General features: G+C 39.2%; 3 protein-coding genes across 11 annotated transcripts in view; 1 reads left to right on the top strand and 2 right to left on the bottom strand.

The window, feature by feature from the left end:
- The first annotated feature begins 40,829 nt into the window (after positions 1-40,829).
- NT5E (5'-nucleotidase ecto) lies at positions 40,830-65,225 on the top strand. Of its 2 annotated transcripts, none has more exons than XM_079327126.1 (9): positions 40,830-41,180; positions 45,687-45,909; positions 50,977-51,165; positions 55,457-55,654; positions 57,068-57,219; positions 60,157-60,265; positions 61,078-61,227; positions 62,721-62,921; positions 64,514-65,225. In XM_079327126.1, exons 1-9 carry the CDS (start codon positions 40,863-40,865, stop codon positions 64,669-64,671), a joined length of 1,698 nt encoding a protein of 565 aa, XP_079183252.1. In that variant the 5' UTR covers positions 40,830-40,862; the 3' UTR covers positions 64,672-65,225. The 2 variants fall into 2 exon arrangements, with proteins under 2 accessions (XP_079183252.1, XP_079183253.1); XM_079327127.1 differs by having other exon boundaries at positions 62,721-62,941; positions 64,514-64,637.
- Positions 65,226-67,090: 1,865 nt separating this feature from the next.
- Positions 67,091-111,076, bottom strand: SNX14 (sorting nexin 14). Of its 5 annotated transcripts, none has more exons than XM_079326816.1 (29): positions 110,841-111,075; positions 110,636-110,756; positions 109,731-109,804; positions 109,543-109,621; positions 103,115-103,158; positions 98,594-98,681; positions 95,647-95,731; positions 93,240-93,396; positions 92,884-92,959; positions 92,032-92,076; positions 91,867-91,947; positions 91,608-91,722; positions 91,069-91,224; positions 90,654-90,778; positions 89,554-89,612; positions 85,989-86,015; positions 82,243-82,375; positions 81,425-81,626; positions 80,398-80,481; positions 80,131-80,231; positions 79,740-79,851; positions 78,038-78,078; positions 77,759-77,878; positions 73,413-73,536; positions 72,767-72,931; positions 71,641-71,736; positions 70,850-70,941; positions 70,608-70,664; positions 67,091-67,272 (listed from the first exon to the last, which is right to left on the bottom strand). In XM_079326816.1, exons 1-29 carry the CDS (start codon positions 110,978-110,980, stop codon positions 67,234-67,236), a joined length of 2,838 nt encoding a protein of 945 aa, XP_079182942.1. In that variant the 5' UTR covers positions 110,981-111,075; the 3' UTR covers positions 67,091-67,233. The 5 variants fall into 5 exon arrangements, with proteins under 5 accessions (XP_079182942.1, XP_079182941.1, XP_079182944.1 ...); XM_079326815.1 differs by having other exon boundaries at positions 109,731-109,807; XM_079326818.1 differs by lacking the exon at positions 85,989-86,015.
- A 14,413-nt stretch (positions 111,077-125,489) lies between these two features.
- Positions 125,490-129,215, bottom strand: part of SYNCRIP (synaptotagmin binding cytoplasmic RNA interacting protein) — a 26,617-nt gene continuing 22,891 nt past the window's right edge. For 2 of the 4 annotated variants that reach the window (XM_079326994.1, XM_079326992.1), the window contains exon 12: positions 125,490-128,752. In XM_079326994.1, coding sequence (XP_079183120.1) covers positions 128,711-128,752 — 42 coding nt within the window. In that variant the 3' untranslated portion in view covers positions 125,490-128,710. The remainder of the gene's footprint in view (positions 128,753-129,215) is intronic. The other 2 variants (XM_079326995.1, XM_079326993.1) reach the window with 1 other exon arrangement.

Here is a 129,215-nt window from a genome sequence, read left to right on the forward strand (position 1 = left end):
TTCCAGTCCTGCCATTGTAATATTTGGAAACATGAGATTTTATATCCATAGGATTCTAGTTTTTAATTAAGGAAATTAAGAATAAGATTAAATTACGAACATTAAAAACAAGAAAATGAGAATAGTGAAAAACAGTTAAGCAAACATAATGCAAAGTGAATCTTCCTTCTATCATGGCCTAAAGATTACTGTATAGGCAACAAACTCCAGGTTTTCCAAATAAAAATTACCCTAGACAGACCTGATGGGAAAGCTGGAAGCTGAGTAGTTAAACACTGAAAGAAGTGAAAGTATGAAAGCAGGAAAAGGCCTCTTGGGCAAGTCTGCAAAATATATTTTTAAATACAACCTGAGGAGATCTGGGAATCACTGAAGAAATTTAAAAGATAAGTTAGGCTGGTTTAAAATTTAGGTAGGTCTACAATTCTGGACAACATGAAGAAGGGTTCAACTACACGTGGCAGCCTCCACTGCAAAGAGCCACCATAGGGTTATCAAAGGGCCAACAAATGCAGGTAGGAAGAGCCACAATTGAAACAGGATGTGGCAGCAGTCTGCAAACTCATGCAGCTCCTCAACTAGGAGCAAAACAAATTTTACACTCTGCAGTGCCAGCCACACACCTAAATTTTTATTTAAATTAATTGTTATTCCGATAGCTATAGATCTTTAAAAAGGAAGATTTTTTCCAAAAATATTCCTTTTAGAGATCTTTTTAACTAAAAAAACCTCAAAGTGAAGGTTCTTCTTCAAATAAATAACACATTTTAACAAGATTAGGACTATAATGTATTTTAAAACCTAGCAGCTTTGTGTGTGAAATAACAAATACATAATACAAGAATAGATCTTTTTCTGTTCAGTTGTCTAAAAGTGATGTCAAAAATGTTTCTAAACAACAGGATGAAAATATTGCACATTGCTTATTATGCTGCTAGCAGCTGTACTATCCTCTGCAAACTTAGCTTTTCCAAATTATTAGAGCTACATATTACAAAATCATGGTTTGTTTACTTTTCTATCTAATACCTTTAATTTGCACTCTGAATCGAAGTGCTTTAGGTTCCAACTCAAATAACAGTAGGTTTTGAATCTGTAGCCACAAGTGCTTTAATCATGTGCTATATGGAACAAGTTCTAAATATTAAGGAGAATATGAGCTCCACTAGCTAAATAAAAGGCTGGGTTCCAGCAAAACTTCTCTGCAAACACAAACTAAATCTCACTCTCTGTGTGACCTTGAGTAAGCTACTTGATCTTTTAGTGCCTTGACAAGACAATTATTAAAACTTGGACTTCTCTGACTAACAGATGTTTCTGTACATCAGCATAGAGAATACTAGAGTAAACACATTACTGAAAACATTCATGACAATAAAACGATGTGGAACCAAATTTCTTTCATTCCCTGTGATTTGCATCTTCATAATTCTTACTGCACTCACTGACAAAGCCACTTAAACCATGAGATCACTTGTTTTCCAACAAATTAAGTCCCAATACTTGCCAGTCATTCTACTTTAGAGGTCAGCAAAGATAAAGTCCTTCTCTTCCTTGCATAGATCCTTAAGACCATTAGAATTACATCTATTTGCAAGAACTGCTCACAAAGCTAACAAGTTCCAAATGTTTCCTTTTCTTAAATGAATGTTTGTTTCAAATCACATGTTTTTAATCTGCACAAACTGCCCATTTCTTATTTATCTCAAGTATAAGCTGTCCAAGAGATAGCATTACTAATACAAGATAGAAAATCCTTTGTAACTATCACACAAACTGTTGAGCTAGACAAAAAAACCACTCTCTTCTCATGAACAAATTATTAAGTCTGTAGTATCACTAAATAAAATACTAATTGCAGAGAGTATCATTAGTAGAGCTGATTACTTAAAATAGACCTAGCCATAATTAACACTAAATGCATCATGATAAAAGGTTTAAATACCTTGAAGTCACAATCACACTTATCTAATCAGTGTAGGTTCATTGCATGCTATACCAAGGTGATCATTCAAAGGCTAAGTGCTTATTAAAGCTCATCTTAAATTCTGGATGTATTGAAGAAAGGGAAATGCTTCTAAGGGTGGGACATCCCACCCTAGATCAATTGATTAAAGTCACCTGTCTCAGTTAGAGACAGTCTAGATGAAACTCCTTGTTGAGTTACCAGGTTGAACACCTAATTTCAGGTGAGAAAAATGCCTGCCAAATGTGAGACAGTCTTCTAAATGATGTCAGGCAAAGAATGTAAAAATTGACCAATGTTAATAAGTCTGTTAGATAGCAAAATACATCTAGGTCTCTTATTCTTTTATGTGTAATGCTTGGTAATTCTTGTTTGGGAGGAAGAACTTTGAAGCATCTTAAGACTATGGCTTTTGTATTTTTAAAATTTATATTCAAATTAATATATGCTTTAGCAAATAGAGAAATAATATGCTTCAAGATGTGTCCAGCATTTCTACTGTAAAAAGAACAATGTTGAAAGAGACAATGCACAAAACAGGGTAGGAAAAACACTAAAGTTCAGACACAGAAGATGCGCTATTACATAGTTGGTGTGACCTCTGGTAGGTTCAGATTATTGCTATTCAGGCTAATGTCAAAGTAAAACCCATTAAATGTTGCAGACTCAAGATGGTTCCATGAGACTTCTTTCCAGTAGACATCATTATAGATTTTAGGTGTTATTTTACTTTCATAGCACTGATAAGCTTTTATTGCAAGGCAGTTAAAACGTGTTCAAGCAGGGAGTTGGTTTGGAGAGTTTTTGAGAGGATTTTTTTCCTTTGCTTAACATAACATCCAATAAAAATTATTACTTTCACTTTAGGCTATTATATTTGAATCCATCTTTTCCTAAGGATACAACCTTGTTAAACAACCTTTCTAAGGTTGTAACAGTTGGGGTTTGAAATGTGAGTTCAGGTATATAATAACAGAGGGATAAACCAGAATCTCTCTGGTGTCTCAGAGTGATTCCAGGTCATCCAACAACAGAAAAGATGTTATGTGTCATATATGCATCTTGTCATATCACAGCAAGAACCTATTTCATACCAAAGGGAATCCAAAGAGATTTTGGCAAGAAAACAAGAGATTCTCAGGACATGTAAGCCAGTGAGGCTCTAGTGGCATCCATTCTTCCAACAAATTCATGGGGACCAGAACTATCTGTAGAGCTGGAAGGAAAGATAAAGGGGTAATTTAAAAGAATCTGAGAGCAACATTGATGGAATTATGCTTCCAATTTGAGTCTGGTATGAACTCTAACGAGGTTTCTTCCAGACAATTGGAATTCTTTTTCTTTGCCATCCATATCAAAATAACTCTAGAAATTTGCACTTAGCTCTAGCTTCAATGTCATGAGTTTTCTCTCCATTCTTATCTAATTCTTAGAGACATTGAAAAGTTAACAATGCCAAGTGCTTGAAAGACTTCTTTACAAGACAGTTTCCAGCACATAACTGTCAAGGCTCCCTAGTCTTTCACCCATTTCCATGCAGTGAATAAAATATTGACTGATAAAAATATTAATCCAAGAAGCATTTTTGCACTTCTAGGTTAAAAGAACCTCACAATAAAACCCTGCTGTATGTCAATATCACACAGGCAGTTGTCATTACAACTGGTTCTGTCCAGCTTTTTTTATGTGATGAGAGCTTGATATGAAACCTGAAGCCTTTTGCCAAAGTCAAGGAAAAAAAAATAAAAAAAGACAAAACAGCCCAAAACCTGACTTATGCTTCCTAAAGCTGTAAATCAAAGTGATGCTAGTTAGCAGGTTTCTAATGAGCCTTACCAAAAATTAATCAGTTTCTTTCTTCTGGGACAAAACAAATCTTCAGACATCAGTCCCACTGTTGACTAGGGAATAATTAGGTTTTGAGGGGTTTTTTTAGACAGTGAGAGTAGAAAACCATACAGACTCTTCCTATAGATTGGCTTCACCTTGCTGTACATGGAACTAAAACATACAGTTCTTTCCTGTGCAGAGAAGTCTCAACTTAAATGTAACTTTTTCTTCTTTTGAGAGCCTCACAGAAAGGCAATTTCATCAAGTCTCCTTCACAGTCACCTCCTGGCCCTGGCCAAGCAGGCACCCCAGGTCTGCAGGAGGAGGATAAATGACAGCAAGGCTCACAGCAAATTCGGGGGGGAGAGAAGTGGGGGCATGTGGAATCCCCTCTTTTTGAGTAGAACCCAGCACATTGGGAAGCTCTCACCATTTTCCTGGGCACTCAGGGTCCCCCACCCCATCCCTTAGCCATCTCTTTCCCAGCCTTTATGCCTTGTCATTTCAGCTTTCATCAGTTCACCTCCTGGCTTAATTCCTCTGTTTCCTTCTTCTTGCCCCCTTCCTAATTGGCAGACTTGGTTAGGACTGAACATTAGTCCTAAAAGGAAAAAGGACAAAATAACCACAATCTAATGGTTACAGATGCTCTTCTCACTTTCATTCTCAATGTATCTATACCATTTTGCAGCCCTGTGCCTTCCTTCTGGGGTTAGGTAAGACAGAGTAGTTCCCAACTGTGTTTATTCTCTATTGTCCTAACCCACAAAATACAACTATGAACTATTTACATCCCTTATCAGCCTTCATCAATCAGGCTAAATATCAATTCTTTTTAGTCTGCCCTCCTGAAGCAGGCTCCCTCTTCCACCCTTCTCTGCACCTGTTTCAATTTGAATTTTTTTTGTGTTTTTTAACACAAGCAGACGAAATTGTGTGAGAATTCAGCTAAGGTCATATTGGTACCACACACAAAAAGTCCTCTTTTGTTTAATGCTTCTGCTAGCAATATTCTGCCTGAGATTTATATTTACTTTTTTCCCAGCTGTGCCACATCCTTGGCTCTGTCAGAAACTTTTGTCTTTCCCTGCTTTCAACTGCAGCTTCCTGCTTCACATAAAATTTAAGAGAAGCTATGGCAACGAATTGAAATGTGTTTAATAATGTCTTGCTTCACTTAATTTAGTCACAATGAAGATTAAATGTTATTTATAGTGCTATTTTACTTGTTTAGATTAGAAGAATTTCTTATTCTTGAAATTCTAATAACTCAAAAATTATACCAACAGTTATAAACCAAATGCAGGGTGAAGAGCAGGCATCTGTGCTGCTCTGGGACTGCAGTTCCAGAAGCTTCAGCTTTGCTACTGTCAGCTTCAAAGCCTGACTCCAGTTTCAAAGATGTCATCATCTTGCTGTAAAAATTAAGGCTATTTTAAGAGGTTCCTCAGCTGTTTATAGGGATTCAGCTCTCAGCACAGTCAAATCAAGAGGTGGGAGCACATGTCTGAGGACATCTCTAGGCTTCTCAGATGAGCACTGGACTTTCCCTCAGTGCATGTTCAGTATTTGTAGAGCTTGAGAATTGTCATTGGAATTAGCAATAAGTTGAGCACCAAAAGCCACAGTCCTGCTAAACTAACTCTGGTTAAAACATGAGGTTCTTTTTTTTTCATATTCCTTGAAAAGGTCATTGCAAAATGACAGATTTACAGACCAGATAATCTTTCTCCAGCTGTTGCTGGAGCTGTGTCTCCTCCCATGCTGGATGTGGCCAGTTAAACCAGCTCTGTGGCTGTGAAGCATTAGTAGATCAGAAAACCCAGGGATCAAGGCCTTTCAGAGATTATGATGCCAGACAGATTATCCTTTATGACAGATAAAATTCCTCAAATCTATATATCTCACAGCTGAAGTAGCTTTATCAGTGGTATTTAACTCTTCCACAAAATGCATAATTTCCTCTGTTATTTTACTGGCTCACTTTGCTGATTGCTGGAGTGTGTGCACATTAGGAAGCTGGCCTTCCAGGCCATGCTCTCAATTTTGTTTTTACTTTCATTCTATGATTTGTTATTGGATTAAAAAACACAGGCCTGTGAACATGATCTGAAATCCAAGTTCTGCCCTTGGCCCAAGCAGAATGAAGGACTAGAGGCTATCAGGCTTCCTTCTGCCTCCTGCTCTCCACATCCTACTTCCCAACTGAGTGTTTTTAGCACTAGCCCATCATGCAAGAGGCAGATGGCAGCATGTAAGATGAGGAAAGTTCCTTCCCTGACCAGATACAGTACTAGAATGCCTAGAATTTGAATATCAGGACAGTGCTAAGGGGAAATAAACTCTTCTCTTGAATGAGAGAAATAAATGCAAGACTAGACATGAGGTACTAAATGAAATTGTTCAGGTTGTCTGGGTTGGTGTCTAATAAATCTGCTTTCCTATGGCATTGACATGCAAAAAGGAAGGTAGATTGGATGACCACTTGGCCTGTTCCAGAATATTTCTGCCTTTTATCACTCTGCTGCAAGGGTTAATATGATATGGGCTGTAATGAGCTGGCCAGCTCCTGACATGAACAGAATCTGATTGATTATATGCATAGTACACTAACTCTCTGCAGATGATAATGGCCATTCATGTATCATGCATTCAGCAATCACCAACATCTTTAATACAGATGTAAACCTTTGTATTGATGCCAGTTAAGCTACAATGAAGAGAGAAAGAATGTCAGAGAACATTCATTTTATTTCAAAGGGTCACTCCCAGCAGTGCAGCATGCCATTTTGTGCTGCCGTTGTTTCTCAGAAACATAATTCCCAGGAATGTACTGTTCCTAGTTTCAGAAGTAGGGACACAATTAAATAGAGAAATACTGCAAACAGATAAAATCCATTGCAGCACAGCTCTCATCCTTTATGCAACAGCATAACAATGCAATAGCATTTGTGACAAGATGTCAGAGGACAGAGGGTGGCCACTGTTCCCCCCGGATCTTTTAGGATGAGCTGGACACTAAATGAGTTCCAGTTTTTCTTACCTTCAGTTCACAAGATACATTTGCAAGTACAATGTCATGGCATTTTCAGAATAACTCAGATCCTCCTGGAATCAATGAGAGACACAGCAGATATTACAAAACAAATCTGCAGAAGAATAACTCAGGAAGAAACTAGTGCAGGGAATGGAAAAGAGGTGCAAGTAGAAAAGGGGATAATATGCAAAAGAAACAAGAAATTTTCAAGAGTAAAAGAAAGGAAAGAATGGTGAGACACCTGCATTTCCTAGTTCTCAGTATGGTGATATTACATAAAAACTTGCACAACAGACTAGACAGGCAGGGAAACAACAGCAGGAAAACATGGGATGGGTCATAACAGAAAACTGAAACTGCAAGGACAAATAAATTGAAAAGAAAGGTGAGATAAATTGTAGTTTCAAAGGATATGTTTCTTTGCAATATAAGCTAGGATCAGTGCTCCTTGCACTTGTAGTGCAAGTACTACATCATACTGCTAAATCCCAGCTTTGTGTTGAACACAGGTACTGCTAGAGATGGTGCCCCCAGACCCTGCCCTTGGCTTGGTGTCAACCTGTTTTGTGTTATACTCAGGTCTTTTCTCTCTGGTGCTGCACTCAGGCAGCAATGAACCAAAGAGCTCACCTGAATGAGAAGGCAAACATCCATTCCTCACCTGCATCAGTTTTCTGATCAAATTCAGTAGGAGCTGTTGCAAATGGTTCTGTCAGCATAACACAGGAGTCAGCAGACAGAGACTGGCATGAAGAATGAGTGTTCATGGAATGGGGCATGGACACATGCAATGAATTACACCCTTGACATTTGCTGTTTCTGCTTCATATCTGAAAGAGGCTTGCATGCCTGAAATCTCATCTGTGTTATTTTATCAGTTACTCTAGTAAAAGCAATAACAGAGAAGGTCAGAATTAAATATGGAGCAAAACCAGCTCTATTTTGTAACTACAATAGTTGTTTCCTTGAATAATTAGATTCACAAAGTTAGCTCTGCTTTGCCTGCCTGGTTCAGTACACTATAAGCCAAGTTTTGCAGCAGTTGGAATTAAATTACAGCAATGGGATTGGTCAGAAAACAAATGATAAAATAGAGTAGCTTAAAGGTTAAAGTCCCAAAATGTTTAGTATTCTTTGAGGAATATTTTCATTCCCTAATGTAGATGGGTGTAACTCTTAGGCTTGAAGTCATTGATAGGAGTGGCTGATTGCATCAGGTGCATGAATATGTCTCCTGAGAGACCAAAGCATTCCACAGCACCAAATTAGATAAATGGGAGGTTTGCTTTCTCTTTCACTCTCTGAGTGGTACTTCTTGCCTACTTCTTCTTCCTCTCTACCCTCCATAAAATGTGTAAGTCACTTTTTGTGTCGAAATGTCCAACAGGGCTGCTTCTCCTTTCAAGACAAGGTATTCAGCAAATCTACATTTGCCCACACTGCATTTAGCCAATATTTTGACAGAGGTCATTTAACACTGGGACAAATGAGATAGTCTAAGGTGTCTGTACTATATGAAGGAGGGGGAAATATTTAACAGAGTTATTTTTATATGTATGTAATTCTGAGAGACCTATGTATTCTGATAATTAATAATCATATGTCCAGAAGACAAAACAGTCACTAATTCAGTTTATTCAGCAGTTCTTGCTGTATTAAAACACTAAGAAAAAAAGAGAAGCAAAAAAACTTCCATGTGCAGGAAAATAACAGCCTAGGACACCAGAGAGACAAAGGAATGCAAGTCCACTTAATATGTAATAAATTCATCTCAGTTTATAATGGGAATTAATCTCACTTCCTCCCATACAGTAAAAAGTATGCAAACAGAGAAATGTACCTGATGGAAGTATATAAGAAATGTCAAATATTCCACATGTGCAAGCCAGGAGCTCAATTTAATTGGAAAACCACAATCAAGAGAGAAAATAGATCTAAGGACTTACTGTATGTCTCTTTTTGTATAGCTAATTCCCATGTATGTTAATGCCCTGTAAAAATTATTTGACCTCAACACAACGCAAGAAAAAAAATGAGTCAGAATTAACTATTCCATCCTGAAGGTGCAATTTTAGGAGACTAAGGTTCAGAATTTCAACTGCTCACCAAATGCATTTAAACATTAATTAATTTGTCTGAATTTTTCTGGAGCAGATTACTGAAACTAGGATCTGCCCCTTTTTTTTTTTTTTTTTTTCTTTTTTTTTTGTTATTGTTGTTGTTGTTTGTATCTACAATGGGAATCTCAGACCTCTGTGTTTCCTCCCCAGGAAAGTGTCCCATTTCCAGCATGGATTCATTCACCTGTAGATCTGCCCAGACTCTCAGCCCTTCCACTCAGGCAGAGACATAGAGAACCTTCCTACAGCCACAAATTTACCCAGAAATAGCTGAAAGTGGTCACCAGGAACATGAACAGCTCCTGTAAATAAGATGACGGTGTTGTGAACTTGTCTTTTTCTCCTCCAGAATGAATCACACAGAAACTGATGACAATACTGCCCCTGATGATGGCCAAATCATAGAATAGTTTGGGTAAGAAGGGATGATAAAAATCATCTAGCTCCTGCTTTGTGCAGGAATACCTTCCTCTAGACAGGTTACTCAAATCCCCATCCAACCTGGCCTTGCACACTCAGGGATGGGGCATCCACAACCCCTACAGGCAATCTGTTCCAGTGCCTCACCACTCGTAGTAAAATAATTTCTTTCTAATATTTAATCTAAACATACCCTCTTTCAAAGTAAAGTCATTGCCCCTTGTCACTGCAAGACTTGTAGAAAGTCCCTCTCCAGCTTTCTTGTCACTCCCTTTTAGGTACTGGAAGGTGCTATTAGGTCTCCCTGGAGCTTTTCTTCCCCAGGCAGAACAACCTCAATTATCAGCCTGTTTTTCATAGGAGAGGTTCTCCAGCCCTCTGACCATCTTCATGGTCCTCCTCTGGAATTTCTCTAGGTCCACATCCTTCTGATGCTGGGGCCCAGAGCTGGAGCAGCACTCTGGGTGGGGTCTCACCAGAGCAGAATGGAGGGGCAGAATCACCCCCCTCTGTCTGCTGGTCACAGTGCCTTTGATTCAGCCCAGGACATGGTGGATTTCACATCCCTCCCAAATCCTCCCCAGAGCTGCTCTCAGCCCATTCTACCCCAGTCTGTGTTTGTGCTTGGGATTGTCCCAACCCAGGGGCAGGACCTTGCACTCAGCCTTGTTGAGCTTTGTGATGTTCACTCAACGCACATCCCCAGCCTGTCCAGGTCCCTCTGGATAACATCCCTTCCCTGCAGTGTGTTCACTGCTCCCTGTAGTTGGTGTCATCAGCAAACCTGCTGAGGGTGTGCTCAGTGCCACTGTCCATGTCACTGACAGAGATGTTGAACAGCACCAATCCCGACACCAGTCCTTGAGGGATGCCCCACTCTTTTACCATGAACATCCAACCAATTCCTTATGCACTGAGTGGTTCCAATTCCTTATGCACTGAGTGGTTCATCCATAAAATCATGTTTCTCCAGTTTAGAAAAACAGATCTTGTAGGATGAACAACTAAAATAAGGAATGATTCATGTACCCTTAGTTCCCTACTTGTCTTGATTTTGAGTGACTAGTTGAGATGCAGAAATCCAGAACTTCAAAATAAGATGAACACCTCCAGGGCTTAGGATTCCAAACAGCAGAAGATTTCCTTGTAGGTCACAGTTATTTTTTAGTGCCAATCCTGCTGTCCCCAAAACAGTGAGTAGCTGAGGTCTCTAACATTACAGTGAGATGGAAGGTTGTTCTTCTGCCCTATCATATCTCAGAATATCATTGGAGAGGTCCCTTGCCTACTGCAGAATTTGTTGAGCCTCTCTTATAGATAATTTTCAGAACTACCTGCTAAAACTTGAAGTCCAAATAGAACCTGTGAGCACCAATATGATATCCTACCATAAGATCATCCTCACCACCACAACTTCTTGGCTAAACAGAAGTAAGGAGTATCCACAAATAAATGGAGCATTTGAGAGAATTTAGAATCTCCAAATCTGCAGGATGTTCTGCCTCTTGATGTCCCCAAATTACGTCTCTCTTGAAGCCCTTCAAAATTCATTTTTGGACAACCACAGGATGAACTGCCTGAGCAGCTCAATATCTACCTGAGGCTTGAACCTTCTTCAGATCTACAAACCAGGCACTCTCTGTCAGTCTCTCCTGAGACACTCAACCTAGTGAGTGCTTGAAGGAACATGTAAAAAGTAGCAGCAACTGCCATACTTTTCCGAAACAGTTTAGTTTAACCAACACTGAATTTGCCCCCTCTCTTGCTGCCAGCTATGGAGACCTACCCCTCCCTTTCACCAGCTCTTGCATTCATTTGACCCCTTGGAAAGCAAATTTAGTTCACTAAACTGGTAGAAATCTAACCCAACAAAACAAAACAAATCAAGAAAAAGTGAATACTTTTCATCACTTTAGTGAGCTAATGGATCAGACACATCCCAGAGATGACAGAAGGGAGACAAATGGAGCGTGTGTCCAGGAGCCAGCCTGCCCCTTTCACCAGCAGCAAGTTCGTGGGCTGAATCAGCTTCCTCATGAAGCCTCACCCTTGGGAGAGGATAAAGCCTGTTGGAGAGGCCAGATACTCTGAAAAGGACTGGGAGAGATAGAGTGAGACCTTTCTAGTCCAGCTGCAGCGCTGGAGGGTCCAAGCTGCTAGAAAATTGGTGCTAGGTAAGACTAAGTCATCTCAGAGGAGAGCTGTGACACCCTCTGGGTTGAAGCTTGCTCACCTATCAGCTCCAAAATGGAAGGGATGGCAGGAAGGGCAAGGGAAATTGTCAAAGCCTCTCAGTTCCTGGAGCAGGGGTACTGCTGGACTAGTTGTGCCTTTGAAAGGGCAGTGCTACAGTTGGCTGTGAGCACAGAAAATGATGTGTCCACTAACAAGAAAATTAAGGACCAATCGCAACAAAGTTTACCACAGCGACTGAGGACATAAAGGATTGAGCTGAAATAAAAGCCGATCTAACACAGCAAAACTGGACCACATGCAGCATTTTCTGGTTAGTGTATACAATTGAGAAACATCAGAGAGTGAGAAGTCTGGGTTGACAAAGCAAGTAAATAATTTGTCAAAGAGAAGAACCTGCCCCGTGTTATATCCATGTATGGATATAATTGACCACATTTCATCTTAGGAGAAAAGAAAAGTTGTGGCCAACTTCAAAGGGAACTGAACAAAAGTATTCTAATGATTAATGAATTAGCATCGTTGAAGTAAACGAGCTATTCTGAATGCCTGCCCAGAGGCAGTCATGGGAAAGTTTCCAGAACTATTGTCATTTTTCCTGGAACTCATTGACTTTAAGGACTCCACAGCTGCAAGAATTGTGTGAGCATTTCAAGACTGTCATTTTCACCACCGATTTTCTGAAAAATTCTTCCTGAACTGATTTTTATTGGTTTCAGCTGGGGAATCCATTGCACCCAGCCAGGAAATGCCACATGCCTCCTAAGCTACTGCTCTATTCTTCTTGCACTGATGTTATCAGAGACTCAAATTCACTGCAGGGAGAATACTGGGGGCCAAATTTGCCCTCTGATGTATGCACACAGCTCCCATAGAGCTAATGCAGGATTTTTTCTCCTTTGATGCCTCTTATAAAGAAGCCTGGAAGTATTGCATTAGAACAGGGAGTTCACACTATTGGTGGTCCCCATTGTCATTAACACAGTTAGTGGTGTTCCAGTGAAAAACACAGAACAACTCTTTTGTTTGTTTGTTTTATAAGCAGATCTTCCAGGGTGGGATCAGGCTTGCTCAAATCCTGCCAGAGATGAAACTTCAGCCTCTAAAAATCCATGTAAACCAAGAGTGATCCATTCTGCCTTCTTTTGAGAACTGTCTAACCTTTTAGGCACTCGAATAAATCAGGCACTTTCATCCTCTGCCTGAAAACTCTACAGGCAACTAATTCACAGCTCCATGCTCATCCAAGCCAGCTGAGCACACTCCCAAAACGAGTTAGGTATCTCACTCCTGTTCCCACTCTTACTCCCAGCCACACCGAGCCATGGCTTCTGTTGCTCTGTGATGCTCACAGGACCCTTGCTGAGGCAATTTAACTCATAACCCAGCAGAAAGTCACTTCTTTGCTGGGCTTGTCTTTGCTGCTACAGTGAGCTGAATCAGCTCCCAGAGGGTCTCAGTCCCACAGATAGCCCTAGGTATGTGGTTGCACATGCAGACAGGAAGTGTAAATGAGACCACTTTGACAGCATTTTTGGCTCATTGAACTGGTTGCTCAATTTCCAGTTCATGTTCACAAGATTCATTTCTGGGGAGAGAGAAACTCTAAGTCATCTGCTGCCACTTGCAAGCAGGAAACTACCCCAGATCTGTCCCTGCCTTCAGCAAAATCTGAAAAACTAAGCAAGACCATGACTGCAGCTAGTATGAATCACTGAATCTTGAAAAACCCTACATCAGGCAAGTTTGTTCAGTTGACTTGGCTTTCCCTTTGATACAGTTTGGATTTTTTTCTACGAAGTCCAATAAAGGCAGACAAATTAGAGCAAATCATTAAAGCGAATTAAATACATATAAACATAATTTCACATTGAAGAAAACATAAGTGAAGACATGTAACTTGGAGCAGAACTGAAATCCACGCCCAGCAGCTGCAGCCAGCTCACCTCCTCCTTCCCCCAGGAGCACACAGCCCGGGTGTGCTGCTCTGTGGAGCTGCTCTGGTCCTCTGTCCAGACTCCCAGCTTCAGCAGAGCTTTGATCACAGCTCCTTCCTGAGCTCATTCTTGTGTGCTGGAGCAGCCATGTGAGGGGCCTTGATGGGACTGAGTGCTGAGAGCAGCAACAGAAACTCATTTAGTTTGATGTGACAAAACTGCTCCTCAGACAAATGCTCCGTGGTGGTCCCTTGGTAGGAACATGTGTAGAAGGCCTTGCTGAAGTAATAATACTGAAGTAATTTCATGCCTCCACCCACTTCCAGGCCTTGGAAATTTGTCATCCTCAACTGGTATAAATGGATGCAGCTTCTCTGAATTCAGTGAAGCCATGGTAATTTACTGAGGGTTCAAATTTACTGACGGTCTGGTCTTTGTGGTCTTACAGTAAACTACCAAAATGAGCTTTATTTAGGGTCCTGTTTATAAATAAAATCTTGCTCTTCATAGGTTCAACCTTCCTCAAGTCACAAAAATGCCCAGGTTTTTTTAGCTTCTGATTAGGGAACAGACCTACAGACTATCTGGATTTATAAGTGTCTGGATACTTAAACTCTCTCATTTCACAAAATTAAAGACCAAGTTCTGTAGGAGACATCCTATAAAAGAATTCTTCCCCAGACCTACAATTAGGCTTCAGATTAATCTGATATCTGATATCCAAAGATTACAAAGAAGAAGTATTAACAATATTATTTAAAGTAAGTAACAAAGTTATATAAAAAGTATTTAAAGTAAGTAAATCAATGTGTGAACTTTTACAATACTTTCTGAAGAAGTTATTTGCATACCTGTATTCAAGTTCTTATGAGCTCATTTGTTAAGCAACTCCATCCCTTGCATAACTGCCATCACTAACACACAGACACATGTTATTTTGGCAGTCTACTAAATCACTGACAGCATTTATCCAGCCATTTTTCAAGCACATAGATGGTCTAGATTCCCAGGGCCACCAGTGGTGCAAAAGAAAGAGGATACAACAGACTCCTCTGCCATCAAAAGGAAAGCAGCCATGAATCCATCAGGAGTCTTGAGCAGAAGGACTCACAAATGAGCTTAGACCAGATTTGGGTACAACAGAAAAAGTTGCAGAGAGCTTGATGTGACACATAAGCTGAAATTGCAAACATCTTTGCCTCTCTGCAAGGAGGGGGCAATATAATCCCGTATCTTGCTTGCAAATCTGGTGCTCAAACAACCATCTGAAATTCTGAAATCAATGCAGAATGTTAAAACTGTTAAACCGTTTAAGTCTGATGGGATACATTAGGTGGGGCCAGCTCTCTAGTAACTGGATATGAACTGAAATTCATTGAAACTATGGTCCCTTACAGTCCAAGCTGTCCTGTGAAACACAGTTTAACAGCTATTTTATTTAATGAAGTACAATCACAACCAGGTTTGACATTTTCCTAAGGCCAATGGAAAAAGTTTGAGCATTAGAGAATTTCATTGCCTGCTTAGAATGCAACATTTCACACTGGAGCAGGATGGAAATGACATAGATCACTGCCAGGCATGCAGGTTTGTTCTTGTAAGATGTCTCAGACTCAAACTAATTTTAGAATAATGAAAATCTCCCCTTCAAACTACCCTGCAGTACAAAAGTTCCAGTGACAAACTTCTACTGTCTTCTTTTATATTTCACATGCACTTTCAAATCCTTCTCCACTACACTGTCAAGTTCTGTTAGCATCAGCACACTGTAAAAGAGACTGGAAACAAACCACAAGGAAACCCATCTTGCTAAAATAAACCTGATTTTTCTTTTCATGTGAGATGACTAACTAGCATTTTAAAAGTAGCATTTTAGTTTAGTTTAGTGAAGTGGTTTGCCAGAATTGCAACATTTTGGATAGAAACTTGGTTTTTAATTCTTTTTTTCAAATCTCTGTTGATACATTCAAAGTCAAGTGGATTTAGGCTTATGTTTTGACCTCTTCTGCTGTTTTTTTTTTTTCCTCAGTGACCCACCATTCCACTATCTCCACTCAGATCCTAAGCTTCTTGTTAACAAAGAACAAAACATTTACACACTGGCTTGCTAAAGTAGTAAGCATAGTTTTAAACCAGAACTGCTGGACACTTGCATTTGAAATTTTCAGGGAATGGTTAAACGAGGGCAGCCACAGGGGAGGCTTAAAATAATTTGCATCAAAATTATAGAGGCTAAAGCATGATCATGGGCAATGAACCACCTCTTTTCCATGAGCCAATTAAGGGGAAAAGAGCATTGAGCCCAAGGTGTTATCGAAATATTTCATTAGTTTTGGATGATATATAGAACTGGCATATTTACAGAAGGTTACAATTTGTTCAGCAGAAAGGAAAAATCTGACATACTAAGCATACATACACTTTCTCTGAAGTCCAGACAGAGAGAGACTTGCTGCTTTAAGACCTTTGGACAATATTAAAAGAGCTAGAAGACTACTGGGACTGTCTTGGATTAGAGCACAGCATAATATCACATTGGGAAATTCACACGGCAAAGCTTGTGATGGTTGCAACAAAAATGACCTCAAGTGTATAATTTGGTGCTTTGAATTTCCCAACCTTTAGCTTAAAAGAAAAGGAATAACAAGGCCTGTTCAAGTTGGCCAAATATTCAAACACTTTTATAGTCAGTGAGCAGAGATAAATATTTGACAAGAGCTATTAATCCTAGGCTGGTATTCCAAATGTAGTCAAACACTCTTGGGAATGCTCCTAACCACTGACTGGAGAGACAGACTGGACATCTGGCCTAGATACCCAATGTCTAGATGTGTAGGATACATGAGCTCACTCCTTCCCAGCAAGTTCTTGAAAAGTGTCTGTCCTGGAGCAAAAAGGACAGCACTTGTCTGGATTCCACTCTAAGGAATAGGGAGGGATGGGGTAAAGAAGGTGGAGGTGGATTTGTGACCATGGATTTTTAGAAGACAAAGTGGTGAAGAGCAAAAATGACAATGGAATTTAGGAAAATTCAGCTATCAAAAAATGCCATTTTAACAGGTTAGACAGAAAAGAAGAGTCCAGTTCTTTAAAGAATCAGCAAAGAGGACATTGTCAAAAAGCAGTAATTCTTCCAATCCATGTCTCATTGTCAGATGGTGGCACAGCACTTCACAGAAGATGGCAGCCTCTTGTAGGGAGTCTGAAGAAGATATCTAGAAATATGAGGAAAATTAGGAATTGCTGAAGGAATTCAGAATATTTAAGCCTAGGATAAAACTCCAGACTGATTTACAAAATTGCTATAATACTTTAAAGATAGTGCAACATGAAGAAGATTAACCTTGCATGAACATGTTTGATTTTAAATTGATCAAAAATGCTCTGAACTCACAGCAAAAGAGATTTAGGTTGACATTAGAGACTTCTTTCTCTAGAAAAGAGGTGGTGCAGTGGAAATTCAACAGTCCCAATTAACAGAGTTTTATGAACAACTTTCATCATAGATAATTGCCTTGGAGTAAGTGGTGGAGTAGATGAGCTCAGTCATTTCCTAAAGCAGACTCCAGTAAGGCTAATTTTAGCCTAGAGATTATAATTTCTCTTGGCTCTCTGCACAGTTAGTCGAGAATAGCTCCTATAGATGCAGATACAGCACAGAATTCTCCCCACTGGCCTAAAATGGGTAGCCCTAATATTCCCCAAAGCTAAGGACACCCATCCTGGTCCCCTACCTCCACTACTGTCACAAATAGTGCTCCTTTCAACCCACTTAAAATCTTCTCTTCCTGATCTTTTCAAATATCAGACCTCAGCCTGTGAAACCCAAAAAGATCCCCATTCCTTCTCACTGTTATCCTTGTTCCTTATTTCTCAGTTTTGAAGATGCATAATTTTTCAAGAACTGTTACGAAACAGATCAGACTGACAGGGTTGTGTCTCAGGAATGCCTCGGCCTGAGTTGCAGTCAGGTCTGTTTTTCAGGAAGCGAAGCTACAATTTCACAAGTGTCCTTTGTCTCCAATTTTTTTAATCAACACTAACTAATCAGCAGATATTGGTGCTCTCTGGAATATTCCCTCAGGATTGAAAAGTAGTCACAAGTCAGCAATCATTCTTAAATGCTTGCATGAGAAAGCAAGTGGCCTCTTTGCCTTCCAAAAAAACCTCATACTGCCTTCGTAATTAACTATCATTGCCCAAAAGTGAAAACAAAACAAAAACCTAATCTCTGACAGAGGTCAACAGCAACAACAGGCTCACAGTCACTCAAGTTTCCACCTGGGATAAGGTTCAGCTTCCACTGCACAGGTTACATGCAGGTTCAGTGACCACAGAGCAAACCCTTGAGGCTCCCACCTTCCTCAGGACTGGCCAGCTGCAGAGTGCTTTACCCAGTGCTGTCCTGTGCAGGTGCTTCAGGCTGCATTGCATGGGCAGGACTAACTGGCAAGTGACACTGACCATTCAGGGTGAGACCACAGGCACTGCCTGAGCCTCAGAGGCACACATGAAATACCCCCACTGTACTTCTAGGAATAAGGAAAAAAAAACATTGTGGCCACCTGGTCACTTTATGAATTGCTTTTGCTTCTCAGGAAACACTTGGGGACCCCTTGTTCAAACAACTCTCAGTTCAGAAATCAAGGTTATAGCTAAAGCCTCAGGAGACAAAGCATAATACAGAGTAATCCAGACACCTACAGGTTTCAAAATGATTAGAAGAGTAAACACTTAAATCTCAAATACTGCTCAGGCTTTAACATTATGGTCTGCTAACCTCAGTGTTACTCAGCTGCAGATCCTCTCTATCACTTCCTTCTGTCTTATGAGCTACCCTACTGGGAGTCCCTGGGTGAGTGCCAGCAGATGATGTGGTGAGCAAAGGCCACAGCCTGGTATTGACACAGGCAGCACAGCCTCAGCACTGAACCCACCTAATTCACCCCTGCATTCCCACTAGCCAGCTGCAGGATAAGAAGGGCTGTGGGTAACTACTGGGGCTGAAACAACAGAACCATAGGGTTGGAAAAGATTTCAGAGATCATCAAGTCCAACTTGTGGCTGAACACCACCTTGTCAACTAAACCACAGCACTAGGTGCCATGTTCATTTGTTTCTTGAGTACTTCCAGGGATGGTGACTCCCCCACTGCCCTGGACAGCCAATGCATTGGGCATGACAACACTTTTTGTGAAGAAACTCATCCTGATGTCCAACCTAATGGTTTGGAAGGAAGCAAAAATGTTTACACTGTCAAAAAAGTCCATAGGTCACAGCTTCTTCCTTGGGAGATGCTAGGCAGTATGAAGTCAAAGCAGACCACTGGGCTGAAGTGTTGCTGGCACAAGAGACTTGGGTCTTGGCAGAGGAGCTCAGCTATTCAAGAGCTCTGAAGGGAGTAGAGTGAATGAGCAGCTACAAACTCATTCACACAAGAACATTGAATCCATTAGATACTATGTAAAGGTAAACTCACATATCTTCTGACCATCAGACAATCCTACTATGTCATAAGGGAAAAAAAAGCCTGAAAATGGCAGAGAGAGCACATGTGTTGGTCTCTGTAAAAACCAGAATGAGAGACACAAGTGATAATTTGCTTAAAGTAACCAGACAGTTGCCAGAGAGAAGAAACTTGCTAAGAGAGAAACCCAGAGAAGCACTTGGTAAGAAGGTACAGGCAATGGCCATTTCTGTAAGTGCCAGAATTAAGGCTCAAACAAGGAAGCAGTCAAGATGCAAGAGATTAATTAAGTGGTCCCTTTAGCCACACCCCCAGCTGGAAAAGGGAGACTGCTCAAACAGAGAGCAAGCAGTAAATAGGTGCTGGTCTTAGAAAAGTAAACTAACCACCAAATATCATTCAACAGACACACTTGATTTATTTTTCAGCTCATTGACTTGAGTGCATTTAAACAAGTTTATGATAAATATTAAGACCCATTCTGCCTAAGAAAAGCAACAATGTATTAACATAAGCCATGCCAACTGAATACTGAATGCACCATAGGAATGCTATTGAATAAGAATGAATAAGAAATGTTGAATGCCTGGAGATTATTATCTTGATGATGCCTCTATTATTCATGTCATAACCAGAGCTCAGCACTCCTATAGAGTAGCCCCACATAGCTTCCAGCAAACTGCCATTTCTTTCCTATTCCAAGTGGTGAAGTTTTGTCTTGAGATTTTAAAAAGGTTTATCAGTGAAGGACAGAAGATAGGTCTTGGTGAGGTGCTTGATCGGTCATTGACTCCTCTGAAAAATATTCATCACATTTATGATGTTAAAACAAAAATATCTTTGAAGCATTTTCAGGCATTTCTTTACAGTTTTCCACACATAAATTTTGGATACAAATAGCAGCAGATTCAGACACTCTACTGGCATTTCCAGTAGTCCATAGTCAAACTGGCAGCTGTACAGAACCAGCAGCACCATCTGCAATTTAAGTTGTATATGTAAAGAGTCAAGGGTGTAAAAATAGACTGTCTTTTTCAGCTGTCCTGAAAAAGTAAAATGTTGCAGTCCCTTTTCTCAGGTGATTCAGATTTATAATGAACAAATTTCTTATGAATCCTCAGCAAGTATGCAGACAACTGAATGTTAGCCAAAGATCCAGCACAAAGGTAGGCTGAAACACAGGAAGAGAAGTGTAATAGTAGCAATATATAATTTATTCCAGTATCCCAGTTACACTTGTATCTGCTTTCATCTCCACCCAGATATTTTCCTGCACCTTATAAAGAAATGTCAAGCACATTCCTAATCTGGTGTTGAGTGTAATCCGACATTTGGAAAAGTTTGGTAACTAGAAGGTGAGGTCACATACACCCCTGAGAGAATCTGGATACTTCAAAGGATGAATTACCAAGAAAGCAGAAATTATTTTTGCAACTCACACAATACTAAGATTACATCTTTCTCCTTTATTACTAGATGGAAAATAATCCTTACTCAAACTCTACTCTTCAAAGACAGCCAGAGGTTCTCAGCACATAACAAGGCCTTTTCACTTAAAAAACATTAAAAATATTTTCAAAATACTGGCTACATTTTTAAAAGAGGAGTAGGTTCTCCATACAATACCCCAAATAATGAGCAACATCAGGAGGGTGAGAATGGCTGTGTATGATGGTCAAGTAGCCCAGCTTTCACTGGGACCACAAAAATTCCAGTAAGTCTCCTGGTTTCCCCTGTGCCAGAGCAGCTAGAGGGCTGTGGTCCTTACCTTTATCCCACCAGGCTCCAGCTGTCCTTTCCCTGTATTCAGATTCCTACAACCCCCTGGCATGGGAGCTTCTCACACATCAGTTTTCAGGCAGCCCAGCACATTTCACCTGCACCCTGTGCATTTTCTCACCAGTGCCTCACAGCACCATGGGCATTCCTCAGGCCCTTTCCCATCAGAGGACAGCTCTGCACGGACACCCTCAGCCTTTCTTACCTTTCCCTGTCTACCAGCCCTTGGTGAAAGATCCCTATCCCACTTGATAAGAGTAAATCACTCAGTCATCATGATTTCTAGCCTTTTACTAGAGATCAGATCACCTGCCCCTAGTGTTCCATAGCTTCATTTCCATTCCTGTCTTCCCTGCTACAATTTCTTTTGTGCAGCAGGCAGTTTCAAACCTCATTTTCACCATCTGGAAGACAAGACAGCATGCTTTGAAGAGTTGCCCTCCACCATATTTAATCCAAATCCTTTAGTCTTGTGGGGATGAGTTGGTTTTGTCAGTAATTTGAGTAATAAGAGCACAAACACAATTGCTAAATGAGCCAAGCTGTTCCTGAGCTTTCCTCTGTAAAATTCCTGTCCTAAATCACAGCTTCTGTGTTTTAAGAGATAATTGCTCTCCCAACTACATCTGTCTCACAAGTGGAATGGAGTCAGTGTTTTCTACCTGATTCCAAATGAGCAAGAGAGTTGCGGGAACCAGAAATTTAGCAAACAAGAGGGATTGCAAAGATCAGCAGGACAGCTTGCTATAGAAATTCTAATAAATGAGAAGAGTCCAATTAATAGTGGCCTTTTCAATTCTTCTTTCATTTCTGTTTCGTAGATGAGAAATTCTTTTCAAGAAAGAAATTCCTAGCTTCTGGTTTAGAACTGGACCCCCTAGTTAATATTTTTCTTTGAATTCCATGGTCTATTTGCCTTCATTCCTGAAGACCTTTTATTTTTTTTAAAGCCCATGAAAGCTCTTACTAAGCATCAGAACACACACATCAGTTCTTGTGTGCTGCCTTCTAGCAGAATGCTTTTAATTGAAAGGAAAACCCAGGCTCCTGCTAGGTTTGGGTGGGCTGCAATTAGTTCCATACTAGTTAGTTTTTCCAGAAAGTCATATAACTCTTCTACACAGGCATTCCCACTTCGGTCCAGCTGCAAACAATATGCTGAGTCAGCAAAGAGGGGAAAAAAAAAAAAAAGAAAAAAGAAAAAGAAAAAAAAAGCAGCAGAAGGAATTTTTCATTGAATTATGAATCCAATCTGTCCTCAAATCTTATAAAATATGTGTTGGATTCCATCTGTCCTGGAAGATACCCACTCTGATCATGACAGTTCCTGGCACTTGCACAGGGTCCATGTGCCTGCAGTGATACTGCAAATTCCCTCACTGCATGAGGGCTTTGGACTCCAGCAGCCAGGGACAACACCTTGCAAGCTAAAGGTGTGAGCCTGTGTGGGCAGCAAGATACAAACATCCCCTTATGCCTGAACCACACTGCTTCAGGAAAAAAAAAATAAAATAAGATAAAATAAAATAAAGTGTGTCTTCCTTACTTGCAAGGAAAACAAAATCCACTGTGCTATTAGTAAGTTGCAGTGATTGAAGCCAGGAGCAAAGTGAGCCGAACATCTGAATTTGGCAAATTCAGATGCAGATGCAAGTTGGAGGAAACCTTTTTCAGGGTACTTCTGGTTTATTTGAAGCCAACAAAGCGTGAAATGGTCTTAGCAGTTTGTTATTTTTTGATGTAACATGAGGCTCCAGAATCTCTTGACAAGCAGAGTAGGAGCTCAAGTTACAGTTCGTTGATTGGTGGTTTTCTGGATTTGTCCAAGAAATGTATTCTAACAGTATGTGCAGCAGAAACCATTGTCACGAATGTTCAATGGCAAACATCTGAAAGTGGACATCAGATTATGAAAACAACAGTTGAGTAAATAATTGTTTTCATTTCCAAAGACAACTGTTAGAATTGCAATATGTTTTATCTTTTCATGTGCACCGAGGTGTGTGATAAGATTTTTCTGTGTTCCAACACAAAGCCATGAGTTGCAGGCACATTCAGAGACTTTACTAGACCTAAGAAACACTTATGTTGAGACCCATGAATTTTGTGTTTTTTGTAGTAAAAGACACCAGGTACATTTTGCTTTGTTTACTATAGGTAAAAGGAATGTGTCACATTTTATTTCACATGGGAAGTGAAAAATGAAATCTTTTTTTAATTTTTTTCCTTTGAAGTTACAGGTTTTCATCATGGGAAATTTTTTATAATTTTCAAGGAGTGTTTTAGTTTCACTTTGATTCAAAATATCAAGGGGTTTTGGCCAAAAAGCCCCGAAAGTATAAACTGAAATTATTTCATAAATAAGTATTTCTGAATATGATTCAGTATGGAAAAAAAACCCTTCTGGATGTATTTGCTGCAGGAAATTGAAAATTTCCAGTGGAAATAAAGCAACACCATAAAAAATCAGCATTAACAAAGCAGTATTTTTGGAAAGAAAATCTTCTGCATTAAATAGTGTGGCCAAGAGTAATTACAATTTATCCAAAAGCCTGAGAGAGCTACAATGGATTTTTGGAACCTTTAAAATATCCCACCTAATGCAGTAATAATGTCGTACAGTGAGAGTGTGAAAAGATTATAGTGAAAGGTTTGTATCCCAGCAGCACCTGAATATAAACAACATGTTTAACTTACAACAGCTTTTTTTCCATACACTATTTTAAATTTGCACAAAACTATAAATAGATAGCACTTTCACTGAAAGCATTAAATTAACCAACTGGGTACTCGACTTTGTAATGTGGAGCAATGTGGAGTGATAATGAACACCATGTGTGTGTGATAATGGGGGTTGTAGAAAATAGATCTGGCCAGCTGAGTGAAAAGGAAATGCTAAAGAAGAAAAAAATCTGAAGTCCAAGCCAAAACAAGTGACCTAGTGGAGCAAGCAAAGGTTTGTATTTGGGGCAGGCTAGAAGCCTGAGAGAGATCAGCAATTCAGCAGGGTGTTTTTAAGCATATGCTCAAGGCCCTCCTTATTCAGCAGGAAACTTAAGCATATGCTCAGAGGTTAAGCATCAGCTAAAGTCGCATTGATGTCAGTGGGTCTTAAACACATGCCTAGAGATACATATGTGCTGAAGTGCTTTTACAAATAAGAATGGACTGGGGATCAGGGCCTCAGTCCCCTGGTATTCCATAGCAGGCTAACCCTGCAACCTCCTGGCTTTCCAAATTCTTCGGAGTAGATCTCATTTATTATACACACAGGACCAGACTTAAGCGTTAAGAACTTGCATTACTGTACAAAACTGCCTTTGGCCCTTTAGTACCAAAATAAATAGGAAAGTACAGATACATTTATATAACACCAGTAATTTCTACTGCAATGTGGCCAAAGAATTCTCTCAATAGTAACAATGAAAGCATAAAAAAGCAGAAATGTGATTTTTGAGCAGGTCATTTAGTCTTTCCAGTACTGATGTAAGAAGACTTCCACAAGAACATATTTAAAGATAAAACTGAGTCTTAACTGAAAAGTGACTTTGAGTAATTTAATTTGAAAGAGCACATGGTGCTCTTAATTTTTATTCAACCAGTGGATCTCTATTCCATTATGACCTTTTGTGCCTGATTAGTCCACTTATGAACCACAGAACTGACTGGATATCACTGTAACAACAGAATAGACACTTTCTTTGGCAAATGACTTCATGTGTGCAAACCTCAAAGCATTAATCTACCATGAAACAAATTTAGAAATCCACAACAATTACTCTCTGAATCTCAGATGGCAGGTTAACATCAGAAAAAAAGGTCTCTGAAATTTTTAGGTAAGTTATGTCAGACTAAAGTACGGCTTGTCCTTCTTTAAAACTGCATGAAAATATACCATAAAGCAGCACAGGGAATTATGTGGTCAGGTTACTAATGATATTAAATATTTTTTCCATGAAGTTAGTACAGAATTTGAAATTATCAGTGAAAATCCTTCCTGTGCATTTCAGTGAACCTGAACAACCACTTGGTCTTTGTGTTTTGCAACTCTCCAAGGACAAATATGCAGCAGAGGAAATGGTAATAAAGATGCACTGCAGGGCCAGCTGAGAGCTACTTTAGGTGGATTCTGTAAATGATGGCCCATTTTAAAACACCCTTAATGCAACAGGAGCAAACTGGGGTGCATTTGAGTAGCAGGACACTGCCAGAGTACTGCTGTGTGGAGCACTGCATTGCTTTTCTCCAGTGATGCCACAGAAATTATTGTAGCAAAAAGCTGTCTTAAACAAAGATAACTTCAATAAAATCTATTAAGAAAATGTATTATTTACATGTGTGTTTTCCTTCCATCAGAGGACTCATATCTGACTGGAGAACATAATAATTTGGCATTTCCTGCAAATGCACTGAGGAAAAGCCACAGCAATATAGTATTCCTTCCATAGATGTTAACATTTTAAGACTCACAGAAGTGGCTAATGTTCAATTTCTGGTTAACATTTGATTACTTTCTGGCTTTGCTATTCCAGATGAAGACAACCTGGTGAAAGCATTCCCACATTCCTCTTTGCACTTCTGCTATGACAAAACTTAGCTGATGTAGGCAAATCCAAGTTCTAAAAGCATATATCTTAGTCCAATTTTGTTTCAAGTTTCTGCCTCTTTATTAACCAGGGAAGAGCACCTCTTCCTTCTTGCCCAAGAAAGCTGCTGGTTATCATTCCCATCCCTCTGGTGGGTCAAGTAACACATGATGCTAGCCTAGTATAAATAGGAAACAGGTTCCTATGGAATCTGGAATACTGTTTGTACATCCTACCACTGACCACAGCGGAACAATGGTGTGCCAATGACAGAGAAAAAAAAATAACTCTATTTGCTTGCTCTTTCTGTGCCTCTGTCTGAAATACACCTAACTCCAAAGCTATTATTTATAGTTATGAGGTGACAACTGAGAGCTAGCAGTCTGCTGAGTGAAAAAATGTTTGCATTTATCCTTTCTAGAGATATCCTATAAATGCACACACATGCATGTGCAGCAGCTATTCATACATACTGGATAGGGAGAAATACCTAATCAACTACAGTGCTGATTCAGTGCTATGAAAGAAAAGTAAGGAAAAGTTCTTTATTTTGTGTGAATTAAATGACAGATCTTCATTTTTTAAGACTATTCAAAATGAATATAATTCTAATCAAAGCCTACAGCTACACTGGTATTGTTTAAAACACTGAGAAGCAGTGTTGCAAGTTTTCTGTGAACCCTTCTGGACATCAATTTCATTTAAAAAATCACTTCTTCAGTGTTGCAATATGTTGCAACTTGCAACTATGTTTATTTTGGGTTTTTTTAAGTCAATCTAGGGCAAAAAGGTTGGACAGGATAGATATTAGGGGTAATTTCTTCACTGCAAGGATTGTCAAGGATTGGAACACGCTCTCCAGGGAGGTGGTGGAGACCCCATCCTTGGAAGTGTCTAAGAAAATACTGGATGTGGCACTTAGTCCCATGTCTAGTTGGCATGGCGGTGTTTGGCCAAATATTGCATCGATGATCTCAGAGGTCTTCTCCAACCTAACTGTGATTTTGTGAAAAAAATTTACATTGTTCACACAATGACCAAAATACTGATGTTAGAGGGGTCTTGTGGAGGTCATCCTGTTCAGCTGCCTGTCTGCAGGAATATCCCCAGCACCAGACCAAGCCACCCATGGTTTTCTTTAGTCAAGTCCTGAAAACCTTTAGGGATAGATATTCTGCCTCTTCTCTCAGTACCCTGCTCCAATCCTCCAAAGCAAAAGGAATCATCCTGGCTTCCATTTTACCTTCCACACTCACAATTTGATGTTGTGACCCCTTTTTGGCCACTTGAAACTATGAAGAAGGGTTTAGCTTCATCATCTCCCTAGCTTGCCTTTGAGCAATTCCAGACTGCCCATAGCTAATTCCTCATCAGGCTCTACAAGCACAGCACCCTTCACCTTTCTGTAGAGGGCACATCCTCCAGGCTTCTGGCCACCTTGGTAGCCCTCCACTTGTCCCTCTCCAGCATCTCTGCTCTCCTAGGGTTTCAGCCAACCTCACACATCTCTTCTGTAGTTATGACAAATAGGATGAGCTCAGCTTCATCAAGGGTGATTGGAAGATTGTCACTGAACAACCCCTTTATTCTGCTCAGAATTTCTGGTAGAGATATTTATGGGACAAAATTACTTTGACAGGCCCAGCTGAGGCAGTCTAAGACACCAGTGCCTCAGGTTGTGCCTTTTCCCAATTCCAGAGGTGATCACCACTAGCTCAGATATGGCAGAAAATGTTGTGCCCCAACATCCCTATTCTGTTGACTCTGCTCTGTGGAGATCTGCTAAATCCCTTGGACATCATTTCCAGGTGGACTTTACCTCTGCATTTCAAACAATTTCATTATTCCTGAATCATTTTTCTCCATGAATCAGTCATTTAAAGGAAATATAAAAAACAGTTCTATGATCAGATGCAGTCTAAGTCTTATGACCACTGCCCTTGATTTAAGAGGAGCAGAAATTCCCTGCACAATTCTTTCCAGCAGACAAGCATTTAATAAATCTTGTGAAAGTGTAAGGAAAATATGGGGGAGAAGGAGACACTGATAAGAGAAATACTTTCAAAATAGACTGCAACAACAGACAGTTTAAAGTAATTTTCTAGCCAAGTAATTGCAAGAGTTCTCTGTCATAATTTCCCATGGAGGAAAAAACGTCAAAAACAAACAGGTAAAAATCTGCAAGTCTGAACCACAGAAAATCTGTTGTACTGTCCTTCTAAGAGGAGGACAGACCTTATGTCAAAATAAGAGGTCTGTGTTTTTCTAATCACACAGAACTTATGGTCTACATCAGTTCTTGGCCCCTGACTGGTGGACACCACCCTTCTCATGAGCAGTGTGTCTGACTGTGGCCCCTTCTTCAGCAGTTCAGCTTGTACTTCCCTACTTAAGGTGGGAAGAAACAACTACTGAACAGAAGAACCACATACTAATAGCTGTGATTCCACCCAAATCTCAGTTTTCAGCATGTCAGGACATGCTGTCCATGTTTTCTACTGAGCAAAGCTAATTCCACTTCCCTATTCCTTTAGTTATCTCCCTGCTCAGTGCCTTGTTTATGGCCTCTGGGCTGTTTTCCAGAAGCCATCAAAGCTGCCTGGCTCTCCCCACAGGCTAGGAAGAAGGGATGAAGTGGGATTTAGGTTATCTGACCATGGCCTGAAGCAGAGTGTCCAAGTATCCCACCAGCAGGTGACAATTGCTTGGCTCTCCTCACCTTAGCCAACGTGCATGCTTGATCCAGGCCAAATCCCACCCAGCCCAGGGGCTATCCATTCCTGCAAGCTTCCAGTCAGCCTTTGGGAGTGCAGTGTATACACACACACACACTCCCCAGGCAGTTCCCTATGAGTGTGCCAGGCCATTAAAAATGTTTCTTGTTCCCAGCTTGGAAATATTTGACCAGTTGAAGAGAAATATACTTTTGGCATGTACTCCCAACCCACACTTTGTTTTTGTATTCTTTGCTATCAGTGAAGACATTTTAACATGCCACAAAAAAAGCTCTGGATGAATTTGCTCAGTCAAAAGTATTTCTGAATCTACACTGTAAACAGAGCTGACTCAACAGCAACACTTCCTAAAACCCCAAAACTCAACAGCAAGTTACATACAGGAAACAAAATTGTTTTAGTCATAAAAATCAAACTCTACTCTCATATTGGGTATTTCTGTCATCTATTAGAGACACATTAATAACAAATCAGATCTCTGTCATGTTATTTCCCCAATGCCTTAGCATGCAAATGAGTTCTAGAGAAGTAATAAGCCTACTATGACAATATGAAGGAGAAATCTTACCCTTTTGCACTCCAGGAAACTTGAAAACCACCTCTGAAGGAAGCCTACACACATTTGCTTTCCAGCCATCAGCTGGCAGAACAGCAGTAGCAAAGGCCAGCAGATTCTCTCCAGAACTCTTCTGGAGACACACTGAGCTGGGATGGGATTTTGAGTCAAACTGGATATCAGCCCAATTTGCACCACCACAGCAGCATGGAGCAATTTCAACACTGCAGAAACCAGTGGATCAGCCATGTGGGCAATGCCTGCTGCTCCCTCTGCCATATCCCACTCTTCAGTCTGGACACAGGTACAAAGGAGACCATGGATAACCAATTGCATGAAGCTGGATATCCTCAAAGAATAAACCTTCTAATGCCCTGTGGAGCTGGGGCTGGAGGTAAAGAAAATATTAAAAAAAAAAAAAAGGTTTGACATGTTCCTCCCCTTTTTTTACACCTCTCTTAGGATCAAAGGTGTCATGGGGTAACCCCTTTCTCAATGGAAAGGAAAAAAAGAAAAGTTCTGGCAGTTGATTTGATGTTTTTGTGAACATTTTGTTCTAAACTCTTGAAACTGTTCTCGAGAAACAAACTGTTTTCAAGTTTTTCTTTGCAAGGAGAAAAAAGTGCTCCTCTTCAAAGAGAGGATAGAGGTAGTTTTAAAAAAGAAATGCATATTTTAGGAATGTTTCTCACAGGGAAAAAAAGGGACACTCATACAAAAGGACATATAAGGCAAAATTCACAGGGGTATTAAGACCATAATAAAGGAAATATTAAAGTTTACCAAGCTTTTCTCCTAGGCACACACCTAACCTAACTCTTCACACACAACCAGACAAGCTGCTCCTAGGTGAATGCCAGTGAGAACAGATTACACTACTGCAGATTTTTGTCTTGACCCAGACTAACACTCTTACATGGACACTGAGGACATTGCTAAAGCAACACAGGTCCTATTGTTAATCATTGCTTTTAGCAAACCTCCCTCACAGCCTGAGCTAAGCACCATATTAAATTGTGAAGAAATCACTAGAATTACTATGCTGCAAGTGACTTTTAAATCAAGTGCATCAGTTATACGATATTTAGCACTGTGCTGTAAAGGGTGGTAAATGGAGGTGTCATAAATATCTGACTTTATCATCTGTTGACTCATAATCCAGATGCCAATGGGATATAAATCATGTAAAGCATGTTTCCAGATTAGGAAAGTCTGGCTGTTCTATTGTTCTGGTGAAGCACATTATTCCTTTGTAGGATCAGGAGTGCCCTCTGATGGATAGCAGCTATTACTGGGAAGGGTTGACTGGAAAGTGGCACATCCTAAACAGCCTATGCAACACAAGATAGTCTCACTTCCTGCACTATGCATTTACAGTCTTCTGTATGCTTAACTACTATAATAACCACTTTTTTTTTTTTTTCTTGGAAATAACTTTTTGCATATTTCTCTTTGCATTTCCATAATTTATATTAATGATGCAATCAGGGCACTGCATATGCATACATCTAGTTGTAAAATAAATAAACTGAAAGAAATTTAAGGCAAACTACAAAATTTGTGTAACAAACTCTGAGAAAGGCCTTGAAAGGCTGTGACAAATTTAGGCACCTGAAAATTCAAATATTCAGCTGAATATAAAAAAAAGAATAACTAGGAAAACAGATAAACTCTGTGCATATAAGATCCCAAGATGTTGTATGTGTTTTTCTAGCTCTATAAGCTATACTAATAAAACATGTTAACTCTCTCTGCAAACTTTGCCTCATTTACATCCTTAGACAACCTCAACAGAACAGTGAAAAAACAGGAAATAATTCTGGAATTTTTGGTGAAGATGACTATGCCCAGTACCTGGTAACATCTCTCCCACTGGAGTAGCAGGACTGGACTTAATGCCTTTGGTGAGACAAAATCCCTCCTAAATGGTCTCAAACACACAATTCCCCTGTAATTTGATATACCCAAGTCCTTACTACACTCATAAACCACACCTTAGGGCTAACAGCAATTAATAGTAATACACACCACCTGATGATACTTTAAAAAGGCGAGATACTAAGAATTGTACATTGCTTTATAAGTTACAAATGCAAATGCAAATACAAATTTCTGAACAAAACTCATCTCTTTGGACAGGCAAAGGATGATGGGCAGCATCAAGGAATGTGGCTGAGGAACAGGGAGCTGTGAGTGTTTTCCCCACATTTCTCCATCCCTGCTGCTGGTGCACAAAGGCAGCAGCTGCTCTGCCTGGGTCTGTTGCACCCTCCTGGCAGAGACCCACACAAGCTCTGCTCTCTCACCATTATTTTATTTTATTGTTATTTTTAAGATCTAAACCAAATGTCATTTTTAGATTTTCCCTCTGATGAGCAAAACAGGAGGAGATAACAGCTTTGAATGAAAGAGAGCAGCAGGAAGTTCTTCTGTGAGAGATTTTACTTGAGTTTTACATATACCACAGAACCCTAAATATTCTGAAACAGGCAATACCTGCCCGTATTATTTTAGTGCCCCTTTTTCACATAGAATTGCAGCCAGCTGAGACTCAGACTGGCATTATCCAGGCACTGCCCTGGATGGAGTATGAGGTATCTCCTCAACACATCTGTCTGGGGAGAGCCCTGGTGCCACAGTTAAGTTGAGACAGACAGAGCTGGTATCACCCCAGCCCTTTAACTGGCATTCCCACCAGTCCTTTATTAAAACTCTATATGCTCTCTTTTACAGACCATTTTCTCATTCAACTCTGACTCCTTCCTTCACAGGCCTCTCTCTGATAACTCTGACTCCTTCTCTTATTGGCAGCTTCATACAGCACTGATTCCTCCTCTTACAGGCAGTTCCACACAGCTCTGGCTCCTTTCATTCTGCATGACTGGCTAACCCCAAGCTGCCCCTCACACAATATCTTGTTATTTTGTCTGTCCCTTGCTGATCCCATCCCTTACCTCCTCACAACCAGCAGCTTCCATCCCAAACTCCAGCAGACTGGGTCTCAAGCTCCAACTACAACTTATGGCCAGCTAGCCCATTCTTTTATAACACCCATCCTCAATGGGCAGGCAAGGCTGTCTCCACTTCTCTGCAATCAGTAGAGCTGTAATTCATTGAGGAAAACTGCCTTCTGCACTATCCTTGCAAACCATCTTCCCACTGGATGGGGGTCAGCCTCTTCTCCCAGGCAACAAGAGACAGGACAGGAGGACATAATCCTAAACTGCACCAGGGGAGCTTGAGGTTGAACATTAGAAGGAATTCTTCACAGAAAAGGTGATTAGATGTTGGAATGGGCTGCCAATGGAGGTGGTGGAGTCACCATCCCTGGAGGTGGTAAAGGAAGGACCAGATGTGGCACTTAGCTAAAATTCAAAATTATGTGCCCTTCCAAATTAAAATAAAATAAAATAAAATAAAATAAAATAAAATAAAATAAAATAAAATAAAATAAAATAAAATAAAATAAAATAAAATAAAATAAAATTAAATTAAATAAAATAAAAGTTTCAATTTAAAAGGTGAAACATGCTATGTTCTTAGCATCTCTTCAAAACACTTTTCCATTAAGTTTAGTAGGATCTGACCCTTTTAGCTCAACATTTTGTTCCAAATGTAAGCATTGTTTAGTGGGATAATAGTCATCATATAACCACCATTATAGTACCACCAACACTATTTGGCATCACAAATACTGAGTGATCCCAGCTCTCTCCTGAAATCCCAGTGTCTCTGGTATCTAGATGTGGCAATGTGCAAGACCTGCTGTTACTCTTCAGCTATGGCAGCAGCCTCTACCAAACAAAATCTATTTTCAAAATGTGAGATGGGTGGTAAAAAATTAAGCTAAGGGAAAATACTTTTTTTCTAAGAATAACTAAAATGTTTGGGAATAGCTCAGAAACAGCTGCTGGCTTATGGGTATGCAAAATAATATGGTAAAAGAAGATTCCTACTGGGTCCTTCCTGTATTCATGGCCCTTGGTGAAGTGTTTTTATTGTGAATAGTGTCAGAAGGAAAGTACCTGAGCTGGAGACAAGGAGAGAGAGTTACAAATTTTTGAGGTTGTCCTTTAGTGAAAACTTTATTGTTTGGAGTTGCCCTGGATTTCTGTAGAATAAAACACTGCCTTTTGTTGTTGCATAGCACTGAAGAAGCAGAAATACTGCTGTTTGTACTCTTAAGTGATTGGGTATTATCAGTTAAGTAGTATGACACTATTCCTGTGTGAACACATGGTTTAAATTTATTCTTGAAAGTTTGACTGGACTCATTCTTTACAGGTGAGGCCTTTCAGATCCTGCATACCTGTCTCTGCCATAAATAAGGAGTCAGAAGTGCAGTGTTGTACTTTTCATTTTGCTTGTCATTCCCCTGATCTGAAATCTTCTTTTGATTTGCTGACAATTCAGGGCAATCATGAATCAAACACAATAGATATGAGAAATGCAGAATTAAAAACAGTCCAGAAACAGAATTATATGGACCAAAAGGTGGTGAATTCCTTAGTCACTGAGATGGATGGACTTTAATTTGTCAATAATTCATCAATGTTATGGAGAAGTATCAATAACAAAATGATATGAAAATACCAGTCTTGTTGGTTTATGGACAAATTGACCTAGCCAGTCCAACACCTTGAATGAGGGGAGACTGACATGCAAACCATGGTCTATACATCTTTACCCTTCAGGCATGCTGAGGTGATGGCAAGATCAAAGAGGCTTTTGAAATGCCAAGTTCTGAGAAAGGAAATTGGGAAATATAACTCCAGAGTTAGCTGGAGGGGGCAGGGATGCAGGTCATGTTAGAAGGTGTTAACCACTGTAGAGAGAAGAGAGACTCTTATCCCAGATGGTGCAGACATTTCATTGTTGAAATACAACTGTGAGCAGCCCATGTTATAAGGTAATGAAATCTGTCACAACTGGAACATCAAAAGTGGTCACAGGCTATAAAGGAACGGTGTTAGTGGGAGCAGTAGGGGCAAGAAATGTTGGACACTGGAGGCTGTGTCTCTGAGACACTGTAGTCAAGAGGATCAGAAAGGAGAGGAAGGAAGAGATTGTCTTGCTGACAGCTGCCCGAGGATAGGAGCGGAGGACAAGTAAGATATTGCTTCCTTTGTAATGAGTCCAAGATGTACCTCCATAGCCTGACATTTACTGAGTCAACTGAGTCAGTTGCTCACTCAGACAAGTCCTTTCAGTCCACTCTGGTTTTCCTATGCACTCTTAGTACATTCTGTTTTAATTAGACCAGTTGAGTCCTCGATTGTTTGCAAATTTCATGCAGACTTTTCCTTAGCGGCGCTTCTAAAGGAAAGGAACTACAGGAAAATGCCTGGAGACTATCATAGCTGGGATGCTTGGTCAAAGGGGCTTGGAATGTGGAGAATTCCCACAGGAGATGGCACCTGCAGAACTGGAGACTGGCAAACACAAAGAAAGCACCTGGATGGTCGGATGTCTTTTTATCTTCCTCTGATTTTCTTATGACTTAGAATTTGAGACTAATGGAAGACAAATCAGAAAGAGGGATGTCAGTCAGCTTTCATGAAAATGCTGCAAAGTAGAAATGTACTGAAAAGTGCAAACTAATTGCAGGAAAATAGGGGAGAGCAGACTAAAAAGTGCAAGTAGCAGAACTAGACACTTCCAGCAGAGTGCAGCATCACCCTGGATGAGCTGTGCATGAGCATGAAGGCTGAGAACTGCTTGCCTACCCATAAAAGATAAAATAGGTGGTGTCTGTTGCAAATAAATCTGCCAGAAAAATAATTACACCTTTCAGTTTTTTACTTTTGAATAATAATTAGATACTCTTAAATGATTGACTGTGTACTATAAATGTGATGGAAAGTAGGAGAAAGAATCTGGAACTGGAATTGGAAGTGAAAGCCATGAAGATCCATGCCAGACACTTGGGGAGGAGTGGAGGGTTAGCCAAAGAAATAATGAGTTGACTGGTAGCCTGGTGATAGAGCAGGACATTGGAAAATGAACTCGTGGGACTGACCAAGCAGAGAATGAAATGGGAGGAAGTACAGGCAAAGAGAATGCAATTAGTACCTGGAGCCAGACAGGAAACAGAAAAACATACTGGAAGAGATGGGACAGGTGGGACCAAAGAGAGGAGAAATAAGCAGAAAGGATATTCCATTAATCAGCAAAGCCCATCTCTCTCCAGAGGCCTTTGGATGCCTATGTGGCACTATTCTGCTTCCTGCATGTCTTTGTGAAACCCCATGTCTGACATCCCCTATCAGGGATGAAAACATGCTGTTGTCTCTCCTTTTCAAAAAAGTCATCAGGTAGAGGTCAATACTGTGGATTTAGAGGTCCCAAGCCAAATGTAATGTAATGGAGATAATAAGGAGATGCCACGTGATAGAACTCATGATTTTTTGTTCTCTTTTTTAAAAGAGTTTTGCTTTCTTTTTAAAAAAATAGGACAAAATTATTTTTTAAAACCTTCTTAAGTTTGCAAAGTCAAATCTAGAAAAGTCAGGCAATGAGACTGCCTGAGGATTTCATCCAATGGATTCCATAGTCCATCTTGCACATGAAAAGCATATTTTATGATCTTCTAAGTAAAACCCAGTCATAACACCTACAGAGTGAAGTGAAATTAATATTGTGTGGCCAACATGGGATTCATCTGACTTAGTTTCAGTCATCTAGACTTGCTCCAGTAAGTAGGGATTTTATTCTAAAGTAGGCATCTGTGACAGGCAGGGCACTTGTCTCTCTGTATCTATTTGCTATCTGCCTTCTCAGAGAAAATTTATTTAAGAACTAGGTATTTTCCTTCATGGCTTAAAAAATTTCTATGAAATTTCACACTGCTTGTGAAAACCAATGTGATTTATTAATGGCACATGCAAAGTAGACAACTACACCAGGTCAGTCAACAAGAGACACAGCTATCTGGTGAACTTGATTTTCAAACTTTGTTTTCTGACCAAACAATAAAGGTATAAGAAAAATCCAACTTTGATCTCAAAATTTGTTTTATTTTAGGTTCCTACATTATCTTTTCCAGACTCTTTTTTCTACCTGATACTTTTCCCTAGACAGTTCTTTGTTTAACAGCCTGCTCCATGTACTCTTAATCTGAACTGTAAACTCTGGCCTGGGGGCTCTTTTTTATGTGCTGTCTATGTAACACCTAACATCTGAGACACCTCTTGGGTTTGAAACTAAGCACTTCCATAGAACATGTAATAAATACTCATAATTCCAGTATCTTTATGCTTTCAGTCAAGCAGAAGTGAAGCAGTATATGTCAGAGATCCATGCTGAATCTAGTACTGCATCCAGGAGATCTTTCATCCAGATGAAATCTCTACAGTGAACCATTTCATGCAGGTGCCATAGGAGTGGAAACAGAGACTGAGGAAGTTAAATCTGCTTTCAGTAGCAGCACAGGGTTCAACCAACCACACGTGGTTGCTGTTCCATTCTCAGGGAAGAAGTAGTGAGTATCCCCTAGCAGCTGGAAGGGATGCTATGAGTCACTGGCACCTTCCCACTCAGCCCTACTCAACTGTGGAAAGAAAGGGGTGTTTTTCTAGAGTTTTTTGCACATTTCTGACAAGCCATACTGCTTGACAAATTTTATTATAGAGCTCCCCCAAAAAACTGGGAGCGATAGATGTTCTCCTTTCCCCATCTCCCCAATTATATGCACAGAGTAGTGAATTATCCTCAAGGAAAGCAAAGTAAATTCTTGTTTTGTTAAATTAAAATCACTATACTGGACATAAAGCAGTAGATATTGCATCAATTAATGCCACAAGGCTCATAGCAATTAGTGATATTGGCAGAAACTGATTCACAGGAAATTACACAAGAATATGAGGAACAGCTTCTTTACTGTGCAAGTGACTGAGCACTGGAACAGATTACCCAGAGAGGGTGTGGAATCTCCCTCAGATATTTGAGAACCATCTGGATGCAATCCTGTGCTTGAGCAGGCAGGTTGAACCAAATGACCCACTGTGGCTCCTTCCAATCTGCCCCATTCTGTGATATTGAGAAAAGTAAAAAATAAAGTTGCATCAAAAGGGTCTGAGTCTGTCTGGACTAAACATTGCAGTGAAAATTCATACTTCTAAGACACAGAAGAGAGAGACAGTAGATTAAGATCCCTACTGCACCAGGATGGAAATTAGAATGATGTCAAAAGGATTTACAGAGGGAAAGAACAGTGGGCTTGTTTTGTCTTATAAGACATGCCTATGAGCCTGTTATCAGAGGAATGAGAGCGTGCCCAAGGAGGGCATGTTCTTGGTAAGCCCTGGAAAAGCAATGACAGCATGTCTCAGAGATTATGTAAACCAGGGCAAAATGAAGCCATGCATGGAAAGGAGCTGTAGGAGAAGCCAAGGATGTTTTTTAGGTCCCTGACAGCCTTCTGAACTCTGCTGAGACAGTTCATTGCTCTGTGTTCCCACTCAGTTCAGACTCCCTCCATCACACAGCTAGAAGGGTAGCCTATGTCAAGGCTGAAGAGTGAAGTCTGGATGTTCCTGTAATGCCTCCAAGGAAAGAAATGCTGTGAATCACCAATCCTTGCAACTCAGTAGATTGCTGAGCAGACCAGACAGCTCTTAGTTATCTCAGAGCAAGTCCCTGAAGAGAGGACTCTTGGCCTCACTGCTCTGAATTCCTCTTCCAGTGAAGCTTAGTGGCCTTGTCTTGGCCCATTCCAGAACATTTGGAAACCAAGTATTTTGTAATACCTGATGTGACCTGTTAGGAATTGCAACAGAGATGTCAGGAAGGAATACAGTGACAAACCAAGCCTTTTATCAGGAAGCCCTGACCCTCCAGAAACATCTTCTAGCAACAAATGTCTTGAATTCTAAAGACAACATATGTAAATTAGCTTTTGTTCCACACTGGCCTCCAGAGTAAGACAATAATTTGTTTTCCATCCAGTTCCGCTGAGTGACCTAGAAGAACAATACAGAGCAACCTTCTTCATAGAGGGAAACAACCAAGGACCCATGGTCTCTTGAGGTACTGCTGGCTGGCTGTGGAGGTCACCAGCCAAGGTCTGCAACATTTGCCCATGGCAGAGTTAGTCCTTTGTGAGAGTTTGGAGATGGTTAAAGAAATTTCAGAAGAGTTTTTCTGAGATTTATGCCAGTGCTGAATCTGAAGACTGATCTGCACTGTCATGGGATGTGCCACTGATGTCTTGGAGCAAGTCTTAATCACTTTTTTCAGAGGAGCAGAAGGGAAGAAGGAAGGAGTCAACTACATTGCATATTAAGCACTTTTTTTCTCTCTCTTTAGCTCTCTCTCACAGATTTGCTAGACAGACACTCTCTGATGCTCTCTTGTTTTTCCTCACTTCAGTTCCAGCAGTCTCAGGTTTATTTCTGTACATTTTCATATGTTGCTCTTTTCTTTAGAGCATCAGTGAAAGGCTGGAGAGGCAGTGATAGGAGCAGATGGATTAGATATCCAGTGACATCTTGTTTTAATAGCACATCCCTTGTCTCAGATATCCTTGTTTTGAGCATTCCAACAGGATTCTGGAGTAGGCCATTTTACCATAAAGCTATTCCCACATATTTTCCCCATTATTGCCTGAATTAATATCCAAGAAGTTATTTTCCAGGATAAAAATAGCTTCAACAAAGAGCCCTTCCCACAGCAAAGGGATGCCTATTTATGCTTCTGATCACCTTGTAAAAGAACATCACATGAGATGAGACCTTCCCAGAACCAGAAGGAGAAGCTTCCTAAGAGAGTCATTGTGAGTGGTCAAAGCCAGCAGGCACAAGTAGCAGGGTGACCCCCCATGAGTGCTTCATTGTCCACCTTTCCATGAGGTACAGGGTCAGTTCAGGACAGCCCAGGCTGTTTCTGCTACACTCTGCCCAACCAGACTAATGAATAAGTGTTCCAGGCATGGACAGCTCTGTGACATTTGGGGTAGGGCTGTGCTGTACAGCCAAAGACTATTTTGTGTATACAAGTCCTTTTCTGCTTTCTTTGGGGTTTTGCTGTGCCTCTGTTTGCACACAGCTGTGGTGGGCAGAACCAGCATCTGTTTATAAATGGTGTGGCTGTGGACAGGGATTGATGAGGAGAGGAAACAAGGCCAGACAGATGCCAACGAGATAAATGCTGTTGGTGCACACAAACATCCAGAAGCAGAATTATCTTTGTTTCTCACACAGCTAACTTCCTAGCAGATTTGAGACACTTGGTAATGATGGTGTTGCTATTTGTCTAGCAGATTAGAGCAGGGCCGCTGGATCAGGATGAAGTGGATGTGACTAAACTCAGGACCAGTGTTTACTTTCAACATATTGTGAACCATTCAAACTTACCAGGTCAGCAGAGATCTAGTCACTGCAGGGAATGCATCCCAAAGAGCAATCCATCAGGCCTGAGACACTCAACTGCCCAAAAAGAGCCAGCCAGACACCCAGACCTTTGCCCTATGAGGTTGGCAGGTATGCCACAAGACCTACAAGATCCTCCTTACTAGAGGGAAACTAGGGGAGCTCCAAGCAAAACCAGCAAACTTAGAGTGATGAATCCCAGCTGGTGTGCCTACTTCAGTGTGACCAGCTCCCTCTCTAACTGCCCACGACTGTCCCAACCAGATTTCCACTGGCCACAGAGAAAGTTTAAGTGAGCTAGGGCACATGTATAGTCACCTCCTTGTGAACACCTGAATGTATCCTGGCTTTGAACTGAATCCCAGCCAGGCTGCCAGCACAAGCCAGCTGAGGAAGAAAGCATAGCCAAAGAGGATGTGAAAAGGAGGGGAGGAAGCACAACTCCAGATTTTGCTAGCATGTAGCTGATGATGCTAAGGATTGCCCTGTGGTGGGGTGGGCAGTGCACAATGCAGTCACCAGGGCAATAACAAGATGCCACACAGCTGTTTTAATTCAAGTCACGTATGGGAGCATGTGGACAGCAGAGCTTAGCCTTCAGGGAAGAAAATACAGGTTCATTCACTTTCCAGCCATCTGAAGAAACAAACAAACCAAATGAGTCCAGATTCCATTCTGTGGACTTCGGGTGCCCAGGAAACTGGGGCATGACATCATCCAGCAGAAAGAAGACAGCAGCTCGTTCAGCTTCTGTAAGAAACCACCACTTCCCTGCACAGTGGGGGAGCTTGTGTTTTTAAGGGAAAAAGTGACCTGTCGGTCACCACTTACAATGTGTGATTGTCCAGAAGTTCCAAGAAAGTGTGTGTAAGTGACAGCACTTCGACTTTGAAAGAATTCCTTGTCCAACTAATTTTGTCATTTAATAGTGGAAGAAGGTGTGGACTTGCACTGTGAGTGCATGAATTAAAGGAGCATCTGGGACCCCCAGTCAATCTGATTTACCCAGGAGATGGTCACCCCATGCTGTACTCCTAACAAGCTGTTTATTTAGGGCATTGGCAGATTTTCCCCTGGCCATGCATTTGCCAAACCACAACTAAGAGCTTTGCATTTAGCCATGGAAGGAAAATCTTGAAAGCAATTCATGAATCTACATTAAAACCACTAGAGCTATAATTAAATCAACTCTTAAAGTAGTGTAACTCTTTTTATGGCTGAAAGAGCAGCTTTTATTTTAAGCATCATTGCAGAAAGAGGAGGAGAGAGGCAAACATTTCCATGTGAAGGCTTGGAAACTCCTTTCAGCGTACTAAACATTCACCAAGGCTTCCTGTGAGCGTTGGAGTTTGTCCTTTCCCTGCTGGCTGGATTTTCATCCCGTTTGACCGCCAAAGGGCTTTGTCCAACCCGACAGCACTGAGATCGGTGGGACAGCGGGGACTGGGACGTGCGCGGGCGCAGGACATTGCCGGGAGCTCGGAGAGCGGACAGCGAGTGGGCAGCGGGGCGCGACGAGCGCAGAGCCGGGAGCGGGACGAGCACACCCGGCAGACTCGGAGCACCTGCGGCCGGGGGCAGCCCGTGCCGGGAACGGGACGAGCGCAGAGCCGGGAGCGGGACGAGCACACCCGGCAGACTCGGAGCACCTGCGGCCGGAGGCAGCCCGTGCCGGGAACGGGACGAGCGCAGACGCGGAGCACCTGCGGCCGGAGCAGCCGTGCCGGCGGAGGGCGGGTCCCGGCCGGGGGCTGCCCGGGGCGGTGCAGGCTGTGCCGTGTCCCCGAGGCTCGCCCGCTCCCCGCCCCGCCGCGCCGCTCCCCAGCCCTGCTGCCCTGCCCTGCGCAGCCACCCCGGCGCGGAGCGGGGATGGCGGGGCTGTGCCTGTGGCTGTGCCTGTGGCTGGGCACGGCGGCGGCGGAGCTGCGGCTGACCCTGCTGCACACCAACGACGTGCACGGGCGGGTGGAGGCGCAGGGCGCGGGCCCGCGGCGCTGCGCGGCCGGAGAGCCGGGATGCTTCGGCGGCGCGGCGCGGAGAGCGGCGCGGGTGGCGGCCGAGCGGGCCGCGCACCGCAACGTGCTGCTGCTGGACGCCGGGGACCAGTACCAGGGCACCGTGTGGTTCTCCCGCTTCAAGGGCCGCGAGGCCGTCCACTTCATGAACCTCCTGCGCTACGATGCCATGGTAAAGCGGGCCGGGGGCGGCGAGAGGAGCGGTGGGCTCTGCCCTTCCCTCTGTCCCCTTGGGCACTGGGTCTGTCTATTCCTGCCTTTCCTCGCCCGATGCCGGCTTTTCTCATTGCCGCCTCCTTCCGTGCGCAAAGTCGCACCAGAAAAGGCAATGAATGCTGAAAGGTAATGCTAAAATCGTGGCCAAAGGTAGCTGGGAGGCAGGCGAGGAGAGGGGAAGTGATTCGCTGGGTGATGGTCTCCCGGCCGAATGAAGCCCTGAGCTGCAGCCCCACGGGCTGCCAGAGCCCGGGAGATGATGGCGAGGCTGCAGTGATGCAGGGGAGCTCTCCTTGGCAGATGCAGGGGCCGGGAGCTGGCAAAGGGCTGGACGGGCTCTGTTGGAGAGGGGCTGGCAAGCCATGGAGATGACCCAGGAAAAGCCGGGTGAAGAGTCCGGTCTGCGCCAGAGGAGTTAACTCTGCTTGCGGCTCGCAGCCTGTCCTGCTTCGGTCCTGGGCGAGGGGACAGGTGGCACACGGTGACAGTGCTGTTTCAAAGGGTGAAGGGTTTTAGTCTTCATCAATCCCACCCTGGTTGTGTCCAGTCCCGTCAGAGCTGTGGTTATGACAGGGTGTGTAAGGGGCTGTCTACTAACTGCCCAGAGACTACAACGCCTTAGTGAGGAAAGTCTCTGAGAATGTGATAATCGTGCACCTTCACTCTGCCTCTTTTGGTCGTGCAAGTGCTGAGAGGAAAGGTAGAATTTGTGGCTGAGATTGGGGGGTGTCACTCCATGTCCTTTGTTCTCAGGGCAGTGGCTTATTTTGCTTGTGTATAACTTTGTACAGGAGAGAGATTAAAGTCATGTTTGAGCTTGACTGCTGCTCTGTGAGTGACTGGATATTTATTTCATCCCTGTTGCAAGCTTGAGGGGAAAATCTTGTGAACAAATCACATTCTCTGTCTTTGTGTTTTTGGCTTTGTCTGGAAAGGACCGTGCTTTCCTTTCCATGTAAAAATGGCTTCACCTGTTATTCCCTCTGCCTCAGGACAGCTGTGGAAGGGAAGGTCATGCCCGAGGTGCACTTTCTTAGGCTAAGCACCAGACAGACAGGTCTGGGGGATACTGCTCCCCATCCACATGCCCTAGTGAATGGTTTTCTAATTGTGGATCTAACATTAACTGGCTCTTTCCTCCCACTGGTGATGGAGAGGAATGTGTGCATCCAGGACTCATCCTCACTGAGAGCTGGGGAGCACCTTGGGATTCTGCAGTGCTGAAATAGCTTGAGGTGGTTTTTCCTACCTTTCTTCATAAAGCTTTCTGCTGTTTGTCATTTTTCAGTCTTGTGCTTGCTGGTATAACTGGTTCATGGGCAGCCTGTGAGCCTGTACAGTTCCTGATTATATTACAAGAAGTTTTTTCAGGCAGTGTTGAGGAGCTGTCAAGTTTTAGAAACAAGTTATGTAGGAAGCACCTGGTTTTGGAGAAACCATGAGCTTTTTCATCAGAAAAAGCTTTAAAAATAAAACCACCCCAGAGACTTGCACCAGATGTGAATGTTCTAGTCGAAGTAGTCAACCACTTGTTCTCTCTGGAGGTGCTGCTTATTATAATTTGAAAAGGTGACAGGATAGGTGCTAAATGTTCTGTAGCTCCTCAGTCTTTCTCTGCTACCAAGGAGCCTGAGGAACAGATGCCGAGTGCTGGGCAGTGCTGCAGCATCAGTTTCTATTCTTGTCTGTGGATCGTGCAGGTGCCGTGCAGGGGGGATGGAGGCTGGGTGGGGCACAGGGAGCAAGGTAAGAGCCGTCCTGAGAAGGGTGAGCCAGTGTTTCTTTAAGCAAAATTTGGAAAGTCACATCCCTGACAGAAGGGGTGGGGATTACTGAAATGTTTAGAAGTGAGCTACAGCACTAGGATTACAAACAGGATGAAGGAGAGAGCATGAGTCATTGAAGTTGTTACAGGATGCGGGCAGGAGCCATAGGAGGACTTAGGGCAGCCTGGAAACATTAGAGCGTTTCTCCACAAATGGGAGAAAACTCCTTTTTTAAGTTTACCTTTTCTCATTTATACCTGTTATCACCTCCAGTCTGTTTTCTCCTGTTTCATCGCCTCCCAAAAATTTTCATGGTACCAGCCATTTTTTTCTGGTGTAATTAAGACTAAAATCCAATTTAAATTCCTCAGAGGCAGTAATTGGAGAGGTGATGGAAGTCTTCTAGCTTTACTTTTAAGTTTCATCCTTCTGTTAATTTGTATCCTGAATTTGGAAATATTTTTAGACTTGCTCCTTGTGAAAAAAAAAAAGGATTATATAATCACATGCTGTGTGCCTGAATATTTCTGTTTATTCCCCTTGTGATTTACAGTCACTCTGGCCAACAGATTCAGATTTGGTGAAGGGATATTGCACAGGTGCAGAGTCCCAGGAGCTCTGGGTGTAAAGGCAACTAGGTAGAATACAGGAACCCAAAATGATCCACATCTTCCTCATCAGAGGAGGAGTACCATAAAAAATAAAACTGTATTATTAGCCATCCGTGATTTCTCATTACCAGCTTTGTAACCACCCACACCATGGGGAAAGTTTTGATTAAATCTAGTGTCCTAATGGACATGAAATAATCCAAATGCAAGACACAAAACCAAAAGAACCAATCTTTCCTAACTGGTTGGTTGGGTTAGGGTTTTGGGTTTTTCTCCCAACAAGCTGGTGGCAGTTATATCCCATTCAATTTCTTAATTCATTTGCAACCTTTCTTTGTTGGGTTTTAATTGCAAATTTAGGAGGAACAGAAGGCATGTGCACTAGCCAAAAAGAAACAGCTTTTTGCCATTCTAATATATTTTACCAGTCCATAGATATCTTTTCAGAACATCCAGGCAGCATCAAGATTAATGTCTTGTCTTTTCCCCCCCCTTCTTTATTAGTATTTTTTTACATGAAATTACATTGCAATTAGAATAGTTAGAAATGAAACATAGTTGGAGTACATCGTGTCTTCCCAAGTCAGGATTTTTTAAAAGATAATTCTTGGTTCTTTTGGAAAAGTGCTGCAGCAGCACACAAACCATTTGGCTCCTTCCCAGGAGTGTGAGTAGTGTTCTTGCAGGTGTCAGCAGGAGGAGCTGATTTCCAATGCAAGTTAGTGCTGATGTCCTGAAATTTCCACAGAGACATTGACTACCTGCCTGTGAGGATAAAAGGAGTCAGTCTGTCCCAAAAGAAAGACACTTCCAATCAATTGATTGAAATGCTGAGCTCCTAGACCTGTGGTGGCTTCAAGGTCCTGCTTGGTTTGGGATGTGATCAGGGTTAATACATCCATTTGGAGAATAAAAGCTGGGGCCAGCAGAGCTGGGTGTGTGGGTTGTTTAGGTAGAGCAGAAGGGTACATAAACCTTCTGAGATGATGGATACTGCTTTCCCCACTTAACTCAGAATGAAATTAAGAGCACACTTTTGCTAGAAGAGTTGGCCCATTGGCTTTGATACCTTTTAGGTGCTTTGTTCCATCTGCAACCTGAAACCTCACACAAATTCATTATGTACCAGGTTACACAATTATTGTCTTTCTGTGGATACATCTTTTTGTTGCCTAACACCTAAATACATTACAAAGTCATTGCGTGTGTTGTGCTTCTGCAAAATGCTATCTCTGGAGGTTCTGCTGGTTTATCACCAAACTTGCAAGCACAGGCATGTGGCAACTTAGGTTGAGCATGAAAAAGGGGCAGGTAGGAGAAATTTCCCTGGAGGTAAGTCCTTTACCAGCCTGGAAAAAGCTAGACATTCTCATCTTGGTGGTATTACCTTGCCAATAAATAAATGGCACTGCTCACTTTGTGTGGCAGCCTTGATGCTTCACCGTGTTAAGTGCACACCCCCCTGAAGGATTGTCCCAGGGGATTCTCCCTCACTGATAAACATTAAATATTCCATAGGCAAGTAATGATATTGACGATGGATAGAAAATCATATTTTCTTGTTGCATGCTAAAGCACAGAAGAATCTTTACTAAGTGGAACATAAGTATGTTTTAAAAACTGTAGTCCAAGCACAAAGCTCTTAAAATGAACTTTTTATTTAAAGAAAATATTAAATGACAATAACAATATTTGTTTCATTCAGTATTTAAACAACATATTTTCCATACACAAAATATATGTTTTCCTTTGTGGTTATTCTTAATCCTCTTTTTCAGAGCTACAGGATGTAAAATAAGTGGGTTTTAATCTGGTACATGGTCACAAACAGGTTTTGGATTTCAACTTTCACATCTGAATTAATGTAAGAGAGTCTGAAAAACAAAAACCTACATCTAAAAAGAAAAATAACCCAACCACTTCTGTGTTCATGAGAAACAGGAATATGTTGGTTCAGACAAGTTAGAGTTTTCTTCCATAGAGCGTAGACTTTGTTTTCTCAAACATACCATGAATATAACTTATGAGACTGTTTGCACTGAATAGTTGAGATAGGGTCTCATATTTTCTTCTTGCTTTTTGCAGGCTTTGGGTAACCATGAATTTGATGAAGGTGTGAGTGGATTGCTGGATCCTCTTCTTAAAAACGCAAATTTTACAGTCCTGAGTGCAAATATTAAAGGGAAAACTCCATTAGGAAATGAAATGATGAAATACATTCATCCTTTTAAAACAGTTCGTTTTGACTCAGAATTAGTTGGAATTGTTGGCTACACTACAAAGGAAACTTCTTTTCTTTCACAGCCAGGTATGTTTCCTTTAGTATGTAAATTTATGTCCTTTGTTACTATTTTGTTATTTTCCTACTTTTTTAAATCCAAAGATTAATGTTTTCAGCTGACAAGTGGGAAGTCTGTTGTTTTATCAGTATTTACATGTATTACTCAACTTTGCCTGATTTTTAAAGAGGCTTGCTAACATTAAAACCCTCCTTCATACAGACCTGGACCATACCTAAGAATATCAGAAAGTCAGTGAAATTGCAAGAAAGCTCAGGGGCTGGTGGGATTTTTATTCTTGTTTGGGTTTTTACAGTTATATTCCATTATATTTCATTGTTATTTATCCATTTAAATGAAAGTTAAAACACTAATACAACTTGTCTCTGGCATGAAGTCTGATATTTCTCTGTGTGTTGAAATTTTTTTTTTGGATGCCTCCATGCCCAAAAACAAGGAGAAGTTCATACTTGTTTTTGAAGCAAAAGTTGCCCAAGATGTTTTCAGCCTCTCAAAATATTTGTAGAAATCAGACTACAGAAGGAACACCCATTCAGCTTTTACCACAATTGCTTCATTCATGAATAAAATTAGAATTGATGAGGAAAAAGCTTCTCAATTTCTGCCTATTTTTTCCAGCATTTCAGGGGGTTTGGTTTGATGAGGGTTTTGTTTGGGTTTGGTTTTTTAGTAAAATAAAATGGTCTACTGGAATAAGAAACACATTTAAATCAGCTGTAGGAGATATGAGTCACTGCCTGCTCAGAGTTCAGCCAACATGTAACAAAAACAGAGTTTCTTCCCTGGGTCTTGCAGTTAGGGATGCTCTAAGCACTGGTTTAAAACACTTTCACATTGAAAGGGAACTTCATATTATTCATAATTATTCATATTATTATTTCTCTTAGTAATACAGAAACAGTGCATTGTTTTCCTGGCAAAAGGAATATTCAATACTTTGAGGAAGTATTAGAATATGAAAGTATTCTTTCTGTGGTTTTTCATTTCAATGCTGCATGTTTATCCTATCAAGAAACGGACGTCTGAGGTCTGAATAGACTCACCCATCTCACCTCTATTTTTCAGTGACGTGTTTTTGGCTTCCTGTCTTTTTTTCCCCCAACAAAAAAAGAAAATTGATCTGTATTTTGTGTAGGCAATAGAACTTTAACTGTGCCTGAGGACATGAGGGTTGATATCATCAGGTGTCATACTAAGTTTGAGTGATGTCAGTCAATATTGTCTCCATTATGGATTAATAAAATCTGCTGCCACTCTTCTTCCAAACACCTGTGTTGGGGCAGCAAGATCATCAAAGTAACTTTCTTGCAAATAAATACACTTGGTGAAAATCCAGATAGTGCTGGAATGATTCTATGAAGCATTTGAATACATTTCCAACAGCATTTAGACATCATATCCAACGCCTCAGTATGCAGAGACATTGTGAGAGACCACAGCTAGATAAAAAAAGAGTGTTAAAGGGAAGTCTTGTTAGGCCCATAAATGGAGATGAAGCATCCCTAAGGAAGTATATCCCACTGTGTAACTGAGCAAAAAGCAGAGGGAATTCTAACAGCAACATTTATAGCAATCAGATTTTTTTATAGTTTTCTGCTTTGCCTTCTTGGCTTGTGGAGGAACATTTAGAAGCTTTGAAAACATGAACTCAGGACACATTAATATAACTCGGTGACTATATATTGCCATGACCCAGCAATCCTTCAGACTGGTATAATCATGGCAGACATGGGTCAGTGGCTAAATAATTATCAACCTAGTTCCTTATATTCAATTAATAAGGGACCTTGTAAATTTTAAATTCAGCACCTTGCTTATCTCTACACATTTCTTCCAGATGATTCAGTTTTCTCTGCCTCTGTGTGCTTTGGCATGCTCTGCACTCTTAGGGCACTCTCAAGGCAAACAGGAAGCTTGAGCATGCTGAAATCTGAATTCCTAATTCCTACATTACTGCCTTCTGTGGAAGTATTTCTGTTGTTAAATCTCAATAACTTCCACCAACTATGAAATTACAACTTGTGCTTTTCATAGTCTGCTTGAAAAAGGTTATCAAAAGACTTGAACAGAGGATAAAGTCCTTAAATCTCAGTGCTTTCATTGGGAGAGACCAACTAATCCCTGCTGAAGGTACTGTTAATGTCTCTGCTTGGAAACCCTAGGGATGGGGAACACATTTATAGATTGCAACCAACTGGCAGATTTTCTGGAGTTCCCTGTTTTGCTATGTAGAGCTATCTCAGCTGAGTGCCCAGCAGGTTTTTCCATGTTCTGAAATAGTTGCTCATGGCTTGGCACATAGACACAGTTTCCTGTGTATTTACTTTTAAATGATAATCACAAGGCCATCTTGCTAGTATTTGATGGTTCCAGCCCACTTGCTTTAGTTCTGCAATGTTGTTTGGTCCACTGTATTTTTGTATAAGATGCAAACCCAAACCTACCTACTCTGTAACCCTACAGGCAGCAAAATATTTATTAGAACTATCAACTTGGCAGAGTTTTCTAAAATGGAATTTTAAATTGCATTTATTCCAATTAATTCTGGCTATCTCGCATAATATTTTTAACAGGCAGACAGTTATTTTTCCTTGTTCAGTTCTAGCAGTTTGGCTGTTTTTTCTGAAACTCTACCTCACCTAAAAAGAGAAGAGGATGCCACATCAGCTTAATGCCTTAGAAGAGAAGTGAGATATTGACATGAGCAATAAGTTAGTCATTTTTATTCCGATTATTTTGAAAAATGCCCAGATGAGTGCTAAGCAGTATCTTGCTTTTTGTCTGATTTCTTAAAGAATTGAACACTGTGTAATTGCTCTTGCAGTTCCCCACTGTAAAACATTCAGTAGCAGGTGACAGATCAAGAGGAAATGCCCTCAATGTAAACCAGGGGAGGTTTTGGAAAAAATTGCTACTTGGAAAGGGTTGTCAAGCACTGGAACAGACTGCACAGGGAAGATCTGGAGTCACCAAATTCTGGAGGTGTAGATGTGACATTTAGGGACACAGTTTAGTGGGGGACTTGGCAGTGCTGGGTTAATGGTTGGACTCTATGATCTTAGAGGCATTTTCCAGCCTAAAGGATTCCATGATTCTGTGTTTGAAGACTAACAATAATGTGTTTTCAATGTATGGTGCATTTGTAGGCTGCAGTGGCATAGAGAGATAACAGAGCTGGTGCTGATGAGCAGAGTTTGGTGTCATGGACCACCTGGCTACTGGCCATGGGAGAAGTTAGTCCACAGGCACCTGCACACTGGCACAGCTCATCAGTGACTCGTTCCTGCTCTTGTTTCAGGGGCTCAGCTCTCTTTGCAGAACTGGTCCCTACACCACTGGGGTGCAGCTGGTCCATGGTGGTGAGAGGAGAACGTGAAGAGCCTGTGCTCAGGGATCAATTCTTGCACTTCCCTTTCTGCCAGCAGCTCTGCATCAGCCCCAGCTGCTCTCAAATGCAAGGACATGCAAACAGGGGCTGAAGCCAGAGGCTTCCTTCAGCCTGGAGAAGAAGGCTAAGAGGGAACCAAGTGCAGCCTTCCACTGGTGTAAGGGAATTTATAGGGGAGACAGAGACAGACACTTCCCAGAGGGGAAGAGAAAGGATGAGAAACAACAGGCTCAAGCAGTAACAAAGGAAATTATAGTGGGAATTAAGGAAAAAATTTGTCATGGTTAAGCATGGTTAAGCCATTAAACAGGTTGCCCAGAGAGACACTGGAATTTCAGCCAGCTCAGACTAGACCCTGAGCATCCTCATCTGGCTTTGAGATTCTGCTTTGAGTGGGTTTTGGACTACATGGCTCCTGGAGGTCTCTTCCAAGCTCAATTAACTTCTGACTCTTTGATTCTGAGAAGAGGTCCACAGGAAGAAAATGTGGGGATGCACTGCACAATTCACTCTGCAATGTGCAGTACAGAGATTCCCTCGGGCACTAACAGAGCTATTGAATGGGTGTGGTGCTGAACCAATTTATGTAACCCTCTTTTATCTCTTCCATTGTAGCAGCTTCCTCCTCATTTCCTGAAACATTTTGCAGTGGATTGTGAATTCGTTTCACTCCTTCCTTTGTTATGAAATAACGTAAATCTTTTTACTTTAAAGGCATATTTCAAAATTATTTGATCACAGAACTCTGCAGGAAGGAGAGGAAATAGGTAGAGGAGAAATTGGTAGAATTGGTTGTCTTCACCAGAAAGTCTAAGTTTACAGTTGGTTGAATCTGTCCATAAATTCTATTCTTGAAACTTTGTCAGAGAAATTATTCTCTTACATGGGAAGTCCTTTTGTGCAACCCAAGCCACTGTGCCTGTTATTCTAGTGTTCATGTAACTGTTTGTCACATTAGAGTAATTTCAGCAGGCACAGAAAACTTGCAGAAAGGCAGTTTCTAAAGGTTGTCAGTTTCCCAACGTCCTTATAGATTTCTCCTTTCCAGACTTTCTGTTCCTTATGCCATCATTTCAGGATGGTACCTCAGATGTGTGATGTGCTGGTATTACTGAGAGTGATTCACATGAGGTGACATAATTTGTGTAAAAAGGCAATTCAGAGTTTAATGGGGGACTTTGAAGAAGCTGCTGTTTGAAGCCTTGGGGGAGGAGAGATAAAGGAAAGAACAAGATGAGCATGCAGTAAAAAGGGAGATTTAACCTGGGAGAAGATAGATGATCTTAAAGAAATACAGATGGGAAACCTTTGTAATAGAATACAAGTGTCTATATGCAAACCCTGACACATTTAGTTTCCTTTTGCTAGTTAAATAATAAAAACCATTCAATTTTTGATCCTTCTATTGATGTCACTGAATCTTTTATGGAGGTATAACTTTTTTTTGTCTAGGTGAGTACATGCAGCTTGTTGCTGAATGCTGTATTAGTCTAAGCACAGAGGTGCTCCTGAGAGACTGAAGAATATCAGCTCAGATCAAGAGCTTGAACCAGCTAAGGGTGTTTGAAAGTCACTGCCATTCAAAGGCATTTTAATTATACAAATTAATATCTGATGTCAACTACTTTATTTTTAACTAGCAGTTAAGGTACTTGGTATGTAATTTTTTTTTTTTTTTTTTTTTAAGGGGATGATGTAACCTTTGAAGATGAAATTGAAGCAGTGCAACTGCAAGTGAATAAACTTACTGCTATGGGAGTCAACAAAATAATTGCACTAGGACATTCTGGTTTTACTGTGGACAAAAATATTGCCCAAAAAGTGAAAGGAGTGGACGTTGTGATTGGAGGACATACAAACACATTTCTCTACACAGGTATTTTACTTCCTACTGAAATGTTGCTTCTAAAACTGTTTGTCTTTAAAATCAGAGAACTTTCACCAACACAGTTTACTGCTGGCTGCACTCAGCCAAGTTCATAGCTGGTACATGTCCATAATTTCCGTTGGAGAAACCAATTCAAAACAGCCTCTGTACACCAAGCACCACAACTGACTGAGAGGTTCCATAATGCTGTGGTGCTCAAGGTGAGCTTTACAAAGTGGGGAAGAGGAACAAAGGTAGTAATACTGGTAAATTACTGCTACACATACTGTACTTCTTTGAAGATCACACTTATAAAAGAGTAAATTAGTTGGCTACTTTTAAACATGTATGTGACTTAACCAGAAAAATCAATCATAGAAGACTTCAAAACTGCTACTGCTGATTTTCTCTGTAATCTGATTCTATATCCATAAGTCTCCATTTAGCCTGCCATTAAAATACTTTCCCCAGGTTTCATCTGTTTATTTCAATTGCTTAATCTCTGACTTTATTCTTCTTTTCTCTAGAGGCAGACGTCATTCCAGAGATAAACATTGCTGATCTGGTTTCTCCTGCAGTAATGCTACTTTAGCCAGCACGTACCACCAGCAGTTTCCCCAGTGCTATTACCTTCCCCAGACTGTAAGGACATAGGAGAGGCTGTTTCGTTGTTCTGTTTGATTGAATTTTTAAAGTTCTTTAAATTTAGCAGAAACTGCAGTAACTGGTTGAGACTATAATGGGAGCTTTCTGTACTTTTCAGAAAAGTTTCCCATGTGTTCTAGTCACAGGGATAGCATTCTGTACCCTACCCTAGAACTTGACCACTTGAAATGTTTGCACTGTCCATCATCCTCTCCTCTCCCTATTCATCTCCTCTCTTGTCCTGATGCCTTTTTTGTCTTATCTGGACCTTTTGTTATCTCACTTGTCAAAAAGAAACAATTGCATGCCACAGTTTGAGCAGATCAGAATATCTCTTGAATTTGGCCTCAGGGAATAACTTTGATGACTAATCTGGAGGCATTTACACACCTACCTACAAGTCAGCTCACAAGCACTTTGCATAGGGGCACAGCAGAGAAGTAGCCAAACTGGAATGAACAGCACGATGGACCATCCCAAAACCATGTGTCCAAGAGTGACCAAAGGGGGTGGTTGAGGGGACTGGATGAGCCTGTGGAGACACTCTACTCAGATCTGCTTATATTTCCCACCAGCTTGCACCTCAGGGACTCCTCCTGCAGTGGTGTCTTGATATTTACTGACTCCATCTTCTTTGGCTACCTTCAACTTCCACAACATCCCAGAGCAGGGCATTCCAACACTGACCTGCACAACCCACAAAGGCCTTGGTCTTGTCTTGGGGTGCAGCCTGCAATTTTATTGAATAATTTTTGAGATGGGAAAACAAGGATGAATTCCATATTCAAAGTGTGCATTCACTGTGGATTTACCCAGTGGAATCCATATTCTCTTGCTTGGTCTGCATGTCACAATTTGGAATCGTGATGTGAAGTGCTGCAGGAGCTGACACATCTGAATTCATATCCTGTCTAGATCTGCAGGAGTTTGCAAGCACACCTCTAGTCATCCCAGAGAGTACCCTGCTGTCAGACTAGACCATATCAGGCTGTTCCACCCCTCCCTGTTTGAAGCTGTCAAGATTCACAAGGCCAGAGAGAGCACACTGCAGGAGACTCTGCAGCCTTCAGGTTAAAGATCTCATCTGGGAACAAGTTCTGGTCCCTTTTCCAAGGGCTCTACTGTTTAGATAAAAATATCTTAGTTTTTGGTATTAATACTGGTAAGGTGAGAAAAATAGAGAAGTAATGTCTGGGGGAGATACACAAAAAGTATTTCTTTATTTAGTCAAAATATAATTTTTGACAGAATGTGGTCTAAGCACATAATTTTTATGCCAAGTGCTGTGAAGCACATGCTCACCCATTCAGGATCATCATGAGTGTATTTGTGAACTATGCCCTGCTGAGTCAAAGCCATCAGTCAACATTCCCAGAGAAACAGCTGCATCTGTGGAGGTGATTTCACTGCAGAGTAAAACATCTGATTTGAAATGTCTTTCTGCATGTCTCAATGCATATATCAAGCTTACAAGCTCTCATTTAAATCAAGAGATGTAATCAATAACTGGCAGCAGAATCTGGGAGAATGCTTCAGCTCAGTCTAAGGGGAGATGTAGGAGCTGTTTAGCCTGTTCTGTCGTGGAGGTTTAGAGACATACTGCCCATGAAGACATCTCCACAGAGAATTCTTAGTGTAAGGATTTCATCTTGGACTAGTCCAACCTGTCTCTTAAATATTTGCCAATCTCCAGTTTATCCACAGGTTGTAAGGCAAATATTGTCCTGACTTGTTCAGGTGTGCATTTTGTTTGTAGAACTGATTTAAACACCAGTGGTAGTTTTGGGTTAGAGCAATTTAATTTCTGTTTTTCATCAGAACTGATCTTCTTAAAATATAGTGTGTTGGCTAAAACAGGGTAAGAAACAGGAAAGTGTTATATATTCTTCAGTCACCCAGTATGAGCTTGTGCATTGGTAATGAAACAGCATCTCATGCCCTGTCTGAGTGTGAATACTAATGCTGTGTTCTTTGGGGTAAGATGCATTGCATAATCTTTGCACTTCAGAAGGAACACATTTATCTTACAAGGGAAAGATGTCATGGTGCTAATTAATCCTGCAAGGAGGTATCAGCTTCAGAAAGTATTTTGTTAGAAATCAAGAAATTAGTAGGACTCTGGACAAACACTCAACTATACACAGCTGATATAAACTAAAATAGAGCCTAGGAGGAATAACTTTATCTTTCTAATGCACTGTTCATTTGAGGACTAAAGAAGGACAAGAAATCAAAACTGATTCATTCTTCAGTTCAGAAAACCCCAAAGCCACTTTTGCATGCATAAATCCTGTGGAATCCTCATTAGCTACAGATTTCTTAAATTCTTCCCCAAATAAATGAATAGTTAAGTGGCACTCCAAGAAACCAACTCTGTTAGCCTGGCTGAAAGTAGAAAAGCTAGTTCTGTGGTAAGTTTGGTTCAGTTTGCAGTTTGTTGTAGCTCTTCTCCCTGGAGAAATAGGAGGGATTAGAAAGGAATATGAATCACATTAGAGTTCTAGAAGGAATATTTAGATGCTGTTTATCCTAGGATTTAGTATTACGCAAACAACTGTAAATGGAAGGAAACAAGTAGTTCTGTGAGCAGTGGAAGTGAAGAGACAGCTTTCCTCTGGATCCAGGTCCTCTGCACTTGCTGCCCTGTGCCCCTGCCTTGCCAGCAGCGCAGTGCTCACCAACACACGGTGGGAAATGCCACCACCTTTGGGACAGGAGTAAGGAGCAGCTCTGAGGGAGCTCTGTCACACAGGACATGATGGTCTGATAGTGGGGCAGAAATAATGACAAGAATAACAGCAGGGAGAGATACTACTCAGATAATGTCACTATTCAGATAATGTGAAGGAGGCACAGAGAAGGCCCTTGAGGAGAGAGCTGTGCTGTTCCAGTTTTCTTTGCCCCTTTCTGCCACTATGTGGTTTATAAACCTGTGGTAGCCTATGCCAATTGAGCTATCTATTTTCTCCTGCCAGTGTCTTGCCTTAGTCTGTTTCCAAGTCTTACCTCTAGTCACCTTTAAGACTTTGCAGGTTGATAAGAGTTTTAAATCCATGAGCACACAACTTTAATGCTAATGAAGTTTGTTTTTGTAGAGGGTTTGCTGTCTGTCTGAAATTTTGGAGGTTGTTTGATATAGTGAAAAAAAAATCACCTGGTTCTTTGTATGAGTTCACAGAACTGTTTGTAGGTATTCTATCTGCTTATTAATAGCAAAAATGCATTAGACTTTTTCAGATCAGGAAGTCTGATGCATGTTTTACTAAGATTCTTACTTTCTATCTGATGCAGAACAACGTATGAAGGCTGAACAATAAAGTTTTCATCCAGTGGCTGGCTTGTTTCCATTACTGAGGGGTTTAGATTGCAATAATTGGAATGAAAAGTTGCTTTGTTGCTGTTGTGATGTGATGTCATGGTGGAGTGTGCTGTCATAACTTAAAAAACACTGTGGTAGTTATTTGAGCTCGTGGCCTGAAAACAACATTGTCTCTTATGAGATAACAATCAAATCTGTGCTTTTTGCCAATGCAGTCCTGGCTATTTCTATCCTGCCTGGGTTTTTTAAGGCTGAGAAACATTTGGAATGTCACTGTGGTAACTCCTTGAAGGTCACATGAGCTGAAGACACACTTTTGATGCTTGTTCTGTGCAGGCACCCCACCCTCCACTGAACTGCCAGCTGGCCCCTATCCATTCATGGTTGACTCGGATGATGGGAGGAAGGTGCCAGTTGTACAAGCTTATGCTTATGGAAAATATCTTGGTTACTTAAATGTTACATTTGACAAGAAAGGAAATGTAGTTGAAGCAGTTGGAAACCCCATTCTGCTGGACAGCAGTATTCCTGAAGGTATGTGGACTAGCCATTTGAGTTTGCCTGCAGCACTCTGCTACAATTCAAGTTAAATACACGTTTAAATACAATGTCTGAATAAGAATTCTGCTTTCTTTCTGAGCTTGCTGTTCTCAGCCTGTGTCACAGTTGAATATGCATGCATTCAGAGTGGGTTTTTATCTACTTAAAATCCCTGAAAGTCCTTTTGTAAGAACTCAGGTGATACAATACCTTGCCACTTTGTAGAACCTGTTTTAGCTAGTCCTGTAATTGTGATTTTAAAGATTATGAGGACTAATTTACAGTTTTGCCAGAGGCTGGTTTCTTCAGAACAGAGTTTAGAGCAATATAGGAAAGTGGAAATGTTCCAGGAAAAACTTGAAGTATCCTGCCAACTACTCTGCCAACATGCAAATATAATATACAAACCCTGAGTTCTTATATGCAGTGCTAATTGTGTTCAATGTTTTAACTCTGAGACATTTAAAGAAGTGGGAGGAAGAGAGTCTCTCTGTCACTTTTTGTTTGTAACTCTACCGAGCTCTGTTAACTGGTCTCTTGTGTGAGCTCTGTAATTACTCAAAGCTGGTTTTCTAATCTCTGTTTCTTCTCCAGTGTTTGCTGCATGAAGTTCTGAGCTTTTATCAGACTTTCTAAGCTCTACCTGAGTACTTGTAAAAATTCTTTAAAAATTGTTTGTTCATAGATATTTACTGTGTTATTCTCAGTGACCTATTAATATAGTGAGGGATGTAATGAAACTTTACATTCTCCCTCAGAAGTCAGTAAAACTAAAAATTCAGGTACATTGGTGGTATAATTTTATAAATGTTGTTCTTGCTAACAGGTGTGAGCAAATTGATTAAAACTAGTAGCTGATATAAAATAGTTGCAACATCTGTCTGCATATACAAGTATATTTGTTTTTTTCCCTGAAATGATTAAATTTTCACCTGAGAGACAGATGTGCATAGAGAATTAATTTCTATAAAGGGTTTATTCCTTGACATTGATATTTGAGCTATTTTTCCTTTTAACACAACATTAAAGGGAGGAAATTACAAACAGAAAAAAAAAATATGTCAAAGTTCAGTCTCACTTGTATTTTAACAATTCTCTCACCTGTCAAGGTAGGTACTAGAAACTCCATCAGTCAGAGGTTAGAACAGGACTGGGCAAAAGTACAGATGAGGTAACCTTGTTGTGGCACAGGATTGGCTTATTCCCTTGATTGTCCTGCCCTGCCTTCTCCCCTTACAGACTTTTTGAAGTGAATATAGTTGCCATGTTGCCTGAGAAGCTTTAAGGACAGTGTAACCTTTTAGAATCATGAACACCATTTTCTCATCCTAAGGTTTATATTCACTGAAGCGTCATTAATATGAGATATGTATGATGCTTATTTTACATTTTTATATTACTTTACAGATGAGCACATTAAGGAAGAAGTGGAGAAATGGAGAGAGAACATGGGGAATTATTCTGAAGAGATTGGAAAAACTAGTGTTTACCTGAATGGTACAAGCCAAGCATGTCGTTTCCAAGAATGTAACATGGGAAATATGCTTTGTGATGCTGTGGTAAGATGTTTTCACCACTACAGCTGGTAATTACATCTAAGGGTTACTCCAGAGCTATTCAGCTCCAAACTATCAGCACATGGGCTCTGTGCCTGCCTTTCAGCAGTGCAATATCCAGTGTCCCTAGAAAGACCTGGCAGAAGTGAGGATATAAGCAGTGCTGCTGTAGAGAGTGAGCAGCATTTATCCTCTGTGCACAGCCCCAGAGAGAGAACAGCTTTTTCACAGATAACTTTGAGGCTGCACTTTTAAGGGACATGGCAGTCTGATGTAAGAGCCCAGCAAGGAGGAGAGCTCAGCTCCCCTGCCCCTCTCCTGCCACTGTCCCCTGCTCACAACACTCACCCTCTGTCCTCTCATTACTCATTGGGCTGTCACTTGGCTGTCACTTCGTTGCACTGGCACAGAAAACAAATCTGGGCAGTCTTTTTACAAGAAGTCACTTCCAGTTTTTAAACCTCCCAAGTCTGACAGTTTTACTGCCCTGCAGCATCAGCATTTCACTTAAGTGTTTCAGGGAAAAACATTCAGTAATGCAACTGTTCCCAGAAAATTAACTTTCCCATTAAGGGAAAGTTAAGAAACAATGAATAATCATGAGTTTTCACTTAGATATGTCCCGAAAACTATTTATCTAGTCCATGGTATTGCTCTTATTGTAGCTCTTAAAATAATTCTGTAGTTAATGGGCTAATTTTCAAATCAGATTAATGTTTGGGAATTCTGCATACAGTTCTTCTAGAATTGCTGCATCTTGATTTTTTTTTTCTCTGCTAAACTTTTTAATATATTTATTTGCAAAAATGTCAACAAATGCTTTGGCACTTTTCGATCTTAAAGAAAGCAGCCCTGAAATCTTTCAGAAATCTGTAGATTTTCTTACTACACATTTTGTCTTAAGGGGGTCAAATTCTATTTTATTTCAATCAATGTCTCTAGACAACCACCTGCGCCATGAGTAGACACCTGAATTTCTCTACATGTTGCCTTACCAGTCCTATACTTGCTTTCCTGTCTGCTAACATGTGGTCAGAGGTATGAAGGTAAAAAACAGATCTGCCTGTTCCATGAGTTTTATATTTTGAGTTGCCCTGAGAAATTGAGAGGTTGAGAATTGCAGAAGACTGATTGAATATTTGTGCTGGGTCAAAACAGAGGTCCATTTAGTTCAGTGATGTGTCTCAACCAGGAACCGAAAGTCTCAGAATAAAAGGTTGATAGGCCTAGATGGCAATTTACAAAGGACTTTAAAGGGACTCAGATGTGAAAAGACTTTGAAATTGATAACAGCACTGTGTGAGCTCCTCTTTCAAGCTGCCTGAGCTCAGGGCTGGGAAGTTACAATCCTTTGATTATGAGTTACAAACCTAAGCATGGATCTGGCCTCAGGGCATAACTTTGATGACTAAGCTGGAGGCTCAAAGCATTTACACAGCTGCAAGTCAGAGGTCACAAACACTTCACACAGGGGTGCAGCAGAGAAGTGACCCACCTGGAACAGATGACAGGATCATTCACCCCCAAGTTTTGTCTCCAAGAATGACTGAGTGGGACGAGCATACTCCTGGACAAGCCTGTGGAGTTGCTGTACTCAGACCTGCCTAGGTCTCCCAACAGTTTGCAGCCCAGGCATTCCCCAAGGCAGAAATGGTCTCTTGATATTTACTGGCTCAACTGAATCATGCAGGGAGGGCAGGAAACAGGGAGAGAGAGGGAGAAGGGGAGTGAGACAGTGGAGATTAGCTCCTGCAGACCGGCTCCACCACCTTTTGCCAGCCTCCAGCTGTCCCAGCAGCTGGTGGCAGGGTGTTCCACCACAGACCAGCACATCCTGCAGAGCCCTTGGACCTGTCAGTGTGTAGCCTGCTGCTCCCCACTGCCTGCGTAACTGCTGGAGGTCAAGTGGTCCTTGCTCTGGAACACTTGCTCCCCATCCATGATTGTATACCTTTCTTGAATATTTCCTTCCATTATCTCTTTACCAGGTCAGACAGTCCAAGTCTACTCCATAATTCTGCATAAGCTTTTCTGTGTCTTTGACCATCATCATCATCTCTCTCTCTGAATCTTTAGGGTTTTTTGTCATTCTTGAAATGAGAAAACATAAAAACTCCTACCCAGCCTCCACCATGCCCTTCTTCATTTCATAGGCTTCTGTCATGTGCTTCCTGTACTTCTGTCTGTGAGACTCTGTGAGACTTTTCTCTGTGAGACTGAAGAGTTATGACCATAGTCATTCCTATGTCCATCCTTTCTATTATCTCAGGTAATTTCAGCCTTCTCCCATTCCACTCAGTTATTTCTGAGGATTAACACTGGAGGTTTATCATCCTTATGCAATTGAGTAAATATCTGATCTCCACTTTCTTTACTACTAAGGGTGTCACAAGCCAATATTATCCTGTCCTTGCATTTTGTCAGAGCCCCCCCCCTAAACTGCTGTGGGTACATTGATGTGCAGAGTAGACTTTCTGATCCAGTATGCCTGTTTCCTGTTCTTCCATTGCTCTACATCTTTCTTTACACTTTCCCTAAGAGATTTCAATGAATAACAGTATTTAAGGTCTTCTTCACTTCTCAGTTTCCCAAATATAATTAAATCATTTGCCTTTACCACAGTTATTGAAATAAAAAATCACTTTTCCTTTGATCAGCTGGTCTGCCTTGGCCTTGCCATAGACACACACAGCCTAGGGCAAAGCCCAAGAATTCATTACAGTAAAAGGAAACTATTTTTCATTTTAAGAATTTTACAGAGCAAAACACTTTCTGGGTTTTTTAATAACTAAGTATTTTACAATGGGACTGAAGATAACGTAAAAAAAATACCAAAACTCACCTTTCTGTCTCTTTTCAATCTCAGATTGTATTTGGTGTAAATTTCCAGAGTCTATAATAAGTGAAGATAAAATCTGTTTAAATGTTTTCCTTTTGTAGCTTCATGAGAATATCAGGCATCCGGATAAAAAGACATGGAACCACGTTTCAATGTGCATCCTGAACGGAGGTGGGATACGGTCACCCATTGATGAGCAGAGCACTAATGGTATGTAAAATTACCAGCTGAATGACAGCTTAATCAGGAACAAGAAATCAAGTTATGCCAGCCTGAACACTTTTAGGTATGGGTTAGTTTTGATGGGGCTTGCACAGTGTTTAGAAGTGATTTCAGATTTTCTCAAATGGTTGTCCATCATTTGAACACAACTGCACTCAGGCTGACATTGGCAAAAGTCTCCAGCATTGTTTGTACACAATGCTTTTTATCATTTCCCTCTCTCCTTGCTGCCTTGGAACAAAGAAAGGTCTCCTGCTGTACAGGGTCATCTGGTATGGGTCGCTGTGAGCCTTCTGTAGTCTGCTGTAGAGTAAGTAAATTCTGGGTTCTTCTGAATGCTAAGGTTTTAGTTTTTATTTTCCTGATACCACATAAATGCAGCTTGAAAACAAACAGCTTTCTCAGTTTAACTAAATCTTTCTGTAGACTATGTGAATAAATCTTAATCATCTGGGAAAAGTGTCTAATGTAGTATGAATAGCTGTGTTTCTTCATCTTAGGTTGCTGGTTTGTCATGTCTTTTAGTAGCTCTGTAACATGCAGCTACATCCAGCTCTGATTTATTGGTCTTGATACCTGCTGGACAGTAAAAGATGCAGGTTCTTTGGGACAATACACGATTCTCACCCCTACCAGCCCTCATTTTCTTAAAATGTATTTGCCATGTTCCTTGTCAAAAACTTGAGGTTAAACAATCCTAAAATAATTCTGTAAAAAAGAGCAAAAAGAAAAAAAATCCCAAAACCCAACAACAACAACAAAACCCAAACCAAGAAGTGAACAAAGTCTCTTTCCCCCAGGTAGCATTACTGTGGAAGATTTGCTGTCTGTTTTGCCATTTGGAGGTCGTTTTGATATGGTGACATTAAAAGGTTCCACACTGAAAGAAGCTTTTGAGCACAGTGTGAGGAGATATGGAAAAGGAAGTGGAGAGCTGCTGCAGGTTGGAGGTATATTTTCTTCTTTCCTCTTCTCAGTTTTCCAAAACAGCCATCCCTCCTGTTGTCCTTATTATATCTGGAAGCCTGTTTTTTAAGAATGGAATGTCAAGCTGGCCATACATTCTGGCCCTGTGCCTCACACATGCCAGCCAGCAGTTGCTGTTTATTCCCTGTATGTTTAATGGCACACAGGCCATTGCTGCTCCCTTCAGCACAGACAGTGTTCCTAAGTTCCTGAGCCCAGAATGGCATCAGTTTAGCACTGCAATTAACTGGAGGAAAATATAATTTAGTATGGCCGTAATACAGAAATAGCTACAACAAACTCCAGTTTTTAGTTCTTAACTGGCAGCCTACCTGAATTGCCAAAATGGATAGCTGTGCTGAATTTCAGTTCATCAGAATAATGTTGTGCAATTCTCTAATGATTGATGACAGTTTTAGAGTTTGTCCAACTGGGCTATGGAATTGCTCCAGGAATTTCTAAATATTTTATGGACGAACAGTTAATATAAAAAAATTCTACTCATATCTTTAATTGCAGCTGCCTATATGTTTATCCAGATGTGTATTAGGCTACAGTCATGTTTATTCCTGGTCTTTTATTGTTTAGCAGATTTTATTGTTTAGTTAGCAGAAGAGCTAAACTGCAAGGGCCCAGGAACATTCTCTCCCTCTATGCCCCTCATCCTATATAACCCAACGATGTGATCCCTCACATACCACGGACTAAACTCATGTTTCACATTTTTACCAGTAAGTTCCCATGTCCTTAGGTACCTCTAAGGTAAAACAGGAACAAGCTCTGCTTGCTGCCTCTTCACAGAAAAAGAAAACCAGTAGCTCTGGAAAGGGTTCAGGATGGAAGCTCCAGAGCAGGAAGAGCGCCAGGGTTGGAAGAGCCTCAGTGCCCTGAATGACCTTTAATGGCTTCCTCATCTGAGATTCTTGGCAGTGCTGTTCTGGGGGCCTGGCTCTCCCCTGGCCTTGATCAAGGAAGGCTCACAATGAGAAATGTTGCTTCTCCTACAGTGAGGAGGTACTGCAGCACACAGCCCTGGTCTGGCTTTCCTTTTTCAAGACAGTGCCTATTATGCAGAATAGCTACCAAGTTAGGCTTACTGCCTGGCCTTAAAAAAAGTCATTTCAGCCAGCAGGCCAGGGAAATGAGAAAACATGTGACTACAGAAATAAGGGAAGGTATTTTTGTCTTGCAATATTCCAATCCCATGACCAGCAATTTCCTTTTGTGGAGTAGTGATGACAACAGACATCAGATAAGTAAATGAGGAGGGACAGTGCTTCAGCAATACTTATTTCTCTGAAATGCTGCATAAAAGTAGAGTAAGCGTGCAAAGAACTGGTGCAATTCAGAACAATACAACTCTGGGTCACAGAAAGTAATGCAGAGAACCAGCTGAAGATGAGGGAGAATGCTGCTTCTGGCCCTGTGTGTTCAACAAGCACTGCACTAAGTGGCATTCCAATGTGAATTTTTGTAGGCATCCATGTGGTCTATGACCTCTCCAGAGCCCCAGGAAGCAGAGTTGTTAGCTTAGAAGTGCTTTGCACAGCCTGCAGAGTCCCAGCCTATGTCCCACTCCAGATGGATGAAATCTACAACGTGACTCTGCCATCCTACATGTTATTTGGGGGAGATGGCTACAGTATGCTGAAAGACAAAAATCTGGGATACAGTAAAGGTAAGGGGGACACAGTCTAGGTAAGTATGGGCACTAGCAGGGTAGCAGACAAATGATTCCCAAAAATTATAAGATCTTTCTACAGTACAAACCTCTGACTTTCTGCCGTTACTCAACAATTAAATTTGCTTTTACTCTGACAGCTGTGGATTCCTAGATTTAGTTGTAGGCAGGAACTCCATTCTTTTTCAGTTAAAACAAAAAAAAGTTTCAAAGAGAAACATCTTTATCAATTCAGCAGTGCTCAGAGAGCAGTTCTGAGACTGTGGTAAACCACAAAAGCAGCTTAGAATACACAGAGTACCTCTTACACTGCCTTGCACTTGTACTCATTATTGAATGATGCATCCAAAAGAAAGGTGCTATTTTCTATAAACCTTAAAATTTACTGTGTAGAAGGATTTGGAAAGACAGCATCATCACCTCCACTATTAAACAACATGCAGCTCAGGCAAACAACGTAGGATGAGATGAGAGATGCCATCCCACTCTAAGGGAATGAGCCTGCCCAGCCAGAAACAGGGACCTCAGTTCTGCAGGGAGGAGAAGGCAGAGTGCCACAGACACCACACCACAGAGATGTGTTTTATAATGCTGGCTTGAGGTCCTCTCAAGCTGCATGCAAAGTGTAAAACAGTCTGTGTTTGTACAACTGACATGTCCATCTTTAGGATGAAGGGAAACTCGAAAAAAAACAATTGAGATTAAAATCCATTATTTCTGAAAACAAAAAGAGGGTGTAATGCTGCATTTAAAAAAAAAAAAACCACCTTGTAGGAGCCCATCTACATTTTTGCAGAATTTTATATGTTCTGCTTGTGCACGGTGAAAGCATGCTTTTATCTCAAAAACTTTCATTCTGGACATTTCTTAAAAACCAATTATTTGTTTCTACAGGTGTTTAAATTTAGAATTGATTCTCACAGGTAAGACTGGTGTTTTAAATCAAGTTCAGCAAAACTAGATTTAAAACATCAGTCCTACCCCTGAGACTGAGAAAAAATCATTAGGAATAGTGAAAGGGAACAACCTGTAAGGTTCTGGAAAAGTCTTGCAGTCCAACTGAAGGGTAAAACTGTAATTATTCTTAAGAGGGAGGGCTACATTTTGTAAGAGCTTGGATCTAAAGGGACTCATTGCATGGCAGCAGTGACTGAAAAGGGTCTCCCACTGTAGAAAACCCACAAAAGACCTTGTGTGCACACAAGCAGTGTCCAGACTAGAAACTTCTCCTTAAAAAAGTAAATTTGAAAAAATTAAGTAATAGCTTTGCCAGGTCTACAGCCCTACACCACAAACAGGGGGGAGATTACCTCATTCTACCTGACTGTAAAATACCACTGTAACAAATTTGAAACAAAACCAGCCAAACAAAACAAAAAGAATTTGTTTGTATTTTTTGTAAAATGCAAATACAATTTTTGCTACCAAAAATTCTGGCTACAAATCACCATAGGTGATGTGTGCTGATTCAGAATGGCAAACCATAGAAAACAATTTGATTCTTGGGAAAACTGGAATTTAGGCAAGTTCTTTCATTTTGATTAAGAGGTTGGCAGATACAGAGAACAGTTTTTTGTTTGTTTCTGTAGGTGAACCTGACATTGAGGTTGTTTCCCGCTACCTCCAGAGAATGAAGAGAGTTTACCCAGCAGTTGAAGGGAGAATAAAATTTTCTTCTGGAAGTCTTACTGAAGCAAGTCTCACCCTGATCTCTGCATTGTTCATGGTGACATTCTTGCACACTTGATTTTTGTTTGGAGGAATACAGGAGGAGAGGTGATACTGAGGAAGCTGTAAGAGACCTGTTCTCTTCTGTCACACCTTACAATGAATGAGCAGTGAGCAGCCCCCAGCACTGTCTTTAACCTGGTGCTGCCACTGGAGCACTGTGTGCAGGGCAAGAGGGCAGAATCCATGACTTCTCTTGGTCAGAATAAGCAGGTGCCTGAAATTAAGGTCTCAAAAGCAAAGTTCCAGTGAATACTTACTGCTCAATCATAAAACAAGGACAGACTGAAATGGGGTATTATAAATTGTCAAATTCTTATAGGTGCTTTAGACAGTGACTTAAGAACCTCTTCCAGATGTAAAGAAGCTTCTAGAAATGGATTATAGATGTATATTCCTTTCTTTGACCTCCACTCAGGGTTAAGGTATTCAATCTAATATTTCTACTTTACTTCCAGTTGTATTTATCATACCTACATGAATGCCTGAAAGAGCTGGATTAAACTCTGTGCCATTAAAACCACAAGGTCTATTCAACAGGCAATTTTAAAAAAATTGTTTACTTTTGAAAAAGAAACATCACACTTATATTTTTCCATTAATAAAGGATGTAATGAAAGCTTGACTTGATTTTGATAAATTTTAACAAATTAAGTATTCTTCACTCTTAAATATGACCAGCTGGGGGACTGTTTGAGAGAGAGAGAAGACAGAGTGAGAACACAATCTGTGACTGTATTTCATATAAATATGTTAGATTTTATACCTCTTCCAAAGAACAAAGCACAGGACTGCTGCCTGTTACTCTGTATTACCAACATTCCAAGGAAATGTCAGGTACAGGCATTGACTCCTGCAGTACTTTTGGCATCCTTTGGAAATAATCAGGTAACGGGGCTCTTTACAGCATAACCTGCCTTTATGATAACTGTAATTATACCTCTTCTATGGGAAGGATGTGTTTAAAAATTAGTTGTAAGACACAGGCTAGTGAGTATGAAATCAGATTAAATGCTAAATGTACATTGCTGATGCTTTATGAATGATTACTTATAAATGAGGACAAAAAATATTATTTTTCTAAGATTACTGAGAATTTTGACATCAACATGTTTGGGTTCTTTAGTGCTGTTTTAAACTGACTGTGTTTTGAATAACCCTGCTGTGTTTTCCTGGAAAGCTCACTACAGTCTTTTTCAACAGTGAAGCTGCCTCTTCCATTCACTGCACCTGTGAATTTCAAGAAGGTGCATTAAGATAAACATTCAGTATGCTGAAATTTAAAGACCCCACTCATTTCCACATCCATTCAAGGGCTGTGACTGAAAGTCTCTGAACTACACAGCTGCATTAAGGAAGGGGTATACAACAGGAAAACAAATGACAACTGACCTCAACACACACAGGTTATGCCCTGGCTTTAACGATTTGTCACTACTACTCCCTAAATTGTTAATTTATAGAATGGTCTTCCCCCATCAACATCAACCTAGTAACAGAGAGGGCACTAATGGGCAGAGCTGTACCTGCACACCAATTCTGAGAGTTGCAACAACTGGTTTGGAAGAGACAGAAAGGAGAGAAAAATAACACCTTTACCTTCCTTTGACAAACAGAAAGGAGAGAGGAATTGACAAAGAACACCAATGCTGCATTAGATTGGTTTGTTTGTAAAAAGAGGAGAAAATGGGTGCTTGAAAAGAAAAATTAAGGAATGCCTATTAAAGTATCTCTGTATTTTCTGTGAGTAAAACTTGTCATAAATACACACGTAAAAGTCCTTTTCAAAATCTCTTTTATAAAGGCCGGGCCAACAAATTAAGATTTATGGAGAAAAACCTTCCACACATTTTTATATGAATGGATTTTTATATAACGCTGTGAACAGACTCACATCCTCTTTTCTAAGCCTGTAAAGAGGATGTCAGAAAAAACCCACAAAGCCAGATAAGAAACTGCAGAAAAATAAAAGCTAAGTTGATAGTCAAAGCCACTTTTCACATCCGTGATTATTTTAAGAAGGCTTTAGATTTGAAGGTCAGGTATTAAAAAGACTAAATTACAAATGTGATTTTCCATGCTCACAGAAATATGAACGCTAAAGACAGTTCTGAGATTAATTATTTGTATGCAATAGATTCAATCATATACTTCTGCTGTTAAAAAAACCAAAAAGGATTTGTTAAGACATTTTAAAATAACTTAATGGGAGCATTCTACAACTTCTTCCAAACAACTTTTCTACATATCCTTTCAGGAAGACACCCAGTAATTGCTCCTTCAGCAAAGTGTAAGTTGGCTGATTGCCCAGCTGTCTTTTTTGATGTGATCCTGTAGTTTCATACACTGACAGATTTTGGTGAAATTAATTAGACTTTTACTGGTAACAGCTAAAACAAATTTTAAATAAAAAGTATAGATATTTTATTTACTCACAATTGGTATTAAATTTTGATGTCTTTATTGCATAAAGGTGTTTTTTGAACTTAAATTTTACGTTATTTACAACAAAATATACAAAGCAATATTAAAATGTCATGTCCATTACAACAGTGCACAGCAGATGCTACTGGGTGTCCACTCACATCCAACTTGACATAGAGCTTGCTTCCTTTGGACCCTGTTAAAACAGGAAAGTGGGAAAATTACTTAATTTTGAAAATGCGTATTTACATAGAAATGATTGAACTGAGCTGCAATGATTAATGGTATCTGGAAACACCCACTTGAAACCAGAGTTAAGAGAATGGAAGACTACTGGGTTTTAATAATTTTATTTTACATTTTATTTCTCAAAAGAGGAGTTTTCTTCTTTCTCTAGAGTTCTCACCTCCCCCATTCGTAACTGCTAAATACAGTTTTCTTAACACAGCAATTTTCTGCTCTGGAAATAGTACTGGAGAGATTTTTTTTTTTCAATTGCATTTCCTTACTCTGCTTGGAATGCTTTTTCCCTTTCAGCTGTCCCTTTTCCTTATATCCTGTCAGTGTCCCAAGGGACTCACTGCACACCATCTCAGAGTTTTCCAGCTCCTGGAGCTTGCTCTCTCACACAAGCTGCCATCAAACACAGCACACATCCAGCGACCCGGCGTGTATCCGCACTGGTACGTGCGGCAGGAAATACCTTCCAGATACCAATCTCCAGAGTGGAAGCAGACTGACATCCCCACAAGGAAGATCTTCCCATTTCTCCCATCACTGTTTCCCCTGCCAAAGGAGCAATGCTCAAAACAAAACTTCTGGGATGCTCAGTTTCCCCTTTAAAAGCTGACTGGCCAGGAACATTTTTCCATTCTTGACTGTGACTACAAAAACATTTTGGTATGAAGCAACTCAAAAAGGACCAGTCTGTGCTGAACAGAGACAGGCATTGGATTGATTCCCCCCAATACAATGGATATCTAAGTAAGAATCAAGTCATTACTTTTAAACTTTCCCACTGAAGTTGTGAGGAAGAAACAATTCTCTTCCCAAGTGGCTTCACAGTGCCAAATGTTTGCAGTGATTTTGGGAAAATGCTTTCAGGGCTCTGGATGAAAACCACTGCCATCCCTCCACCCATCCCTCTCCACCTTGGATTTCCCCTCCCAATCCTGGTACACTGACAACCAGGCCCCACTGCCACAGATGAAGAACTTTGTTCTGTATTGCTCTCAGTATATCTGAAATAAGGAAATAGCTCAAGTTCCCAGCTGAACTATTTTTCTTCCTTTCCCCAACTGAAATTTGTGCTGGAGATTCCCTTGTTCTGTCCCCATCAGCTTCAGTCACAGGGGGCAGGGGGATCCCAATCCTCACTTATGCTATTTCACCTGGAGCAAAGGTGGCATAGAGGTCCCTCCTCAGCAGGTGGTTATGAAACACTGTAGAGCAGCTAGGCAGTGTCACAGTTACACAGGAAAAAAAATAGATTAAGTAGAAAAGATTATCTTGATATACCTCAAATCAATCTTCTCTTGATTTTTTTTTTTGAAGAAAAAATATTTTTTTGCCATTAAATATACACATTTATGAAAAACCAGCATGGTTGGGGTTGGAAGTCACCTGGTCATCTCAATGAGAGCCACCTAGAGATGCTCAGGACTATGTCCAGACAGCTTTTAAGTATCTCCAAGGATGAGCATTCCACAGCACCCGTGGGTAATCTGTGAGAGTGCCTGGTCACCCTCACAGTAGAGAAGTGTTTCTTGATGTTCAGAGGGAACCTCTGGTGTTTCAGTTTGTGCCTATTGCTACTGGTCCTGTCAGGGGGCACTACTAGTTCTGTCGTCTTTGTACCACCCCCTCAGGTATTTACACACATCCATAAGACCCTCTGAGCTTTCTCCTCTCCAGGCTGAACAGTCCTTCTCTGTAGCCTCTTCTCACAGGAGATATGCTATGGAGAGGCCAGACCTGGACACAGCACTCCAGGTGTGGCCCCACCAGTGCTGAACAGAGGGGCAGCATCACCTCCCTCGACCTGCTGGCAACACTGCTCCTACTGCAGCCCAGGATACCATCAGCCTTTTGTTCAGCTGTGTGTCTGTCCAGCAGGCTGGTCCCCAGCCCATCCTGGCACCTGGGGCTGTTTTTCCCTGGGAACAGGACTCTGCACTTCCTTTTCTTGAAGTTCATGAGGGTCCTCTGCCAGTCCATTTCTCCAGCCTGGTTAGGTCCCTTTGGAAGGAAGCATGGCCTTCTGGTATATCAGCCACTGCTCCCAGTTTTGTGTCATCATCAGGCTTTGCACTCTGTCCCATATCCACATCATTAATGAAGATGTCAACCAGGACTGGAGCCACAACTGACCTCTTGGATAACTCCCTTGTTACTGCCCTGCCTCCAACTAGACTTCATTCCATTGATCACCACCCTCTGGGCTTGACTGGTGCTTTAAAGACTATTTAAATGCCACTCATTTTATTCCATAATCAACTGAAGAAAGACTAGTGTTTTAATACATATATATAATTAGCTGCTGAGACACAAAACCAGTTCAGCAGAGTAAAACAGCAGGGCTAAGTCAGTTCTTTTTTCTGCATTTAAGTTCCCAGGCTATTTCCTTGTTCCTTTGGTCAGCTGGGTCTTTTTTTTCCCATTTTTTTTAGCTGTCTGAGCACTGGCTTGAGGAGGGCAGCTAGAGAGCTGATGCACAAAGTAGGTCAGACTTGCTGAGCCAGCCTCATTTCACTGAAAACAATGGAAGTGTCCTGGCTTGTTCCAATATCTTACATTTGTTTCTGTTTGTCATGCAAAACAAATCACTGCTGGCACTCCTTATTTCTCAGGCACAGGGTTCATGGAATGAACATTTACTGTTAGTGAGGAGTTTTTTAAATTTGTTTGGGGGTTTGTTTTTTACTAGCTAACTAGTAAGTATCTCCTGCTTGCCATGAAGACCAAACTGTAAAATTACTATGCAAAAAATCTGTCAAGGTTTGATATACATGAGTACAAATATCAGCCAGATCCCAAACCTAATGATATGCATTTATATAGCAATTTCTGTTGTGCAAATCCTTGCTCCTTTATCTGGATAGCTCAAGTTAGCATTTCAGTGACCAAATTAGAGGTAAAAAATCCTCCTGCCAAGTATTCTCAATAAAAATGCTGTAGTTTGACCTGAGCTTTGCATGCAGAATTCCCTTCCTAAACTGAGAAATGCATAAAATAGAGTGGAGACAAAGAGAAAGGCACAGAGATCCCAACTGCTGTTGATCTGTCCAGGTCTCCTGAAAGGCAACTCAGACTTGCTGCATGCTAAACAAATGTGCCTGAGCTGATTTTGAAAGAGCTAAATAGTCAAAATGTAAGTAATCTAGATTTCAATTATTTCAATGTGTTGGAAAAACATGTATTTTTCCCAAAATTTAGAATTAGTAATAGAGAACAACAGCAAAAATGCACCAGTGACCAGACTCAGAAGCAGCTTGAAGAATTCTGCAGTTCTCAAATGGAACTAGCACATACCTTACTCAGCTCTGGAAAGAGTTCTTGAATCCCAATGTCCAGTAGAACGTAAGTTAACTAAAAGAAAATACAGAAAATTAAGGACATTCCAAGGCAAAACTACTGCTTTTTATTCTTAATTTAATAATAATTTTAATTTAATTTAAGAATTTTATTCTTATTCTTAATTCCTCTGCTATATCAAACATTCACTTCAGGAAATCCTGTGCCTAAAGGCAAGTTTGTCACATGTTATTAGTTACCTGTTTGTTGAGCACTGGTTGCTGCAGTCCATCAAAGAGAAGCCTGATGCCTTCATATTTAGCCTCTTCCCCAATGCACTTGCCTATCAAATCTAGACCAAATTCCAAAAACAAACACACAAGTCATGAGGAAGCACTAAAAAGCAGCTTTATGATGCAGTTATTGAACTCCAGTAATTAACAAATACAAAAACTGTTTAAATTAAAGAAAGAGTTCAATTTTTTTCTGTCTTAAATGGTAAAAAACCCCCACACTTTTGGGTTCATCCTTTTCTCCTCCCTTTCCTTCAGGGCTCTGCACCTTAGTAATTACTACACTTTTTATCATATCAATGTTTTGTTCTAATGCAGTATTTAATAAACCACAAGCTATTTTTTTTTTTAATTCCTTTCAATTAAAGGGGCCCCTCTTTCCTAGTTTATACAGTACAAGGAGAGCTCAGATATACCTTCTGGCTTAATCATGTGCCTTTTTTTTAACACAGTTTTCATCTAAATAAAATATAAACCATAGGAACATTCAAAAGATGAAAAATTATTGTATTAAATGCATGTGTAAAGCTCTTGATTTTCATCACCATGGCTTTATTAATCACTATGCTACAACCTTAGTCAGCAACACTTAAATGACAAAACCGAACTGTTGGGTTTTTACACCTGGTATTCCATTCAACTCAAATCTCAGCAGCCCGAGTATTATTTGATTTGGAAAGATAGTGTGACTGTATTTGGGTTAAATATCTGCTTGACCAATTAACCACACTCATACAGGCAGTCATGGAATACAGAACCTGGAATGTATCTCATCATTTCTTCAAAAGTCTGCTTTGCTCGTTTCTGTTTATCCTGGAGAGAGCGAGGCTCAGTGTTCTCACAGAACACAGCATCTGCAGCAAAGACACATTGAAAAAAATGTATCTTTAGGCAGCTACATATCACTGACACAGAAACGTGTTTTGGATTGTGGCTTCAAAACTGAACTTCTTCTCTGTATTGTGTACATTAGAGGGGAATTCTTGTCAGATCATACTTTTTGCTTACATTAGCTGGATCAAATCCAGAATAGCCACCCTGTTTGAAGGACAATCATCTCTGCACAATTTGTTTCTCTTCTTTTCAAAGTTTAAAGCATTCTCTTCAAAGTTTGGATCATTTCTACTTTAGGTTAAATATTATCTCCTTACTAACAATTTCCCTTATGCTTTCAAAACTATAAGCAGTATTTACACCTTGTGCTAAAACACTGTCTGAAACTGTCAAAAACTTCAAATTTACCTATGAATGAGAAAGCAAGAATTGCTATTTATCTGAAACAACAGGTGGTCAGTTTTGGTTTTAGGCTCTGAAAGTCTTACTGCACTCCTTTTTTGCCTTTTCCAAGCTCCATTTTTGGTTTGATAAGGACAGAGATGTCTTGACTCCAGAGTTTTGGCTGGATGCATAGTTTGGATCAGATTTCAGTAACACTCTACTGGTGAGAGGTGATTTAAAAATTTTTTTTTAGTCGCTTTCCCCTTCCTTTATTTAAAGGTCAGGAACACTCAAGCCCTCCCAAGAGCTGACCACAACAAAGGGAACCAAAAATTTAACAATAAAAGACTGATGTAGTACACAAGTGAAGTAACTTGACTTCATGCAACATTTGCATTGATACACTAAACCACCTTTATTCTGGTTTTCTTGTTCTTTGCACACCCATGCAAATTACTGTTCACAATACTTTTTTTCCTTAATCATCACTGACAGACAACATAGATCAACATCTTGCCACAACAAGCTTTGAAGTTAGTCCAGGCCCACTTGAATTTTAATACTCCACCGGTATTACAAAGTCTAGCACTCAGAAACTTCACTGAAGGGATTTCAAATGCCAGACTAAAGCAGTATTTTTTCATCAAAGATGGAACTATTACTGACCTCTCAGCAGTGTTATCAGGGAAACCAACCGGTGCTCCTCAAATAGCTGTTCTAACTTGTTGTGCAAGTAATAGTCTGTGTATAGTTCCAGTGTATTTTTGAAGAGAATTCTTCCTCCCATCAAGAGATGATGCAGCCAGTCAGGAATGCGGAAAACTACCCGACCTGCAAAGTCACAGCAACATCTATGAGTACTAACATACATGCATGATAAAAGAATCATTTATTCAAAAGAAAAGAATATTTCAGTTTTGTAAGTGCAGCACTGAAAATATAGGAACTCTCCAAAGTGCTTACCAATTACTTCCTTTAGCTATTTCTATTAATTTAACAATTCTAATTCCCAGAGTCTACCAGCAGCCTAGGCAGACCTGAGAAAAGGGATGGGACCTACTCTTATAAACTCATACTGCTGAGATGCAGAAAGATGGAGGCACAACAAAGCAACCAAGCAATGATGAATGATAAATGACATTTTACCACCACAATAAAGTCTTCTAAGGAATGACCATATTACTAAGCTGTATACTCGCTTGAAAGTGTTGTTACACATGATTGCTGCAATAGATTTTAATTTCTCACCAGAGACTGTGAACTTCATACTTGTCATGAAGTATATGAATAATTAAGGGAAATCACTTCTTACCAATATACATTAAGTAGTCATAGACTCCTTCTACAGTCATCATTTCCATGAAGTAGTTCTGATTTTGTCGTCTTTCTGTATTCTCAGACCGGTTTGCATTATTCTTGAATAAATCATTAAAAAGCTAAAAACAGAAACATAAGACTGAAATCAGTGCATTCAAAGGCAAAAGGATAGCCACCAGTTCTTTGGCTTAGTTTCTTTTTATAGAAGTTGTTTCTTCATAGAAGCTCTTTCAGATCTTCCAAAGAACTGATCAGGAGGGTTGATTTGTTTCACTGTTTCTAGTTTGGTTTTTTCAAATCCTTCAGTTTCCAATAAAGAGCACATCATATGTTGCTAAGATAGACAACAACCATAATACCCGGGCTCAGAACAAATCAGCACTGAGATATTAATTCCTGAGCCTTTCTGCTCCCATTACCTTCTTCCAACCTAAACAACTATATGATTGTAGGCATCTAGACTTTTATCACAGGCTCTGATTTCCTTGATGTACCTTGTTCTGAAAATGAGGGGCTAAGAGGAAACAGAGTTTGTCTGCTTTATATCACAAGGGAAGACTATAACTTCAAAGTATTCCCAAAAGTTCCTGTTGGTTTCCACTTTGAAATAAATACAATGGATTCCAGACAAAATATACAAGCTTTTTACATGGAAAAATATCTTTTTCCCCTGCTAGTTTAATTATTTATAATAACATCTTTATGAACTAATATTTGGGTTTCTCTCCATTTATCTCATTTCTCAATTATATTCCTTTAGCCTTCTACTCTCCTATATCATCACCTTCTTCCCTGATCCCTCTATTTCCTTGCCTTTGATGCCTTCTGAAAAGATACTCTAATTCTTGCAAAACTCCAAGACACTCTTCCCTGCACACCAAAAGAGGTGCCAAGCCACCTAGGCAGAAGTCTTTGCCTCCCATGCCCTCAGGTCTGTGAATCTCAGCAGAGGGAAAGGAAAAAGTCTCTAAATTCTGATGCTTTCCATGTTCAATACCTAGCAATCCCCACTAACAGTTTATTTTAAATTAATTTTCTCCCAAAACAGTTAATCTAGATATAAAATAGGATTTATACAAAATACTCTGTATTATGAGAAGTTCAAAAGTTTATGCCAGGGTTCTATAAAAAAAAAAAAATCCTATAACTAGAAGCAAATGCAACATAATCATAGAATTGCCTAGGCTGAGGTGATTGCTACTCACAGAGGATTTTTTTACCACTCCCAAAATAATGTTAGTTCCAAGGAACAGGAAGTAATTTGCTTACAAGTGGTTCACTTTCTGTACTGCAATTCTCCCCAAAATAAGTAAAGCCAAATACATGCTAATCCCAACAATCTCTGAATCACACAAGTCTGTAAACAAAATGCTTTGTGCTCTTAGGAAAAATTACATCAGGACATCTGGCAAGAGTCAGGTTTTTGACCTCCTTCAGGCCCTCTCTTTTGTTAAGTGCTGAGTTGTTGGTATTATCTTCACAAGGTTACTCAAACTAAACAACACCAACTTACTACATAAATTGCATAAAAGGGCAAATATGGCTAATGCACTGGTGGATGACTGGTATCCAGGAAGGTTACAAACCTAAAAAGAACATGTAACTATCCACATCTACTTTATGGACACATCCCTAGTAGGTTGTTTAAAAAAACTGTGTAAATTGAAGTCTATATCCTCCTTAATACTGAAACCAGAACAGCAGGAAAACGTTAGCTGTAGTATTGCAACTTAAACAAGAGCCTTCTTTATTTTTTAGATACACCCCATGACCTGACAAAGGTGATACAAACTGAGCCAACTCAAAGCAGCCCATTGTGCAATGTAGACATAGGTTCAGAACAGTGTGTGGACATCAAACTAAATCATCAACAGCAATCTGTTAAGTAAACTATAAAAAAATCAAACTTGAAGGCCAACTTAGGGCAAAGGTTTTTGACTTTCAAGTGCTATTTCCACTTTCACTCCTAACCAAAAGCGGCATCTTCTGAATGCTGATTGTACCTCCATACACAGATAATGAGTGCTGCACCTTAGGCAGAAACGGTTCCTTGATCAGAGGCACACTTTGAAAGCATTTCAGAGTGCAATCTACAATGCACTGCAGCAGCCATAACACAAAGTGGCATAAGACCTCTACTTCCATGTTTTACACTTTTCAGTATCTTGGCTCAGAAGAAATTCAAGTGAAAAATACACAAAATTGGTTATCTAGCACAGAAGATGAGATTATACTCACAATTCAATTAAGCACAGGATTTTGTTTTAGATGTTTCTATGCATGTTAATATTTGAGACTAACACCATGAACCTCAATGTTATCACTATTTGTATCTTTAAGATTAAACAGTAATTATAATTATAACCATGAAATATTCTTAAAAGGTTTACAATGAGGAAATTCCATGAATTAGTATTGATTAATAATGGGAGCCAAGCTCATGAAGTCTGTTAAAGATAAAAGGCCTATGTTAACAAAAAGACCAAAGTAATCCCTTGTACAGTAAGTTATCATACCTTATTGAGGAAAACAAGCAAAGGAAACATGAACGCTCATATAAAGTGCCTCACAGAAAAAAAAAAAGTTAATGACTGGTGAGTGCATATGCAAACATACATCCATACATTCCAGCACAGGAGTGAACTGTACAAAAACAACGCCATGACTATGAGCAGTATCTACAGCCAGAGGCATAAACCTCTCTCTTGTTCTTTCTGCTCATTTAAAAAGTACAGAGGATTATACCAAAACGGTAAGAAGAAAGATTGTATGCAGTGTCTGAATCATAGCAGTCAGTGTTAAGTGACATCTTCCTCCAAGTAGCTATGCAAAAGTATATATTAATTTATACTGCTGGTGTTCCAAAAGCAGCTTTTATTGCTGTTGGCAGACCATCACAAGAAGCAGAACAGTGCCTTTGCTGGCATATTTTGCAAAGCCTGCATCAGCTAAGACCTAACCTATTATAGCAAGTCTGACAAAAATATGTTCAGAAGATGATCAAGCTGCTTACAGACCTTCAGAACAGAAACATGGCCAGAAATCCTGCCAGTGTCCCTAGGCAGGGGAAGCAGAGTTTTTTGTTCACTTTTTTTTTTTAAGCAGGCAGGTTGGTAACTCTTATTCTAGTGGATCTGATACAGAATAAAATTCAATTGCTCCTGGTTATACTGGGGTTTATTACCCACACTCATCATGCATTTTTAGCTAAAGTCTTTCCACCAGTATTTAAAATACACAAATACATACACGCCCCGGGAACATTCAAAAGGAAGGAGCATGTGCAACATCTGTCAAAGCATTAGGACCATTTCTGACTGGGCCTGCCCAGACAGACCCTCAGGCATTTCTTATTCAGCCTGCTGAGGAAGAGGGAGCCTGCATGCACCCCACTCATGGCAGCACACACACTGGGGAATGTGCATTGTAATCTCAGCACAGTCCAGCATGTTGAAACTGAAATAAACACATCTGTGTCAGAGAAGACAGATGAGGACATGGTGGCAATGGACCACCATTTACCAAAAAATTGAAGAACTCTGTCTATGAGAAAACATGTTCTTCTCACAGAGGGGCACTTAGGAAGTGTTAACCTTTTGTCTCTTTGGCTGCCTGCCACATCTCTACACTGACTCCACACAGGCAGCTCACACAGTCCTGGCACAGACATTTGGCATTCACCACCTTCACCAGAAGAGAGGTGCCCTGCTGCTGCACAGCAGCAACCACACAGAATCACAGAATGGACTGGCTTGGAAAGCACCTCAAAGATCATCTAGTCCCAACCCTCTGCCATGGGCAAGGACACTTTTCACTAGACCACACTGCCCAGAGTTCCATCCAATCCGGCATTAAACACTTCCAGGAATGACAAATCCATAACCTCTCCAAGCAACCTCTTCCAGCACCTTACCACCCCTTTACAGTTACACATTTTTTCCTAATATCTAATCTAAACCTACTCTCAGTTCCATTTCCCCTTATCCTGACACTAAATACTCTTGCAAAAGTCCCACTACGTCTTTCTTGCAGACTGAAAGGCTACACATCTGCACAAAGATGTCAGGTCTCACAACAGAAATGGAAGTGCAGAACTAAATAGCTCAAATCTATGCCACACATTCGAGGGAGTAAGAAAGTGTGTTACTACAGTCTTCCTTTGGTCTGGACTTTGGACTGAACACCCTCAGTGTCTGCATTCCTAGACAGCATTTTCCAGCTTGGCTTCCTCTGAAATAATTTTAGTTAATGAGTTTTAAGACAGCTCCCTAGAATGAGTGAAAATGTGTGGTAAGTTTTCCCCACTTCTGTACAATGGGAAAGGAACATGACTTACTGTACCTTCTTGTTATTTTCAGAAGTGGGGCTCAAAATGGTAAGTTCTGGCCTGCTTGGTTTAGGCTTGGGAGATTCACAGGAGTTGAAAAAATTCATGATGAATGGCTCCAAATGCTGACCTTTCTGGAAAAAAGATACGAGTGACCTGTCACTTACATAATTACAAGAAAGTGAAAACAAAAACAAGAAAAATAATTGTCAAAGTTTTTGATTAGTCTGTAATTTAGTAATCTCACAAAATTAGCTAAAGAATTTAAGACACTGGCAACCTGATAGACTTACCTCTTTCATCAGCTTTCCTGGAACGGATTTTATGATTTTACCTACAATTAGAAACAAACAAACAAACACTTTCTGTTATCACTGTCTGATTTGAAAGACATTTTGCACTGCTAGATTTTATGTACTCATTATCTAGTAGTTATTTAAAAATACCGTAACTTAAAAAAAATTTTTTTTATTTGGCACAAAACCCTATGAAAATAGTTTTACTCTTAGGTTACAGATTGTAACCTAGTGGTTACTGCTCTTCAAGAAAAGATACACAAAAATACACAGATTATTTTCTGAATCCTTTTTAAAACCACAGTAAAGTACTGTAGATCTACCTTCTAACTCTTCAAGAGCTTAACCATAAATAGCTCTAGCACTGTAACAACAGTGCTACAACACCAATACAGGCCAAATTCCCTGTATTTAAGTTAGTCATAGAATTAATTATGGAAGAAATCAAGATAACTCCTTTCTGTGGAAAAATCAGCAAATTTGGAGATATTCTGGGGGGAACCAGCCTCAAAAACCCTGGTGAGTGGAATTTTCTAAACTGGATAGGTTACAGCTGTGGCCTTAAATGAGCTCTTGTGTCCTGATAAGGCTATCAGGATGTGGCACAGTAACTTTGAATGCTGAAACATGAAAGTGTCCAGGACTAGTTTTATTTTAAGCACCACAGTTACAGTAATATTTTTCTTATCTACATGTCATTAAATTTGGAATTCACATTGGAAAGTATGTACAATGATGAAATGATAACAATAAAAACTCTCATCCTCACAAAAAGCCCTACCAAAATGCTAAGACTTGTTATAATCTCAGACAGGAGATGGAGTACAGCAAAAATTAGAAGCTTTTATTAGGATGTACGGCTGGATCTAGAAGAGAGACCTGAAACAAAATAAAACCTTCAGACTGGAGGCTGAGAACAGAAATCTCATTCAACACCTCGTGAAGCAGACTAAGAGAAGGGCTGCCCCAGCAGGACAACACTACTCAAACATGGCTCACTGGGACCACAGCCACAAGTGGCACAACACATGAAGAGAGAATGGCCATGAGGTTGACCTGACCAGCCAAGCCCACTATTCTGAGACAGCCACACTGCAGCCAAGTCACACTGCAGTTGACTTTTTTGGTTTATTATGAACTACTGTCATTTGACATTAGAACTTCTCAATTTCCATTTGACCTGCCTATATCACACACACTGCTGCCTCAAATTCCATTAAGTAGGTCGTGTTAGAAAAGATCTTAACACCAGCTAATACTAGAAATATCAAATATTGTAGTTTTCAGAATAAAATTAGTTTAATCAAATAAAATCCAAAGGTAGTTTTGTAATGTCTATGTCATCTCATCTGCAGACAATGACAGACAAACGCAGATTTGACTTGTGACAATACCATACACTTTCTTGAACTATGCAATTTTTTAAGAGAAATCTTATCATTTTGCTTGCTGAAACAAAAATTCAAAAGCCACTTAAACACTTCTTTTCCAAAATTTCAAAGTGTCTTTTTTCCTCAAGGAAGAAGTATCAGCAAATTTTCCTTGCAGAGCTATAATTTCAGGGGCTGTAAACAAGCAGAGCTCTTATTTCATACATCCACAAGAGTTATCTATTCATTACTATTGTCAATCACAGAATTCAATCACAGCATCCACAGCATTACTATTTGTAAATATAAACAAGTAGCATATTACATACCAAGATTCACATCAGGCAACATTTTGTCAAGAAACTGAGTCTCTCCTCCATTAGGGGACAGGAAATCAGCTAAAAGCTGGCTGTTACTTAGTTCTGGATGTTGCAGAAGTTTCTTTGAAACAGAAAGAACAAAGGAGGTATAAGTACTTTAAAACTAATCCTTATAAATCAGCTTTTGTATAGCAAAAAGTAGAGTATTACACTGCCACAGATATTGCCATTTGCACAAGATTTCTGTTTTCAGTCATGTGAAACTTTAACATTACTCACTTGAATCCTTTATCTAACTATAAAGTTACTTGGAAACAAACAAAAACACCCCAGATACATTTTTATTAGTTTTATATCATTAGTTTTAGAATATTCTTTCCTCCAAATGTTTGTTTGATACCTGCAGATATTCCTGAAATTCCTCTCTCTTGGATTTTAAGAACTCATAGTTCTTGGGGCCAATGATTCTCTTTGAGGGAAGCTGAGCATCAGGAAATGCACCTAACAAACATATCAAGGAAATAAAATTAATTTTGCAATGTAGTAAACACTGATTTTATTATTTTAAATTTCATCTAAGTAATAAATGATAATCACATATAATATATAATGCTGATATAACAATCAGGAGGGGGGAAAATGGCTTTCCAAATGATGGAGAACATACCATGAAATTCCGTAAGCTTTGACTCAAGCACATAAAATTCAAGATATCTCCTGTAGACAGACCAGTGTTCAGGTTCATGTCCAACTGGAGAAAAAAAAAAAAAGTTTAAAATAAACCAGGTTTTATGGCACCTGAGGGACAAATCAGCAGCAGTAAACATAGGCTGGATTATCATAAGCAAAATCTCAATGACATTAGCCCACTTGTTGTAGTAACAAACTTCAAGGTATTTTTAATGTTACAGTAAAATGCATAGCTGGTGGACAGACACGGTAGTAGAAAGGAAATTATCATTTATGGGATCCTACAATCTAAATAATGGACTTCTGCCTAACTTCAACATTTATGATGGCTGACTGATTATATTAGATCTATTTTCCAACATTCAACCAAATAATTTAAAGAAATAGTACCTTTGAATACAGTCCTCTGCACCATCAGCTTCAACGCTGATCACTCTTAATCCTATCACTAAAGGTATCACTAATTGTCTCTTAAATACTTTCTGCTTATTGTGGAAGTACTAGTCCCCCTAAAACAAATCCCAGCAGTCTTAGGATGATGCTGTTTTCCCCCACTCCATATGGATGCATTGCAATCTAGATACTGATGAACTAACTGCATGCCATGATGGCTCCTAATAAGCAAAACATTTTCATTTCCTAAGAACTAATTTTAAGATTATATAAAAAATTGTTGTTCATTATTCTAAAGTTCAGACTGGGTGAAGAAAATATGCCAGGTGTTTATTAATATCACTTTTAAGGTAAGTATTTTTGGAAAGAGTACATTTTGACATGAAGTCTAAATAGAATTGATTCATGCTGAGGAGTCAGTTCTCAACTTGCAAATGCTAAATGTGATCATTTATCTCTCAAACTCATTTCCTCAGAACTTTCAAGCCATTATTGTGAAATCAGAAGAACACATATACAAAACACACTGCAAGAGCCACCAGAATACAGCACACTAGAATATTCTGAGTTCAATTTCAAATGCCACTTTACTTGTCTGCAACACTGCATACCTGCCTTCCTATCATTTCTCTCTACATCAATGCAGAACACAGGAATTCTCTCCTTTCTGTCTTTTCTTTCCAAGGAGGGATCATCAAAAAAATCAACATATGGGATGCTGATTTTCCATGCAGCAAGGTTGCGGGGTGTATTTGGGGTGGTAACAGCCTCCTCAGGAGAATCATCTTCCATCACCATAACGCCTTCTTCAATCTGTAAGGATTCAAACAGATTTTAGATAGAACAGTTCTATTTTAATTGGTACAGTCTATCTCTGCCTCAAACCAACTCCCTCCTCTTCTCTTTTTCAAATTTTCCATTTCTCTCCTAACTGTACTTCAGGTAACAATGGCCCATGCCATAAATTCTACCACTGGCTCTTTTCATGGCTGTTTAGCATGGAAGAAAACTTAGGGAGAAACCCAAGACAAATGGGAAAGGACTACTGGCTCCCGATCTATAGGTAAAATGCTGCATCACTGACTAACTCAACAGCAATTTTTACACTGTTATTTATGTTTTTAAGGTCTTGTGGCAGGCTGCAGATGAAGAGCCATGCATGCAGTCCTATGCCTTACTACCCAGAATTAGAGAAAAAAAAAAAAAAGAATTGCTTACAAAAATATCTGACACTGCTACTTTTATTACTTCTCTATAGGAAAGCAATAAGCTCAGAAACACAGAAGCTGGGGATGTGATCTTGGCTTGTGAATGAATACAGGGAGGATAAGGCAACTTAATCAGAAGCCAGCACATGGAAAGTGTGCAAAGGAAGAAAAAAAAAAATCCAAGCCAAAGACTTAAAGTAAAATTTAATGGCTTTACTCACAAAATCATCTTCTCCTTCATTTAAGTTATAGTTAGGCAACATAGCTCCTTCCATTGCAGAACTCTTGAATACACCTTTTATTTTGTTCCCTATTTTGCTGATTCCAAATGATTCTCCTCTCTTCTGTGTGGTCCTAGGATTACAGAAGCCACAGTTCACAAACAAGGCATATTATTACACAGCTGCTCATTAGGACATTGCACACCATTTGCAGATAAGAGAAACAACTCCATAAACAGGTAGCAAATGTATTTACAGTTCCACTCAATTAAATTTCATTTATGGTAAATCTGTTCTCTGATCAATGAGCAAAATTTCTTGATTACACTTTTTAAGAGACATGGGATTCCCATATGCTTAACCACAAGTAAACTCCAGTAATTCATGACACAGAATAAACAATTAACTAGGTAAAACAACTTTGTTTTGACAGCAGAAACTGTGGTATTGCTGCAGGCATGCACATCAAGGAGGTCATTAACTTTGTCCTTTCCCTTGCACTTGTATTCAAATATTTATCCTTCTGCCAAGTGTAGATGCGTTTTTTAATGGAATTTTACAAGCACATATAGATCTCAGTTTTTAAGCAGCAGAGACAGATAAATGGAATGTACAAGGAGCAAGACTAAACATGAGAGAAAACAGATGCAACTGAAGAATCTTGGCTTGAAGAGCCAGTCTGACTGAAAGATGAAGAGTTTTTAAAGTCTTACCACTTATGACAAAACATCCAAAAGCCAACAAACCAGGTAAGGGAATAAAAAAATACTTGGGCAACAAGCACACTCCTCATAGAGAGAGCAGATTTTTTATTATTCTTATGCCCTCACCAAGTCTTGACACTGAAGATTATTTATTGCATAAAAATGCTAGCAATTTTGGAAAAAAATGTTTCTGTGGAATACAGAACCAGCCTGAGGTTCCTTATGGTGATTCAATATACACAGATGAGAGAAGTTAAAAATCAATACAGTGAACTTCATAATCAAAGACTCAAAACAATTTTAGACTGATATTAAATGTACTAGTACTTTGGAAGACAAAAAAATCCTGGTCTTTTTCCCTTTAAAACAAGAAACTACTGACCACTGGAAGGGATTGCAAAGAGAAGAGCAGCAACCAGCAGGTCATTTTCATCATGCATAAAACCATCAGCTGCTGAGTCCAAGCATGCATGTGCATGTTACTAATAACCTTCCTGTTTATAATCATACACAGACTGTGTACATGACTAAAGTTGCACAAATAACCCACTGTTTTCCCAAATCTTTTGCTTTTTCTATCTCATAATCATCAGCTCCAAAGCATCCTGGTACCATATATCTTAATTATCTCTTGTTTGCAAAGACAAGGTTGCTCGGCTGTTTGCAGTCTAAATCCATATTTGAACAATTTTACTCCATTTTTTAACAACTTCTACTACAGGTTACTGTGCTGAACTGAGGTGTTTCACATAGGGAACCTTACCTGAATCTTATTCAAGTGCTTCAACACTGGGCTAGGAAACACAAACCTCAATCAGACAGAACTAGCTTTTCTGGAAGGCTGGTATTTCAGACTTCTGGCTTAACCCTGAAGGGAGTTTTCATCATTCCTCTAAAAACTAGAGTAGCTCTCAAGAGTTTGAGCAAAAACATTGATTTGCACAGGGTCAGTGATTTGAAAGGAGACTCCAGTGTCAAAGCAGTTCTTTCCCACACTGAGCATGCTCCAGGTGAAGGCAGCATTCACCTGTGCCTGCAGTGAGCTGTATGGAGCTAGAACTCAACCTGACAGCTAGGAAATTAACCCCTCCAGCCCCAACACAGAGCCCAAAGATTACATCACACAAATAAAAAGCCATCACTGAACTGGACAAGTATAAAGTGACAAACTAGGACGGGAGTCTCTTCACAGGAAGAGATAAATTCAGAACAAACACTGGTGAATGAGAGGGTACACAGACACTCTCCACAATATATGGAGAGAACACAGGACTGGTTTGGCAAAAGTCCTTGATCACAAATCACATTAGATGAGCATGGAAAAGAAATCTGTGGATGTTAGCAAATATGGATGGACAGATAACATGATGACCTGACATTACAAAGACATGGAGCAATATAAAAATATATACAAAAGGGATCATGATGAAAATCTAACATATTTACTGGCTAAGCAGAAATAGAAGACCTTGAAATTAGGTAGAAGGAAAGAGATGGAACTAGGATAGGGGTAGGTTCAAGACATGAAGGACCAAAGATGACAGAGACTACATTTTTTTAAGACCTGGCAACAAATACATATACATTCAAAACTTGTTGGAAAAATACCCCACTCCCTCTAGTGCTAATCCATATAATAGCATTGTTAGACCATCATTCTATGGTTGCTTTCTCAGGAGAGGTGTCTGTGCAGAATCTACAGGCTCCAACATTCCTGAAGAATGATGTGACAAGAGCTTGGAACACTTCTCTTTTTTTTTCAAACATTCCAAAAGTAACACATACCTAATATTAAAAAAATTACAATTATTGTTTACTCTATAACAGGGAATTTCAGACTGAAGACTGCAGTAGTCCACTGTGTACTGTGACATTCTTTAATCATGGATGGTTGCAAAATCATTTTCCCACAGGATGCCTGCCTCATTCAGTGCACTGAACAGATCTTGCAGGTGATGAGCCAGGGCTATGCAGCTGCAGAATGATGCTGTGAGCCTCTGTGGGTCAAGAAGGACCAGACCAGTTGTATACATCAGACAAGCCAGATATTAACATGTATGTGAAGTCATAGTACCATTTCCTTTGGCTGACAAAAATCCCTACAGTCAGAGAAATGCTGAGCATGTACTGTCGCACTTAAAAATCAATGAGCTGCATTTATAACTCAAGAATTCCTTATTGCTCAACAATCAAGCAAGTTATAGCTCAACACGCTGAACTGGCACATAAAATATAAAAGCATCTAATTACCTTGATTCTTAACCTGAAAAATTAAGTTGAAAAATTTCCTCTCATGAGTAATGAGTAATCTGTGTCATACTGATGCCCTGATAAATTCTAAGGAAAAGTCCATAAGGAAAAGATTGTTTTCTAAGTTTGAGTATCATGTATTTAAAGAGGCATGAATACTGAGAAAAACCACTGGACAGCTACTAAGGCACTAATGAATGGTCACATATTACCTACAGCAAATTATGAAAAATAGATTATGCTGTCATCGAACATGTAACAGTCAAAGAGAAGCTGCAAAGAGAACTTTAATTTGGGCAACTGTTGGGTTCAAGTGCTTGAAAATCTTAAAATGGTTATATTTGCATGCAACATTAGACACTGATCACTCCAGATACAGTCTGCCAGATAAAACAAGCACATAAGTGGATAACAACAGGACACAGAGTAAAGGAAATTTTGGAGCAGCTAGCAGTCACAAGTTAAAAAAAAAAAAAAAGTACCAAACTCTGTAAATATATTTAAAAACAAATGACAACAGACAGACTGTTCACAAGAAACAGTGTTAATGTACAGAAACTGTTAATGTAATGCAAACACATGAAATTAGTAATTAAGCAATTTCTAAGCACTTGTGAAGAGGACATGGGAAGTAAAGCTTTTTGTGAGGAGAAATGCACCTCAATCCAGAGAAGACATTCATCTCCTTTACAAATAAAATGAACAGTTAATTACTGTTATAAAGGCTGTACGATGAACTCATGAGGGATGCCGCATAACTAACACACAACATTTACTGAGTGTTAGACTTACCGTAAGTCATCCAAACTCAGGCTACTTCTGCAACAACAGGCAAATAAATTACCTCAGAGCCCAGCAGGAAATAAAAATAAAACAAAACCAAAATAACAAAAGAGCCCAAACCAAACAAATTTGACAGACCTGTCCCAACAAAACTAAATAGGCTTTGACCATCACTATGGGTTAAGAAAAGAGGTATTAAAAGAGGAAATTAGGAGTTAGAATGACCTGACCTGGAATCCTAAGAAAGTGAAATGTGAACAGTATCTGCACATATAAGCATCACAAGCCGGGCCTTTGATTTTATAACATCAGTTATTGAAACTTACAGGAGATTCAGCACAATCAATCACCAATTAATGGAGAACAACTTTCATTCTTAGAGTGATCTGTAGTGCCAAACAGTCAGCTAACTTTTCCTATTACCTATGTTCAGATGTCATGTAAGAATCTAGTTACTCTGGCCAATACAATGAAAAGGCTGTGGACTCACTTTATGTATGTAATAAGACACACCCTCTCTCCCTCTGTATTAGTATAGTATATACATATATAATACAGTATAGTATCTGTAACAGCCACTATTTAAAGTTATAGTATAATTTCAAAACTTTGTATTTCACAGATTTTAAGAATTGTCTTTAATTTCTACATTCTATATAACCTTGTACATACAACCAATGCCTCGGACATCAACCCAAGTAATTCCAGTCGAGAAGTTTAAATGAATTAAATATAAACACTGTTATCACACAAAGGATTTGAATTCATTGCAGCTACTGAATTCAGGAAAAACTGGATATGGGACAAAAACATTAAAATTTCAGAGTTTGTTTTACAGAAGGGTATGATTGTAAGACATCCTACACTGTCTTTGGCTGTATTAACTGTGAAATTGGAAATATAGCCTACCAGGTAATAAATGATGGTGACTATTACATTGCATAGAACTTTTCAGAGATGTACTTACAGGGGTTTTATTCCTAACCACTCCCTGAAATTGTTAGCATCTTTTCTACGTGGTCCTTTAACTTGAAAAATGCTTTAATTTCACTGCTATTCCAATATGAGAAACCAGGATGTGTCTATTTCTATTTGTGGTTATGGTATATAGAAAATCAAGAGAGATATGCAGCAATCCAGGAATCTGGGAATTTATACTACGTAACAGCTTTTCTTTTTTTTCTTAGACTTCCAACACAGACCACATTTAAGTAATAGGGTCATGTATTATAAACACATAAATGTGAGAGAGGGAGAGGGAATTCTCTTCCATGCTACCCAAATTAAGTTGACAGAACTGGAACTTGAAACATCAGTTATCATAGACCACACACATTAAACATTAAGTAAAAAATATCAGTTACAGAGTTGAAACTGATGACAACCACAGCTAATTATCAAGTTGCCAGAATACCCTCAATGTGACTTCTTTACACTCCAGAAACCCTCATCACTGCTCTTCTATTGCCTTAGCAGTTTTCATAACACATTTTTTGTCCTATCCAACTGCAAAAAGCTATGATTGTTCTGTACAGCTCAAAGAAGTGATTCTAACAAAAAATTACACAGATGTCATTTCTTCCTACCTTTCCACCTATATTTTCAAGAAACTGTAATTTTCTTGTCTTGCAATAAGGGAAATGTTTCAACACATTACCAGCATGCACATTCCACTGGGATTTCATACCTACTTCTAGATCTGATTTTTTAACCAGCAGTACCTATGCAATACACACAGTACCCACAGCAAAGCACATCAAAAATACGGGAAACAAAACTCATCTCTTTGCACATAATTATTTTCAAGTGGAACTAATGCTAGAATAAGAAAGAGAAGGCAGGACAAACTATATGGAATAACATCTGGAACAATTCCATAAGATACTTTTACTTTTCCCCACCCTCTTGGCAGTGACTGTATACAATTCTGCAGAGGGAAATTCCAAAGCAACAGGCAAACTACTTGCAAGATAGGACCTCTGTTTCCTGGAAATAATCACTGAGGCACCACTTCTGGAACACACAGTATCTCATATTGTAAATCAGCATATACTGAGGGCATTCAAATTGTTCTAAAATGTAAACCAGATACATTTTCAATGATGCTATGGATGCTGTTTGAGAGTATGCTGCAACAGCCACCAAACAAAATTTGTTTCTTTTGTAGCCAAAGATACATTTGAAAAACTCTAGGCAGAAATGGCCTGTAACTTCCTCCTTTCTGTTTTAAAAAGCTAAGCACCAAAGAGGTGACCTACATGTTTTCATATTTTAACTAGATGTAAGAAAACCATGACAATACTTCCAATCCCTGACATGAATAACTGGGAGGAAGAAACCAGAAGATAGACTTAAAGGTCTAGGTGAAACCTCATAGTCATCTTCAACAGAAGATTAAGTGTGTTTAAGGTCACCCTACATAGAGAACTATGCAGGAAAGGAATGCAGTTTGGGCTAGCTGCCTTCATTCCATGCCTCTTTGTTAAAAAGCTTGCCAGCACCACTATGAGACAGCATTACACCAAAGCTCCAGTCCTGGATCCACAAAAACTATAAATACTGCATAAAAGATGTCACCAATGGAGACATAATGAAGAAGAGAATCATGCCATTTTTGAAGAACAGGAGCAGGAAAGAAAAGTATGTGCCAGTAATACAAATCCCACAGTAGGCTGTGAAACAGGAGTTGCTGTCAGGTGTAACTAATGAAAGCAGAAAAGCTTAAATGAATCAGTGTTACTCCTCTAGAAGAGGACAAGTATCAACATTTTCCACACTATCTTATTTCATACCAAGAAAAAAGCCTATCCAAATTAAAGACTGTCTCATGAAGTTTTCTCTCTTTTGGTTAGACCATAAGAGAAATTCAGTTGGGCTAGTCCATGACTGCGAGAGCCACCCAACAAAGTGAAACACAAGAAAATTTTTGAGACCTCAAGGTTTATCAAACCAGCCCAAGCCCACAGTGGAAGATCACCCATCTCCACCACAGGAGAGTCCACAGAAGAGAGTCTGGATCTGGACCATAAGTAGGGAGCCTGAAGGAGACCTGGACCATGAATATATGAAGCCCAGAAACAGGCTTCTGATGCTATATTTCTGCAATGGAGCTGGGGGACAGAAAACACATTTGATCCAGGAGAAGTGGCAAACCTTCCTTGTCACAGTAAGAGGAGATTTCCATCAAATAACCACTGTACCTATCCCTGTAACATCTGAAATCCAAGAAGACAAAGCTTGGCACCACTAAAAGGGTATTATGTATACACAGTCAATTAAATCATCAATACTTTCACGTTATCTTATTCTCACTGCACAATTTTTTTTCCCTTCCCTCTTCTCAAATGCTGAGGTCTAAATCACATTTTAAATTCTTTAATGTAAAACACTTAGAGACCTCTTGCATAATACTACTTGCATCTTTAGCATGCAATTTGTTCATTAAAAAAAAAAAAGTACAGACCTAAAAATTTAGTCAAATTAATATATTAATAACAAAATTCCTACTGTTTAATGTTTTGATGTTTTTAATTAAAAACCAAAGAAAATCACTTAAAAGTTCTATCATACCTACCTGTTAAACTTTGAATTGCGGGTTGGTGACTCTGCTCCTCTTAAAAGGTGTCTGAAGTACTGTAGCAGACAAATAAGGTATCAAAGAAAACACTGGATTAACTAAGGTAAAGGCTACAGTGCAACAACATTGCAAAATTCAGGAAAGGAGAACTAAAAGAAAAGCCAAACTGACCATAATCTAAATAGCTAAACTTTTAATCTGGAAAGGATAGACCATACAGTAATCAGTACATGTATATATACATACAAGTATATATACAAGTAGGACTACTTATTTAACCTTACATAACCATGAAAGAAATAGAAATTAATTTAAGCACCAAAATCTGTGTCTCCTCCTTGTTTAAAAAGTCAAGCATTAGAAGCATGATAGCTATCATGGGAGAGATGACCATCAAAACAATTTTTGAGAAATGTTTTTTATTAATGCCCAGTAAGGAAAGTACACACTCCCTGTACAAATCAATATATTCTGCCTCAAATAAATGCAAGAAGCTTAACAACCTGACTTACACACACACTTCTGAAAGGAACATGAATTCAGACTCACCCCAGTGATTAAAGTGTGTCCTACTGGATGGCCTTAGATAAAGCCAACCCAATGTGGGGAATTCTTAAGATGGCATTTAGGACCCAATTCATAAAAGGACCTGAAGTACCCTGTAAATTGCTTTGACCTTCTCGAAAACAAACATCAGACTTTTAGCTGCTGAAATGCATAATGCTGAAAAAACCTAAATAGGACTTTTATATCTTTAAATTCCATTATATTTTGAAAAGTTAATAAAGAGATTGTGTTCTACATCTATGAGGCAAATTACTTTTGCACCAAATTTGCAATCATAAAAGAAGGGGTGGAGAGGATTTTGTAATAGCTGTGATATACTCAAAATGAAGCTTTTCTTTTATTCTGTGATGATGTGCTGGACTAGAATGAATTTTATTTTCCTACTGAGAATGGTCCAGCTCTAGAAAGTCAAATGAAGTGGAAAATGAAGCCATTTTTCAGTTCCACATACACATGACTGTTGCAAATAGTGTATCCCAAAAAAATATCATCTTGCCTTTAAGACTACTCTTCACATCTTTCACACTTACCTCATCACTGTGACAGAACATAGGAGTAAAAACATTCTCAAGCAGAGAAAGGACGTGCTCATAAGCCTCAAAAAGACACCGCATAGTTTGAAGTTTCACAACATCCATATATGGACCTTCAGCAACTATTAAAAAAAAAATAACAATTAATAGAGAGGGATATACATACAGGCATGTTTGTGGTTCATGTTTTCTTCTGGTCAGAGTTTGTGACTATTTCACAAGCTCCTCTAAGTTTTACAAATTAAAAATAGAAATAAATTGACAAAACAAGGATTAAGCACAATATAGCACAGGAATAATTTTTAAAACTGACCAAAAATGTTTGATGATATTCAGCAAATTTTTTTTTCGCTTTATTACAGAATACTGTTTAGAATCCAATGTACATTATTCTTCTCGAATTCCAACTTACTTTTTTGAATCTCTTCCACAATGAAAGGGTCAAATCTGATCTTATCAATGCTTTCATCCAAACAGTAAGTTTTGTAAATTTTCTGTACTTCATCATGAAGAGACATTTTTTCAGTATCTGATAGTTCTGGTCTCAAAATTCGGTCATTGAATTCCTCTGTGAAGTAAAGGAAAGAAGAATGTATTTCTTGATCAACTTGGCAAACAAATAACATCTTGAAGCACCCTATATCATTTTCCAGTAAGCAATTAATTTTCAAAACTTCAAAATTAAAAGAAGCATAAGACATATCAAGATCCTTGATAATAAGATAGCTGCCTTCTTATTAACTATAATTCAGATTTGTTCATAAAGTTATTACCAAGAATATATTGCAATTAAAATAAATCATTCCTTGTCACAGTAGGAGTAAATCTATGAGGCTGTTCCTGGCATACGAATGATTTTTTCTTCCAAAATTACCCAAATGAAAATTGCAGTTTTCCATTAGAATGATTTCCATATCATCAAGTAACATCAGCACACATTTGTAACCTTACCCACAGTCAGGCAGAACTGCAGCACATGGACAGCCCCTTCCTGTTTCAGGAAGTTCATAAACCGAAATAAAAGGTCTTGTTGATCTCTGATCTCCTTTAGCTCCAGTTTCAGTACCTGAGCAGGTTAAATATGCAGTCAGCCAACTTTCAAACTTTCAGTGAGTACATAAATAATGCAAAGAGTTGTAAAACAAAATCAGCAGGTAAAGTAAAACACTTATTCAAAACAGGAAAGGAAGTAAATGTTGCCTTTGCTTACAGATGGTTTTTTATTTCTTGGCTCAGCAAATTTCTGAAGAAATGGAACCAAGGAAGAAGTGGGCTCAGTTGCTATCTCAGGCTGCAAAAAAAAATGGCAACTGGGTAAGAAAGCTTCTTTCATGGTTGACCAAAATGCCACTCTTTTAACTTTGTCAGTACTCACTGGACTATCATCAATGAAGATGAGCAGTAAATGGTTGACAGTATCCTGCAAGAAACACAACAAATAAAACTATTATTAAAGAAACTCAACAAAATATATTAAAATAATTTCAATACTATATTATACTCAAGTTTAAACCTGAGTATATTAATACTTTTTAAAAAGAAAAGTCTGGGAATACATGTTTGAGAATTGACCTACAATGGTCTCCTCAAGTTGTTACAAGTCAGGGAATTTGTGAAGAGACCTGCACACAAATATTCTTTACCTAGTGGAAGAAAGCCCTCCCAGAATATTTTTACTCTAAGTGCAGACCTAATGAAGTACTAATACTTCCACATTGCAGTACTTTCTGTTTGCAGCCAGGCAATGCCTGCATAAGCACTGCAATTTTGCCTATTAAAATACATGCATATATGAAAACAAGGATGGCAGTGTTGCAGCTTCAAAAATGTGCAGAATTAAGGGAAAAAAAAATATTTCAACACAGCTGCAAAAAAGCTGGTTATTTAGATCCACAGAGCTAGAGTTCAAGTAATCAAGCCCTTTTCAAATGTAGTAACTTGTAGACGTTTACACTAGCACAGCATTCTCCCACTTGAGAGGAGCTGTAATCCTTCACTGAAAAATACATTCTTAAGAGATCACACCAATACTGTTATTTTAGTCATTTCTGTGAGTTAATTCACATGAATAAACAAAACAATTGGCCACAAGATTTCTTTTTCTTTTATCTAGTCAAAATGCACAGCAAGTAAGTCATTGTGCACAATTTGCTTTATCACAATATACTTAGTAAGTGAACAGTAATATTGAATAAATTAAGATTATTCTTGTGCTCAAAAGTCTTACAGGGTCAGCTAAGAAATCCATTGAGGGAAGGAAAACTGAACCAGGGAGAATCTCTCTAATGAGAAGAGCCAGGGATCTGAAAAGAAAATAAAAGAAAGAAAATAAAAATCCAAAGCAATATTAGATTACATAAACTTCTAAGTCAAGTTTCCAATTCTGTCATATACTACTGGGAAATATTTTAGGATTTAATAATACCATAAGCATGCTATCTTAAAGACAAATTTTTAAAATAATCATTAAAAAGGGGTAAGATGAAATTCACAGTCATCTTTCTTTCTTTCACTTCTCAAAATTATTGTACTATATAGTATGGAGACACTTTAAAAAAACACATATCTAAATAATTTATATACCTGCACTCTGTTGACTTTGGGGGCAAAATATAAGGAAAAAGAAGTTCAGTAAGTTTTCTTAAGTAATGAAGTTCATCTCTTCGGCTTCTCAAAGCAACATGGAGTTCTGGTCCATATTCTTCTAAAGCAGCTTGCTGCAAAAATTCTGCATTTTTTACTGAAAGTGAAAAACAGGATCACAGAGTTGCTTCAGCTTTACTTTACTGGTAAACAAAAGGCAATTGGTTTTCATTTGAGCTAAAATGTTAGTATTTTTAGTACACATACAATTGCCAAAGGGATAAAAGAAAATAACCTTTTCTTATGAAAGAACCTTGGCTTAGACTTTGAAGCCTGACTATTTAAAAAGAAAACCTCACATTGAAATAAGAATTACTTCACCAAACAATTGCAGTTTGCATGGTATCCAGAATGCTTTCTCATTTATCATTATATATAAATATATAACAAATAATATAAATATATATTTCTATATTGTATTATATATATATAAACTAAATATAAAAACTCAGCATCTGGATTCTCAAAAAATAAACTGCATCACACAAAGTCTGCCTCTAATTGCCTTTTTCCTGACCTTCTTCATGATCCCCCATTTTTTTGGTCCACAACACAATTTGAAATCAACATAAACTTTTACTCAATCCTGCAGTATCTGTTTGCTGCTTAGAACACTTAGAAACAAACGTGAAGGAACATACATTTTAAACACAAATTAAATCAAGCCAAAACCTGCAGGAAGATCTGCAAGCATACCTCCTCTTAAATTACAGCAGAATTGAAAGGATACCTCTTTATCAGATTGAAAACTATAGATATCAATTGTAAGCAACAATGTTACATTTCTTCAGACCACTTCAAAGGCAAGAACTGAGCTGTTTTAACTCACACCTAGCTGAACTAGCAACATGGCACAGCCTCATGCCAACACCACCACCAGGCATAGCGAGGTACTTAATAGATTCCTGTTACCTTCAAGGTTAAAGCTTATTTCAGCATATGAGAGAAGCTTGCTAGCTTGGCCTTCACAACCAAAAACCATGAGTGGTATCAGCTGGCAGAGAGGATGCAGGAATATGTATCACCTGATAAATCTGCCTAGCTTGTACCACTAAATCCAGAGAGAAGGAATGTACCCTCTAGAAACAACAGGTAATGAACTGTAGAGGTGCTAATAGGATTACTAAGAGAAGTAAGGGTAACAAGAGTAGGAGAAAAGGAAATGCCCCCTAAAAGCAATCATTTTAAAAAGTATTTACAAAAAAAGGAGAAAAGGCTAGGCTCAACCAGCAACCAAAACAAGATCTGAAAGCTGCCTCAGAACCACGTATCGTGGTGGCTGCTTTAGCAATGTTTACTAGAAAGTGCTTCTAAAAGTAATTTTCAGCTGCTACTTTACATATCTGCCACTAGGAAACATGTCTTTTCCTTTAAAACACTGAGAAAAAATGGCTGTATTTTCAATGCCATGCATTTAAAATACGGTTCTTTACTGCTAAAGAAAAGCATTTCCAACCCCTTGGTAGAAATCAAAGGAAACATGAAATTTGGCGTAAACAGCACTGCAAGATTATCTATTATCTTGAAATTACTGTTGTGCCATGAAAGACATTCAACATGATTACACTATGTCTCATTATCCATCTTAATGATTAACACTACTCACAGGACCAATGGCATGTATTTATGGATATCAAGCAGACATTTGGAGGGAAAGAAGAAAAGTTCATGACTCCAGTTAAAGTAAACATCTACACTTAAAAGTTGAATGAAACCACATTTAGTAGATACAGCACTGTGGAACACAGCCAGTGAAAAGAAATAACAACAGCAAGTGTTTCCAAATATCTCTTCAACATGCAGTTTAAATATAATTTTTACATTAGGCTTGTGAAGATATTCTTACCTTGGATAATAAATATGCCTCTGCTCAAAGTCTCTCCATGGCCTACAAATGTGAACCTAACTTTTCATCATATTACAACTTCATAATGCAGATTTGAAATCATTCTATCTATACCAGCTAGGTACAGTGCACAGATGTACAAATCCTTTCATCTATAACTGCTCATCAGGAATATAAAGGAAAAACTTCAAGAAGTACTCCTAAATGATCTTTACTGCTCTGAATAGACAAAACCCATACTCATGTTCACCCCTGTATGGAGACAGAAATTTAGTATTTTATCACAGGGCATAAAAAAATCAAAAAAGAGAATACAAATATGTACTGCAACTTTTTATCTATTCACCTTTGCAATTACCAGAAGAAAAATGCAAAAGAACATCATTTTTTTAAAAAAAGGCCATAAGAATAAAAAGACAAAGCAATATAATCTCAAATATGCATAAAAGAATATTCATACTTGGCCTTTGAAACTGATAACATATTAAGTCTTGACATTACCTTTTTGCCTGGCCTTGGCTATTACTTCAATGTGTTTCATTGCTGCCTTGAGCATCTTCTTCGTTACAACCGTTGGAATGTCAACCTAAAGAATAATTTCAAAATAAAACCAAATCTGTTCTATTCCCCTCCTCAAAAATTATTACAGATAACCATCAAACACAGTAATTTGCTTATATGTTCTGGTTTGAACCATAAAATGAACCATTAACAAACAATCCAAAAATTCTCTGGGTGAGTTGACAGTGTCCTCATTCTTCTGCCAAGGTATACAAGAACATGTAGAACTAAATGCCAGAAACAACACTGTTAACACATTTATTGTCAAGTCATTTCTATTATGATTTTTTCACTACAACAAATATAACAAGGCAGTGTGACTTCTGAGTCACAGAATATGAAGCCCAGTTCTACTGGAAAATTTGGCCACCAACAAAAGGATCAAGTCAACTATGCTCTACATCTAATACTTGTGTGCCTTAAGATTCTGCAATCATGTCCACAAGGACTGAAACCAAAGAGAAACCTTCCTATGCATAGGCAGAAAAAATGTCACCCCTCAGGTGATGGCAGAACCAAAAGAGAATTTGAGTTACAGAGTCCAAAGACCATTAGACAAGGAAAGAGACAATGCAATCGCAAAGCCCACCAGAGCTGAGAGAAAAGTTGGTGTTTTTTATTCAGTTGTACAAGGAGAATATTACATATTCCTTCACACTCCCTTGTAATATTTGAGGTGCACAGCTATGACCCAACCTGGCCACCCTGCACCCTGACAAGTCAGTACAATTGATTGGAGGTGCCTAAAAGTAAGGTCAGCTCCTAATTACAAGCACAAAGGACAAGCTTCTGCTTATCAATGGGGAAATTCTGTCCTTTTGTGCCTCACATTCCAACAGAAATTCCTAGAAATTAAGAATTTCCTATGGCACATAAGGATAGTGCAGTGCTTCTTCCCAAAGAGCATGGCCAAGGAAATTGTTATCAACACTGCAGTAGACACTGTGAACTTCTGTCAAAAACTTCAGTCAGGTATGTGTATCACACTGTACAAAGGTGTGGTATAACCTTTCCCTTTCCCTTCAAAATCCATAACTGAGCCAGAAATGGCCACAGCAAGGAAAATCCAGATTTGAAGTATTTCAGCATACATTTAACAGCTGACTGGCCCGAAGTGCTTGTAATTCCATTTAACAACCATGCATCGACCTATACAGCTTTAAACAGAAAACAAAAGCATTCTTTTCATTAAAGCAATTTGCAATTTTAAGTCCCAATTCAAAAGTAGAATATTCTTTGGCAAAAAATATAAAGATATAATTTAAAAAAAATAGCCTGTGTTTTCTTACACAATTCTTTCTCAATTTAAACATTTTATCTATATCAGTTAGAACTATAGCTTTCAAGCATTTAATACTAAATCCAAAACACAGTACAGCTGCTTGGCAAAGTTATACAACTATTTTATTTTTCAACTGATGATGATGATGAATTTCTCCTCAACATATGCATTTCTGTGATGAACTTTATTTTGTAGGTCCCCGATAGTGTTTAATATTGGCACATCTCAGGTGTTTGTTGCACATATTGCCTACCCAGAAAACTGAAGATACTGCATTTAAATCCTCACTGTCAAAGACAGATGGTAAATTAACCCTTTACTTCAAGATGCTGTGACTCACTTGAGATACCCCAGTTAATGCCCTATTACAAGATCAATACAAGAGACATGGCTGTTTTCTAAGTAAACAATGGATCCATGAACAATGCAACACCAGCATGTATTACAACTCCAAATTAAATTTTAAGACCTTGGTCTAGATTTTCACTTTGAAGCTTTACTCCACTTTCACACCTCCATACAATGTTGGTGCTACATGGACATTTCCTAATCTCCCCCCATGTTCACTTTAAGAAGCAACATTTAGAATAAACAAGAAAGTCATCTGGATTTGACATATAAGAAGGAGAGAATCAAGCTGTTAATAAGTCATGACAGGACACATGTTCAACTTGTAGCTCAGAAAATATTGCTGTTAGTATGGAAGGGGGAAAAATACACACATTTATGGCAGTGGCTCAACAGAGAGGCCAGCACTGACTAATTCTGGAAATTGAGTTAGCAATGCTTTCTGCTTAGAACTGCCAGAAAGTTAGAAGCAATTCCTGTGAAACAGGCTTGAAGCACTTTACCAGGAAAGAGCTGTGCTGTTAAAAAGCAAGCATATACAAAAAAAGTATGTGCTAGTAGGTTAAACACAACAAATACAAACTTTTTATCTTCAGCACTCAAACTGCTCCTAAAGAACTGCACTAATATAAGAACCACATCTCCTTTAATTCTTACAGTAACCTGGTCACCTAATGACAGTCTATTCTTACAGACAATGTAAGAGCATTTACATTGTTTGCATTTTAAGAAGACAAGCCAGCAGAAGGTATAACACAGGTCACCATTTTCAAATAGATCTTTCACAGTAATTCTCAAAATGGTTTCCATTTGGATTAAGTCATCAAAAGACAGCTAAAAGACCAGAAGATTTTAATAATGCTTTGCACTGGTGTAAAAAATATATCCATTTGCAAGAACTGGGGAAAGGTTTGAGTCACAAGGGATCCATACAGACCACTTATTCCAATCCCTTGTCATGGCAAGGACATCCTTCACTAGAACAGGTTGCTCAAAGCCATATCCAACATGATGCTGAACACTTACAGTGATGAATCTTCAGAGATGGTTTACAACTAGGAAGGGGACAAGCTCCAGAAAGATGGAGCAGATACCACGGAGAAGTAACTTAGATGGTTAGAAACAACCTACACTGTAAGGCTGACTTTGGAAACATAATTTAAAAAAAATAAAAAAAACAAAACAAACAACTCACTAGAGATGGATATCAATTACTTCTGATAGAAAACCAACACTAATACCTTTAAGTCACCTTACCTTGTGAATTCTCCGAACTAAGACAGATGCAAAAAACCGCAGTGTCCCTCTCAGCTCATCCACTGAGGATTCATCATCAGTAATATTCCTGCAGTGTTTCAAAGCATGGCATATGAGAAAGCAGAATAAAATACATTTCCATTAATCCAACCACAACACATTTGGCACTATTAAACACGTAAGAATAAGAACATTCAGCAATAACACTTCAGCTGGAATGAACTGAAATTATTGCATGATTTTGACTGAGTAAAATCTAACCTAGTTTCTACACATGGAAGCACATCCTAATTCACTGGTATAAAGGAAATTGGAATTATTTAAAGTGGCTTCTACTTGGAAGCAAAGAAGAATTTAAATAGATTTCCAAATCGCTATGTCGAAGTATCATCCAAACTGTTAATCTGGCTTGCCAGTTTCTATCTGCTGAAATAAAATATGTTCACTGAAAACTCACAGTAAGAATCATTAAACCTGATTCAGGAAGAAAAATACCTAACTCCGTGACTTTTTTGGAAAACTGAACAAAAACAAGAAATACACAAAGTCTTAGATGAAGAAACTGCAACTAAACTGAGTGGAAAAAAAGATCATGATGCCAGCATTCCACAAAATGCAGGTGAAAAACAAAAATCTAGCAGTCATTAATATGACCTCTAGAGCATTATTAATATATTGGTAAAACTGAAGCACAACAGCTGAAGAATGATAAAACAAAGGAAGCTGCATTCAGTTTTATCTAATGATCATATGCAAGAGCCATCACCTTTTTTGGTGACAAATGAGTGTAGTAAGTAGAAATATTACTTGCTTTATAAAAGAACACTACAAGCAAGAACGGGACATTTAAAAATAATTTAAAAATAATGCATAAAACATTTTACATTATTCAACATCCAACTTTTAAAGCAATTTTAGCCTGGATTATAGAATATTCAAAAGCATGTTGATGTACAATCAGGTACAGATACTAGAAGTACCAGAGACCTGAGAGTCATGTAATGAACTGCACGAAAATAACACCTCAAAGAAAGCAGCCTGGCACAAGAAACACACACATCCTCCAACAGCTAATCACATGCAGATAAGATGAATACTGTAGGGGAAAGTTTGGTTTAAGATCAGCAGCTGACATTTTATAAGCAATATGGTTAGAAAATACCCACATTGTCAAAGGGGTTAGCATTGCCAAGGGACTAGCAAACAAACTGTATTATGGTATTACTATCATTTGACAGACAAGAAGATACATGAAGTAATTTGGACCAAGAAGTTGTTATTTTATTGACACTTGGATAACCAGCATCTTGGCTAGCTCTACTTGGACACGACTTTATGCCACATATTCTCACAACAGATTTGCAAAGACATTCTTTTAATCACCAGCAGACTGAAGGCTGGTGAAAAAAACATCATGAACCTGTAAAATGTCAAATCTCCAGTGACACACGGGAAAGTCCAAATAACCCTCTTGGAAACATTTTAAAAGCTGCCTGTGCTTTCCCAGAACTTTAGGAATATTAACTGTAAACAGTTATGAGTCTAATGTCTCAAAGGAGATACACCCAATTGCTATCGCATGAAAAGCCTTATGGGATCCACTGATAAATGAAAATCATATACAAATAACAAAGTGATATTCTTCCTCTGTGTGTCAATTATTCTTACAAAACTTGGCTAACTCCTTTCAAAAAGATGTAGAAAAGAAGTCACAGGCTAATAAAAGTGTAAAGCTATGGTCTTTAACTCAACAAAAATTCTGGATTTTTCTTGCATTTCTTGCATTTAAAATAGAAGCAGCTCCATATGTGAAAACATTGTGTTTAGTCACCATAAAAGAAAAATGTTTTCACAGCTATGTATTATAAAATTGGGATAATTACTGAATTCTGTCCTAATCTGAGAGAATTGGAGTTGCAGTACCATCAATGACTAAAAATGTTTAGTAAGCACAGAGTGACCCATTCAAACTTAAAACTCAGTTTAAAATGAGGTTGGTATAAGCAAGGCATTACATAGTTTTTCTGTACAGCATAAGCAATAGACTCAGACCTGTGTTTTGTAGCTCTAAAAACTTGGGATTACTTATAACTATGCTCTATTCTTCTCAGACAGTTGAAAAAAAAGATGTTAATAAAACCAGCAAAAATACTGTGAAAAATTAAAAAAAAAATATGCTAATAGGCATAACAATCTATTTCAGTAGAGTTCACTGGATTTTAAGAACTAATCCTCATTCCCCTAAATTGGTCCAAATTTAAGACCTGCTTAAATTTTAACCTGCTAATAAAATATAAGAAATTCTTACACAATTTATTAATGAAACAAACATAAACCAGCTTTTATCTGCTTATAACACTTTTATTCCTAAGCAAAAAATCTGTGAATTTATCTTGCAACACCCCCTGTAAACATTAAACTTCCCTGGCTTATGAGATAACACTAATGTCCAAGACAGCATCCACTGGCACAGCATACAAAACAAAAAAAAAAAAAAAAAAAAAAAAAAAAAAAAAAAAAAAAAAAAAAAAAAAAAAAAAAAAAGGTAGATTATGCACAGAATCCATTCATGTGAAAGGCACAGCAGCTAGCATAAGGTTTGGGCATAACTCCTTTCTTTGCAAAGGAACACAGCCAAGCATTGTACCAGCCTATCTGTCAAGTATGAATTGCCTGCTAGTGCTTAGCCGGCCACGCTGCCAAATAAGGACAGAGTGGATGCAAAGGCTCTGGAAGAATTAACCTGAGTGAGGTTTATTTGCTTAGAAAACAAACATCTCCTGAATGCAAGAATCCTCTCTCCCAGGTGATGTGAGCTTTGCCCACAGTGCAGGTACAGCTAAAGTAGGAAAGGTCAGATCTGATATGCTCTACAAGCCAGTTCTCAGATATGGCACACACAGTTCAGGTCTCCCTGCACAAACCCTGCTGGAAACACCTGAATATCTAAACTAAATAGGACCAGATCTGACATCACTACTGTTAAACTGAAACCAGTAAGCCTTTCAGGACCAAGCTGTTTCCTGTAGAATTATTTGGACATCACTGCACTCACTGTAGGTCACTGAACTCACAGTATTTCATATTCACTGAAAGCTTGTTAGATTTGATCAGCATGGTATGAATTTACAGAAGTAGTTCAAAATCTGGAGATGCAGCCATGCAGAACTGAGGACAGGGCAGGAACACCTATACTGCTCACCAGGGGGCAAGAAGGAGCAGAATGTAGGCTGGTTTGCTTCATACCAAGCATATTTTACACTGCATTTCTAACTGTATATTATATATCTATAGCGAATTATTATCCCCACCAGATGATGTATTCCAGACCTCCACTGCCTTGGGTGTCAGAGAGGTAAGTAATTGGTAGAAGTCAAGTTTCCTTGTCAGTCCATAACAAAGACATTGAAGACATCTTCCACCAGCCAAGAAAAAACTCTTTTCCAAGAATGCAATACAGGAGATGGTTGTCTTACATTTGTTACTTTATCAACAACTCAATAGAACATGCTCTAGGTTTCTGTATTTGGAAGTTTAAACCTTGAGGTTTCCAACTTGCATTCACAACACACAGTGCTAAAGCTCCCTCTGCTGTTTGCATCAGCAGTGAAGTTTTACATTTCAGCATATTCAACACAAAAAGTTAGAGGTGAGACATGCAAGTATTGGCCACAATCAAGAAACCAAGAGGCAAAGAAGTCTGAACAGTAGATTTCAGACCCCAGAGACAGAAAAAAAATCCAAACTACACAGAGTGAAAATAAAAGAAAGCATACTTCTTTTTTTAGGACAAATTAAACATTTCCATCCAATGAAAAAGTCAAATTCGGAATAAAGGAAAGATGGTGTTTTAACTCATTACTGCCATCATTATCAGATAGAAATATTATATTATGTTCTTACAAAGTACTGCAAAACACCAATTAATATATAAAAGTACGAGGAAAAAAGTACAAGAAAAAATACAGAAAAAATAATCAGCCATAGTATTTTCTTTATTCGCTAATTTAAAGTTATTTACACAGTTCTATTCTGCTAAGTGTAACATAATCACCAACAGTCTTAGAAGTGAAAAAATTAGGAGATGATCTGCAATAAATTTGCCATATATATTTGAAATAATTTTTCTTTAAAACCCTGCAAAGTTATTTATTTATTTTTTAAAAGCAATGTGATAGACCAGTATGCTTCTAATCTGGATGTAAATTTCAGAGGAAGTGACAGGTTTCAATCTGTATTTACTTCCAAGTAAGACTTATCACAGAATGAACATATAAAAATAGACAATTTAGAAGTGTTTTAGGATGAAATCCAAATTTCAGAACCACCTCTATTATAACTAAACTATTGAAAGATCTGTACTACTCTCTAAGAGACAATAAAACAATGATTTGTAGCACCCAATTGTATGCCTTATCTTTCATTAAGGAAACAAATATTTATTTACAGGTGACAACTTCTTAAACAGGTTGACAAGTATCTGTGATATTAAAAACAGTAACTTTTAGGTAAAACTCATACCTGTACCATGGATAAATAAAGTTTTCCAGCACCAACTCAAGCACCTGCACAGAACAAAGACAACCATGTTAAAAAATAGTTTACTACAAATCCCTGTTGAAAAGTTAACATCACAAACACCTTCCAAAACTCATAGGACATAATTCATACCTCATAAAATATAAAAATGTGTAAGTTGTGATCCTGTTGCTAGATCAACCATTTTGCATCATAATCAGTACTCTGGGCAAGCAACAGCAAAGTGATCATCATACATCAACAAGAAACATCTGCCACATGTACTATCAGTGACATGAAGCACAGTGCCATGGCCACTGTCAGGCAAATGCTATAAAAAATGTAATTTTATCTTAAACAGCCCATCCCTAATTTTTCAGATCAGTCCCTGTTCTTTTCTGACACAGCACACAGAGTGTCCCACAGGCACAGTTACACACATCTCCATCCTTTTTCACCCAAACCTCCACTTTCAAGGTGGGACAGTCAATCCTGTATGCTCACCACTCTCAAAGAAAGCAAAAGAAGTCATAAAAAGCAATTCCTATGAAAGCCATCTGTAACAAGGAAGGAGACAGAAGGATAAAGTTATCTTAAGATAGCTCTTTCTTCACTCTAGCCCCAAGATATCACCCATACTATCTTCTCCCACTGCAACCTATCTCAATTTGAATCAGTGTTTTAGGGGAGTAACAGAGAATACATGTGTTGCTTTGTGAGGCTGCTCTGCCATGGTCTGTCAAAGGAAAGGTTTTTCAAAGCCACTGTATGCATAGAAAAATGTGAAGTCTGTTTGAAAGAAAAGCTGAATGTAACAGCTGACACACAAGTGTCATTCATGAGTATAAGTGTTTTCCTTCTTACAGGATCTGCTGCTGTACTCATTCACACAGTATGCACTGCAAGAATTCAAGACTTACTAAATTTATACTATCTTTAGGGTACTACATGCCTCTGCTCCTGTCATGATTATAAAAGTATACTCAAAAAACACACATGGCCTTTTTAATTTTTCTCACCTCTTCAGACCTGAGCAGCTGATGAATAATTTTTCTGCCTTCACTAGTAAGAGTATCACCTACTCAGATTTAATAAGATACCTTCTCTTTTCCAGTTGTTCCACTTCAGTGATTTTCTTCCTCTCTCTCTGAAGTGATGTTTTGCAGCTTGGGGTACCTTTAGATGTCTGTGTTATGGACCACACAAAGCCATCAATGTCTTTTCTCCTACCCTTATGTGCTACAGCAGTAATAGATCTTGAAACTGTAATACCATCATGTGTTAACGATGGATGGGTAAGCTAAATGTTGTATCATGTTGTCCTGTGTCATCCCCACTCTCCAATTTGCATTTATAAGCAGGGTGGAAGGGTGAGGGAAATGACAACAGATGCTTCAATTCCCAGTCTAGAAGAGATTAAGAAATCCCAGACAACCTTCTATGGAAGTTAATCTTCAGACAGCAGAAAGGAGATCACATCCAGCTCCAGTCAGCAATCACAGATCATTGGCATTAAAAGCATACATTAAACTACTTAAACCAATTTTCCTGATGCCTTCCATAGCACTGCCACTACATGAGCCACCAATTTACTCCAAAGAAATCTCAGTCTCACAGGTACTGGGACATTATTTTTGTTCATGTGGAACTTCTAACAAAATAAAGCTCTTTCAATGCTCTAAGTGCACTCTTCAGAAGAAGTGCCTTACACAAAGCTTGCAAAAAATCTATCTGTCTATTAAAGGGGCCCTTTTCCTTCTTCCTCTACTTTTACTCTGTGCCTTCCCATCAAGAGCAACAGCAGCAGAGCATCTTCTGTTTGGAGTGGAAAGTGTACTTGCACAGCCTTCAAGCACAGGACAGTGTATTCAAAGGGAATACAGTGAACTCCTCTTGAAACAGCTTTCTTCATTTATGGTTACTACTTCTGAACTGAAAGCCTGTCTACCAAACTTTCCATGAATGTGCCACTACAATTCAGTTCATCAGATGCTAACATAACTTATTGGCCCCCTCTCCCTCTACAGTCCTATACAGAGGCCTCTGAAGGCACTAGAAGAATTGTTTCCAACAGTGAGAGATCTGATCCTTACTGTTGCCTAAGCAAAACACACAAGGTTCTGATATTCATCATCCCACCATTATTAAATAAGCAAGAAAAGTAAAAAGAAGTGCAAGACCTGATGACCCTTCCCACTCAAGTGTGAGTCTTTTCAAGACTTCAAGACTTTTCAAGACATCTCCTTCAGATTCATCCCATGTTGTAGTAACTGAGTGCAAGCTGAATCATTTCACAGACTAGCCAGTGTTTCTCTTCCACAGCCACACTCTAAGAGCAAGCTTTATGGTACTGCTTCTATAGAACACTGCAGATAATCTCACTAGACAAAAACACAGAGACAGCATGCACAGAGACAGACAACTAACTCAAAATGCACTTTCCACTGGCGTCCACTTATCACTAGTCAAAAGATATCAGAAAGCAGGACACATTCTACTAGGACTCAGGTTATCAATATGGCCCTAATCAAAAATGTTTGGAACAGAAAGCAGCTCCTGCTTGCAAATTAATTAAACACATGGCATGGCAGAAGCAGTTAAGTATGATGCTCCATTCCACCGAGGTGCTGTACAGAAATTAAGGCAGAGTTACTGTGTAAAATCATTCCTACTGCACAGAGGTACTCAAGAAGCAATAAGCCATTGACTGCCACTAACTGGATATGCTGTTCATACTGTTTTCCCTTGAACCCTATCAGCATTCCAAACTGTGTCAGTGCAATTCTGCTGGACAGAAAAAAATCTGCCACATCATCCACTGCACTTTCATGAAGCACTGAGGAAGCAGGACATGCATACCCACTTCCACTTCAGCAACAACAAAAATGTAATTCAGGCTCAATTGCTCATACTTCACACATGCCAATAAAGTAGATGGGACACTTCAAAGAATGATAGCTAATAATAAACAATTTCCTTGCTTGTAAAGTACTCTGCAGTTTTAAATACAAATGAGGAGTCATTTAATTTAAAACTTACCTATTTTTTCAAGCATTTTCTAAAAGAACTGTTTTACTATGTGTGGGCAGCTTTGAATTGAAAAGAGATTACAAGTGTAAAACCAAATGGAAAAGGTAGCAATATAAATGGCAGCTAAATTAAAAACTAAAAATTTAAAAAAAAAAAAAAAGAGACAAAGAAATTATTTTCTAGCATGTGCTGCAACACTGCAAGCTAGCCAGTCTTTGCTGCTGAGACAAGGTTTTTGGAGACTGCCATACAACTGACCCCATTGTCAGAAGGAGGAACTGCAGAGATGAGTAACGACTGAGTCAGTAGCAGGTCAGAACTACCAGGCCCAATCAGAACAGAAAGGAGCAAGGATTTGATACATAAACCACAATAAGAATTATAAAGCCTTAAAAGACAGCAGAACCTGACAGCTGAGACCACTTCCTGGGGGTAGAACAAGCCATTCCAACAAGAAAGCATACAGTCCACTGTGACACTATAAGAGTTCGGGACTTCCAAAGAGCACATTTGGCAATAACTGATTTCTTGTCATGCATTTGTCTACTTCTTGCTTTTAGAAAAGAAAAAAAATTCTAGTCCCATAGTCAAGAACCTGAGAAGAATTTAAAAAAAGTGAGATCAAAAGACAGCAGCACCTTGATCGTGAGACCTTTTTTTTCACAATGCTGTTAAAGAGTAGCTGAGCAATTTTCCACAGATTTGACTTGGAATCATGCCTCACATAGCAAAAATGAAATTGTAGAGAAAAGATGAATTCATCAACAGAACAGGATTACATTCTCCTTTATACAATATGTAGCATCTGGATTATACACACTGTGAAACTGACCAACTGGTATCTCCTAATTCAAAAAGAAAGAGAACACTGAAGAAACAAACAATGCAAAATGGATTAGAAACTGGAAAACAAAATTATACTTAGGTCATTGCCTTATTTTTGTGCAGGATACAGTCCAAATTATAAAATATTGATGGATGCATGGTTGAGACAGTTTAGCATTCAATTATAACAACAATCATAAATGTGGGGAGGAATGTCCAGGCATAGGTTGTTATTCTTCTAAACCATGCAGAGCAGCTGAATAGACTAAAACAAGGCTGCAAAAGATTAAGAATTTGCAAAGCTTTTGCAAAGAATTTGCATCATCACAATCCAAGAAAGAAAAATCCATACTTGTGAGGAAAACTTGGATTTCTTCTGATTTGACTGTGCATTAAATCATTGTGAAAGCACTTGAACACACAAGCTTAAAGGCTATACACCTGGTTCAAATTAGAAACATTTGGAAAAGAGAATATTGCCAAAAATTCTTCAAGCTGCAAAAAAAGAACTAGAAAAATTAAAACAAAATAACAAAATCCAAAATTATTCCGAGTATTTGAAGAAACTGCTTTTTAGAAACAGGCTGCACTTTGCACTCCTTTAGAATCTAATTAACCTTAATTCAGTTCACACTGTATCAGCTTCTCTCTAATGTATGGCTAACCCACAAAAGAAAATAAGAGCAGTCTCTCCTTCCAACCTGAAGCAGGCTATCTAATTCCAGGCCAGCATTACATGCTGCATCCTCAGAGCAGATGTTCAAGAGGAATATGGTATGGTCAAAGAAACCCTTGCAACTCTTTTAACCATGCAATGAGATTTGTCATCCCAAACAGTATCTGTCCAACACAGGAAAAAAAGGTGGCTCAGACTATTTGTTTGGGTCCATTGAGGAGGGTGACCCTGGCTCTCTGCCCTGGTTCTTCCCTCCAGTTAAGTACACAAAGGAGGGAAAGGAATGAGAAGCATAGGCATGGATACACAAAACCAACATCTGCAGAGCTAAATAAAGCAGGGCCTGGGACATGCCACTGAAGTGAAAAGTAACAGCAAAGAAGAAAAGCCAAACAAGAAAATTTCCAGTTCTCCAGCATTTACAACATCCTTGGGTAGACTGTCATAGCTATTTAGTCCCCTAAATCCTAAAAATATTAAATGCACAGAAGCATTTATTTTACATTCTATTATTAACACAAGAGTCTATTGAAATTCTATTCAGCAATATTGTCATTGTAATGCACCTAAACTTATTTTTAAAAGTAGATTAAGTAACTTTAAAAGAATAATTGTTTACTTCTGAAATCACAGAAGTCACTTCATTCAACTAAAGGAAGTCAACACCTGCTCTTTTATAAAAACATTCCTCAACAGTCCATGTCTTTAAGGTTTTCATTCTCCTCCCACTCCTGCAGTGGGCCACATCTGGGACTATATCTCACAGAGCTGAACTAAAATGTTAGCTTATACCACAGACACACATGGCTCTGACTTCACACACCATGCTGTTAATTGCAAAGAACTAACATACAAAAATCCTCTCACTTCTGCCATGCCAGTACTTCATCCTCCTACCACAGAACTCCAAAGCTGGAATTCTAAATAAATTAATATTAAACTACCTATGTGCTTGAGTATTTTCCTAGAAAAAACACAAGGTTTATCTGTTTAGCTCCCAATACATTTCATCGATTACTAATCAAGGAAATAAACAAAACCCCAAGCCCAAAGAAAAACTGCTCTTCAAACAGCTCTTTTTAAAAGAGATTAGAACAAAACAAAATTCCTGATTTAGAGTCTTACTTAAAAAGATATATATGGTGCTCTTCCTTGAGTAAATTCAGCAATTTCTTTTTTAGACAGATTTTGTTACAGCTTTGTCTGATGATTTTAATTAGATTTATAGAATGGTTTGGGTTGGAAGGGACCTAAAATATCATCTAGTTCCAATCCCCTGCAATGGGCAGGGACACCTTCCACTTGGCCAGGTTGCTCCATCCCACCTGGCCTTAAACACTTCCAGGGACAGGAAAATCAAAAGTTCTCTAGGCAACCTGTTCCAGCACCTCACCACACCCATAAAGCATTTCTTCTTAGTATCTAATCTAAACCTACTCTACCAGTTTGAAACCATTCCCCCTTGTTTTCCCCCATGTTTTTGTAATAATCTATTTCCACCCTTCTTGTAGCTCCCTACCAACAAATTATCATCTTCATTATAGAACTTTTGTAATCAGAGCAAATCATCTTTCACCATCAACTTCAAGAAACTAAGCAGGCTGAAATCCTTAACTCAGACATGGTGAATTGTAACTGTTCTTCCCATTATTCTTCCCAATTTACACAGACACTTCTATGTTCTAGGTGCACTGCTACCTAGCAGTCCTTGTTTAAAAGCAGGCCACCTCTGCTTCCTGCTCCCAGCAAACACTCTTTTGATTTGACCTCTACTTGAACAAGCTAAAATACCTGCGAGGTACATCTGAACCATCTACAGAACCAGAAGCAAGAAGTTTCAAAGACACCTAATAAAAACCCGCTGAATTTTAATGTAGTAAAGAAACGATGCACCAATTACCTCCGAAAGTGATGCATCCACCTTGGAAGGCACTTTCAGATCCAGCCATGGCTGATAGTTTTCCAGAAGCAAAGTAGGTCTGTAGGAGAGCATGGAGAAGTTCATGTAGCAATGTGCAGCTGACACTTTCCTATGTGATGTGTAAAATGGCAACAGCACTAAACCTACAGGTGCCACATATAATTTACCTGTGCCTCTTGCATTTGACCTTGCCACATACAGCACAGCTGTGACCCTGGGGAAACAGCTCCGGCAATTCCAACTGCTAAGAGATTTGGACAAGTTTACATTCTCCAAAATGATGACTCTATTAATAAACTGACACATTTGTAAATTTCCTTTTAGCGCATGCTACTACAGAGAACTGAATAAAGACAAACTTGTTTCTCCAGCAGCAAAGCAAAGTAACAAGGCATGGTACAAAAAAACAACTGAACCAAAAAGAAAAATCGCTTCTGCTGAAACAAAGTGAGGACACAGATATCCTTTCACATCTCTACTCATCTCCGTGCACATTAATCAGTCTAGTAACAAACCAGATGGTTTCTCTGCCTTGTTCATGGCCTCGAACTATTGCAACTATACCTTTTTAGCCATATAAAATTCTACACTGAATTGTTTTAAGTTAGAAAAGAGCAATTTGCTTTGGGAATATTTTTCTCTTTAAAGTGCAGTACTGCTTAGAAGATTTTGATTACAGTGAGCAAAGGAAACTCACCACTGGCCTGCCAAAAGGAGGGCATCTTTAGAAAAGAAAAGGCCCCATTAAGGGAGCAAACAACATAGTTTCTCCACTGCCTGCTACTAAAATGCTCAAAATGTACAATGAGGGAAGCAGGAAAAACAATCCATGGACACTCCGACAGCCGACCTTGCTGCCGTACGTGGATTTGATGGGACTATGCAGAAACACATGAAGAATTCAGTCTTAATCATCATCTACTTGCCATAAACACCTGTCAGTAGGAGTGTATGAGCTGTACTGACGTACAGTATTTCTGATAACAGCAGCTAGGATTAGACTAGAATTGCTACTCCATATAAATTCTTATCATATTTAAAGAAAGCACAAGATCTTGACAGGCATATTTACCTTGGGTTTATATTTTATTGTGAACAGAATATTGGGCAGCAGGGAGTCCGGTCCCAAGGAACAGTAGAAGGTGACGACCCCAGCCACGAACGACCAGAAGATCATCAAAATATGAAGATACCTTTACAGACACACGGGAAGGAAAAGGCGCTGAGTGAGAAGGCGCAGCGCCGGCCGCGCCCGGCTCCCCCGCCCGCCCGGTTACCGGTTGAGGAGGAGGGTGGCGGTGCCCAGCGCCAGCAGCAGGCAGCAGGAGAGCGGGTACTGGCGGCAGGTCTCCCGCAGCCCCTCGGCGCCCCGCAGCCGCCGCAGCAGCCGCCGCCCGGCCGCCCGCACCCCGCCCATGGCGGCCGCTGCCCGCGCCGGCCGGGCCGAGCCGCCGCCGCTTCTGCTGCCGGCGCGCGCTGATGGCGGCGGCGCCCCGGCCGCGTCAGGCCCGCCCGCCCCAGGGGCCGGGCCGCGCCGGGAGGAGGAGCGGAACCCGCCCGCCCCAGGGGCCGGGCCGCGCCGGGAGGAGGAGCGGAACCCGCCCGCCCCAGGGGCCGGGCCGCGCCGGGAGGAGGAGCGGAACCCGCCCGCCCCAGGGGCCGGGCCGCGCCGGGAGGAGGAGCGGAACCCGCCCGCCCCAGGGGCCGCGCCGGGAGGAGGAGCCATCCCGGGCCGGCCGCGAGCTGTGGCCCTGCAGCCGCCTCTGCAGCTGTGCTGTGTCACGTAGCGCGCCAAGCACTCCAAATAGAAGGGCTCTGATGACAGCGAGCTTACCTAGTTATAAATACTTGGGCTCTGGACAACAAGGGGTTCCCAGCGCCAAGCGGCCAGAAAGTGCTACGTCTGATTAAATGCTCTATATTTGCACGATGACTGAACTAAATCAGCTGAACTAATTCAGCGACTGGGATACTAAAACCCTATAAACACCACTCAAAACTTCGTACTTGGCTGTAAAGAAAAGGAATGGGGTAGGAAATGTAATAAGACCCCACCTTAACATCAGTAAGTATACAAGAGTAAAATTGAAATGAGAAGAATTCTAGAATATAGTTTATTGCTAAAGAGAAGAATTTAAAGCCAACTTCACACGGATAACACCCTCAGTTCCACTGTAAGCCACAAGCTTTCAAACCACTGGAGTGCTCTCAGCTGCTCTGTAGTTACTCAGTCTTACGAAACTCAAGGCTCTGTTAATAAGACACTGCTGGTTGTGGGTGTATGGGTTCAATGGGCAGAGTGAAACAACTTCTGGGAGTTGGTACCCATAAAGGGCTTCTGACTGGCAGGTATGAAGGAGACCCGCTCAGGGAGAGATGCCACTTTCAGCTGTTGGGAGAAGTTGCTGTTGCCTTGTATGTCCATTTGCACGAGCCCCACGCGGCACTCTGAATAAGCGAGGGCACATGAAATACTGAGAAACATCTGTTCAGATGAGCTGTGTTTACAAATCTTCACTGAGATCCCCCCACAAGTATGCTGTTAAGAAAATAGTGGTATTTGGAGGGCGAGTCAGCATCTAGAAATCAAAATCCCAGAACAGCTTTCAGAATCTTTGCTCAGATGCTTTGTCAGTTTATGCAACACTTCCCTTGACGTCTCGAGGAGGTGAAATGCTGCAGTTCGACTTCAGTATGTTGACCTTTCCCAGAGCGCTTGGCAAGAGCCCAGGGTCAGCTTGAATTTCTTTAAGAGTCTCTGCACAGTATTATTTCGTGTCAGTCCATGTTTTCTAGTAGAAAAAAAACAAGGTGCATTCACACAGCAAATCTCTGTACTGCCTATTCAGAGGAAATCAGTTTTCCTAAGATGCATTATTTTTGTTATCAGCTTACTTTATCCTTAGCTTTAGTGCTGGTGATTTTTAGTCACTTATCTGGCAATGCTTTTAATAACTTGTAAAAATCTGCAATTCTTACAATATTTCATGAAGATGCCACAACATCACATATCTGTAACACAGGAAGTGAGTTGTACAGCAAACCAGCAGAAGCTTAGGTCAAACTTCTGCTTTTGTTTGCATTGTGTACTTCAGGTAAAGTTTATTTAATTTAATTGTTCAGAATTGTGTTTACTTACTGTAAAACTGCCACATTCACATCTGGCACTAATTGTGCCTCATTATCTTAGGAACTGTGCAGCTTCCTTCAGTTCACAGACTGTACATCTGCTGAGCAGACACAACAAACTGCTTTACCCCATCCTGCTCTGCTGGAGACAGCAGTGTTGGCATTGCCCATCACCCTCTGTCACTGCAGCCCCTAGATTGTTCTGGGACACTGAAAGACTCAGCAGATGTTTGTTTGTTTTTCAACAAAATTATAGAAGGACAAAAGGGAACTGCTGAAACATCAAGCTTTTTCAAAGTTCTTTGAGAAATAAGAACTTTATTCATTCCCTGCAAATAGCAAGTTTTTCTCTCTTCACATAAATTCTTGGGAAGATTCAGTGGTCAGCTGGAGGGAGAAGTGCCAGGGAAAAGCATGTATCTGGAGATGGGCTCTGAAGTAATAAGGCCTGGAGTGGGTTATTTTGGAAAGATAGATTTTATTTTAGTGTTTAAAATGTAAAAGGATCTTTCACTGATCGTACAAATCATCTTGTGGAGCCAGTTCTCCCTGGTTTAGGCCTGTTTTCTTTGATGGCAGGAGAAGCTTGCCTATTCTAGCATCTAAGAATATTAGAGCAGATTTTCAACAACTTGACATATAAAACTACAATTATTGGCTAAGTAACATCAGTTATTAGACTGAGATTGTATTTACCAAGGTGGTTTTTTTCTTACCTTAAAAAATGCCCTTTTAAAATAAGCCAGACAGTGAACTGCAATAAACAAATTCTCACCAGTTAATTGCATTTAATTTGCTCTGCAAGTCTGCTTTTGCTCTTTTCAAGGCCTTACATAGTTCTCTCTTTCAAGGATAGAGTTGTCAAGGCTAATTTACAATATCTAATCTTTCATATTTACTCAACAAGGAATTAATTCTCTTTTATAATTATTCCTCACAAGTCCCTGTTCATTCTGGGGGCCCTCTCCAAGAAGCTTAAATAGCAGGCTTCATATTAATCTTTAACTAAAGCCATTTAGCAGAAAACTCCAGAGAACTCTAGAGATTTTTAATATTCAGCAAATAGCTAAGCTTAAGTAAAAAAGTGAAACTGAAGTTGGCCAGTGAGATCCCAAGAAAGGCAAGTATTAGTAGGCTCTTTGCACTTGACTGGTTTCCACCTGAGATGATCCAGGTGTATGCAACAAATGTAAGGTGAAAACTGAGCTTTAATAGTAATTTTGGCCTTTAAAGGAACACTGAAACTACAGAGGAGTGATGGCTGACCATTTGCTGCACATTTCTGGTTTGGGAAGAATAATTATTAGCACTTTGATAAGCAAATATTGCTTTAGTATTATAAATACATTTATATTCATTTGCCTGTTAATGAGTTAATAAACTGTTCATAGTCTAGATTTATGGCATTTAGGAATCATATCCCTGTACCACCCACACCAACCCATGCTTGCCAGCTGTATGGGAATGTGTGCTGCCTGTAGCTGTAGGGTCTTGTATTTGCCTCCTGGATCACATGCTGATCTCAGTATGACCAGATTAAAGCAAACTGGATGAGAAAGTGATAACCTGGGCCCAGAAATACCTGCTCAACACAGCAACAAGGACTTTGGGTTCCTGGATAAAATCCCTTACAAGTTTTCTTCTAGAAGAATGGGGGAATTCAGCTGCTGCAGTAAGGAGCAAAATGGCAGGTGAGAGGGAGAAATGATTTAAGAAAAGATGTGCAAAACACTTTGAAAAAGATCACTGGTCTCCACACTTGTAGGGAATGACAAGAGACTTTCAAGTTGTGTTGTTTGTTTAGAAGCAGATTTAGAAAGCAATTGAAATTAAGGGGAAAGGCTAAGAAGTTTCAATTCTGTGGTGTAATGCACCACTCAAAATTCATGGTTTTTTAAAAAGAGACTGTAAAATACAGTTCTGTTAGAAAACCTGAAAATACATACTAGGCTGTGTTTAGCACTAAAAATACCATGCAGAATAAAGACTTGCAGGGCAAAAAAAAAAAAAAAAAGAAAGACAAGGAGACTGATCCAATACAGAAATTCAAGTAAAAGGATCCACTTCTAGTGGAGTTTCCAGAGGGTCAGTTTTATTATTCCCAACAGGAACAACGCTTTGCAAACCAGAGGGGTGCTGAGGAGCACAGAGTGTGTTAGAATTTCACTGGGACAAGGTCTACTTGGGAATAAGGAAAAAAAACAAACCCAAACAAATAATATACCAGAGTCAGTTTTGCCTTGAAGAACTTGTAACTCTAAAGGAGAAAGTAAAAAGATTCCGAGATAGGCTGGTGTATAGAGCTTTTCTTCAACTTGTTAACATGAAAAGGAATTTTATGAAGAACTTCTTTCATAGACAAGTCACTGGAGAGAATTTAGATATTAGAGATGAAAATAATTTGTTGGGTCATAAACTACTATTTATGGGACATTTAAAAAAAGAAAATACAGCAGTAAGTTGCAAGATGTAGAAGTTGACTACAACACAGTAAGAAATACAGGCCTGCAGGAATATGTGCAAAAAAGAGAACTAAATGCATACAAGAGACACTAGAAAAATGTTAAATTAATATTCTGATTCGTGGCAACATTTGGCAAAGCTGTACTCCATAGAAGTTTTATCTTGATTCACCTGAGCAAGAAACAAGAAGGTTTTTGGATCCTCACCCTAAGTATTAAGTGAGGTTGGTCAATTGGTTGTATGTGCAGAGAAAAGATCTGAAAAACCTAATTCCTTTGAAAAACATAGGTTGATCAGGGAGGAATGAGGGAATGTCAAGTTGGACATTAAGAATTTGTAAGAAAAAGCTTATGAAAGAACTAAGAAGCTGTATTCATGCAAATAGTTAAAACAATGCCAGAGCACATATGTAAGAACTCAGTGGAAATCAAAATTAATCTGTTGATTTACTGTGGGGATAAAGAAAGCCTTGTCCTGGATACAAACTGAAAATAACTATGTCAGGTCCTGAAGGCAATTCCTGTTGACCAGCCTTGGTCAGTGAGGAAAATTTTGAAGTAGGGAGTTAAAGGACAAACTTGAGCCAGGATCCCCTGTTTTCAGTTGAATTAAAGAGTGTCAAAAATATTCCTGTTAGATTACGTGTTTCTGTTAAATCATTACAAACTGTTGCAGCACCTATGCCTCAGAACTATGGTGAGATCTGAAAAATTTAAAGCTATTTAAGTTTTTCATCATAGATACACACTGGACTCATGGAACAACTGTGTTGGATCAGCAAAAGTTCAGCTGGGTGAGCATCCTGTTGATGATGGTCATCAGGGGATAGATACCTAGAAAAAAGTTGTAAAAGCATGGCAAGAATACAGTAACAAGTTCCTGGAACATTCTTTTACTCTGATTCATAATCTTGGGGATATCCTGAGAAAGAATTTCTTTCCTAAATTTCAAGTTGCTTTTGAATAATGGGAAACTTTAACATCCATAAAAGTCTTGCAAAGAGTTCCACCCCTTGCACTTGTGTGAGTGAAAATGCAGCTCTCCAAACTTTTGTGTTACTAGAGATGGTGAAAAATCATTCCTGAGCCTTACTTAGCACACCTGCTAGCTTTTCATTTTACCAAATTTTCTGGTCACTTGAAAAAACTGTCTTTTCCAAAATTAAAATTCCTGCACCACTGACTTGTCCTTCACATAAGAGCACTTTTGTACCTTTTATCGCTTTGTTGTTCTCCCTTTCATTTTCCAATTTTATTATCTCCTCTTGTGTAGCAGTGAGTAGGGACAGGCTGCAACATGGGGAACAAAACTGTTAACAAAATAGCATTCAAAATTATTTTTATTAGACTTAGTGCCTTCTTAAATAATTTAATTTTTTTGCCCTGCCTCAAGAGTATTTTAACATTTTTGCCAATGAAGATTTATGATCCTTTTTCCTCATTTGGATACAACTCATTTCTGATGGATTCATTTTTTCCACCTTAAAAGAAAAACAGTGAAAAAAACCAACCTAAAGCCATAATGTACTCAGGAAATTCTAATCAACAGGCAGAAGTCATTAAAAGTGGAAAAAAATCTAACTGCAACTACAGGCTGCTGTTGTAAGGAAGCTTGTATCCAAGAAAGCTTTCTGTGAATACTTGACATGACCATGTAAACCCAGACCTAGTGATGAGATCTGTGAGATCAGGCTTCTGTTGGTGGCTGGTGAGCTGGTATCCTGGAGCCCATTGCTTTGAGCTTCTGGGGACACAGCAGTTAATGCCTGGAGTGTTTCTGTCAGGTCAGAATTCCACAGAGATATTTTTAGCTCAAGCAACCAATTTGTCTGACAACATGAAGTATGTAAAAGCAGCATAGGTTAAAAGTTAAACAACATTGTCACCTTGCAGAAATTATTTGTGCTTAAATTTTTCATCAGACACTTCATATGAAATATGAAATGTTACAGAACCAGTTGTATAACCAGGATATTGTTTTGTTTACCATTTGTTGGCTGAGGATGTATGGAATCAATCAGACATTTTCTTCCTTTTAAATGATGTTTGGGGAAAATTGAAGTATTTACAAAATGGTAAAGAGAACATAACATAAATGTTATATTTCCCTAGCAAGAATACTGAATATATTACAAAAGAAAAAAAAAAAATCTGATTCTGTGCAAACAGGCAGAATGCTCAAGGTGATACTATGAGAGCAGCTGGACAGAGGCTGTTCCTCCTTGTATGTGTAAGGATGAGTCTTGAGGCTTTTTGAAAGCAGCTTTTTGGAGCACATGGGCAGCTTGCCCATGTCTTAGATATCTTGTGGTATATTTGGAGCTCCATGGTAGAGCTCCACTGCAAGAGGAATACGATTGTTTAAAAGAGAGTTTGAGAAGTGGATCTCAGTACCATGCTCTCTGCAAGAGCAGGCTTCCTTACACTCATAACTGATCAATCCTTACAGCTCACAGCTGATCAGTGCTATCTATTCAACTGATGCCCAACTTCCTGGAGGTATCCCAAACTTTTTTGGCTGTCCAAATTGCTGGTATATCTGATATAAAAAAAGCAATGTATTATTACACAGCACTTCCCCTCTAGCACTGGCAGTAATAGTGCTTCTGCAGAAGCAGATGGTCCCTCTGTGGGTCTACCAGCAGACAAGGAAAAGGCACAAACTGAAGTCAAGAAGCAAGGACTATTTGGAAGACTTTGGTGAGTACTACAGAACTCCATTTAAAGTTTTGTTTTACTTTTTATTTTCTATTTTATATAAGTAACTAGCATTCTAGTTAGGAAAGGATTGAAGCTAGTAAGGTCTAATATAATGGAGGGAATTATTATTACCAGTCAGTATTTTTCTGAAACTTAATAAATTGATTTGAGACAGAATTACTTGCTACCTGAGCTACCTGGTTTATCTTTTATCTTTGTACAAAAAAACACAAAAGAAACTGCTTAAAACACCAGGAAGTAAGTTTTACCTCTTTCACAGACACAAACTTTAAAATATATATTAATAGAGAGAAACTTTAGTATGAAAAACAGTTTACTATCCTTTCTATCAAACTTAATGGAGTAAGACTTTCTTCCCCTTAAGACATTATGAATCTTCCAGTTCAGTCTCAAGTTTGGATATTCTCTGTAGGTCGAGTTTGTAGTACTTTCACCACCACCACCCCAGAAACTGCAAGTGAAGACTGAGGTCTTTGGGATTTCAACAGATGCTTAAACATAGCTCCTAATGTAACACAAAGAACTTGGATGCTGTAGGTAGACCTCAAGCTGGGGTCACTGCAGTTCAGATGCCAAGAGGGAAGATTTTTTTTCCTGAAGAAAGTAGATTTTGCTTCAGAAAATAATCAAAACAGAAAAGGGATTCTCTAATACCATCCAGGTTCCTAGCAGATGACATTTGGAGGATGAATTGAAAATTATCTATTTATCACCACTCAGCTCAGATGTGGTAAACTGTACATTAAACTGCAAACTGTACATTAAGTACTAAGCTGTAACTGTAGAGTGGTGGTTTTTGTCCACATCCAGTGTGTTTCTGGGATAGATTATGCTCAAGAAACTTGGGAGTGTCAGCCAGTCTCAGATTCTGGAAAGCCAATGTATCTGATGTGCTCCCCTCTCCATTTTCCCCTTCAGCTATTAGGTCTGGAGAAGTCAACTACCTATGCAGTAATGACTCACTCTCCTTCCCCAAAGCCCAAGGGCAAAAAGAACAGAGAAAGCACCAACCAAACTGAAATCATGTATATCTGGAGGGACAGCCTTGATAGTGAGAAGACACGAATTTAGTACATTTAGTCCAAGGTGTCGCAGTTCAAAGCTGCTCACCTGAGTTTCACCAAGAACTCAGACCAAGCACCTATGTCTGTAAGTTCCTCATTTCACATTACTTCTACCTTCAGGTACATTCCCTTTTCCCAGTCTTCAGAGATGCTCCTCACTATGCTCATGCCTGCAGAGAAAGTGAGTTTTCCAGACCAAAAGCTGTCTATGAAAACAAATCCTGTATTTTCTCAGCACTAATGAATAACATAAAAAGATTCATCCTCTTTTAACTCAGGAAGTAGAAACAACTTCCAAGTATATTCTACCTTACCACATTCCTTCTTCAGCCTCCTCCTACTTTCTGATCTGATAGAGAGGTCTTAGCTTTAGAAAAAAAATCCCTTTTGTTCATTAAGGATGTGCAATTTCTTGAACTAAGACATGTAGCCTAGGAAACAGAACATCTTCAAACAAGTTCAGCAACTTTCTTAAGCCTCCATCTCTTGGGGTCCCACAGGTATGCTTCCAAGCACATGCTGTTAATTTGAAGCACTTTCATTTCTGAGCAGCAACCACCTTCAGTGGAGTATACACCTATTTGGGTTCCTTGCACTACCAGGTCATTAATGAATTAGAAGTCCTGGCCTAGTCCCAAGAAATGATCAGCCACTTCTCCCTCACAGAATGCTGATCTTGTATTACACTTTTCAAGAACAACTGAGACTCAGTACAAGGCACTGGTGTACCTGGGAGCTCTCTGGGTCCATCCTGAGCTTGAACACTGCAGAGGCTGCTGAACTGGCATTGATTCACCCCAGCTTTACAAGTGTAACACCTATCCTCACTCTGTGCCCTGCACTGAGACATTCAAATCAAGACTTCAATTGCAAACTTTGCTAGGAACTTGGCATTTCCTCTAGCATTACTAATTATGAGGCATCATTGGGCCTTATTAAAAAGTTTTTCACAACTACCCACCCTCTAAGGGATTATTAGGACCAGTGAGTGACAAATATGCTACACCATTAAAAGGAGATGGAAGAATTCCTTACCTATGGGGGGAAAGAAAAAAATATGCCTTTGGATTATGTGTATCAGATATTCAAGGCTGCTCTTACTTCCCTCTAGACAAGGCCATTAGTTCATCACTTCCAAACAGCAATTTTACAAATACCCGCTCTAGGCCATAACTTACTTCTCTGAAGAGGATATTTGAAACAGCAGCATTAGGCATAGTAACAGGGTTTTTTTTCCCTACAAATTTTGAATTTTGCTGTGTTTAAAACCTCCTCCCTTATAGAGATACAATTTTCTTCTGAAATATGTACCAAGATAAATTGGCCCTGATGATTGTAACAGCCAGGACAGGATATTCTTACCTTCTGACACACAATCCAAGGGCCCTGTCTGCTTTTGACCTGATGTTTCCATCTGGCCAAGATCCTTCATCTGACATTCCCCTCTTATTATGCTGTGGCTGCTAGATGATGCCTGGCTAAAGAGTGCACCTACTTTTCACAGGAAAAGGACAGACCAATTAGAGGCAAGGAAGATTCTATAAAGCTGTAACATAGGTAAATGAAGATGCTGTATGTTATGTGTAGTGGTTTGCTAGGTTATTTTCCTATTTTTTCTTTAATCCTAGATTAGAAACTTGCCAGTAGTATAGTTCAGGAAGATTTGATGGCTATCTTTTGCACACAGGGAGATTACTTCTTTTTCAAACTGGTTTTTTCTCCAAAGCAAGTAAAATGCTTAAGAGCTTTCCAAAATGGGACTCTTCATGATGTGATCAGTCCTAGGCCAACCTTAAATACAAAGCAAACCCCTTGGTATTCCTCTGAGGAGGAACTCCTTGGTTGTCAGCACTACTTGAGAAAGAACAGAGGTATTTACAAAAGACCCTGCAAGTTTTCTTTTCTCAGACACTTTTTGCCCTTCCAGATGTCCAAGTCAAGACATGTCTGTTCTTTCTTAATGTGAACATTAACCACAATTTCAGTTCATTTGTGAAACCTGAGAAATCTCAACATTATTTTTACCATGTGGTGGAAAGGCAGAAGTTCCAACATTATCACATTAATCTCGCTCGCTCCAATCTAGGAATTCCAACACCTATGACCTATTTAGATTGCACTGCCCTTACAAAGTGGGGAATATTGTCCTCTTCCTAAACATCTTTCAAGGCCAGAGGATACAGGTATTTGGGGGGTGTTTGTGTTTTGATTCCTGTGGGTTGGTTATGTCTCCTCCCACCCACCCCACAGCAGTATATGCATTTTTGCTAACTAAAGGTATTCTAAGATTGGCTCTGCTGTTAAACATGTTCAGTCTTCCTCAACAGAGTCAAAAAACTACCTTGATTCTAAAATACATGCCTCGATTACTGGGCTCTAACTATACCCAGCCATCTGAACTTAAAACCAGAATTGCTAGGTTATTCTATCTTTAACTGCATTAGGAATTTGAATCTTACACGTTTTAACCTTCATGCATTGAAGAAGAAAAAGGTTGCTTCACAAGGATTTAGAAACAGTAATACACAGTAAGTGTGACTTAGCGAACAGTAAGTATGACTGTCTCTTGTTCTTCCCCAGATTACAAAAACTGGAGTTGATCATGTAACTGCAGCTGTACCAGTTATTATCGTAGCTGTTCTTTACTAGCTCCACAGTAAAACTACAGAAGCATTTTATCACACTTCAATACCACATTATCTGCTTTAGAACAGGCCATCACTGAAGGTAGTTTGTGCACACCTTGTTGAGATGTAACCACTAGTTACATCTCAATGCCATCTGTACCTGCACAGTGGATACACCTTCGTGCACCTCAAACTGCATTACACACATTCATTTGCCAAAAAGCTTAGTTAGCCATGTTTCTTCACTATTCATCTGTATACTCCACTCATTATTCAATGAAACCTGTACTATTTAGAAATGTTACACTTGAGGCAATAAACAGTGAATGTTATATACTGCCATTAAGAAAACAAAACTCTTTACTTGTTAGTAGAAACCTATACTGATTTTAACAGTTAACCTAAGAAAAGACCAACTAGCTCAAATTAAGTACTAGGGTCTAAGACTTACTGATCAGTTCAGGACATACGAATATTAAGATCATTTTCTTGGATAAAAACATGGCCACCTGAATGGCTTAAAAACAAAACTCAAATCAGTGCAACATGAAGCAAAAATGTGAACTGCCATTTGTTACACCATTCCCACTGTAAGGCCACTTCTATGCAAACCCAAGGTGCAAACACCATACTAAAATCAATGGGTTTAAGACCTTACAGATCCTCCTTAACTGGATGATCAATCTCACTGGAGTTAATCCCATAATGAGTTCCTGAGAGTTAGCATTACAAGAAAACAGTGGAGCAAGGCACTGCTAATGCTTGAAGCCACCTATGCCTTCTTATACCATCAGGTCTTCCAATGAGAGAAGTTATGGCCACCTGTCCCTTTATATCCAGGCCCAAACTTCTGTTAGCATGAAGCCCACATTCATATTTCTTCATCTGCAAATTCTGACAGATTTTAACAACATCTATAACAGTTTTCTTCAAAGTAGCTTTTAAGCATCTCACAGATTCAAAAGCAAGTGTAAATGATCACACTTCTGTAACTGCAGATAACATAAACACAGGACAGCTTCACTAGACTAGTTTAAGGCAGTTACACACTGGTCACTTCCTGGTGAAGGACACATTAGTGATTGTCACTGAATGTCTGTCTTCTGCTAGAAGTATCAACTTAAGCACATACAAAACTCAAATTCAGTTGAAAACCGTGGATTGGAAACAGGTTGGCTTGTCAAAACAACTATTTGTACTAAAAGAAAAAACTTTTAATTGTAATATCCAAAGGAAGCCTTTGACCACAATCTGAAACAGGAGCAGTCCTTTAATAGCCACTTTGGCTTTCCAGATGCAGGAGCTAAGTATTTTTATCTATCATCTCAAATACTGTAATGTTATAATCACCTTTGAATTGTAATGCACATCTGCATAATGAAAAGATTACTTATAATTCATTTTATGCTAGCTCTCCCCAGTGTTTTGTAAAGCAGCTTCATTCTAAAGTATGCTGATATTGCTTCTTAACAAAAGCCCTATTTACCGATGGGACATCTATAAATTTATTTTTGTCAAATTCCCAAGGAGGCATCTTTTTAATCCCAAATTCATTACCCTTAGTAATAATAGTAGTAGCTATTTTTAAATAACCGTTAAGAGTGGCAGCATTAGGTATATTCCTCATCCGACTAAAGAGAAAAAAAAATCTGAAAACTGTTACTTTAGATGGCAGAATACTGAAAGCATGACATTTGGAACCAGGAACTCAGGATCTGATACATTCCATTCCTGGTTTTCAATAGATGACCTCATGTAAAATCCCTTAAACTGCTATGATTACTAACCATTAGTGCAAAAATAGATACTGAATTATCTATGAAACATTTAAGACATTTTTAGATCTGAAGTATTTAGCACTAAGCAGCATCAGATTACACTCAACATTAACTTGGCATTGAAGTGGACACACTAAGAGGTAAAATGCACAATCTGGGTTAATCACTGCAGAGAAGAAATCAAATAGTCTACTGAAGTTAGATTTTAGGTGCTGCAAGTCATCTAAGTACTAGAAAGTCTATTTTTACTTACCATTATCTTCTGTGCAGTCAAATAACATAGACTACTCTACTGGTTGTGCAGCATAACTACAAGTGCATTTCATAACCTTAGTGCAAAAACAAGGAGTAAGATTCCATGTCTTTTCTACATGCTAGTGACCAACACAAGTACACAATCACACTAACGGTGCATAAGGAACTGTCACCCATAATCAGCCAAATGAATCATTCTCAGACTATGGGGAATTCGATTTTTTTTTTTTTTTTTTGGACACTTCAAGTTTTACTAAATGACTGAATGCAAGTGTTTGCTTTAGAGTAGACACCAAACTTCATGAACAATTATCTGAACTGTATTTCGCAATTCGAATTTTAAATATTCAATCTGCATTTAAGTACCTATTACCTATATGTTATGGCTGTGTTTTCTAGACTTCACAGATGCTTTTATTTTCTACTCTTATTTTAAAATAAAAAAAGCTTCTATCAAGTACCTGGAAGTCTGACCATCTAAAGAAGCTTTTGTGAAGATAGCTTTTAAAAAAATCACATAACCCAATGTACCCAGATGAGCTCAGCTGTGCAGCATCTGCTCAGAAGTTGGCCATTCAAAAATATGTACTTTGTGGAAAAACTAGTAACCAGTTATATATTGGCAAGAAAAAGGTACAATTACATAAGACAATCACCCCTCTCCAAACTGCCAGTCAACTAACAAGTTAGTCCTAGTGGCACTTTTCAACAAATCTCTCTCTTAGACAAAGGGGCATCAAAGCAGTCACTCTTTCATCCCATGGATTTTTTAATGTAAGTGAATACACACTTGCAAACTGTGACCAGGTAACTGCGAAAATCAGGCTCCTGGAAAGACTTTAACATGAGAGCTTCTAGGAAGCATTGTTTATTTGTAATAAATGGCTGTAAAGTGACAGTAACTTATTCCTTCTTCCACCACTACCTGTATTGTGGATCAAGGAATGTTCAGCTCAACTTCCTCTCCTGTTACCACATCCCATTTTCATCTCACAGAGCAGTGGCAAAGTACAACCTGGTGTTTCCTATGGCCAAGTAATTCAATTGGCTAGGACCAAACAAGAGATGTCATGTGCTGTGCTGGAGTTAATGAAGGAAGACACTCCCTAAAGACAGACTTCTATGTCCATTAAGTCCATATAATCATAAAGTCAGGAATCACAAGCTTCAGGGGCATGAACACAGACTCGAGCCTGCATTTTACCCATTTCAATTGTCCGAAAACTGTCTTATCAAGTTCACTGCCTCGTTGCCTACTTCAAAACTTGCTACTCCATTTTGAATAATTAATATTTTCCACTAATACCTCACTAACATGAGGGAATAACAGTCTTAATGTTGTGCAGTGTATCAATTTAAACACACTCTTTTGTGAAAATGTTCTGTGTGTTTATGTCCATGTTGCCTTTTATTTCTCAAAAAAAAAAAAAAAACCAAAAAAACCAAACAAACATGCCTCCTCTCACTGGCATATGGAAGCACTAAAATAACTGCTAGGCTGAACAGGAAAGTTAAGCCTCTGAAGAATAATCAAAGGCACAAGGGAATAAAAAAGTTGCAGCCATATATAACATTTCTATCCTGAAGTTGAAAATCCTGCCTTTAGAGAACACTACATTTATTTTAGACTATGTCATACCCCTCACCCCCAAAAAGAACAGAATTAGTATTCCTTATTTTAAAGACGGTATTTACATAGGAGTTGTACAACGCAGAAATTCAAAAAATGATCTTGGTATCTTATTGTAATAACAACCTTCCTCCAACAGTAAAAACACAAACTTAAGTTCCGGATCATAACAAATCTCCTTTTTAAAAACTGGAAAAAAAAAATACAGTTGCATGTCCTATATGAAACCTTTCAAACAAAAATGAGTATTAAAACAAGAGTATAATTTAAAAAGCTGTGTATTGGAGTGTTTATAAACCAGAAGTGTTAAGCAGCAGCAGTTTCCGGTTTCTTAATAAATTCAACTAGACTTTGAATTTAGAAGCACATTACAAACCAATGTGGAACTATACTACTTATGCACCTTTGCAGGTGTTTCAGTAAAGAAAGCCTCCCACGAGAATAAACAGAGGCAGCACATTATATTAAATCAAAACTTGCCTTCAACATGCCAAAAAGAACTGTGTCATATGTTCATCTGTCACCAAAGCACCCCCTAAGAGATGCATTATTGCTGTAGAACATTTCAAGTTTACCAACACCCAAGTGCAACCAAAATGATGTTGTATATATGCGCTTGCCCATTCTCACCACTATTTCCACTTAATGGTTTTTCTTTAAACAACCAAATTTAAAGCTTTGAAAAATAACACTTTTTTGATTTTAGTTTTTTTCCACAATATTAATCACCACATGCAATTTAGTTTTCTGATAATTTTTCTAAAAAACTGCACCAATATCAGAACAGTGCAAATCATATTTAATTGTAAAAGTTATAATGGCTTGAGTTCATAATTAGAGGGAACACTGTCAGGATCTTGGTATTTTCCTTACTCACCATTGCTTGCATTCCATTAAAAACTTTCCTGTCCATTTTTTTTTTTTTTTTTTCTTTAAATAGTCACCCCCCATGCTTTTATCAGAGCTGAAATTAGGGATTTAATCCACAATTTCAACACACATAGTGCCTTAGTCGCAATGTTTTTATGCACTTCCATCCACTGTCACAATTCCATAAACGTATTATCCCCCGCAACACGTTTCCAGACTAACAACTAGTCACTAGCACTTGTGATCCAATAAGTGTTTTAAGTTTTTCAGCAATGGAGAGATTTCAAGATTAAGAAATCTGAGGACTTTCCCTCTCCTACAGCCCCCAGTGTTTCAATTCATAGCAAGTTCAAAATTGGTTTCCACATCTTGACAGTGTTCCTTATAAAACCGTATGACAGTAAAAGTGCCAGTAGGCATGGCAACCTCTTTGAAGGGAGCATTTAAACTCCTTGGCACTGGGAATGCCAGCACCAAGGATTACATTGAAATTCAAAATTATACTTAAGGCTACAATTAGAAAACCCACTTTCCATAAGCCAAATTTCTCTAAGTAGATTTAAAATTCGGAAGCTAATGCAACTGTTAAGTTTTACGCTCGAATTTGAGAAGAAATTTCTTTTCTTTAGCAAGGGCAATATATGAAACTCTGGTGGCGAATGTATTTTAGGCATTGACTACTCATTTCACCATTGTTCACTTACTTTGTCTTAAAGTTCAAAACTGGCAAGGCACATTTACATATTCCAATGAATACTTGACAATTTTTAATTACACTTTATGTCCCAGCTATCCCAGTAATTGACATACAACATACTAAAATGGTTTATTAAGATAACAAAAAAAAAATCAATTAATGTGAAAACATACAGGCTATTGGCAACCACTATTCTAAAAATTATGTAAATACAAGTAAACATACTGAAATGTGTGCGATTCTAAGTTTGTAACCAGAAGATCTCTGTACTAACACACATTTATATTAATGACACATAAAAAAAATAAAAACTTTATTACAAAAATAAGTTACACTCGCCTCCAGCTTACAGTATAAAACAATTTTATTTGCAGGAATGCAAAATGATTGTTTGCCATGAGCATTTTCAACATATGACATGTCTAATTTTGTTAAAATTTGCATTTACTGGGGGAACTGGTGTGTATAAAACCTTAATTAGGTATAAGCTTCAATTTTCATTGTGGTGCCTATGGGTATGTAGTATAACTGCAGTATCCCTTTGTGAAGGGGGTTAAGGGAACTCTTTATGCCAAGTCCAAAGTAAGTCATAATTTTATTTTTACCTATATGAAACTGGACTTGGCAATGTTCTGTTTTTATTTTGTCTTTTTTTTTTAAGGGTGGTTCAATAGAGGATGCTTCACCACTGAACACTCACTGTCATCAAGGTGCTTTAGAAAATTAAAAACATAGCACAAATGATTGTACTCTACTCTACTCTACAGGTTATCATGATCTGCGTAAGAGAAATGGAAAGCTGATCCACATGTTTTTACAGTGATCAGCAATAAGAAATGCACTAATGAAAACATACCTTTTACCTAAAAAGCTAAACTACAGCCATATACTATTCTATGATTTATGAAAAACTTCAAAATATCCAAATGTCAGGCTTCACTGTACAGTTGTCAGTTGTAGTCTGACCTTTTATAAAGGGACACTGCAGTATTTAGTACAAGTTGCTGATGCACTTTTTTTGAACATCTGATGTCTTACAAAAGTAACATCTTGCTAAACTATTATACATCCAAATAACTACAATATCTGAAGAAGCAAGGCTGCTTTTTCAGCCACAAAATACGACAAAAGCAAGGCCTGTTATGATGGTCATGAGGAAGTCTTACAAAGCCTCTGGAACTAAAGGCAACTAAGAATGTTACATTTGGTATATTATAATCTTACCCTCATATCATATTAAACAAGCCTTGCTTTTATCTACAAAGATTTTCTATGTACAGTACAGACAGGGTATAGTTCAATCCTCTGCTACTGAGGTAGTTAACCAACCCTTTAAAAAAGGTTCTGAAAAGAACCACTATCTGGAATGCCTGACTAACCAGCTCTGATGATTACACCTGAAACTGCTGTATCTGAACACAATTCGTAAGTGATTACTAAATAGACAATCATGATTAACCTTCATGAGCAGAAATAAAATTTAAGGATACCAATGATGGTATTCATCTATACCACTGCAATAAAAATTTAAATGCAAGAATTTGTGAATACCATTTTTGGAATCCTTAACTAAGAAAACTTGGGGGGAAAAATCTACTTAAAGCAGATTTTTTAAAGAACAACTTTATTCTTTATTAAGATACCATGCTAGACGTTAAGGATTTTGTTGAACACGTTGGGGAAATAGAGTAGCTTTAGTTTAATAACTTGCACTGCAGAGAAAACTGTTAAAGAAATTCATTTCAAAGTCCAAGTATTAGTTCAAATGTCCCATATTTGAATCCATGATCTTCGCAGGAAGGTCTTTTGCAACAGAATATGCTCCTATACAGCTGAGATACTTAAGGTTGCTTGATATCCTTACCATTACTCCACTGCAAGCTTCTGGTGTAATCCCACATAGCAAGTCAGTCTTCATTGTAACAGGTCAGGACCGGCCTCGACCCCTTTTCCCTGCTAGCCAGGTAACAAAAGGAATCAATTAGATAAATCATTTTAAACTCTGGTCTGTACATTTGTTAACATAAAATCTTAGCAGAATGAATTATTTTTAAATAAAATTACTAGACAAGAACATTTTGCCTTCTGATTGCCACTAACTTTGGAATTTTGCTATGGGTGTTTTACCACTTTGTCACAAACTGGTATTATTTTAAAAGTTAAGCTTTAAACCTTGAATCACCAGCTAAGGGCTTTGCGCACTGAGTCACAAACAACTTTACATTATAGAAATTTCCCAGTAACAGTGATATAAAACTTGGTGGTTATAGTCATCATGAAAACATGTTGAAAATTGAATCAAGTCTAATCATAATATGACTTGTGATCTAGTATGAATTTCAATGACCTAACTGCTTTCGGCACAATTTTTAAGAAAGATCACAACTTTCAGGTGCAATCCTTACTTTTTTTAACTGTA

The sequence above is a fragment of the Erithacus rubecula genome, assembly GCF_903797595.1.
Source record: "Erithacus rubecula genome assembly, chromosome: 2".
NCBI lineage: Eukaryota > Metazoa > Chordata > Aves > Passeriformes > Muscicapidae > Erithacus > Erithacus rubecula.

Bases quoted from the DNA above. Each gene is read 5' to 3' on its own strand.
- NT5E (XM_079327126.1), top strand. From the start codon at position 40,863: ATGGCGGGGCTGTGCCTGTGGCTGTGCCTGTGGCTGGGCACGGCGGCG. The intron at 60,266-61,077 runs GTATGTAAAATT...TCTTTCCCCCAG, and splicing joins TGATGAGCAGAGCACTAATG to GTAGCATTACTGTGGAAGAT. The intron at 61,228-62,720 runs GTATATTTTCTT...GAATTTTTGTAG, and splicing joins AGAGCTGCTGCAGGTTGGAG to GCATCCATGTGGTCTATGAC.
- SNX14 (XM_079326814.1), bottom strand. From the start codon at position 110,980: ATGGGCGGGGTGCGGGCGGCCGGGCGGCGGCTGCTGCGGCGGCTGCGG. The intron at 109,808-110,635 runs GTAAATATGCCT...CAAATCTCTTAG, and splicing joins CAATAAAATATAAACCCAAG to CAGTTGGAATTGCCGGAGCT. The intron at 70,942-71,640 runs GTTCTGTATTCC...AATTTGGTCTAG, and splicing joins AATGATGAGATACATTCCAG to ATTTGATAGGCAAGTGCATT.